The sequence below is a fragment of the Ylistrum balloti genome, unplaced genomic scaffold, assembly GCF_031769215.1.
Source record: "Ylistrum balloti isolate Yb309-2 unplaced genomic scaffold, AGI_CSIRO_Ybal_v1 Utg369972, whole genome shotgun sequence".
Taxonomy (NCBI): Eukaryota; Metazoa; Mollusca; class Bivalvia; order Pectinida; family Pectinidae; genus Ylistrum; species Ylistrum balloti.
Genome location: NW_026782064.1, coordinates 154,153 through 285,200, shown reverse-complemented (window position 1 = coordinate 285,200; position 131,048 = coordinate 154,153). Strand labels below are relative to the sequence as shown.

Here is a 131,048-nt window from a genome sequence, read left to right as displayed (position 1 = left end):
ACAGTCGACAGAACTCTGACGTTCGTCAGTGAGACAATACCCGGACACGGGAGGAGTCACAGAGACGGAAAACATGTCAACCAACCAGATAATCTTGTCATAGTTTTTTTTCAGAGTTAGAATATATTTTTATGACAAAAATATTAAGAGAATTTTCATCAGCTTCGAACACGTGATTTAGTCATAAAAAATACAGCTTAACTATAAAGGCCTATATATTTCAATATGTGAATTCGGCAAGCAAGGATCGACGTTTAGCAAGGACACAAAACGACTCATAACCCTTTTCATTACCAACCATATATGCCAATTCCACATTCCACTTAAAACTGCTTCACCTCGACCAAGGTATTGGTTATATGTGAAGAAGAAGAAACTTTGTGCGCTAGAGATTAATTTCATTCAGTATCAATCTTGTTTTAAAATATGATTTAAAACGTCTATATTTTTTCATATTCTTGCTGAGTGGAACAGCCCTTTGATAAATTTTACTTTTGTCACATCCTGGATTCTGCAGGGATAACGATCACTTTCGCTCTCTGAACAGTACACATAACGATAGTGATCTTAACCCCTGCAATATTGAGGCTGCTTTTGCCACAGATCTAGATTTACACACTCGCATCCGTACACATTTTCAGTCAATACAATAATTTACAATGTATTTTCCTTTAATTCATTTTTTGCATTTCGTGCTACATTAATTACTTTGGGTTTCTTTTCACATCTCGTGATATTTCGTTTCGCCATCGCCTGGTTTCCGAGAGAGATTGTTCTCATTATGCCATTAGCGACTAAGCAAAATGGAACCAGGTTGTTTTAAAAACTCCGGTTCTGGTTCAAATGTACGTTACAGTATAGAATATTATGAACAACAAGAAAATACAAACATATGACCATAGTTATAATTCCAACTGATTTCCATAAAACTCGGGTAAATTATGAACAAAAGGATTATTTACACAGAGACTCCTGAAAAGTACAACAAGAATAAGACCAAATGCTTCGCAATAGTAATTTTCATTGACGACACTCGCCATGTAAATCTTGGTCAAGTACAACTGACGTCACATAAAAAGAGGAAGGTATACAACAACGGCACAAGTAGTCAAACTGGCAAACGAGTGACAAGTCCAGCTTCATATTGCACAACGAAACAGAATATTTCTCATTTTGTTAGAAATCCCTGCTGTTATGAGCTTGTCCATCAGTTTGTAACGATTTTAATGCGATTTAGCATGATTTACCAGTACTCATACATTTGCTTTTATTTTTTTAGGTTATGCTATGATAGCGCGTGTCCTTTCATTTTCTAAGAAATATTTTGTTGTTTTTTATATTCTGTTATATACTGCATGATCTTAGTTAGCCACCTGTCATCCTATTAGCTCAATGTAATTGTATTACCACAGATTTTGATAAAGATATCCGTGGTTTTACTACACTATACTATTATTACAAGCAATGGTTGCTTAAAACATTACTCTAAATAAAATTTAAAGAAAATTAAAAAAAAATGAAAATCATAAATGTATCTTGTTTAGTACTTCATTTAAATTTCCAACTTTTTACCCACTGAAAGTGTTTCCTGTAGACTTGACATAACTGACTAGCATAGAATTTCAGAAGATGGCTAGAGGTACACTGTGTGGAAGCTAAGTATTATTGGTTAGTTTAGCCTTGTTTCTACAGCATGTCTGCATTTATCGAGTATTTTAGACAGGTGCTCCCGTCAGCGTTTCTCGTCCGCCTCGATCTCACCATGCTTTGTGTATGATCTGTTCCCGCGAAAGGCGACCGATCGTCGACTGGGGAAGGGATTTCGGTCAAAATGAAAAACAGGAAACGACAGAAGGATAACAGTGGTGTTCAGGAGTCGCAGAATGAGTCGGCAGAGGCTGATCGGGAGCTTTTCTTACAGGCATTTGAAAGTAAACATATCGGCGTTGCTTTTCGTGTCCCAGTTTTCGCGACTGGAGACAGGAAGTTGTATTTATGTAGATACAGGCCTAATCGGGTTGAATATAATTTAGTGCTCGATCAAAGAATATCACGTGTGTTTAGTGATGTAGATGATACAAAATACATGTATATTTAACAGATAAGTACTGTCTCGTTAGAGAAAGACAAACTATTTTAGGTAAATGCGATGATGTTTGGATTGAAAACATTCGATAGACACCGGTGTTCTCATTTATCGATCCTCATCATTGATTGACATCTGTTGATGGTAACGATATGCTATATGAAATTGGGATATCGATCTAAATCACAGATGCCATATGGGGCTACCGTATGGTGTTTTCTATGGGTGTTCGTTTTAATCGGCTCTTATCTTTAAAGAGCAAAATCTTTGTAATTAGAATGATTTAGTTGCATTCATCTTATCACAATACTAATATTGGATGTAAGTTATGTTTTAGAAACAAAATCAACTAAATCATTGTTCTATGATGTGTATATTTTTCTTGGAATATTTTGACATTGTGAAATATTCAATTAGTATACTGTAATTAGAATACTGAAGTTGTCAGTAATATAGAAAATTTTATTTATTGAAAAAGTAAGATGTTGAAATTTCATGTCACAAAATCTTGACATTCATCATTGTGTTTAAATAACCAAGGGTGATTATTCATGTGAAGTTTCTAACAGCACGCAACATTGAATAAATATGTGAAAAATATGAACTACTCTAATAGGATGCTAGGAAAGGCTTGAAGCAATAACGCAGTGGTAATTAATATTGATTACTGATAGTGGCAATGAAATTTCAGGTTGAAATGTGTGTCTTAATATTTGATTTTGTTAGAAAAGTTTTCTCTGTGAGATTTATAGTTATAATACATTAATTACATTATGTGATATTTAACTGATTTAAAGACCAAGTTAAATATGAATTATAACAATTATAAACAAGGACCATCCAGCCAATATTAATATCATAATATATTTGTCAGAACCCAACCCCAAATTTCATTCTAAAATGTAGTAAATAAATAAATAATTTGTATTGCTACCTGTTGCAAATGTTACTCATTTAAAATATGAAAGTAAATGATGCCTTAAACAATTGAGATTTCAACATTTCCAAGGTTTAAGTTCAGACAAAGGTAGTAATGAACGAATTATAGGTGTTTTTTTTTTGTTCTGAAATTAATTGTGGTGTTAGGAAATTCAAAATCACAATTTTGAATGTTGTCTAAATTTAAGTAGTTGTATGATGGTTTTACTTTTGAATTTCAGAACCCACACAAATCTACAGATACCTACGGACAAGAAATATAGCTTCGGTAAGTGAAGAAACCATTTCAAAATTCATCTTTAAAGTGGGCAAATAGTTTCTTTTTCGTATAGAAGACTGCATATGTGTGAGGCATCAACAAATTCAGAGGAATTGTTGACACACAAAATTAGTTCATTTATGTACATTATTTATAAAAATGTTTGAAAACTGAAATATTTCTTATGTTTTCCAGCCAATATTCCTACACCGCACGCTGACTTACATGAAACAAAGGAGAACATGTAGAGACAAAAAAAGGTAGATAATTTCATTTGCATTTCAGATTTGTTCATATTTATGTAAATATAACTTATGTCACACATCGTATGTCAAATATATCTCAAAATAAATAAATATCTTATCACACTCAATATGAAGTTCTGATAAGTAACTAGACTCTGTTCAATAGGTTTATTGTCCTATGAACAGTCAGAGTGTCTTTACGGTGGAGTCGCCTTGAAGTGAATATGGTGTGGAATATGCCTACCCCATGCTGCCAAAGGATAAAATGTACATATCGACAACACAAGATGGTCTGCTTCCAGAAAATTACAAACTGTCTTTAGAGATGAAATGTTCATCAAGAGTACTTTAATATAAAGGAATTTATGTTATGGTAGAAAATAACAAGAACTTGTGTATGGTGTTCACTAAATTGCATGTTTAAACTGCTTAATATTCTTCTTTCAGAAAAGATTTCAAAATTGACTCGATCCTTAGCTCTGTAGAAGAAAGAACCAAAAGAATTTCACAAACAGATAGGTAGGTATTACATCATATTTTTGTCTGTTTATTTTGCTGTACAGAGTTCAATTCCATTTTGTCAGTGTCACTTTAAAATAAAATTTATGCTTAACTGACGTATTTGTTTCATTGGCTCTTTCAGTTTTTGTCAAAGCAGAAATATAACAATTCTGAACAATTAGAAATTATTCACAAGTGGTATTAGATACAATACAGAAAGTTGGTACATGATTAATATGATTTCTATTTATTTGCAGTTACAAGTCACAATTTATGAACCTGAACTTTAGTGCTTTCAATATTGATGAAGGTAATTATAGAAATTGCACTGACGATCAAAATTATAATTTTGATATTATGATGTAATTGATTATCCTTTTCACAGTAACAACATGACATATTTCACTATGCACAATAAGAATCAATATCACAAGTACAGATATTGATATAAAGAGTAAAATTTTCACTATATGTTTTTGTCACAGATTATGATAGAGATGCTGTAGATGTAGAAGTGACACTTCTGAAAATCTGCCACAAGAAACGAAAGGCAAGTAACATAATGTATTTTTCCCTCTCCCTCTCTTTCTCTCTCTCTCTCTCTGAACTATATTTTCTGTGAATTTGAGGAAATTTTAAGGCTCAGTTTTATAGTTCAGCATTACTACCTCCACAGGTTAGTGAATATATTTTTAATGTTATATTTGCAGTTTTTAATTACATTGGTAAATTTTGATCTCCTTACTCACACTTTGACTGCTCCCAGGGTCAGTACATTGGTGGAGCCTAAAATCTGTTGATACAGGGTAACTGTGAAGATTAAATTTAGCCTAGCAGATGAGAATAATGTGATTTCCAGAAATGTTTCTAATGCCTTCAAATGAAACTGTTACTTGCAGACTTTATAAAGTTCATGGATAATTCATTTTTATGGCACTGTAATATGTGTCTTAATCTAGTTCTGATAAGGTTTATTTTGCAAGTTTTAATTATTGTATGGCGTTAGGAAAGACATTATTTAAAACTCCCATTTTTCAACTTTCGTAGGATGCATCATCACCAGTGATGAAGACTAGTCTAGGAAAAGTCCAGGTGTCTGTTAACCCAACCAATGTGAATGGCATTCCCAGTCGACCAGTGTCAACAGTTTCTGTGCCAAAGGACCATTTTGTCCAACACAACGGCCACTCTGTCAAGTCATTTGCCTTACTTCTCAGCGTGACCTGCCCTGTCACTCCTGAACACACTAATGGCATATGCAACGGAGACTCTAGTGATCACGGTAATACAAAACACGTTGTGAAATTTGTTTAATCTGAATGTTGACAAAGTTGAATTATACATGGTTTTAGAAAACTAAGGTTTTATCTATAACGAATATATAGTGTATGTCAGATTAGACAGTATGTCAGAATTCTCAGATTTTATTATTCAGGTCCAGAAAAAAAAGGTTTTGTCAAGCTTACTACATTGAAGCATTTTTGGATGTAGCAACTTGAGAAAAACAGAATTATTTATTAACTTTCGATATTCAAAATTCTAGAAAAGAGCAAAATGGTCCTATTTTGCAAATAAGTTGGAAAACAATTTGATGAGGAACTGGGAACAGGGCTCTCGATCTGCCAGATTTGGGGCCGAATTCCCAATGCAAAATAGTATCTTTTTTCGCAATTTAGACCCAAAGTTTTCCCAATTCTAAGGAAAACGCTGCTAATTTTTACCAATTCTAAGAGCCCCGGGCCCCAGTCCCAAAATGGGGTGTGAGAGCCCTGAGGAAACTTGCACCATCAGATCAGAACAGAGAAAGAGTTGGGGCAACTGGTTATAAGGAAAAAATGGTGTGTATATAGAGAAAGAATTTTGATGGTTGTTACAAAATCACACAGGCAATATCCAGGCCTACAAAAATGTCTCCAGTTTAATGAGAAAAATACTGTGTAGGTGGTTCTATAAGTGGATATGAAAAGTATGGAGGAATAGGTGAACAATGATCTGACATATGTAACTTATGTACCTTCTTTGCATGATGCATATTGCACAGTTGAACTATGTTTTATGCAATGAACTGATTTCTTTGGTTCAAGTAGAATTTCTTATAAGCATAGGTAACTGAGAACAGAGTGTGAAGATACTGTGAATGTATGCCACTTCAATGATCCTTATGTTACAGAAGAACCAATGAATAAGAAGAGGAAAAATGGCCAGTCCTACAAAACAGCCATTGTGTATGGGTCAGAACTTGTGATATATGACAGACAGAAGCGATGCCAGCTCAGTGATGGCGACTATGAAATTGTTCTGAAAGACCTTCATGCGAAAGTCCTTCCCAAGAAACAAGCATCCTGGGAAACTATTATGGATGGCAAAGTACAGTAAACCAGTCTTCTTTTTCATGATTTCAGTAATATTGAACAAGATTGCAGTGATTTACTTTCATGAATTCTGGACTGTCTCTGTAAAATCCAGAGTATGCAGTCTGTATTTGCACCTTGTAGTGAGCCTTTATATCTGATCTCAGCATTCCCACTTATTCCCTACAGAGGATTTTAACCCCTAAAATTTCTCTCGTACTGTCTATTTTCTAGATTCTGTAATTGCAAAGGGTTCTAAATCATTACAAAATATTCATTTTACCCCCAAATTTGAGCTATAGTGGGAACACTGGGTCTCTAAATTGGCTTCAAGAGGTGAGCTTACTGTATGATTTTAGAGGGACATAGGTCAGTTCATAGACCAGAACAACATTTGACACCTTGTAGGCAGCTTATGGCACAATACCCAAACCAGTTTAATTAAATTGTAACTTCATTAAATTTCGCTTTAAAAGGTATCAACATAAAACCTCATAGGTAGATAGATCACAACAAGAAGGCACCAGAACCATCACTCACTTTTGCATAACTTAGGAGTTTTTGCCCTTTGTTATTTTTCATACTTAAATTTTGTCCAGAGTGTTACACTAAAATTGTATGAGGTATAAACATAACACTTCATAGGTAGATAGATCTCAACAAGGAGAAACGCAGTGCACCAGAACCATCACTTTCTTTGCATAATTTAGGAGTTATTGCCCTTTGTTATTTTTCAAACTTAAATTTAATTAAATAACCTGTCTCTGATGACCCTTGATTAAGATGTGGAGATCAATCACAGATTTTTTCAAAGCTTGCATGGCTTTGTGTAAAAGTGGCCCAGTCATAAATTCATACTCCGGATCTCTACCAGAGTATTTCATTTACCAAACATAAACTTGAACTTTCAGGGGATTAAATTGTCTTCAACACTGGATTTAACCAAAGATTTAAGAAACATATTACAGTTGTATGTACTGTACATGTAGATTTGGTATAAACTGCACATTAGGTAAATATATTTATATTAGAGCAATGAATGTTAGATGTGAAAATCAATGTTTATTATCTAGGGTTAAATTTACAGCAGTTCACTTTGATATTCAGATTGGATCACAAATTTTCAAAAGTAAATTGCATTCAAAAGAAAGAAGGATTACACTATATGTGTGTCTTTATGTTTTCAGTTTAGGCTAAGAAGCCTTCCGAGTTTTTTGGTGTGAAGTATTACCATGTCCCTTTAGTTTGTTATGAGAATGATTAATAAAGCCATGTCTGTCCTGTCACATCCTGAATCTATATCATTCCTACAATATAATTCCTTAAGGGATTCTAATGAAATTCTAATGTTCCAAGGTCAAGGTCACTGCTTTTATTTATAGAAATTTTGTATGCAAAAGTGGGCATTCATGTGTTGAACATTTTGTCGGTTTTCTCAGAGGCCCAAAGTTTGTGGTCATTATCATCACAGGATTTTATCAGTGTTCATGGTTCACTGGTCAAATTAGTCTTTTTGATCTACTGATTGGAAGTAGTTTCCATGATTTACTTGTTGGAAGTTGAAATAGTTTTTCTGGTCTAGTGGTCAGAACTACTTCACATGTTCTACTGGTGTGAACTTCTTCATGTAAAACCAGTCACATTGTGGGGCAATTTAGTAGAAGTAATAAAGAGCAAGTTTGACAATAATGAGATAAATGTGCCTTTAGAAGTTTTATCATCCTTGTAATAAAAACGAAACAATTCCATACATTGTTTCAGTGTAAAAAGTTATTGAATTTGAGAAATATGGATTTTGGGAAGTTCCACTGTGTTAATAAAAGTTTTTAAAAACAACTTGAGGTGTGTGTGACAGTCCTGTTAATTGTGGGTCTGTTGTGATGTAGGCTGTAGGTGCATTTGAAGTGTTCAACACCTATCCCACGCTGCGTTTCACCATCAGCTGGACAGATACGGCTCAGGATCTCCACAACACCTCAGGCATGTTGGACGCTCACCAGGAGTTCCTCAGCAACAATCAATATTCCAGCCATATTCTGTCCAATTATAACTCAGGTATGTGTTTCCTTTGTTTGACCAAAAAAACAAAAAAAAATACAGATGATTTTGGTGTCACAACCTAAATTTATTTGACATTCAAGGTATGAAATGTCCCAACCCACACATTCTAAATTGTACTGCTTCAAACTCTGAAAAAGAATGTAATATTTTCCCATTTGAAGTTGATACTCCCATATTCAAATACAAGAAGTTTGAGACTTTAGACTTCAACAGAAGGAATAGGTAAAAGGAGGTCATTATAAACAGCAAAATTAGTACATGTATCGTGAGAAAGAGGTCCCAGATGTCTTGTTTTTAAAGTTACATCAACCTTGTGTCTTTGCAGGGATGAAAACTTCTCCAAAAGATGCCTATCAAACAACGCCAAAGAAGCGTACGCGTATGTTTTATCAATTTTTATATAACAACAATTCAAGGCAGCAAACGGAAGCGAAAGACGATCTTCACTGTCCGTGGTGTTCACTCAACTGTATGCAGCTCTACAACCTCTTTAAACATCTCCGCCTCTGTCACGCACGATTTAACTTTATATATGTGGTAAGGTTCTTCCACAAAACTACCAGAGAACAATACTCTTGGTAATAAATATCTGCATAAGCAGTATGAGTATTTTGAACTTTTGACCGATTTAGTTAAATAAATGATATTCAATTAATCTTGAATCTGATTTCCCATTGGGGAGCCCCATTGGTTACAGAAATGAAAAATCAATAATTTCCCCTTTTAAGCCTCATGTTCTTATTTAGACCAAATTATATGTCACGCATTAAATAGTTAATTTTCGATGCTTATTTTTATCCAGTTTTGACAAATTCTGCAGATACTTTCTGTGTCAAATATTAACAAGAAACTTAAGAGACTTAACAATTACAAAGTTTGTGGTGAATTTGCCCCTTTGATGTGATGTAAAATCCCATTTTCACAGCCTCATCCAAAAGGTGCTATGGTGGATGTATCCATTAATGAGCGTTATGACGGAGCATACGCTGGCAGTCCACAGGATCTACATAGTCACATAGGATACGCTTTTAGTCGGAATGGACCTGTACGGCGGACGCCAGTCACTCATGTTATTGTTTACAGGTACAAGAACATTCTACTGAGAACTGAAGGAAATAATGTTATATCAAAATAATGAAGGATTTACTTGTTATTATTTAAGATAACATGGTATAAAAGCTTCCTGATGACATCCTAGTCTACTCTTTATTAAAAAATTTTTTGTTTCAGACCCAAACGACCTGAGGAAAGTTTAACAGAGTTCATGGACCATGAAAATGACAATCATCAAACAAACCGGCAGCTTGTTCAGGGACACAATAGGTAATGGTTCGTAGGGACAGGGCAAAATGGGTAATGGTTTATAGGGACAGGACACAATAGGTGATGGTTTATAGGGACAGGACACAATAGGTGATGGTTTATAGGGACAGGACACAATAGGTGATGGTTTATAGGGACAGGACACAATAGGTGATGGTTTTTAGGGACAGGACACAATAGGTGATGGTTTATAGGGACAGGACACAATAGGTGATGGTTTATAGGGACAGGACACAATAGGTGACAGGACACAATAGGTGACACACATAGGTAGATGGTTTATAGGGACACTGGTGACACAATAGGTGATGGTTTATAGGGACAGGACACAATAGGTGATGGTTTATAGGGACAGGACACAATAGGTGATGGTTTATAGGGACAGGACACAATAGGTGATGGTTTATAGGGATGGGACACAATAGGTGATGGTTTATAGGGACCTGACACAATAGGTGATGGTTTATAGGGATGGGACACAATAGGTGATGGTTTATAGGGATGGGACACAATAGGTGATGGTTTATAGGGACAGGACACAATAGGTGATGGTTTATAGGGACAGGACACAATAGGTGATGGTTTATAGGGATGGGACACAATAGGTGATGGTTTATAGGGACAGGACACAATAGGTGATGGTTTATAGGGACAGGACACAATAGGTGATGGTTTATAGGGACAGGACACAATAGGTGATGGTTTATAGGGACAGGACACAATAGGTGATAGTTTATAGGGACAGGACACAATAGGTGATGGTTTATAGGGACAGGACACAATAGGTGATGGTTTATAGGGACAGGACACAATAGGTGATGGTTTATAGGGACAGGACACAATAGGTGATGGTTTATAGGGACAGGACACAATAGGTGATGGTTTAAAGGGACCAGACACAATAGGTGATGGTTTATAGGGACAGGACACAATAGGTGATGGTTTATAGGGACAGGACACAATAGGTGATGGTTTATAGGGACAGGACACAATAGGTGATGGTTTATAGGGACTGGACACAATAGGTGATGGTTTATAGGGACAGGACACAATAGGTGATGGTTTATAGGGGTGATGGTTTATAGGGACAGGACACAATAGGTGATGGTTTATAGGGACAGGACACAATAGGTGATGGTTTATAGGGACAGGACACAATAGGTGATGGTTTATAGGGACAGGACACAATAGGTGATGGTTTATAGGGACAGGACACAATAGGTGATGGTTTATAGGGACCTGACACAATAGGTGATGGTTTATAGGGACAGGACACAATAGGTGATGGTTTATAGGGACAGGACACAATAGGTGATGGTTTATAGGGACAGGACACAATAGGTGATGGTTTATAGGGACCAGACACAATAGGTGATGGTTTATAGGGACAGGACACAATAGGTGATGGTTTATAGGGACAGGACACAATAGGTGATGGTTTATAGGGACAGGACACAATAGGTGATGGTTTATAGGGACAGGACACAATAGGTTATGGTTTATAGGGACAGGACACAATAGGTGATGGTTTATAGGGACAGGACACAATAGGTGATGGTTTATAGGGACAGGACACAATAGGTGATGGTTTATAGGGACCAGACACAATAGGTGATGGTTTATAGGGACCAGACACAATCACTTACAGAATTGGAATAATAAATAATATCTTTTTATTATTTTCAGATTATACTATCAAACTGGGACACGCTTACCTATTACTCCACAGGAAATCAATGTAGAATCAGAGGAGGAAAGCGATCCACTATGGCTGCGGCAAAAAACAGTCCAGGTTTGTATGAAAGCATTAGATACTCCACTCCCTGTAAAATGACACTACATTTTGAAGACTGCAGCACTAATCAAACTACAAATAGGACTATCATCAATGTTTGATAAGAATTCTCATAATGTTAAGTAAGTAGTTACAAAACATTCTACTAGATTGATAGATTTCCCTACAGTGTTGGTTGTTTTTGAACATTTTAGATTTCATGTTTTCTTTGTTTCTTCACAGATGATAGATGAGTTCACAGATGTCAATGAAGGTGAAAAAGAACTGATGAAACTTTGGAATCTCCATATTATGAAACACGAGTAAGAACCATTTTGGTATTTGACAAGTGTTTTGAGTAGTAATGTAGATGTTCAAATAACTGTACAGAAAGGTTTCATTTGTCTTTGTGATTGAAGATGGAATAATTCCCAGAATTAATACTTTGAAAATAAATTTACCTGGAAGTACTCTAAGCGGTTTTAAGATTACAGCAAGAAATATGATCGTTTTGTTCCAAGCTTTTACTTAAACTGCAAAATTTGAATTTTAAGAAAAGACAACAGAGGCAAAGACAATACGAGGTTTCACAATTTTGAGTCCAACTCATCTTGAGTTGTCACCAGAAACAAAAATTTACAGATCTGCTGTATCGAGAAATAATTTTCATGTGACTTAATGTTTTCTTTTTCTTATTCTGTAGCTATATTGCTGACTGTCAGATTCCCCAGGCCTGTGACACATTCATTGAGGAACATGGACAGGATATTGTTACCAAGTCCCTGTGCAGGAACCTCCTTCTTCATGTGATAAACCTGTTTGACTTCAGTCTAATCCGACCAGAAAATGTGCAGCGGACTATGGCAGCATTAGAGAATATCAGAGATCAAACGTCCGAGACTTTGTGATCATTACAGGCATCTTCAGGGGGAATTTTATCACGTGAAATTGTGAGGACTTTTGGGTAGTAGCATGGACGATAGACAATATCAACTTGATTGAATATGTGGTGAGATTTAAATTCTTTACTTCTACTAGTTCTACAAGTTGATTTCTCCATTTAAGTATACAGAATATTAAATAATATATTGAGAAATTATTCTTTAATATGTCCATGTCTTAAAGTCTCTCAGACTTCGATTGATGATTTTTAAAACATTTCAACTCTTCTCATTTTTTCTTGCGAGTTTAATATACTTAAAAAATAGAGATTGAAAATTATTCAGCATTTAATTCTACATTTTGGTTCGTCACCAGAAAATTTATCAGAAACATAAATGCATGATGTTGCCCTTTGTCTTTGCTACTTTCTCCAATCCTAATAGAGGACTGATCCCAAGGTTTTCCATCAACAGGCGTTTCACAGAGTTACCATACAGTATAAAATATTTGTTATATTTCCAGTGTATCTGTTCAACGATCAGTGCAAAAGTTATCTTTTTAAAAGTATTGAATGTTAGTTTTCTTTCCATTGTATGTGTTCTAATATATAGTGCAAGTTACAAATAACAGCCTTGAACATGGAGATCTTTGAGAAAGAATTGCATATTAATATAAAATGCAGAGCTGCTCCAATGAAGGTTTAACAACATTGAAGGGAAGGTGATATTATAAAAAGCCACATGTATTGGCCTTGTATTCATGGTAGTAAAAATTCAGATTCTCTCGCAGTCAATCATGAGGGAACTCTTGTTTGTCTTTGTTGTAAACGACCTAATTGGTTTGCATACTTCTGAATGAAATTCTTAACATTGTTTCATGATTTCAATGTATATATTTGTTGGTATAAGTGCTAAGTGAGAGATAGTGTGTATGAATGGATGTCTGATGTACATGTTGAATTAGAAAAGACCAAACTTTTGAGATTTAGAAGAATCACTGACGATGAGACGAATTGGATATGTACATATGATGTACGTTGATCTTTGATAATGTTATTTATTATTTAATTGTTACGAACAAAATTTTACTCGGTGAAAACAAAAAATCAAAACTATAAGTTTGATTGTCTTTTGTCAGTCTTTTCACGTTTTAAACAATGCATGATGTGTAGCATGTGCTTGGTTGGGCGAATGTGTCTTCTATGCATGAGTTACACGATACTTCAGGGACTTAAGGAGCAGCTAAACTGTTAGGTGTGGAATCAATTTTTTTTTCCTTTTCTTTTTTTATCAAATTTTTGTGTCAAAGTTGAAAGCATCTTCGTTCAGATTTTAAGTTTAAATATTTTATCTTGGTCACTCATATTTGTAATCCATGTGTTAAATTTTATAAAATTTATTTTTTCTTCAGTGTTCACTTCGCCCTCTGGATGAGTGATCTCCTCTTGCACATTTTTGTCCTCCCAGTTGATTTCATTGTTTATTTGGTACACACTTGTGAGAATTGGTAAAATAGGTCAAGTATCGTTATTACAAGTTATTTACATTAAATGATGCAAGCTTTTGACATTTTCCTCATTTTCTATACAGGGCATCCTTGATACTCCAGAGGTTACGATTACTTTTGCTCTCTGCACCACTGGAACATGTCATGGCAAAATTGAAGGTTCCATGTGTGACACCTTGTGGACAAGATGAAAAGACAAGTTTGATCTGTTGATGTACATCATATGAATCTCAGGGTTGCATAACGGTATATTGTAATGGATTTGAAGTTCAGCGACACTCCTTTGTAATCTTCAAAAAGTGCATATCAGCATGTGATTGGTCTGTTTTTTAGCCCGTCATCATCAGATGTTTCCTGTGAACCCTAGGTGTGTTTGTTTGGTTCTGGTACTGATTAGGAAAAGAAATGAAAATGGCGAACAGGTGGCCATCTTGAATTTTTTATTTTGAAAGTTTCTTGAGAAATAATGCATAGATATTTCTGAAGTTTCATGTATAGGTTTCCCTTTGTCCCTAGTTCCTGTTTGAGTTTGGGACTGATCAGAAAAACTAAATGGCTACCAGGCAGCCACCTTGGATTTCGCCGTAATACCTATTCCTTATGAAGAGCTGAATGGATCTCTTTTAAATTTCACCTGTATGTTCCCTTTGTTCACTACTTGTGCCCATTTGATTTTTGGACTGATCAGAGAAAACAAATTGGGTTCCAGGCAACCATCTTTGATTTGGCAGGCAAAGATTATCATTGCTATTTTTGCAAAGAAATGTTCACATTTCTCATCATTAAGAGCAAAAACGGAGAAGAGAAATCAATAAAGAAATCCAACTTTCAAAGAGCAAGTAAAGATCAAACAATGGTGGGCGCCAAGATCCGTCTGGGATCTTTTGTTTCTCCTGGAACCAATTAAATTACTTCATTATTGCCATTATATGTTCAGGGGATGCAGAGAGCGAAAGTGATCGCAGCTCCTGGAGTATCAAGGATGTGTACAAGGTGAATTTTGTTTCCAGTGAAAGTTGCTAAAATGTAATATAGAGATATTGGTTTGTCAATCCCCATTGTTTTTGGTGTATGCGCTAGTGTTGTTACATAGGTATTGTCTGTACAGAAGTATATTTGTCATTTTTTCGAATTCATCTCTGAAATGTCATATCCTTTTTGTCTAGTTCCAACAAATAAGTAAAATAGTTCTTCACCAAAAAAAAAAAAAAAAAAAAACTCCAGATGCAAATATTTTTGACAAATTTAAGTTCAGGTACTGTTTTGATATATTGTGATACTACAATGGTGTCAAAAACCAACTTCAAGAGTCACTTATATTTCATGGAAAACTGAAGTAGTGTTGTTTGAGATGAGGATGCAGCTCCCAGGTACACATTCACACCAAAAGGTGACCGCTCATTTTGCTTCATCTCCGAAATCTAAAATCTGAAATAACATTAAAGGTCTCTGCATTACAAACATGCTCCACAATTTCCATATTTAAAGAATTTCATTGTCATGTCCAGGAAGTACATTTAGAAGTTTATGATTTGTTCAACAAAAACACCAGAAATGTTAGGGAACCATAAAGATGACACAGTGCTGTTGACAATTGTCTGTGATACTATGAGTGGTAATATTCACAAAGTTGATCCTGGTGGTATAAGCTTGAGGCTGTGTACTTGGTAATTATACAGTTATACTGTACTGAAGTCTTCACAAGATATTTTGGATTTTTTGGTGTTATATGAATGAAAGAAAATAGAAATATTTGCTTGTTATTCAATATTCTACTAGTCATAATGATCCCTCCCTCAACATTGGGCCAAATGAAAAATATCTGTTCTCTCTATGTATTTTTATAACACATTGTTTTGTTTTTCTTTTAAAAAGTTTAAAAAAAATTATCACTCCTTAAACTTTTCAAGAACTTCAATAGTTGAGAAGAATTTTTGAAGCAAAAGTTTGGCCTTACAGTACATCTATATCAGTCATATGTAAATATTCCATTTCCATGTAAAAAACAGGTTTTTGTGTACATACAAACTACATTTTATCTTTTGGAATTTATATATTATGTCCTAGTACCCGTGTTGAATATTTTAAGTTCACATTTGTTTCAAACATCTCTGAATATTGAAGCTTAACTTGAAGATTATCTGAAAATTTTATGTCACCATATTACCCATGGATTGTTTTCCCCATCAATAGCATGTCAGATGATCATATATTTTAATATCTCATCACATGTATACATCTCACTGTAAATATGTCCAGTGTATAACTGAGTGTATGTATGTACGATTGCAGTGATACCAACTCACTGTAAATATGTCCAGTGTATAACTGAGTGTATGTATGTACGATTGCAGTGATACCAACTCGCTGTAAATATGTCCAGTGTATAACTGAGTATATGTATGTACGATTGCAGTGATACCAACTCACTGTAAATATGTCCTAACTGAGTATATGTATGTACGATTGCAGTGATACCAACTCACTGTAAATATGTCCTAACTGAGTATATGTATGTACGATTGCAGTGATACCAACTCACTGTAAATATGTCCAGTGTATAACTGAGTATATGTATGTACGATTGCAGTGATACCAACTCACTGTAAATATGTCCTAACTGAGTATATGTATGTACGATTGCAGTGATACCAACTCACTGTAAATATGTCCTAACTGAGTATATGTATGTACGATTGCAGTGATACCAACTCACTGTAAATATGTCCTAACTGAGTATATGTATGTACGATTGCAGTGATACCAACTCACTGTAAATATGTCCAGTGTATAACTGAGTATATGTATGTACGATTGCAGTGATACCAACTCACTGTAAATATGTCCAGTGTATAACTGAGTATATGTATGTACGATTGCAGTGATACCAACTCACTGTAAATATGTCCTAACTGAGTATATGTATGTACGATTGCAGTGATACCAACTCGCTGTAAATATGTCCAGTGTATAACTGAGTATATGTATGTACAATTGCAGTGATACCAACTCTTTTTATTTTGTTTTGTGTTGTATTATACTCCTTAATTTAAGTGAAAAAATGTGTTTTATGATCGAGATCAGAGCAGTTGATGGATGGAGATTTGTATTGTGACATGGAATTTTGAAGGAGCTTGGAAAAATATTTTGTCAATATCTTTGTTTTTTTCCATTCTGATCAGTTAAAACCCAAAAAGTTGAAAACTGATTCATGTAAATTAGTCATTATTAAGTTCCTGGAAATCATTGAAATATATGAAATTTGTTAAACCAAGTATGAAAATGGGAATCTTGTAGTGAGTACTTATCCAGCAACTTCTGAAGTAAGAGATGTTTCTGTACTAGATGTGAGTTATTACCAGTCTTATTGACAGATATGACATATATCATACTTTTATTGAAGTAAATATCACAGTTTATATGAACAAATGGGTCACTTGACATTGAGTCTGAAGTTTATCAACAAGTTGTTTACTTAAGTATTGTTGTAAGAAAATCATTTAATGAGAGATGTATTGTTATAGAATTTTTATTCCAGTTTGATCATTTAATAACTGACATATAGGGCATTTGACTCTGTGTGTCTGGAGGAATCCAAATAAAATACATCCTTGTACTGTCTACAGCACTTTTCTCAGGAATGGAAAAATGTGACCTTAGAAATGAGTAAACTAGGACCTGAGGAGAATTCCTGATACAGAGATACATGAACTGAATTTATACCAGTGTATAGAGGAAGGAACTACCACCGCTTTTGTGAAAACAACCTACCTCACAAAGATTGATCATCGGTGCTTCAGAATTAATCAGGTTTCATCATGTTTGATAGCACATTTACATTGTGCTAGCTGTTACAAACACACAGCTCACACTGCTCAAGATGTACATGATATAGCTGTGTGCAGGGGTAAAGTATGTCGATTCATCCCCAAGAGAATTAATACAACTTTGCATTCCTTATCTAGGTTTGTGTATGCTTATTATCAGGTCATCTTTTCATATTTTTTCAACCATCCTTCATTTTATCAAGATACATGCACATTCATTTTAAGAAGATTTAAACAACTTGTCATGGTCTGTGTCAGTCAAAGTTGGTACATGTGTATTACATAGTTATATAAGTTTATCTCGTTACACTTCAATTGCATAAGTATCTAAGATGTAAATTAATTTCAAGGGTGAAGTTTAAGACACTTTAGAGAGTGAGAAACTTTAAATTTTCTGTGGCCTCCATTTTGGTGGAGGGTATTGTTTTGTTTGGTGTGAAGTGTTGTGGTTTTGTACTTCAAAATTACCTACTCAGGTCATGTTTTGGGAAAGTTGATTTAAGATATTTTACTGGTTTGATTTTTTTTCAATTGCAACAAAATAACAGATTGATACATACATTAAGAAACCTCCAGACTAATATTTTGCAGAAAAACACTGTTAGCCCAAACTGGATTTCTTTTTAAGGGAGAAAATTCCATGGATGTGGATCAACAATTTTCTAGATAAGAGCAACATCTTTTGGAGAATGGCTTCTATTTCTTTATTGATGATGTACACCTAAAGCCTCTACATCTATCATATTGAGAGTGTTATTAATAGTAAGTCTGCAGTCACTGAAAGGGGGTCTGAAATTTTATAATTAACAGTTGTGGGAACCAGGAGAGCAACATGTGTACTAGAAGTCTAGAGACTATCACATCTTTTGTTTAATAATTAGAGTATGTCTATGTCTTATGGTGATCTCTCTTTGTGATATCAATTGTGCCTTGTCAGTTTTGTTTTCTAGTAAACAATTATCAAATAGGTATTTTGTTGTGGAGGTAATAAGTATTTTAAGTCAAATTTCTCATTTCAACAAATATAAAATTATTTTCAGTTAGCGTTATTTTAAAGTGTATATAAGTTTCCGAAATTTTCCTGTAAGTTAAAGAATGAAAACATCACTTCAAACAAGTAGCTATGTTTTCGTATGATAAAATAGGGTAATTTTACGAGAATTATTGTACAGTTTACTTGATAGTTTTATATTTAACTGCAAATCAGTAATATAGCCTGTAAAATATTTGCTGTTCACTGGTATTTATCTAGTGGCTATTTCACCATTCTGTGTGAAAAAAATGGTATGGATATTTATGTGGATACATCTGCTACCTATGTATTCTTTGTTGTACCCTAAACTTGGCCTCTGAAATGTCTTCACTGCTGAGGGTGAAATTTCTAATGCAAAAAATTTTCACAATATGTTTTGTTACACTTTGTGGCTGAGAACAAACACTTTCATGGTTTTATTTTTGAAATTGGTGGTAAATGGCAAGTAATTTGTTAACAATCTGTACCTGTAACAATACTTATATCATCCATGTGCATAGGGTAGAAATTTGTGAGGTCACCACAACTTGTGTATCATGTGACCAACTGTAGTTGTGATGTCATACAAATCTGTGTATGTTTATTTTGTGAAGTGGTAAATGATATACATTCATATATGTTTTTGATAATTCTATTAAGATTATGGCATATATTGAAAACCTGTTCATGATGATGAATTCTAGTTTCTTGCAATATTTTATACATACATAACAAAAATTCTATAACATAATCAATGTATCACAGTTTTTTTTTTTTGAAATCTGGATCATGTTTTCAATAATCAGAAAAAAACCCAACAGATTAATCATTAATGTTTGTTATTTGGTGGCATGTATTGATGAAGTTTCAATGCTTTTCAAATATTCCCGGCAATTGACAGAAAATTTGAGAAATTAGGAAATGGTTATATGTAAGGGCTGGTGTTTATGAATGTTATTGTTCCGCACATATTAGAATGATATGTACTATAGGTAATGCTGTTTGGACAAAGTCACGTACACGTTTGTGATGTTATTGTCATGATCGCAATACATGTGGAATGTGTAATTGTTCCTGTATGCTTGTTTCCAAAATTCAACAAAATAAAACATTTTAAAGAAAATATTTGTTTATTGTTATATTTCCAATGAGGGGACTAGCCATCCCCACCAGGCCTACCAGAGGGGACTAGCCATCCCCACCAGGCCTACCAGAGGGGACTAGCCATCCCCACCAGGCCTACCAGAGGGGACTAGCCATCCCCACCAGGCCTACCAGAGGGGACTAGCCATCCCCACCAGGCCTACCAGAGGGGACTAGCCATCCCCACCAGGACTAGCCATCCCCACCAGGCCTACCAGAGGGGACTAGCCATCCCCACCAGGCCTACCAGAGGGGACTAGCCATCCCCACCAGGCCTACCAGAAGGAACTACAGCTTTGAACACCCATCTGTCCTACCAGAAGGGACCTGTTTTGAACACCCATCTGTCCTACCAGAAGGGACTTGTTTTGAACACCCATCTGTCCTACCAGAAGGAACTACAGCTTTGAACACCCATCTGTCCTAACAGAGGGGACTTGTTTTGAACACCCATCTGTCCTACCAGAAGGGACTTGTTTTGAACACCCATCTGTCCTAACAGAGGGGACTTGTTTTGAACACCCATCTGTCCTAACAGAGGGGACTTGTTTTGAACACCCATCTGTCCTACCAGAAGGGACTTGCTTGGAACACCCCATTTGTCCTTCCAGAATGGACTTCCTTTGAACACCAATCCGTCCCTCACCAGTCCTACCAGAGTGGATTACAGCTTTGAAAATCCATCCATCCCCAACCAGACCTACCTCAGCCAATGAAACTTTGAATACCCTTCTGGAATTATGACTGCACAAATGTGAAAGGAAGTAACTCTAAAGAAGAACTCTTCAATGTCGAGAAAACAAAAGTCACACTTAACCGTAATGTGTCGTCTTTTAGTGATATAACAAAACATTAAAATAGAATTAATTTTCCCTCAACATGTTTGTCCTTGTTCACCTCCTAACAGACAAAAAAACCTGCTGAAATGTCAGGTGGGACGTTACTGCCTTCTCGGTTCATATATCATTGTAAATCTATAAAGTTCCACATGGGGGCAAAGACAACAATTTAAACAGTAATACACCTTTATCTGCTAATCATTTTCACCATTTCCATCCTTTCTGTTCAATCAGTGGATGCTTGTACTGAGTAGAATCAAGGCCTGTAGTGTACACGCTGGTACTGCTTTCAAGCATTGGATCTGAACGTGGATTGTAGATTTCACAACACCTCTGCTGAATCTTGGCCTCTCATGATAAACAGGCCATGTATATACCCAGTGATTTGGCGTGGCACAGTCATCCATTTGGTATAACAGACTGTATTGCCCAGATTTCCTACAACACAATATAATGTCGGTGAATCATCAAAAGCCAAAAATATTCATGTATGTGTGAACTCCTTCAAAAACATGGAAAAAAGATACCATTCATTACCTACTTATTCATGATTCAATAAGAATAAATAAAAAAAATCAATAAAAAATGCTTGGTAGAATATATTACTTGTCATGGAATTGTGTTGTAAGTGAACAAAGTATCTAAGGTAATGGTCAAAAGCAAGGTTCTAAGCCTGATAAGTCCTGTTCACCCTTGGATTTAATTTTAACAATATACACAAGTGACACCACATAAATAACACATCTTGTATGTGTAAACTGTTGTAGATGGGATTTTGAAAAATAACACAAGGTCCCAGAAGGATCTTGGCTCCCGCCATTGTTTTATCTTGTTCTTTAAAAGTAGGATATTTTCCTTTCTTTTCTGTCCTTTCCTCTCCTAAACACTCTCTTACACTCTTAAAGGTTCAATATGGTTGCCAGTCATCCAGTTTTTTTCTCATCAGTCCCAAAGTCAAACAGGCACAGCGAGGGACCAATGGGAACTAGCATATGAAATTGGAAAGAGATCCATCTAGTGCAAATCAACAAATAGCCATAACAAATGGTCAAAATCCAAGATAGCCAATTCTCAGCCATTTTGTTTTTCTGACCAGGCCCAAAATCGAATACACAACTAGAGACCAAGGGGAACCTGTATAAGAAGTTTGAGAGGGATCCATCCAGCACTTCTCAAGAAATAGGGAGAACAATCTTTCACAGTTAAAATCCAAGACAGTCAACTCTTGGCCATAATGTTTTTCTGGTCAGTCTCAAAAATCAAATGGGCACAACAAGGGACCAAGGGAAACCAATGTATGAAATCTGAGAAAGACCCATCCAGTCCTTCTCAAGAAATAGTGATAATGAACCACGAATGAATTGTGATTTGAACAGTCAACCATCTGATGATGGTGTGCATCAGAAGGTCTGATGGTGGGCTAAAAATTATGAACAAATTAAGCATTCTGACAACTTAATTTATTGAACAACATTGTTAACACAAGCCCTAATAGTGGGAACCTATCATAAACATTACTGAAACTGTATATTATTGAAAATATTCCTTTCAGAATTACCAATTGCTTGGTCCTGTTGTAGTTGAGGTACATAGGCAAGTCTTCATCTAACCGAAAATAGTGAAACTGTCTCCCCTCACAACCAAGCTGCTGCAGTCTAACTAAGCCTTCATAGAAGTGGGTGTAGGCAGGGCAGACTACATCCAGATCAGACAAAGTGAATACCAGTCTGCGGATAGATTATAAGTAAACAAGTGTAAAACAGATAAATAATACATAAAGCAAAACCTTCAACATGATATCACTGTTTGTAAACTTCAACTTTGGCATTATAAAGAGTTTTTTTCAATTTCATATTAGGAAGAGGTGTAAAAAAACTGAGAGTGAAGAAAAAGAGGACCACAATTACTTATAATATACAGTACAAGGGCTGATTGTTAAGTCGTTAGCACCATATTTAAGGGTTTAACTTTTAGTGGACATATTGCATTATTTTTCAACATAATCCCCTTCAGTATCTATACACTTTTGCCAGCCATTGTCAAGGACCTCAATGTCACTTTTACAGAAGTCCTTTTCATTACCATTCAGAAACTCCTCCACTGCATATATGAGGTCATCATCTGGCCTTTTTCAATTTTGGAAATAGATGAAAGTCTGATGGAGCAAGATCAGGGGAATAAGGCAGATGCTCATTCAATTCAAAGCTACAAGCGTAAATGGCAGCCAAGGCAATGACAGAATTGTGAACAGGGGCATGGTCCTGGTGGAACACACACCTTTACTGAGTTTTACGCTGTGATTGAGTTTAATATTTTCTCCTGACTGCTTGAGATATAATGCATAATATGTGCCATTGACTGTTTGTCACTTTTGCAGATAATCTACCATCAGAATACCATCAGCATCCCAGAAAAAACTAAGGCCAAAAACTTTCCAGCTGGTAATACAGTCTTTGCCTTCTTTGGCGGGATGAACCAGAGTGTTTCTATTGGTTACACTGTTGTTTGGCCTCTGGGGTGAAATGATGAAACCATGTTTCATCAATAGTCACAAACCTCTGCAGTAAGTTAGCAAATCTGCCTCTAAAATGCTCAGATTAGCATGCAACAAAGTGTGTCTTCTGATTAAATGTCAGAAGTCTTGGTACCCAACAGGCTGTGGGCTTTCTTATTGCAGGATCTTCTTTAAGAATGGAATGTCTCTTTCATATGAAATTCCAAAATGTACTGGCTATATATCCCTCTGTCACTTGCCTTTACGCCATAACAATATCATGGACTTCATTGACCATTTCTGGGGTTGCAACAATGGCAGGCCTTCCAGGATGGGCATCATCCCCAAGGCTCTACTTGCCACACTTAAATTCTGCCACCCACCATTTCACTGTAGCATATGAAGGTGCACCATTCCCTAGAGTTGCTACCTTGTCAGCATGAATATCCTTCAGTGCTAGACCTTTCTTATTCAAATATTAAATCACTGCTCTTTCAGTGATTTTGACCATTTTGCAAAAGTCACTTGCCTGTTTACTTAGAGTGCTATCTCTTCGACATAAGCAGACCAAATGACACCAGTTCTTGGGTTTTTGTGGATAAATAGCTAATAAAACAATGTATTGACAGAAGCAACAAACATCAACGTCATCTTGATACCAATCTAATTTCTAAAACTGCTCGATGACATCAACATAACAATAACGTCACAATACATGTGTACACAATATAATATTGGTGCTAAACGATATATCAGCAATTCACGACATTGGGTAAGTAGCCTTAAATAGTCAGAGAATAATAGAGCTGAAAAAGGACAACCCTGCTTAACTTCTTCAGTACAAGACTCACAACTTATCAATCAGTCCTTGTAAGATGGGAAATGGTGACAGGGCATGGTCTTAAAGTTGTGTCAATTCTCCATATGCGAGATTTCAGATTTTAGAGTGAAAAAAACCAATGAGTTTTATATATCAGATAGTTGACTTTCCGTTTTTGACATCTGAAAAAAGTGTCACCTGTTAATGTCATGTTCTGCTTATTATCAAATTTTCCCTTGACAAGTGGAACATGATATTAAGCAAGTTCCACTGTACTTAACCACGTCGATAATTTTTACCTCTTTTCTAGTCCCATATACACTGTTTTTGGTGGTCCCTTTGACAGCAGCAGGTGTATCGTCTTGAACAGGGCATCAGTCAGATCATCATCATAGATTACTAAACACAGAGACAAGGTCACGGATCAATACTTTAGAAATACGGTAGGTCATACTTTACCTTATAAAAACAAGTTCAAAGGTCACTGTACATTGAACATTGCTAATGGTCACTATACACAAACAAGGTCAAAGGTCATTGATTGGTTTGCTGAGTTTACTGCCCCCTCACCAGCCATGGTCATTTTTCGTCTAGGTCTCCTAAATGTAATAGCTGGTGGCTGCCTCACTGAATAACATGCAGAAGGCACATCATATGCCATTCACAGTAATAAAGATAACATGCCCATGACAGGAAAAGCCTGCCTGTTTCTCAGCTGCATGGGAAACACAAACTGCCTTTGGGTAGATAATGTCTTCACCTGAGGTTACGTAGGCTTTTTCAACTGAGGTATTGCAGCCCCTTAACTGCATTGACATATATACACGTATTTATATATACAAATCCAGTGCTATATTCATACAAAACGATATTAGATGACTAAGAACAGGGAGATTTCCAACCATAAATATAACAAAAATTATTGAAAGAAATCGAATACATTGCTGAAACTTCAGAGCAATATATTTAGCTATAAAACAGAGAGGCCATATTCTGGGGATGACTGTGTCATATATACTGGTGTGTTTATAATTTTACTACCTGGAGTTATTACACGTAATGCAAGAAATATTTATTCTTACCAATCTCCCTCCCCCACCCCCTCGAGTCTTGAACCATGAAGTACTTAAATTTCATCAAAACCTTTTGGTATTTCTTGACCTTTCAGAAACCTTGGATCTATGTGTCACTATAATCAGTTTACTATTTATATTCTGTCTGAACTTTTGTGTGGGACATCATAATTACCATCAGCAGCGATGATAACCTCGGCTTGTAAAATATCTGTGATGTCCACCTCACTCAGTCTAAAGTTTCCTTTACCTTAAAAGAAAAAAAAGGATAGAGAAATAGGATTTTGTCATGCCTAGTGTCAAAGTGGTTAATCTAACCAATATGTTGTGTCCCACAGGATGTCAGATACTGTAGTTATCTATACCTTGTACATGAAGGCCTTTACACCAGTCTAGCTCCCGAACTACAACATGACAGTTTGATGTGAGGTCAGCATTTATCTCTACATTGTGATGAGCCATTCTGAGCACACTTTCTCCCACATCTGTAACATATGTTTAAAAATCCCTTTGTCAAACATACTGAAGTATATGTATATATATATTGTATTTATATACAAGCACAAATTAAACAGTACAATTATCCATACCTACCAAATTTGCAGTGTAAACAATTAAAGTTTGGTAAGAAAGCGCAATCTTATAATCGATATATGTGAATATATCTACTACAGAATTAGAAAATAAACAAACAAACAAGTTATCAATATTGTTATCTAGGTACAAAATATTTTGTCACATCTACATGTATTGAAGAAATATAAGATTAAGTTGAAAATATCTGTAAGATTATAATGCCCTTCCTCCCATACAATTAGTATTAACTGTTCCTTTGATTCTCTAACCTTTTATGGTTGCCATAGTGATCTGATTGAGAGAAATATTCTATTTCTTTGTGTGACATGCAGCTGGACGTGTTTGATGCTCGTTAGTTTGCCTGTTGGTTCCGTTGTGTGATATGCAGCTGGACGTGTTTGATGCTCGTTAGTTTGTCTGTTGGTTCCGTTGTGTGATATGAAGCTTGACGTGTTTGATGCTCGTTGGTTTGCCTGTTGGTTCCGTTGTGTGACATGCAGCTGGACGTATTTGATGCTCGTTAGTTTGCCTGTTGGTTCCGTTGTGTGACATGCAGCTGGACGTGTTTGATGCTCGTTAGTTTGTCTGTTGGTTCCGTTGTGTGATATGAAGCTTGACGTGTTTGATGCTCGTTGGTTTGCCTGTTGGTTCCGTTGTGTGACATGCAGCTGGACGTATTTGATGCTCGTTAGTTTGCCTGTTGGTTCCGTTGTGTGACATGCAGCTGGACGTATTTGATGCTCGTTAGTTTGCCTGTTGGTTCCGTTGTGTGATATAAAGTTGGACGTATTTGATGCTCGTTGGTTTGCCTGTTGGTTCCGTTGTGTGACATGCAGCTGGACGTATTTGATGCTCGTTAGTTTGCCTGTTGGTTCCGTTGTGTGACATGCAGCTGGACGTATTTGATGCTCGTTAGTTTGCCTGTTGGTTCCGTTGTGTGATATAAAGTTGGACATATTTGATGCTCGTTAGTTTGTCTGTTGGTTCCGTTGTGTGACATGCAGCTGGACATGTTTGATGCTCGTTAGTGTGCCTGTTGGTTCCGTTGTGTGACATGCAGCTGGATGTGTTTGATGCTCGTTAGTGTGCCTGTTGGTTCCGTTGTGTGACATGCAGCTGGACGTGTTTGATGCTCGTTAGTGTGCCTGTTGGTTCCGTTGTGTGACATGCAGCTGGACGTGTTTGATGCTCGTTGGTTTGCCTGTTGGTTCCGTTGTGTGACATGCAGCTGGACGTATTTGATGCTCGTTAGTTTGCCTGTTGGTTCCGTTGTGTGACATGCAGCTGGACGTATTTGATGCTCGTTAGTTTGCCTGTTGGTTCCGTTGTGTGATATGAAGCTGGTCGTGTTTGATACTCGTTGGTTTGTCTGTTGGTTCCGTTGTGTGACATGCAGCTGGACATGTTTGATGCTCGTTAGTGTGCCTGTTGGTTCCGTTGTGTGACATGCAGCTGGACGTGTTTGATGCTCGTTAGTGTGCCTGTTGGTTCCGTTGTGTGACATGCAGCTGGACGTGTTTGATGCTCGTTAGTGTGCCTGTTGGTTCCGTTGTGTGACATGCAGCTGGACGTGTTTGATGCTCGTTGGTTTGCCTGTTGGTTCCGTTGTATGATATAAAGCTGGACGTATTTGATGCTCGTTAGTTTGCCTGTTGGTTCCGTTGTACGATATAAAGCTGGACGTATTTGATGCTCGTTGGTTTGCCTGTTGGTTCCGTTGTACGATATGCAGCTGGACGTATTTGATGCTCGTTAGTTTGCCTGTTGGTTCCGTTGTACGATATAAAGCTGGACGTGTTTGATGCTCGTTGGTTTGCCTGTTGGTTCCGTTGTACGATATAAAGCTGGACGTGTTTGATGCTCGTTGGTTTGCCTGTTGGTTCCGTTGTACGATATAAAGCTGGACGTGTTTGATGCTCGTTAGTTTACCTATTGGTTCCGTTGTACGATATAAAACTGGACGTGTTTGATGCTCGTTAGTTTGTCTGTTGGTTCCGTTGTACGACATAAAGCTGGACGTGTTTGATGCTCGTTGGTTTGCCTGTTGGTTCCGTTGTACGATATAAAACTGGACGTGTTTGATACTCGCTAGTTTGTCTGTTGGTTCTGTTGTAAGATATGTAGCTGTATGTGTTTGATGCTCGTTAGTTTGCCTGTTGGTTCCGTTGTACGATATGCAGCTGGACGTATTTGATGCTCGTTAGTTTGCCTGTTGGTTCCGTTGTACGATATGCAGCTGGACGTATTTAATGCTCGTTAGTTTGCCTGTTGGTTCCGTTGTACGATATGCAGCTGGACGTATTTGATGCTTGTTAGTTTGCCTGTTGGTTCCGTTGTACGATATAAAACTGGACGTGTTTGATACTCGTTAGTTTGTCTGTTGGTTCTGTTGTAAGATATGTAGATGTATGTGTTTGATGCTCGTTAGTTTGCCTGTTGGTTCCGTTGTACGATATGCAGCTGGACGTATTTGATGCTCGTTAGTTTGCCTGTTGGTTCCGTTTTTGTTTACCTTGTTCTAATTTTGAGAATGTGACATTACTTACCTGGATTGACCAAGGTTTACATGGTGGGTGTTGTCGATGAAGCAGAAGATGTTTACTCTTCCAGAACACCTGGTCTTATTCTCCTTGTACTTTTTCAGAAGTCTGTGTGTAAATCTTTCATCTGTTCATATTTTGTCGTAGTTTTATGGAATTTGAGTTTAAATTAGGATTATGTTGCCATTTTCTTGATTGATTCCTGATCAGTGAAAACCTTAATAATGATTAAGCATCAAACATAATATTATGATAATATGAGGTAAATATGAGCCAAATCTAATGAGATGTTGTCAAGATATCACCCTGATTTGGAGCTGGACGGACAGATAGACATGGATACATAAATATAACACTGTAGCATGGCAACAGCATGAAATAGCATTTTACCTGTACAGTAAACAGTTTTAGCTAACATGGCTGCTACTATCGTTGTCAGACCTGTACCTGCTCCAAGGTCAAGGACAGACTTTTGACAGAAGTCAGTCTCGTGATGGAGGAGAAAGTCACAAAGCAGCAAGGCACCTGCCCACACCTGCAGAATACACATCCAAATATATTTTGAAAATAAACTGTTAAATTAAGTATAAATTTCTGTTCCTGTAAGAGTTTAAACTTTAGGGAATGTTACAAAATGTGATTAAGTGAAAATGAAAATTAGTTATTCACGAAAAATTTTACAACTATTTAAAATATCAAAAATGTATACCTGTTCACCGACATCTTGTAATTCTGTTGCAAGACTGTGTTCTAAAATGAAAATAGATACATGCATCAAATATTAACAGTAAATGATTGGGTGGGCTATAACTTGTATGTTATTGGCGGAGTAATCTACAATATCAAAATATCATATGAAAATCTTGCCAAAACACATAAAGTGAGGAAAGAAATTCCAACAAAGACTAACCCAAGGTAAGTGCCAACATGTCACTCTCTCCCTGAACATAAGTTGCAGGCTTATATGGGACAGTGATTTAGCATTTGTAAATAAATCTACAAAGTTATAACCATGAAGCTGCCACTGACTGGTGATTACTATCAGTAAATATTATGGCATATCATTAATTTTCCTGGGAAATTTATTTTCAATTAATTGATATTTTTATTTCAAAGATTAATTATGTCCACAATCTGTTAAAATGATTATTAAACAGATTTACAAAGCTATATTTATCCATGATATCAAGTGTCCATGCAACAGAATTTTTTAATCTACGAAAATTGAGCCCTGCAAAAATACATGAATTTACAGTAACAAGTTAAAGTTATTGGTAATACCCAGGGTAATCACTGCTGTGTCTTCACTGTTAAAAGAATTTCCATCCCTCTGAAGAATAAGGTCACCATCCTCATCAACTTCTAGACATGATGGAATGTGTTGTGTCTCTGTTATCACCTCTCTGTGTCCTGTATTATCAACACTGTCCTGATCAGCACTTACAGCATTATCTCCTATCTCATCAGTGTCACTTGATTGTAATTTTATTACAAATCTTGTTACTAAAACAAACAAACAAATATCTTGAGAATGAATACATGTACATGTATATTCAAGATCTTTGATGTTCTATCTGATCAACCCACTGAGCTTTCTGACATCCTGTCAAATCTGACCACTGAGTATTCTGACCTACTGCTATAAAATTTACACCAACATGTGTTAGTTCTGTGTACTCAAATCTAGTCCATTTGGTAGGTTCCAGTACTGAATTTGAGAGATAATTTCCCTGTTAACTATTTCATTATAAAAAATATATATCTATGTACATCAATACTGTTACATGAAATCTTTTATTGTCTCATCAAACAAGATGCAAAGCCATGAAATTTGATTTCAAACTTGCCTACATAGTATATTTATGTGATTTCTCAGGAGATCACCTCTATAAGATACTTGTACATCAGTATTAGTAAGCTCCACACTGGTAATTCTTCTAATGAAGGTGACTGTGAAGTCATTGAAACATAACACTCTAATCTTCTTCTGGGTGTCATAAGAACTTCTATTCTACTGACATTACCAACCTGAAGGACATGTTTAAAAAAAACAAAAAAAAACAAAAAAAAAACCAAGAGATCCCAAAGAGATCTTGGTGCCCACCATTGTTTGAACTTTATTTGCTCTATGAAAGTTGGATCTTTTCCCTCTCTTCTCTGTTTTTGCTCTTAATGATAAGACATTTGAACACTCCATTGCAGAAATTGCTATGAAAATCTTTACCTTCCAAAATGGCTGCCTGGAAGTCCCAAAATCAAAGGGGTACAAGAAGAGACCAAAGGGAACATACGCATGAAATGAAATGTGCACAACTAGGGACAAAGGTAAACATATACATGAAATTTGATAACAATCTATTAAGTAGTTCTCTAAAAATAGTGATAACAAACTTACAAAGTCAAAATCCAAGATGGCGGTCTATCAGCCATTTTGTTTTTCTGATCTGACCTAATCAAATGGGCACAAGGGACCAAGGGGAACCTATTTATGCAATTTTTGAAAGAACCATCTAGTACTTCTAAAGAAATAGAGACAACAAAAATTGTTCTGATGATGATGGGCTAAAAAATACTTGTGTATATCTGTTTTTACCTCAGCTGCTGCAGTATATATGAAAATATCAAATACATACACTGGCACCATACAAGACAAAAATATAATAACTGCTCCGTGTTGAGCAGACAAATCACGGCACCTATTAAGTAAGTGCATGTCCCTCAGTTGGAGGGTTAGTAAAGGATATTTTTGACTCTTTGACTATTTTTTGCACTAATATAATCTCACTATCGACCTACTTGTACATACTTATAATTAGTTATATGTCAGCAAATTGGACAAGTTGTCTTCCCCCCTGTGTTTCTGTATACGTGTCTGACCCCTGTGCTGAAATTTATAACGGGTAACTATATCGTGTGATGGAAATTTGGCATTCCAGCAGATAAATAAACCAGAGGGATCTTGGCGCCCACCATTTGAGGATCTGTTTTCAGTTCTTGAAGATTTGTTTATTTTTTTTTTGTTACAGGTTTTGTAAATGTTCATGAACTGGTCTTCATTGAATGTACTCAATGATGGCACAATATATTTTTATTAAGCACCTATTAGCAAATATCATTTGAAAAAGATCGCAAAGTATTATTAGATAGCAGTCAGTTACAGGTGGATAATGGACATGGTCTTGAATCAATATGATAGAATATCGAAGAAAATATGCTTGTGCTGTATTACTGTTGACATCCAAGATGGCTGCCTGTGGGCCAACTTGATTTCAAATCAGTCAAAAAAAAAGTACAATGCACATCTAGGGACCAAGGGAAACATGCATATGTGATTTGAGAAAGATCCATCCAGTACTTTCCAAGAAACAGCGATAACAAACTTTTACTTCCAAAATCCAAGATGGCCGTCTGTCAGCCATCTTGAATTCGAATCAGTCCAAAAAAGGTACAATGCACAACTAGAGACCAATGGGAACCTGCATATGAAATTTGAGACAGATCCATCCAGTACTTTCCCTGAAATAGCGGTAACAAAATTTTACTTTCAAACTCCAAGGTTTGTCAGCCATCTTGAATTTGAATCAGTCCAAAAAAGGTACAATGCACAACTAGGGACCAAGGGGAACCTGTATATGAAATTTCAGAAAGATCCATCCAGTAGCCTACTTTCCCAGAAATAGCGGTAACAAACTTTTGCTTCCAAAATCCAAGATGGCTGCCTGTCGGCCATCTTGAATTCAAATCAGTCCAAAAAAAGGTACAATGCACAACTAGGGACCAAGGGGAAACTGCATATGAAATTTCAGAAAGATCCATCCAGTACTTTCCCAGAAATAGCGGTAACAAGAATTGTTTACGGACGGACGGACGGACCACGGACGCAGGGCGATTTGAAATACTCCACCATCCGATGATGGTGAACTATAAATAAACCCCGTCATACCAGAATTACTTTCTTTGGTTGACAAGCACTCGCACGTGTGATATAAATGAACATCTGATAATACTTTCTCCCCCGGTTCCATTCCAAATAGTGGACGATGGTAAAGACCGAATTCTTGTCTCCAAATGTTACGATTGCAGCATGATGGCCTTACTTGTCCTCCATAAAATTCGTTGTTTGAATATTTCTGTTTTCTAAAAGTTCTAATCTTAAACATAAATTCGTTTTGTACATTTGCCTACACACGCATTGAATCAGCTATGGATTGGAATTTATTTTAATAGTGCGGTCAATATATCCGCCTAACGCAATAGTAACGTGTAAACATTTACGCCTTTCATTTTTCGCGCAATATCACTTTATCGAGATAACGACTGACAGTCTCGTGATTGTAAACAATATGGCGGCGACAGCGCTTTTGCTTCAGCTGTTTACATTGTTATCAACTTTAATATCGGTTACCGCAGCTGTCAAGTACACACCCGACTGGAAGTCTTTGGACTCAAGGCCGTTGCCCGCCTGGTATGATGATTCCAAAATTGGAATTTTCCTTCACTGGGGATTGTTTTCAGTACCAGCATACAAGTCGGCATGGTTTGTTTACTTCTTCAAACATAATTATCCGGATTACGTGAAATTCGTACACGACAACTACGGTCCACAGTTCACCTTCGCTGATTTTGCACCCCTCTTCCATGCATATTTTTATAACCCTGATGGATGGGCAGATATTTTTGAAGCTTCCGGAGCAAAGTGAGTCATTTAACTGTTTGAATTGTGTAACTATCATAGACAAAGGACTTGGCTACAACAAGCTACTGTGGTGCATGTAGCAGAGTAAATTGTTATATTATTGTACTAGTCACCTTTCTAAACTCGGCTAGTGGGAATTTCCCTTTAAGAGAGTGTTAGCGTGTCCGGCTAGAGACCAAAGGGTTGTTAGTTCAAACTCCAGCAGTGGCAAGGTGTTTTTCATTACTCCTTCCTATTACATTATTTTAAAATAAATTTAATTAAAAGATGCATGTTTTACATTGTATAAAATTAGTAAATAAAAGGTTACATCACAAACATATTTACATTTTTATGGCATTAACACCTTCATAATGGCTGTAAGTGCCATAACACTATGGCAGTTTATTGCTTAAATGATTTAAGTGGAATAAAAAGGCAAACTGTTTCATGGGCAAAGCTTGTCGAATCGAACACCATTTTGTTATTGTTGCATAAAAATTAAGCTGATTATGCTAGGAACCGATATAGTTGTGGTCTTGTGTTGAGATTATTATAAGCGCGTAAGGGAAGAAAGGTAATTTTTACAGGGACTCTGAAGAACAAACATTCTTGCTCTCATATCTATCCTCATTGAAATATTTGAAGATGATTTTTAAATTTGTCATGCTGCACAGATATGTGGTATTGGTTACAAAACACCATGAAGGCTTCACAATGTGGCCGTCGAACCATTCCTGGAACTGGAACGCTTATGATGTTGGACCTAGAAGAGATTTAGTAGGTATGTATACACTTCATCTGTAGCAACAATAAGCTTGACAATTGTCTTTCATTTTTGATGGATCATTGCAGTTTTATTATTTTGAAAGAATATACCCCCAATGTACTTCTGTAAATGATCCTTTGTTCTGTTTCTGGCTTTCTCATTGGGCTACTCTAAAATTTATCTTGATTACATATGTAGATGAAATGCTATCCAACAATAAGTTTGTTCTGTTTTCTAAATTACAGCTGAGCTTGCCACTGCTGTTAAGAAGAAGAAGGACATGCATTTTGGGGTGTACCACTCTCTGTTTGAGTTCTTTAATCCTTTATATATTGCAGACAAAAACAATAACTATAAAACTCAAGAATTTGTAAGAGTAAGTCAGCATTCTTAAAAAAATAAGTCATCTTAATATTGATACCTCTATTTTCATTTTAAGACCATTTTTCCCCTGGAACTCAATCTAAGTTATTTGTGCTTGACTATGTATGAGCCAAAAAACATTTCTTATACTCATCAAAATGTACAAAAATCTTTAGAACACAGTCTACCATAGATAAAAATTTTGAAGCTTTTAGAGCTACAGACTTTCTGAAGAAGTCCTCTGTAGAAAACTTCAGTGTTTATGCAGAGATTCAAAAATATAAGCAATTATAACCAAAGGGCCAAGTGAGCTTATGCCATGGAGCAGTGTCTGTCATAGTCTGTCTGGGGTCAACTGTTCCATTTAAGCAAATTTATGAAACTCTCAAAACAATTTCATCTGACTAACCAAAATACATCAAAGCATGGTATTTGTCTGATAGGTTCCTAGGATGAAGCACAACAAAGTTTGCAAAAAGACATGACTTTGACCTTATCCAAGGCTTCAGGGGTCAAATCTCTTAAAACCTTAAAGCAACATCTGACTAACTAAAAGGTGCAGAAGCATGGTTTGGCAGATAAGTTCCTAGAAAAAAGCCCAGCAATGTTTACAAAAAGAAAATGGAAATTGGTTAGAATTGATTGGATTTGCCCACTTTGAATGCTGATGGTGTACATGTTAATGTATTTGTGATAAACATTGATTCTGGTTATTAATGCATTGACTATGTGGTGCTTTATAAAATCCTTCCTGCCATGAACTTAAGTAAAAGTTACTTCAATAACACTGAGCACGAAATGTTATAGTGACATATAGCATTGTTCTTTTTTAGACAAAGGCCATGCCTGAGCTGTACGAACTTGTCAACAATTACAAACCCGATATTGTCTGGTCAGATGGTGATTGGGAAGCCCCAGATACTTACTGGAACTCAACAGAGTTTATTGCTTGGCTTTACAATGAAAGGTACTTATTTCTCTTAAAGCTTACACCAGTTCAATCAGATATATTTGCCGTCAATATTGCTTTCATGTATTTCCATGTGTAACCTGTAGTAGGCCCAGGGACTGTCATTTCTGTAGAACTAATATGGACATGTATTAGCTCATTAGCAGATATGGTCTAAATATAGTAATGACCTATGAACATCTGATCAGAAATGATTCTATATTTCAATAATAAATATTAAATTTTCTTTGCATTTAACTGCAGCTATTCTAGTTATGTACTAGTAGCTGTGCACATATAAATCTTGCAAAAAACTGTTTTATCATATGGGACACACCTGTACTTTAAGAACCTGCTGTAGCCAGGTTTGAGACTCTCAAATTTTTAATATGGTGCTCTGGATGGAACTTTGAAATTCTCACAAAAATAACTACCTTTTTATAATCAATATTGAACATTGTTAATCTAGCATTAGTACTATCCCTTGGGAAGGGATTATTATCAAATCTCCTATAGGTGGTATTAATCCTTTATACAGAATCTAATTGGTTTTTTGAAGTCTTACATATTATGGTCACCATGTTTCTACAGTCCAGTGAAAGATACAGTAGTGATTAATGACCGCTGGGGAAACAACACAAGATGTCGACATGGAGGCTTCTGGAACTGTCATGATAAATTCAATCCAGGTAGGAAATTAACAAATTTATATATAACATACCAAGGCAAGAGACAATTCAAAACACAATTTCCATGACTTGTCACATTTAAAATCCATTAAGAGAATCAAATGACGATACGTTAGTCATCAACTCAATCTTATGCCTTAATTAATTTGGCCATTAAGCAGCCATCATGTTTTTTTACCTCTTCTTCTTTCTCATCAAACACAACTATTCTTTCTTCAATTTTTATAAAGGTTTCACTTGGATGGCGCATAATTGTAACAAATTTATTTGGAAGTAAAGTTGATTGAAAAAAGTCAGTTGACCATAGACTGAAAAAGTCATTCATGCTTACTAGATGGCCATCTTAGTAAGGTATTGGTAATATTCCATGTTCTTCAAAGTAAGAGCAGGGGGAAATCGTTTATGTCATATTTTGAGTTTGTTTGTTGTTATTTCAGGAAAGTTATTCACTCCAAAATGGGAAAACTGCATGACAGTAGATAAGAGAGCGTGGACACATCGTCGTGATGTCACTGCAGAGGACTGTCAAACTGTCAACGAATTGATCTCAGTGATGGCAGAGACTGTAAGGTACTGACAAAGAACATACAGGAAAGTCTTTGATTCTACGCATGGTCAAAATCATTTGCCTTTCCAAAATTAGTTGCTACACCAGGAAACGGCTTGTTTATTGGTGGTCAACTTGTTATAAGAATTTGTCTGCCTGTGTGTTGAATTAGTATATAGAATGAAAATAGATTTCACATTTTTATGAACAAAACAAAATGTGGCAAAGTTATTCTTGACGTTTTCATATTTCAGAATGCTATAAAAATTTGTTAAAAACCATTATTGTTTTGACAGCTGTGGTGGTAACCTACTAATGAATGTCGGACCCTCTGCTGATGGTAGGATCATCCCAATTTTTGAACAAAGGCTTAGACAGTTTGGAGCATGGATGAAGGTCAATGGGGAGGCCATTTACAAATCCAAACCATGGCATACGCAAAGAGACCCATTTGACAAACAAGTCTGGTAAATCTCCATTGTTCTGTAACTTATTATTTCTCATCTCTGCTTTCTGTCTTTCTGTTTAGCTCGTCAAACTTTGCCGAGAAATTATCTATTGTACTTACCGTAACTTAGATGTAACTGAGGTCATTATTTATTTCAATGCCTCCGCTATGAATCAAACCCGGGACCCCTGGCCTACTAGTCTGACGCTCAACCAATCGAGCTAAAGAGAAGTTCTCTCTAGCCGAGTGGAATTTTGCGGCTAGTATTTTTACCAGGATTACATCTATATTTAAAATATTGAAGAGAAAGCCTGCTGCGGATTATTTTGTGGAGCAAGCTATATGACGAAATGTTTTCCAAAACCATGGAAAAGTGCAGGCTCTACAATTTCTATGTAATGCAGGACTTTGAATATATGATATAACAAGAATAAAAGGCTACAAAGTATAAACAGAAATCTTTAATTATCAAACACATTTAAATAAATTGCTGATTGCATAAGGTTTATTCCGATCCATCAAAATTGGATGTCTCTGAACCACTCATGAATAGTCCTAGCTGTTTGCAATAAAGTCTAGCAATTGCAGCCAGTAGGTCATCATCGTCACTACTATTATACTACATACCTTATAACATTTAATTTAAATTCAGCAGTGTAACTTTGCCTTTTTGGTGGACTTTTTCCACTTCCATGTCAATTGCGTCATAACAGACTACAGGTACTTGGTATAGTCAACATGCTGGTATCTCATCACAAACGCTTGGGATACTAAACTGGTGTTCATGTGTATACATTTAAAGTAGATACAACTCATCGATTGTTTAAAAAGGTGTTTAATAAAACTGTTCACATGCCCAGGTTATATAGGCAAATATGAACGTTTCTCAAGTAAGCAACGTATAGTATATAAGCTGCGGACAATAATACAGTGTAGAGTATATTCAGACATTAATTCTTAAAACAGTAATTTAGTCTTGTGCAGGCTATCTACAGGAGCTGGCAGTATACAATAAATTGTGGTAATAATATATAAATATAATATAACAAATCTGTTATGTAAACACCTTAAACATATCTAAGACAGGTTGGTACGACATATTTTGTCCTTGAAAAAGTTTTTCCCAATCATAATATAAGTTTCAAGTCCTAAAATGTATTTTGTGTGATTAAATCAGATCTTAAGTCTGATTTTAAGTCATTTATAAAGGGTTATGGCCCTTTGTTGACCTTTTGTCATTTTGACTAATTCGTATGTCATGAACATCATTTATTGTCAAATTTAAGTAACTTGTATAAGTAGGTCTTAAGGCGACCATGTGTTACTTAAATTATTTTGGGTCACAAACCCAAACTTATACAGAATTATGTCCCTTGGTTTATATTTGATGCTGAAGTATGGTAAAGGTGATGTACATGTATAGTAGTTTGCTATGAGAATTCTGCCTTGATTTAGTTTTTCATAGAATTTTGGAATATGTGACATATTCCTATAAATTAACAGGAAAAGTCATAGATATTAAGCATTATACAGTATAAGGTTGGTATCTAACTAGTCAATGCATTTGTTATTACTAGATATGAGCTTCAAGTATTATCTCTTCTTTTAGTTTATTTATTCACTAAAGATTGTTATTTTTCCAGGTACACTTCTAAGAAAGATGTCAATGGAACATCTGTGTATGCTATCATCCTGAATTGGCCCAAGTACAATGCATTGACCCTAGGAGCTCCAGTTACCGGTCAAAACACTGTCATCAAGATGCTTGGCTATGACAAACCATTCAAGTTTTATGAAGGGCTGAACAAGACTGTGGAAGTAATTTTTCCAAACATTCCTGTGAATTTGATGCCATCCTATGATGCTTGGGTCTTAAAGATGACAAACTTGGAAAATCAACATGTGCCACATGATGACAAACCTGCAAGGGATGCCTTCGTCAAACCCATAGACATGATGGACTTTTTGTGAATTAGCTCACCAGATATTGGTGTTGGCAAAGGTTTGTGAATTTGGTGAAAACTGTATAGACTGACACTCTGAAGGATACATAAATTTTTTTTTACTTTATTTATGAGTTCTGAGGTGTCAGTTTAGACGGGTTGATTGATGTTTGACTTGACACCAGTTTACACCCAAAGTGATGTTTGACGTTCAATGTGATTGCTTATTTTCTATTTTGTATTTTTATTTACATCATTAAGGATCTTTTATTTTACTTTTTTTTATTTTCTGACAGTTTACTTATATGAAATCTTGATCTGTAAATGTTCTCTCTTTAGTGATAACTGATTGAATGCTTTTGTGATTATAATTTACACATTTAATTATCATTATACTCAACCATCAACTCACTTCCTATTACAAATATTTGAAACTTGTGTGTGATAATTATTCAAACATATCTTGTATTACATATGATAAGACATTTTACAAGGGAAAATAAAGCTTCTACAAATGAAAAAGTCAATACTGTTAACTATTAGTGGAAGTTCTTTTTAAATCTTTTATTATTTTTTAGTCTTTTTTAGTCTAATTAATCCCAGATTTTCGGAAGTAACATCATCAGTATAAAATAAAAAGGTAGTAATAGATGGTTTCAAAATTGTCAAATAACATAACTGTATTAATTTTTGTCTTATGATTGTCTAGTTAGTCAGTGAATATACCCATGTCCTTATTAAGTGTATAACATATGTAATACAGCTTTATGTGACTTCACTTTAGATAATGAAATGACATCACACGTCCATAGATAGAATTGCAACATTACAATGGAGACTGAAGATAATAGTGCGGACATGACTTCAAGTTTTACATAGCAGTGTCCTCTTTCTACAGTATTTGCTTGAAAAATGTGGTAAAAAGGATCTAAAATTTGTTTCCGTTTGACATGTGATTTATGGAACAAAAGGCTCACTGAAATGAGAAAACATCCATGAAATCCACATTAAAACTCCTGTAAGATCCTATATATATTACTACATTAAAACTCCTATAAGATCCTATATATATTACTACATTAAAACTCCTGTAAGATCCTATATATATTACTACATTAAAACTCCTATAAGATCCTGTATATATTACTACATTAAAACTCCTATAAGATCCTATATATATTACTAAATTAAAACTCCTGTAAGATCCTATATATATTACTACATTAAAACTCCTATAAGATCCTGTATATATTACTACATTAAAACTCCTGTAAGATCCTGTATATATTACTACATTAAAACTCCTGTAAGATCCTATATATATTACTACATTAAAACTCCTGTAAGATCCTGTATATATTACTACATTAAAACTCCTGTAAGATCCTATATATATTACTACATTAAAACTCCTGTAAGATCCTATATATATTACTACATTAAAACTCCTGTAAGATCCTGTATATATTACTACATTAAAACTCCTGTAAGATCCTATATATATTACTACATTAAAACTCCTATAAGATCCTATATATATTACTACATTAAAACTCCTGTAAGATCCTGTATATATTACTACATTAAAACTCCTGTAAGATCCTATATATATTACTACATTAAAACTCCTATAAGATCCTATATATATTACTACATTAAAACTCCTGTAAGATCCTTTATATATTACTACATTAAAACTCCTATAAGATCCTATATATATTACTACATTAAAACTCCTGTAAGATCCTGTATATATTACTACATTAAAACTCCTGTAAGATCCTATATATATTACTACATTAAAACTCCTATAAGATCCTATATATATTACTACATTAAAACTCCTGTAAGATCCTGTATATATTACTACATTAAAACTCCTGTAAGATCCTATATATATTACTACATTAAAACTCCTATAAGATCCTATATATATTACTACATTAAAACTCCTGTAAGATCCTTTATATATTACTACATTAAAACTCCTATAAGATCCTATATGTATTACTACATTAAAACTCCTATAAGATCCTATATGTATTACTACATTAAAACTCCTATAAGATCCTATATATATTACTACATTAAAACTCCTGTAAGATCCTGTATATATTACTACATTAAAACTCCTGTAAGATCCTATATATATTACTACATTAAAACTCCTATAAGATCCTATATATATTACTACATTAAAACTCCTGTAAGATCCTATATATATTACTACATTAAAACTCCTATAAGATCCTATATATATTACTACATTAAAACTCCTGTAAGATCCTATATATATTACTACATTAAAACTCCTATAAGATCCTGTATATATTACTACATTAAAACTCCTGTAAGATCCTATATATATTACTACATTAAAACTCCTATAAGATCCTATATATATTACTACATTAAAACTCCTGTAAGATCCTATATATATTACTACATTAAAACTCCTATAAGATCCTGTATATATTACTACATTAAAACTCCTATAAGATCCTATATATATTACTACATTAAAACTCCTGTAAGATCCTATATATATTACTACATTAAAACTCCTATAAGATCCTATATATATTACTACATTAAAACTCCTGTAAGATCCTATATATATTACTACATTAAAACTCCTATAAGATCCTGTATATATTACTACATTAAAACTCCTATAAGATCCTATATATATTACTAAATTAAAACTCCTGTAAGATCCTATATATATTACTACATTAAAACTCCTATAAGATCCTGTATATATTACTACATTAAAACTCCTGTAAGATCCTGTATATATTACTACATTAAAACTCCTGTAAGATCCTATATATATTACTACATTAAAACTCCTGTAAGATCCTGTATATATTACTACATTAAAACTCCTGTAAGATCCTATATATATTACTACATTAAAACTCCTGTAAGATCCTGTATATATTACTACATTAAAACTCGTGTAAGATCCTATATATATTACTACATTAAAACTCCTGTAAGATCCTATATATATTACTACATTAAAACTCCTGTAAGATCCTGTATATATTACTACATTAAAACTCCTGTAAGATCCTATATATATTACTACATTAAAACTCCTATAAGATCCTATATATATTACTACATTAAAACTCCTGTAAGATCCTGTATATATTACTACATTAAAACTCCTGTAAGATCCTATATATATTACTACATTAAAACTCCTATAAGATCCTATATATATTACTACATTAAAACTCCTGTAAGATCCTTTATATATTACTACATTAAAACTCCTATAAGATCCTATATATATTACTACATTAAAACTCCTGTAAGATCCTGTATATATTACTACATTAAAACTCCTGTAAGATCCTATATATATTACTACATTAAAACTCCTATAAGATCCTATATATATTACTACATTAAAACTCCTGTAAGATCCTGTATATATTACTACATTAAAACTCCTGTAAGATCCTATATATATTACTACATTAAAACTCCTATAAGATCCTATATATATTACTACATTAAAACTCCTGTAAGATCCTTTATATATTACTACATTAAAACTCCTATAAGATCCTATATATATTACTACATTAAAACTCCTGTAAGATCCTTTATATATTACTACATTAAAACTCCTATAAGATCCTATATATATTACTACATTAAAACTCCTATAAGATCCTATATATATTACTACATTAAAACTCCTATAAGATCCTATATGTATTACTACATTAAAACTCCTATAAGATCCTATATATATTACTACATTAAAACTCCTGTAAGATCCTGTATATATTACTACATTAAAACTCCTATAAGATCCTATATATATTACTACATTAAAACTCCTATAAGATCCTATATATATTACTACATTAAAACTCCTGTAAGATCCTGTATATATTACTACATTAAAACTCCTATAAGATCCTATATATATTACTACATTAAAACTCCTGTAAGATCCTGTATATATTACTACATTAAAACTCCTGTAAGATCCTATATATATTACTACATTAAAACTCCTATAAGATCCTATATATATTACTACATTAAAACTCCTGTAAGATCCTATATATATTACTACATTAAAACTCCTATAAGATCCTATATATATTACTACATTAAAACTCCTGTAAGATCCTATATATATTACTATATTAAAACTCCTATAAGATCCTGTATATATTACTACATTAAAACTCCTGTAAGATCCTATATATATTACTACATTAAAACTCCTATAAGATCCTATATATATTACTACATTAAAACTCCTGTAAGATCCTATATATATTACTACATTAAAACTCCTATAAGATCCTATATATATTACTACATTAAAACTCCTGTAAGATCCTATATATATTACTACATTAAAACTCCTATAAGATCCTATATATATTACTACATTAAAACTCCTGTAAGATCCTATATATATTACTACATTAAAACTCCTATAAGATCCTGTATATATTACTACATTAAAACTCCTATAAGATCCTATATATATTACTAAATTAAAACTCCTGTAAGATCCTATATATATTACTACATTAAAACTCCTATAAGATCCTGTATATATTACTACATTAAAACTCCTGTAAGATCCTGTATATATTACTACATTAAAACTCCTGTAAGATCCTATATATATTACTACATTAAAACTCCTGTAAGATCCTGTATATATTACTACATTAAAACTCCTGTAAGATCCTATATATATTACTACATTAAAACTCCTGTAAGATCCTATATATATTACTACATTAAAACTCCTGTAAGATCCTGTATATATTACTACATTAAAACTCCTGTAAGATCCTATATATATTACTACATTAAAACTCCTATAAGATCCTGTATATATTACTACATTAAAACTCCTGTAAGATCCTATATATATTACTACATTAAAACTCCTATAAGATCCTATATATATTACTACATTAAAACTCATGTAAGATCCTTTATATATTACTACATTAAAACTCCTATAAGATCCTATATATATTACTACATTAAAACTCCTATAAGATCCTATATATATTACTACATTAAAACTCCTATAAGATCCTATATGTATTACTACATTAAAACTTCTATAAGATCCTATATGTATTACTACATTAAAACTCCTATAAGATCCTATATATATTACTACATTAAAACTCCTATAAGATCCTATATATATTACTACATTAAAACTCCTGTAAGATCCTGTATATATTACTACATTAAAACTCCTGTAAGATCCTATATTTATCACTGCAAGATAAAAACATTGATAAATACAAAGAAACTCAATGAGATAAATTGTGATATTCATTTCACATTTAAAATTCATTTTTGAAAGGAATTACATACGAAGTTGCCTATCATTATAGTTTTCAAGATGAGACTATTTGTTTTGTAAATATGTTTTTGAGTTCTTGAGAGAGACAAGAAAGGAGAGGTAACATAGCTGTATACCTGGGTATGCGATTAAGTACAAGATTGTAAATATTTATCTTCATATAGTCAGAAATTATGCCTTCATAATTACATAAACATATCTACTTTGTGGACTCTGATTGAAAAATAAGGTTTATCTCTTTAGTGCATGACTTTTAACATGAAACATGATAAAATAGACTCCCCCCGCCCTACATATAAATACATTTGTTGTATTACAGTGTTAGAAGATATCTTGTCTGCTTTTACCATATTTTATTCATCAGGTTTTGTTCCATGAATACTTGCATAATATTGATCTTAAATCTTCTTTCAATACTCAAAACATTCCAATACAAAATTTGTGATTGTTCATGTGTATTGGAATAAAATATGTGTATAACATGTAGCAGTTTTACTATAATAATGTAATAACTACATTATCTTACCCGATATATTTTGGATGTAATAACTACATTATCTTACCTGATATATTTTGGATGTAATAATTACATTATCTTACCTGATATATTTTGGATGTAATAATTACATTATCTTACCTGATATATTTTAGATGTAATAACTACATTATCTTACCTGATATATTTTGGATGTAATAAACATGTTTCATATTAGACTATTTATGTATACATTGTGTATGATGATGATACAGCCTTTCAGAATGATTGTTATCCTGTTTCATTTAATGAAAAGTTTGCTGATAGGAATAGGATAAATTTGTGAGATAAAGAAAAAAATACAACTGCAATTTAACTTTCTTTCATAAGTGTATTGTAATGAAAATTTCTCGTGGACATTAGTTTCGTAACATTTTGAATGCTTTCTCTTGTTTTTAAATGTGTAAAACTTAAATGGATTGTATATCCCTCTTATTTATGAGAGATATTTATGAAAAATTGATAATATTTTGCTCCAGGTAAAGATTTATTTTGAGGAATATTAAAGTTAAAATATGAAGAACTGGTTGTTGTTTTTTCAGAAGTCTTGAAAAAATATTAAAAAAAAAAAAACAAACAAATATCAAATTTCACAGCAATAAATGAATAAGCTCTGTCTTCCACTTGTCTATCTTATCTTATCTATCACTAATGGTAACATGCAAAGTCAACCCAAAGACCAAATCAAACCAGCCTTTACTGGTTTCTAGAGAGATTGTCAGCACTATAGCTCAGGTGGTAGAGTGTTGGCCTTTGTGACCTCAGCTGAAGATCGATGAGACATGGTTTGTTGTTCACTACCCATGGCAATTTGTGATTCTCAGGAAGCCAAGAAAGGTACTGTTCTCTGTCATGGATGTGTCCTTCCATAAGACAATAATTACTCTAATAACATACCTCCTGTATGTGGTTCAGTGAGGAAGCCACCAGCCTCTACACAGAGGTCCTGCCTCAAAATGACCCTGGCTGCTCACAGGATAAACCCAGCAAAAAGAAATCGATAGAAATAGTGCTAAATGCTATCGGGACCACTGACACTTTCATGACAAAGGTATAAACAGATAACAAGTTCTTGTCACAACATATTTTATTTATCAAAAATATTCTTCAAAAGTTTGAATAATATAAATGTAAACAACTGGAATGTAAAGAGTTATTGCTAGTACACCAACTGAACATTAGATTTCAAGGAAAATCAAGAACTAATCATATTTAACAGCATTAAACAAAAAAAGTCTTTGTATGTAAATTTTAGCTATTGACATTCTTGACAACACCTCTACAAATACGACTTTCTAATGCACAAAATTTATGAAAGACAATAAATATTCAAAGCACTTTGTCTAGAACATCAAGGGAACTTGCATCAATCTGATTTCAAACCAATGATATTCATCTAATTCATGGCACAGAAATACTGTGAATGTCCTTTGAAGAATACAATACACTGTAATGTCATCCAAGGATTTGCTTTCATTCCACAAACTCATAACAATCTCATTGATCTGTACACACTGGTCAAACATGTTATTGAAAATGAGATTTCTCAATAAAAGAACTAGAAAACATTTGTTGATTGTTAAATATGAATTAAGCCCATTCCATCCATGCATGTAAGTATCATTAGTTGACAAATTTGCAGAAGTTATGCAACATGACCTTTGAAGCTTTAACTTTGTCCGAGGACTATCTTAATATAACAAAGTGTTGAGTGTGATTTTGTGATACTATGGGGTAAACATAAACCAAATCTTTGGAGAGGTTCTCAAGATCTGACAGAGATCACTAACTCGGAATAGAACAAGAGGAGATGCATCAACAAACATACTATATGCCCAACACTCGCATTAAACGGCAAGGCATAATGTGAAATAATTTGATGTAGTAATATCCCATAATTTTGCATAACCAAATACATGTTTATTTCTAGTTATGTTTTGTATAAAATGTGATGTGGATGAGGATATCACAGTGTATTTGTGAAACTAGTTGTTTATGTCTGTATAGAAAATAGCTACATTGCATACAATGCTAATGCAACATTTGTTTCATATTAAGTTTCCACAGCCAAATGCAAATGTTCAGTCTGAGAAATAAGATATCTGGAATGAATTTCCTAGAAACTTTACTGATGAGATATACATATTTAAAAATTGATTGTTTTTGACAAACAAAAAATTTCAAATTTCAAACAATTCATCTTTTGTTCGAATTCCCTACTTTTATCCAAAACTGTTGATGATGCTACATGTATTAAAACATTCTTTACAGTATCTATTAGTGGATAAATATGGTACAAGTACAAAACTATAAAAAAAAAAAAAAATAAAAAAAAAAATTAAATTTTAACATGGTGAAGAAAATATAACACCATAATAAAAAAAGCAACTAAATGAACGCAATTTGTAAATTTGTGCTGAAGTAAATGTAAAAAGATATTTAGTAAAAATATATTACCTGATAATACATGAGAAGTATAACTGTATTCAGGAGTAAAAATGATATGGATAAGGGGGTATGTATATAAGAATAATTGTAAAATAACTTATAGTTTTATTATGCAATCCTAATATATCTTGACAAAGGATGTAAATGCAACAAAAATTTCACTTCCATGTCTTTTTTGCCCTTCAAACTAAAAGGTAGAGATGAAAATGTGATAGAGTTTCTTTTCAACTTAACAGAATAAGACATCAATAAATGTTAAAGATGCAAGGCTAACTTGTTCAAAATAACTCTGAAACAGTGATAACACATTACTTCCGACTTATTGTTAGATAAATACAGTAAAAGTTGATGTTCATGTTCTGGGTGGATTTCCCAAGTTAATCGGCACAAGCTGTTGTGGTGTCACTACACGCTCAAATTCCGGAGAGGCAGCTTGGTTTTTTAAGTTGGTCATCTTGAGGACCCAAGCATCTGTGGATGGCAGACAGTTGAATGGTATACCAGGGAACACAATACTAAGGGTGTTATTGACATATGTTGTATACTTGAAGTTCCCACCAGCATAGCCAAGCATCTGAATTTCTGTGGTTGCCATAGGAACAGGAGCAGATAACTGAAGTGTGTTGTTTTCTGGCCAAGAAAGGACAATGGCATACACAACAGTAGTGTTGCTTGTCCTTTGGGTTGTGTACCTAGGGAGTAAGCAAAAGTGAAGTTTATCATCTGGTTGTAAACAACTTAATTTCAAAAGAAATTTTAATTCGTTTATAAATTGAAAACAAAAGCTATATTTTCTGTTTACTTAAACCTGTAAATGATCCGTATGCCTATTCCACATTTATAACACTGATCAAATTTTAGAGAGAGAATATTAATTGGTCTCTCAATTTGCTGTTTATATTCAGGTTGACTAAAACATAGAGGACATTTCATGAGTTTTCACTTCATATGAAAATTATAGAATAACACCTCGATGATATTTGATAGGTACAATAAAACTTTTGATGATTTCATAATCTTGGAAAAAATGAACATCAATTTTATGTACTTTTTATGCTATGTCCAAACAATTTGCAAAAATCATACTCTAAAACCATACATATTTTTGTGAGGCTCAATTCTCCTTTTTTTTTTTTTTTAAAAAATAATTCCTATTTCACTGATATTCGATTTCGGGGATAAATATAGCTCAATATATCTACTTTATATCTAATTTGAACAATTCCTGTTCAAATGAGTTCGTGGATTAATAGCACCCACAAAATCAACACAAATAACACATCTACAAAAAGTAATCATTTTACAATTGTTTACCATGTATTTTTTATAGTTTAGAATTCTATCATATTGTTTCTATATGGTGTCTAACAATAGCTCCCAGTAAAGTGAGTCAGTGAAAACACAACGATCTTGTCATGTATAGATATACTGAAAAGATTTTATGTATTAAAATTAAATAAAAATATATTGAAATATTTCTATTTTCATTTTAAATAATAAAACTTATATTATTTACCAAACATTCTTGGTAATTGTGTCATTTTGTGTATGCCATGGCTTTGAGGCATAAATGGCTTCTCCATTGATCTTCATCCATGCCCCAAATTCTCTCAGCCTCTCCTCGAACAGTGGCAGGATGCGACCGTCGGATGTTGGTGGAACATTCATCAGCAAGTTTCCTCCACAACTGCGGATAAGAAAGGCATATTAGCCATAGACAGCTATGTGATATTATTAAGAACAGTGGCTTTATCTATTCCAGAAGGTATCAATTTTTCAAGAGGGTATGAAGACTGAAATCTGACACAGATTTGTCTGGTAGGTAATTCAATCCAGCTACGAGGCATCATTATCATCTTTTACACATTGGGTGGATACTGAAAAGTGGCACTTTTATACATAATCTTACAGATGGATGGATGAATTTGAAATTACTTGCAAAATTTTTGAAAGTTTAATTTGGTAAATATTGTTCTCAGATCACATGTATATAAACTGTTGAACAATTAGATATTTGGAGACATTTCAATTCAAGGATATCTAATTTTGTGTCTAGAAGACTTTCCAAATATTGTGGTTTCTATCATCAACTTGTTCAACTGTACATAAACTCTATACTGATGTTTATCAATTCTGGAGACAAAATTACATCTGCATCTTTTTATTATCAAAATACCCTAATAACCTAATATATAGTTTCCTAGTATTTTATTTGCATTCATTGGTTTGTTAGTTAATTATTAAATAAGGTTGGACCTACTGATCTTATTTTGCTTATTCTGGCATCTTTGACTAAGCCTTTCACGGCCTGGACTTATATTTGCAGGTCCGCCCCGATTTCTGCCCGAAAAGTTACATTGAAATTGCTGATAAACAAGTTTGTCTGAATAAACTGAATGAAATGCTCCCAAAGTATTTCAGCACATGTAGATGAATACAAAATAAAGTGTTCTAGATGACAGTACAATTTTAAGTGATTCTTTTCAAAAACATTTTTAAAGTAACATTTTAAAATTAATATTGTTCATATCATTGTACATCTTGTATTTTTACCTAACAGTCTCAGCCAGTACCGTTACAATCTCAAGAACAGTGTAGATGTCTCCTGCCATGATCTCACGACGTATCCCCCAACACTTGCGGTCCAAAGTCATCGCATTCTCCCATTTATGAGGCAGTGGCTTTCCTGAAGTGACAAACTCAGCATCAGGGCCATAGTTACGTCATCAACCTAGGTTATGTTATAAAGACTATTTTTTCTATCTTAATTTTGTTCAAGAAGAACATTTCTACATCATAGAAAAAGTCTGTATCACTTTAATCTGTTTTACTTAGAGTACAATCTTTTTTAAATGGCGCATTTTTAATGTGAAAATTTAGTGTTTTGAAGGGTTTTGCAATTTGGGGCTGAAATATTTTGCAGGTAATAAGGTGGCTAATGAAGCACCTTGACTTTGTCTCTCTTTATGATTTAAATGTATCCAAATAAACAGTTTCAGATCAACAAGTAGACTAGTACATTCACCAGACCATACATTTCATGGTCATAATCACAACTAACCGCCATACCTGGGTTGTACTGGTCCTTACAGTTCCAGTAGCCACCATGGTGACAGTCTGTACCGATTCCCCAACGATCATTTACGACCACAGTATCCTTGACAGGACTGTAAATAATATTACTGACATGTTTACTTTTGATTATTATATAATTCATGTCTGTTAACAATAGATAACTAAATTATAAATAAAGCGTCTTGTCTGAAAGAGAAATTAACAGATATAGATGCAAGATCTATTAACCTTGAATATTTTAGCTAATTAATGTAAACTTCAAATATCTTCTACTAAACTACATGACAGTTACATGTACACTCTATCACCACCATTTTCAGGAATTTCATCAGTACCATCCGTATCCTCTGAAATAATCAGTCATTGTAGAGCCGTGTTTTTTTTGGCCAATTTCTTTTTCAGCTACTGAGCCTGGGTATTGACCCCAACAAGGCAACTCTGTATTTCTCTACTCGTCACTGAAGAGCCAGCTGTCCTCTGTCAAGATGATCACCACTATCAGTCAGATGCCAAAGCTGTACACACTCTATGAAATTTTTACCAGTCATTGAAGAGTTGGAGATCCCTTGTAAACATGATCTTTCATTCTTTCCTTCAGTTAATGTATCTGGATTCTGATCTCAACCAAAAGCTATAATAGTATGATATACCCACCTTTCATTATAAAGCCAGGCAAGAAATTTTGTAGAGTTCCAGTATTCTGCCGGTGCCATCCAATGACCATCAGACCAGATCACCTCAGGGTGGTAGTTATTGACCAATTCAAACAGTTCCGGCATGGTCTTCCCCTGTGCAATAGCCAAATGTGAAATAATAATACTTTTCAGATTCAAAATGATTTACTTAGATTAGCCACAGTTGATTGTTATATAGATTTATTATATACATAGTGAACAATAATCAAATAAAGAAATTGTTTTTGTCATCAAATGATTGAATACTTTAACTTCAAAAAAATGATCAACTCACCCAAACAAAATCCTGTGTTTTGAAATGATTTGCTTGATCATTCAGAAATTCTGGATTGTAGAACTCAAAAAGAGAATGGTACACCCCAAACCTCATATTCTTTTTCTTCCTTACAGCTGTGGCAAGATCACCTATTGAAAAAAAAATATATACCTGGATCATTTTAGGTAAGATTTTCTAGTTAAGGATTAAATGCTAATAAAACACTCTTTTTCTTTTCATGTGATATGAAACTTTATAAACAGGAAATATTTGAAAGTCCTTTTTTCAAAGGGTATCCAAATCTGTGCTTAACTTAATTTGACAATAAGGTTGTACTTTTATATGCTGTTTATGTACACAGACTCGAGCTGGCAAGGTGTTACTAGTTTCCTTAATGTAAAATTCCTTGCAACCCTAGCATGTTATCAGGTAATTGCATATTTATCTGTATAACATGACATACAGCAGGTTATGTTGAATTCTTTTGTTCCAAAATTATAGGACTTCCCTTTCATCATATACTCACATATAGCACAGCGTGGATGTTTACACTTTACCCCTTTGAATTCCTGTTGTTCTTGATACTTTGTTTTGCACAAGGTCTGCTTCAAACTTTTTGGTCTTCTTTTGTTATCAATAAATTTGAAATATATTTTTTTGTCTGTTTATCCTGTTTCAGTGTCTGCTTTAATTTGTTTATTGTTTGACCGAAGTTTTTATTTCTAGGATTCTGTGATGATATGAATGAAATAATTATTGAGCTAGCTTTTTCTTCTAGCCTTTTTCTATCTTTGCTGGACACGAAGAATTCACCACAGTTTTACTATTAATTTATGAAATCAATAATATTAGAAGATAAGATTTTATTATAAAAACTTGTTTTTTTTAACTGCATTTAATGAAATATTATTTTTTGGCCAAAAAAATGGGTAACTGTAAGCAAATGAAATTAGAAATAATTTCCAGAATCAAGTCATTTAATAATAATTATAAATGTTTGAAAGAACAGGAAAAATACACATTCCTGTCAAGTACCCCGACCAGGAATCAAATCAGGGTCTCTGGCATGATAATCGATCGGTTCTACCAACTGAGTCCAAAAAACATGCTCAGTCTGCCGAGTGACAGAGACCATATTTAACACTATATACAAGTCACACTAACCTGCTCCTATTACAAATGAACAAAAAAAGTCAGTGCTAAATATAGGTCAAATTCATAACTGCCATTATACCTAGGAGATCTCGATTTGGTCCAACATCCATGGCGTTCCAGTTCCAGGAATGCTTGGAGGGCCATAGCGTGAAGCCTTCATGGTGCTTTGTGACAAGAACAATATATCTGAAACAAGGAACGGTAATAATGTCTTTATCATCCGATTCAGTTTTTTCTGAAACAATATAGCCTATCAACAACAATCCACAGTTCCCAACCCGGACAAAAATTTGGAATGAATTAAGGGCAATAACTCTGATTACAGTGGGCCTCCAGATTAAAATTAAAATTTGACAAAAGGACAATGAAGATTTCAAATTCTGTTGGACCCCATACCTTGCTCCTGCCGCTTCAAAAATGTCTGCCCACTGGTCAGGGTTGTAAAATGCAGCTTGAAATTGAGGGGCAAAGTCAGCATAAGTAAAATTTGGAGGGTAGAAATCTTTCATGAATTTCACAAACAAAGGTGTTTTGGTTTTCCACCAATACCAAAACCACGGAGATTCATAGGTGGCTGGTACAGAGAACACTCCCCAGTGCAAGAAAATTCCTATCTTTGCTTCATCAAACCAGCTCGGCAATGGTCTAGAATCTATAGACTGCCAGTTAGCTTCGTATCTAGTGGCAGAAATGACATTTAACATGAACATAAACCCTACAGCGAACAAAACAATATCCATGCGAAACATCGTGATTCTGATGTAAACAATCACATGATGATCAGTGTATGCTAAACGCTTAAGAAGTTCAAAATCAAGCTTTTGACTGACGACATTTTTGCAATATACAGAGTTCATAGATATCTATGAGTGAGTTAGTCTGTCAATTGAAATTTATAATTGTATGTATCCTATTTGAATTATGGTCATTTTTTAATGTTAGGAAACACATTTAGTTTTAGCAGTTCATTCACACAAATAAAGGGAAATAAACATCTTAGTAGCACACAACTCAGAAGTTGCTTCCCTTTGATTTGTAAGACATTTCCAATGATTGGAGTAGTATTTTTTTCTTAAACCAATCAACAAGCATGTTTCAAATTAGCACGGCCTGATGAAAACATCTGCAATAGTGGAACACATGCTGACGTTAGAAGTTGTAAAGTTGGAAATCTGACACAACACAATTTAAAGCGAGGTGCGATCACTGATCTACTTTGGATGATTGTATTTAATAGGTAAGGCGATTTACCGAAACAGACCCGATTACCGAAACAAGACTGAACAACATATAGTACTTATTTCAAAATAGATATAAAGTTTGAGTACATAAATAAAATACAATACGTATTATACGTCCCTGGTAAATCATACCTTAGTCAAATATGTTTTAAAAATTTTATCTAGAGATGTATATTTGATTGACATTTAATAGACACATTAGTAATCAGCATGATAAAACCCCTACAAATGGCTTGTTTCGGTCTTGTTTCGATAATTGGGTTTCGTAAAATCGTCTGACCGGTATTTAATAGGTAGTCAGATTTGTGTATCGTGTGACGGTAAAGCATAATTCACCTGCTAGTATGATCGTGAACTCATCTCACTGCGTCTCACCAGACCTACATGTCAGACTCTAAGAGCCTGTTGAGCGACTGACAAAAGTTTTCAACAAATTTTGAACAATTCTGCCTTTAGTTAAGTAATTAATCCACTTATATGACTGATCTTTAGAAAGGACCAAGCCACCCATTCTCAAACATGTACAGAATAATCGTTATCTTGCAGTTGACTATACACATCAAGGAAATCTCAGATCATTCAAATTCTATCTTAGGATCCATCCACCAAAACTCAAAAGTACTGTTCTATACCCCTAGAATCAACCTACGTTAGATCCCTACTTGACTTCTTTTGTTTTGTATCTGTGCCAGTGGATGTGGAATGTCTAGAATGGATACAGCGGCATGTTTGATTTGCATGCATTGATTACAGCAGATATAGTAGCATATCCAAAATAATGAATTTTGTTTTTGATAAACAAAAAGTATTAAGATGACAGTGATCAAAAATGAAAAATTAGCACATCATAATTTTCCCAACATATGCTTTCTGCTGTTTACTATATTTGGTAAGGTACTGTTGTTATTTGCATCAAAATACAGTCATACATACAAAAAATTTGCACCAGATGCAGTGTTATTAGGGCTCAGAAGTGGAAGCATGGTTAGACATTTGTTGTGTACCATTATGTTGACATCACTTTTTGTTGTGTTATTTACAATTTTGGTCAGAGAGTACTTGAACTTAGCACTTATCTAAAAAGTGAAATTTCTTGTAAAACTGCAGAACAAAGTAAGTGACATGGTATGTTCATAAACATCTTAAAATAGACATGATATACACCTTTGTCCTAGATTTTATGTTGACTTTTGGAAAGTTTGATTTAATGTGCCCACTGACCTATCAGGATCAATTGGTGTATTCAATTTTTCAGAAACTTTTTCAGTCTACAACTTTTTTTCAATAATATTTTAAACTATGTTAGAAATGTTAGGGATGTTACAAGTGCTAAGTAATTTCGAAAGCTTAGATATCACACGCTATGTGATGTGTATATATTGAAAGTTGAGTCCCATTACACAGCAGTTGTGGACAAATAATTGTATCATGGAATATGCGATAATTTAGGTTTTGGGATTAACATACAGTGAAAATTTCCTTCTTGGTGAAGTTAATACTTTAAAATGCTTGCTTATTGAATTTTCCTTTTCCCTTGTTGATCAGATGGAACACACACTGAACTATCATTAAGATTGTCTGTTGGATACCAATGGCATCAAAGAAGCAGCCGGATCTTCCTAGGGGCCTGATAGGAAGAACTGGTGTTCCCACAGGAAGAGGGGCAAGGTGAACCATGAAGGGGAGCTTGAAAAAGGGAAAATATACAATATAGCAAGCATGCATATTCACACAACCCAAGAGAGCAGTACCATTAAATAAACACTTTAGTGAGCAGATGGGTTGTATATAGATAGAATCTCTACAAAGAGTAATTTAGGGGCAGAATTCGAAAAATGTACTCGTCCATCCGTCCTGGATAGGTGAAAAATGGCCCAGGCTGAGTGGTTCTTCAACTGGTCTAGTCACTTGGGATGAGTGCAATTAGTTTTTAAAAAATTCCATAAATATAGGCACTACATTTATTAAAGTCACATAAAAAGATCAACTAGTCTTAATTTCATTGTTAACTCTCCGTATTGGAACTCCGTACACATATGCATACCACACAAATAACAGAGCATAGCATGGTGAGTTCGCACCTGATTCAGGTCATACAAACATTTCATTGAGGTAGATTGATATAATAGGGTAACACATCTCCGGACATAGCACTATGTTCCGGAATTAAAAGAATCACATATCAATATTTAGAATTATTTTATTACGGATGAGAGTGAAAACAATTCAAATAAAAACAACAAATTCAAATGATAACTGTCATCATATATCAGATTGACAACATGTGTTTATTTGGCAGATTGAATTCTAGATCACAAATGCATAGCGGCTACCGTTTCTTATTTTATTCTCCATCTTTTTTCTCGTAGTTAATGTTAGCAATGTAAGTTGTGTTTTTCGACAGGCCTATTGAGAAAATGGCAAAACAAACTATAGATGCCTTCTTTACCAAAATTGGTACTAGCAGTGAGAGTAAGGTGGGGCTCTAAAGCGATACAAACAGAAAGCCTAAAGAAGAAAAAACGAAATTTCAAATCTGAGTAGACGAAGGAATTTCCATGGGTTATGTAAGACGAGGATAAATATCAAATGTATTGTACCACTTGTTGTTAATTTCCTACCATAGCAGACACGGATAGTGGCCTTTTTAAGAGAACGGGGTGCAGGAAATTTTAAGAAAGAAACTCTTACTCATCACAACAAGTCCAAACAACATGTTAAGTGTCATGAAAAGAAACTTGGTAGTCGGCCAGATTATGTTGGACCTTTGAAAAAAATATCCCTGACTCTAAATGATAACATACAAAAACAAATTCGCTGTCTGTTCGACACTATTTTATGTTACAAAGCAGGGTCAGTCCTTTAAATCATTTCAAGGTCTTTGTGATTTACATGGAAAAAATGGGGTAGATCTTGGTCTAAAATATAAAAATGATGAGGCATGTGCGACCTTCATAAAATCAATAGCTGAAACTGAAGTCGAATCTGTTGTGGATGAGTTGAAGGAAACTTGGTTTATTTGTATTTTGTTTGATGGTAATACAGATGTTGGAATAGTAAAGCAAGAGGCAGTGTTTGTTAGGTTTGTGGATTCTCAGGCTATCCTGAGACACATTTATGTGACGTAGTTTCACTTGGAAATGCTACTGCTGAGAGGGTTTTATTAGGCATTGAGAAGGGTTTGCAGGCTGCTGGGTTATCTCAGGATGATATTGAAATCAAACTAGTTGGCTGCAGTTTTGATGGTACTGCCGTAATGATGGGCAAAATATCAGGTGTTGCTACAAAGTTAACAGAGAAAGTTCCCCATCAGTTAGCAATCCATTGTGTTGCACATAACTTGGAACTTAGTGTTATGGATGCTGTAAAGACAGTTCCATATTTGCAGCAATTTGACAATACTGATAAAGTATCTTTCAATCTTAATTCTCAAAAAAACGAAGAGAACTCGAAGCTCTCTGTGAAATCATTGATGAGAATCAGGCATATTTCAATGGAGTATAGCAAATTTGTTGGTTAGCCAGTAGGCACAGGTCTTTGATTGCTCTTGAGAAACACTATACTGCTGCTGTCTACCACTTAAAGAACATGTTGGTCAAGGATCTAGAGAAGATGCAGCAAAATCTAGAGGTCTGTTGACGGAATTGAAAACAGACATGTTTGTGAAATTTTTATATTTCATGCTTGATGTTACCTCAGTTTTGAAAAATCTGAGTGAAAGCTACCAAAGGGATGACTTGTTTGTGACAGATGTTGTTAGGAAGTTGGAGTTGGCATGTTGGGAATTGTCAGAATTAAAAGGAAATGGTCTGTCATCATCAAATTACTTCAGTAAGTTTGTACATAATTACACAGATGGTGTTTTAAAATGTGGACAGGACTCAAAACAGTCAGTTTCTCTCTCTAAAACTAGAATAGATTTGCAGGCAACATTCACTAAGTTCCTTGACAATGCCATTCAATATATCAGTGATAGATTTGGATCTTTGCAAGCTCCTCTTTACAGTTGTTTTCAAGGAGACGTCTTTCATCATCTCATCAACAGTCTGAGGGGAAAAACACTAGTGAAATTGATCAGCTACCTGAAATTGAAGTTGTGTCTGATGATGAATAAACTGAATGATTACAGTTTAAAATGACACTATACATATGTAGCTCAGCTTGGTTGTTTATACCTTAGCTGATTTGTCATGATCAACAAAAGAAACCAATAATTAAAATGTTGATATCATGTTTTGTTATTTTTACAATACTGATCATACATAATACATGGGACTTGTAGATTTGATCTCAGGACGAGTGGTTCTCATGCTGGGCTCGTCCTGTGGGACAAGTGTGTTTTCAAGAAATTTTCTCGCCCTGTTTAGGGGTGACGAATCAAGGGGAAATCTAGAGTTGAATAACTAGACAGAGATTGAAATTATTGGTTTGTACGTAACTATTTTCTTCACTCTTCCCATTTATAATTTATCCTTTAATCTAATTATCCTATATCCATTTACTTTGAAAGACATGTTATAGATATAAACCAAATGTTATTTTATTGCCCTGTAATAACCAACCTACTCCTTGCTCTGGCTTTAGTTGAGAAGTAATGTAATGCCTTCCATCCCCAACAGGTAGGACAGATGAATTACACATTGAACTCCACAGGCTTAAACAGAGTTGGTCTGTCAGAAAGAGAGAAGATTTCATAGCATAAAAAATGACTTAACAATAAATGATTTTTAAAATTTCATGCATTTTGAAAGTAATCTAAATATGGAATTAAACTGAAGTGAAACACATTTAAGTGATTAGAACAAGAGTTTCTTTCTCAATTACGTTGGTGTGCGCCGATTTTTACATCTGTCAATTTTCTAAAAGTTTTAATATCAGTCTTCATGAAATAGGTGAAGTAGGATGAGAATTAAATGTAAGGATACTTAAACATTATTTTTCTTTGTAATTTCAGATTGCCATCTTTTAGAGGGCCTAGAGACTTAACACTCGGAGGAATTCCAAAAAAGGTTTTCACACCTACAATCCCTACAGCGAGACGAGACAAGACAAAGGATAGGTATTGTATATATATATTTATGTGTGTTGATTTAAACCTCTTAAGTTATAGAGAAGTATGCACACATGTGAAAGAACAGAGAAAATACACATTCCTGTCGAGTGCCCAGATCAGGAATTGAACCCAGGTCTCTGGTATGATAATCGACTGGCTCTACCAACTGAGCCAAAGAAGTATGTTCTGTCAGCTGAATGACACAGACCATATTTAACACTATATACATAGTATATAAACAAACATACAAACCCACTCCTATTACACACATGAAGTGCTCCAGGAGAATCTGTTTTGTTAACTAATGGCTGCTTTGGTGTAACCTGTTTGAAATGATTCAGGTAGTCTGGAACTATTCTAGATACACAAATACATACTTGGTATGTACTGGATGTTAAGGCTGATATATAAAGAGATTAACATGCACAGTTTCAGAATTTCCTGTCAAGGATAAAACAATAAACTAAAAACAAGATATCATTCATATAACTCCTACTTGAAAGTACATTGTTTACGAAGATAGGTGCATGCACTGACCCTGCTTTATGCTGAAATTCTGAAAACTAATGATATTCAGCATGTCAATTTTGGATAAGAAAGGCTGGACCCCTCAGTCTGTATGTGCTGAATATTCTGCAGTCCAGCCTTGGTCCTGATCAGTACCTAGCATTTTTTTATCAGGTTCAACTGGTCGAGCAGTTTCAAATGTGTGTTTTGATTTCCATTAATAAAATGAGTACTTTATGAAATTAGGATTAAAATCTTTCAAAATAATTTTTATTTGTATTTTTTATTTGAAGTCAAGCACAAGATGAAGGGCAGAAGAAGGAAGGAAAAAGAGCTCACAGTACTGATAGAAAAGGGTCAGAGAGGGGCAGGGGGCGTGGTCGGGGCAGAGGAAGGGGCAAGCCACAGGATGTAATTCAGTCACATTCCATTTTTGAGCAAGGTCCAACAGAGAAATTATCACGAGGTAGGGTGTTGTAATATTGAAGGTTAATAATTTCATACCTTAGTTATCAGCTGTCTATACTCAATAATTCCACTAGCTTGAGTTTCAAATATAATTTTCTGAACAGATCTGTGAACAGTGCAGAAAAAAATATAGATTGATATTAAACCCTTTAGGAAGAAATTCCCAAAACTTTTCCAATGCAACCTGATGTAAATGTAGAAATTGTTTTCCTTCTCATTATATTTGTTTCTGGTGTATTTTGACAGATATTTTTCAGGAGTTTAATCCTTTTGATTTTATTTGTTGAAATTCATTAATGTAACAATATAGGAGTCTGCAGTAGTTCTGCCAATCAGGTTTTGGACTGTGTAGTCTTAGGTAAAGACGAAGAAAAACATTCTGATAGTCCATTTCTTTTGTATAGATTTTCTATGCTGAAAAGAAGAGCAGCTCCAAATTTGATAGAAAATTATATAACCAGTAAAACAAGCCTGAGATATATACAAAGGAGAAATGTGGCACTATACATACAATCACGTATCTAATATGTACTTTAGTCATTCTGTACTTCCTTTGCTATGATATTTATAGTCAGTATAAATGACAAAACTTCGTATGTAAATATTGCATTGTATTCCAGTTTTTGGTGTCTATTTCAGGTACAGAGTTCTCTGGAGACTACCTTGGTGGTGGTGGAGGAGGAGGTGGTGCTGGAGGTAGTGGTGGTGGAGGTGGTGGAGGGGGTGGAGGATCAAGATCATCCTCGGCAACTGGAGGCATCAGGACTGGGATCAAGAAAGACAGGGATGAAGATGGATCCAAACATGTCCTTGACTATCTACTGAGGGATGATGTGAGTCTATAGGGGGACATTGTTAATGTACTTGTGGTATTGGTAGTATACTGAGAGACATTGTTAGTCTTCTGGGGACATTATAAATGTACCGGGGGGATATTGTTAGTGTTCTAAGGGATATTGTTAGTCTACTGGGGGACATCATTAGTGTACTAGGGGTCATTGTTAGTGTACAAGAAGACATTGTTAGTGTACAAGAAGACAATGTCAGTGTACTGATAGACATTGTCAGTGTACTGATAGACATTGTCAGTGTACTGATAGACATTGTTAGTATACTGATAGACATTGTTAGTGTACAAGAAGACATTGTTAGTGTACTGATAGACATTGTCAGTGTACAGATAGACATTGTCAGTGTACTGATAGACATTGTCAGTGTACTGATAGACATTGTCAGTGTACTGATAGACATTGTCGGTGTACTGATAGACATTGTCAGTGTACAGATAGACATTGTCAGTGTACTGATAGACATTGTCAGTGTACTGATAGACATTGTCAGTGTACTGATAGACATTGTCAGTGTACTGATAGACATTGTCAGTGTACTGATAGACATTGTTAGTGTACTGATAGACATTGTTAGTGTACTGATAGACATTGTCAGTGTACAGATAGACATTGTCAGTGTACTGATAGACATTGTCGGTGTACTGATAGACATTGTCAGTGTACAGATAGACATTGTCAGTGTACTGATAGACATTGTCAGTGTACTGATAGACATTGTTAGTGTACTGATAGACATTGTTAGTGTACTGATAGACATTGTCAGTGTACTGATAGACATTGTTAGTGTACAAGAAGACATTGTCAGTGTACTGATAGACATTGTCAATGTACTGATAGATATTGTCAGTGTACTGATAGACATTGTCAGTGTACTGATAGACATTGTTAGTGTACAAGAAGACATTGTCAGTGTACTGATAGACATTGTCAATGTACTGATAGACATTGTTAGTATACAGATAGATATTGTCAGTGTACTGATAGACATTGTCAGTGTACTGATAGACATTGTCAGTGTACTGATAGACATTGTCAGTGTACTGATAGACATTGTTAGTGTACAAGAAGACATTGTTAGTGTACTGATATACATTGTCAGTGTACAGATAGACATTGTCAGTGTACTGATAGACATTGTCAGTGTACTGATAGACATTGTTAGTGTACTGATAGACATTGTCAGTGTACAAGAAGACATTGTCAGTGTACTGATAGACATTGTCAGTGTACTGATAGACATTGTTAGTGTACTGATAGACATTGTCAGTGTACTGATAGACATTGTTAGTGTACAAGAAGACATTGTCAGTGTACTGATAGACATTGTCAGTGTACTGATAGACATTGTCAGTATACTGATAGACATTGTCAGTGTACTGATAGACATTGTCAGTGTACTGATAGACATTGTCAGTATACTGATAGACATTGTCAGTGTACTGATAGACATTGTTAGTATACTGATAGACATTGTCAGTGTACTGATAGACATTGTTAGTGTACTGATAGACATTGTTAGTGTACAAGAAGACATTGTTAGTGTACAAGAAGACATTGTCAGTGTACTGATAGACATTGTCAGTGTACTGATAGACATTGTCAGTGTACTGATAGACATTGTTAGTATATTGATAGACATTGTCAGTGTACTGATAGACATTGTCAGTATACAAGGGGAAGTGTACTGTGGGATGAAGTAAATCTCCTTCAGACTCTGTACTTGTTCCCATTACAGTTTATAGATACGTCTCTTGAGATTGAAGACCCCACCACTCAGCCTGTTGTGTTGCCTCTGTGTGCCATGGTGGACAGACAGACAAAACCTAGTCTTGATGAAGTCACCAATGTCAAGATCAAAAGTAAGTTTTTCAAGAGAATATATCCTACAGGAGAAATTTTTTATAATTTTTTATTTTTGAAAGATTTTGACATAAGTGTACAAAGAAGACATCCATCCATCCATCCATCCGTCCGTCCGTCCGTCCATCCGTCCATCCATCCATCATCCACCCAATCATCCTCAACGGCATAATCAGACGACATTCTATTATTTTCACAATGAATATGTATACATGCCTGTCATCACTATTCTCCATCTAACTATTACGTCTAGCTCACACACACACACACGCACACGCACACGCACACACACACACACACACACATAATCACTTAATCATTCATCAGCACCATAAGAAGACAAATACAATACTTATAATAGGGCAAGAGATAGAGCGAGAAAAGGAGAGATGGAGGGTGGGGGAGGGGGGGGGGATAGTGAGTGGTCAGACTTTCAGATTATCTTCATAAAGAGTAGTAATAGAAAAGTACATGATGATGTGTTCACAAAATTAGAATTTCAAATTGAGGAGAGCTCAACATGTTTCATCCATTTCTTTCATTTATTATTAAATTTTTTAAGATAGTCTTCTCCTTCACCTTAAGTAACATATTTCTGGACTTTATAGTACTCCTTAATCTGGTTAGCTTATACCTTAACATTTAGGGAATTATGAAAACATCTGGTTTTATATATATATTGTTTAATAAGTAAAATAATTTCATTATCTATTCAGTTGTAAAGACCTGCTTGTTCATATATTCCAAAAATCATAGCTTGTTTATTTACGGAAAAGTTAATAGTAAGAACTTCTAATAGTGTTTCAAGACTTGTTAATAACTTTTGTACCTCATTACATTCCCATAAAATGTGAGTAATTGTCTCCCTTTTTGTCATACAAAAAGTACAGTGAGGATTATTTGTAAATATAAGAGTTAGTAGTTAAAATGTGATGGTTTATACAAAACTGTAACCATTGAAATTTTGTATTGTTAGTTGTCCTGAACGGGAGGGAGTATATTTTTTCCTATATATCATTATCAAAATTTACTTTGTGCAGTAATAGTTGTGTTATTTCTATTTAGTATGCTATAAATGTCCTGAGATCCATTTCTCATTTTCAAAATGATTTCTAGATCTAACGGTATGATTGGATAAGGTAGAGGTTTGTTTATAATGTCATGATTTTTAAGATAAGTCCTAATACTTTTTAACAGCCCATAGTATTGGAGATAATTGGATATGTAACCATACAAATCACAGAACTCCTCAAAGGAATAAAAAGAACAGGATGTAATGCCCTTAACTACATCATTTATTATTGTAATCCCTTTCTCAAACCATTTTTGGAAAAAAATGTTTTTTTTACCAACAATTATATTCGTATTTAACCACCTGAGTTTTTAAGATCTCTAACCATTTACCTTCTGATCTAAAAAATCCTTTGTATCCAACCTATTTTTAAAGATTATCTAAAAGCAATCGGATTGACCACCCCGTCTCCGTTTTTTCCCATTTTTGAATAACATAAACAGTTTTCCATCTACGCTCCAGGTACGGTCTACACAAGAAAGTTTGAACGCTTCTTTCAGTCTCTGCTGGTTTCTTCTGGTTAAGTCCTCTGCTATAAAACATCCTGATCCTTTCAGCACTTTCCTTTTCCTTATGATATCAATTTTCGCGGTGTGTGAATTTACATATCACATTGCGTGGTTTTCCCTGCTGGTAAACTCTATGTCTATGTGCTATGTCAATGTCATCCTTACTTATCCCTTTTTTCAGTTTGTCTTTCACTAGCTTCACGATCTTGCTGACAAATTCATCCACTGTTTCATTCTTACTGGAGTCATCAAGTCCCACTATGCGAATTGAGTTTTTCCTTCCATGTTTTTTTGTCATTTTGTTTATTTTCCAGCTCACAGTGTCTATCATCTGCATCCGCTAGTTGCTGCTCTAATTTGCTTACTGTTTATTTCAAATCATCATTCTGTTCTTCCAGGTCAGATATAGTGGCCGTCATATTTCTCGATGAGTTCTCTGTTCTCTTTTGTTATTTCCTCCCTCAGATTTATCATCTGTACTCCTTGAGTACAGCTAGTATATAAAATATACTGTCAAGGTTTTCCTCTGTAGACAGGTGTACATATTTTCCTCTGTAGACAGGTGTACAGATTTTCCTCTGTAGACAGGTGTACAGATTTTCCTCTGTAGACAGGTGTACAGATTTTCCTCTGTAGGCAGGTGTACATATTTTCCTCTGTAGACAGGTGTACAGATTTTCCTCTGTAGGCAGGTGTACATATTTTCCTCTGTAGACAGGTGTACAGATTTTCCTCTGTAGACAGGTGTACATATTTTCCTCTTAGACAGCTGTACAGATTTTCCTCTGTAGACAGGTGTACAGATTTTCCTCTGTAGACAGGTGTACATATTTTCCTCTTAGACAGCTGTACAGATTTTCCTCTGTAGACAGGTGTACAGATTTTCCTCTGTAGACAGGTGTACAGATTTTCCTCTTAGACAGGTGTACAGATTTTCCTCTGTAGACAGGTGTACAGATTTTCCTCTTAGACAGGTGTACAGATTTTCCTTTGGAGATGTCACTAAGTCTTCCAGAAAAGAAAACTTTGTGCCCTTTATTGCTGCTCACACTCAAGCGCCTGGTAGAAGTCATATTCACAAAAATAGTATATGCAGAACACTTTAGTCACACTATAAACAATATAAGCAAGCAGTCACACTCAGGTGAACTACCTGTAAATGTCACCAAGTGCAGTATAGCTGATAGTGGTCAATAGAGTGTTCACTGGACCATAGTGAGATCTGGTTCAATCCAAAAAGTTTTTCCTTAAAAGTCTTCTTATACACAAGAAATCATCACCACAAGTACCACTAATGTACTCGATATAGTTTCAAACAGCCACAAAATCCATAGCAACAATGTAAGTATTTCGCTGAAACGAGGAAGTTTTGTTCAGAGACCAGAAACACCACCTCTGGTCAGATCTACTCTCCTTGACCTTCTCCGAATTTGTTTTCTTTTCCTTTCCAAAAGTCTATGTCAATTCGATACAATCAGCTACAGCTTATCCAAACTGATTGATAGGTTTTCCATCTCCGTGAGTCCTGTCGTGTCCTGATTGAAAGGTTTTCCATCTCCGTGAGTCCTGTCATGTCTTGATTGATAGGTATTCCATCTCCGTGAGTCCTGTCGTGTCTGGGTATTATCTCACCACAAATATTAGTATTCTAAACTACTAACCACTACATTGATTAAAAAGTTACTAAAGTGAAGGCCTTGTGACACATCCATGTCATAAATGGCATTAGACACCTACTAGATATCATTGGGTAGTATAACATTAGATAGGAATGATTTCACATCATTGTCCTGATAGTATGTGAAATATTACCCAGTTTTTGATGTGTTATGGTTTTTTACATTTGTGCCAAAGAGGAATGTTTTTTTGCTTATTTCTGAGTAATATCATTGTCAGGGTGAAATTAATCAAGCATATAGAATCATTATGCTACTTGCCTAATGCATCAGACCCTAAATTTAGGACCTCTTTCAAAGTTACAATAACTTCCATGTTACTGCAGAAGTGGAGAGTAATATCACCTTACTAGCTTGGGCTAGTGAGAATTTCTCTTATGTCTGACTTTAGACAGATGGGTTGCTAGTTCGAACCCCAGTGGTGGAAGATTATTTTTGATTACTCTTTCCCATTAAATATTTGATGCTGTTGATCACTCCAAGGGTAGAAGCTGTATGAGATGGAGATGCTTCTATGGAGCTACTGAACTGGGGTTATTGGTGTCTTCAGAGTCAAAGACTTTGTGAAGGAGGGAGTAGTGTAGAAGCTGAGATTACAGGAGCTACTGAACCTGGGTTGTTGGTGTCTTCAGGGTCAAAGACTTTGTGGAGGAGGGAGAAGTGTAGCTGAGATTACAGGTCACCTTACAAACTTTGACTACTGGAAATTTCTTTTTAGTTGAGGTGTAGAGTGTCCAGCTAGAGACTGAATGGTTGCTAGTTCAAACCCAGCTGGGGGCAGGGGTGTTTTGCAATACTCCATCCTAGTGCATTACATTTACAGACGTTTTGGATCCTCTATTTCCTTCAGCAATAGTTTGTGTTCAGAGTATATGTTAAGTGTCTGTGAATTATTCTCTAATACTGTAATTTCATTTTCTCTGTCATGACATTAACATTTTATAAATGGTTATGTGTGAACAGCCACTGAAGCAGTGTATTCTTTAATGGTAAATGTTAGGTACATTTTGAACTAAAACCATTTGAGCAGGAGACCAACAAAAGACGTTCTCTGTTACATTGTATGCTGTCTGTAGAAATTTTCTAATTTCATCCTACTCCAGTATCAACAACGTCTTGACTCTACTTTCAGAGGAACCTGGTTTTTCTGCTGAAGTGGACACTGTTGACTCCAAGCCGCCCAAAGTCACTGGACGTCAGCAATCTCCTGTTGTTGTTGAAGAGACTTGTGATCAGCTGTTTACGAACCATGGGAAAACAGGTGAAGGGTTGTTCTTGTATATTATCTTTGAAAACAAAACATGTCAGATTGTGTGCAGTTCAGTAAGATACTTTCTTAGTTTTAGTTCAGTCAGATGTGTTTTTGTTCAACACTGTCTGCTGTTTGTCGTTATTAGATTGAAGTATTGTAACAATAAAATAAATCTTTCACCTTCATAAAAAATATGTCTTCCAGTAGAAGTTTGGTTTAGTATTCAAGACTGCCTCTATATAATTCAAGAAATGTTAACCAAAATAAGAACAAAGCTTCCTATGGAGCTTTACTGAAAAGGAGAGAAGTTTGAAATGAATTTTGAAGCTTTACTGGGTTTTAATAAATTCAAGATCATCAGGGTGAAATTTGTTAAAACCGGTCAACAAAATGTTATCATGAACTAAAAGTAATGCAGGCCCATTAGGCCTCTTGTTTCACTTCACATTTTGATAGATAATCACATCAAGACTATCTCAAAAATGAATATAAGATTTTGGCAAACATTAATCCATAGTTACATTAAGTATCAATCCAAACTCCACATGCTGATGTCATTGCCAATTTACGCTAATACACAAACAGAAATGTGTTTATTATGGGCCGGTTTCTACATCACAGTATCAAAAAAAAAAAAAGATCAGAAAGACACCTGTGTTAACAGTCATAAGTGTTTCAAAAGATAATGATTTCATAAACGACATTTTCCCCCAAGAAATTCCCATTTTTGACTGGTAGTTTCTTGCCCTGTAAGGACACTCGGAGACAACTTCGTCGTGATTTTGGGTAATGTTGACCCTGATAGTTCAAACTCTAATTTAGTTTCCCAAGCATTATTTTGTATAATTTGAACAGGTTAACTGATATTTGATTAATATTGTTGACAGAAGGTTTACTGTAAATCAACATATCATTTGGCTGAGCTGTTAATATGTTGTCAGTAGGTTTAGAACCATCTCTATTCACACTTATCTTATAATTTACATGTGCCCTTTTTGTGGCCATTATTCAACAAAACAGACTTGATCGTCTGGAAATTTCTATTACCATATAGATGGTAATATTTGGGTTCTCCAATTTTTTGTGATGAAAACTTTCATGACAAAATTTTATGTACAGAGAAATAGTGAAATATCCTCCTTGGAAAAATAACTGGCTATACACAGCATGTATTAGCAAAGTTTTAATGATAACATTCTCTAAAGTGAGGAAACAAGATCTACGTTTAAGCGTTTGCATGTCAGGTTTTCCAAAGTATGTGTTCCAGAATTTGTTTAACTGAGCTAAAGATAAAACCATGTTTCTTTTTAAAACGTTTATTTTTAACTTCACAGAAAACACAGACTTTCTATTTTTTCAATTCCCTGATACCATGCCTGGTGTTCCAGCCAGCAATAGGGGAGGAGACATTGGAGATCGACAGAAATCCCAGACTGGGACTAAGGATGCGGTAATTTCTTAATTATGACATAAGTTAGCCAGTCCAGACCTTTTAAACATAATTATCAACTGCACTGGCATGATATCTAAATTAAATGTTAAAATATTATCCTCTCACAACCCACTTACATTAACATTTCATTCCTCATTGATGTTCTAGTATTGCAATTTTGTTAAACTTTTTGCACTTTATTAAGTTTCAAGATACCTTGAAAAGGTAAGTTGTCAGATCATTCATTAAAAATGTTTAAAATTCTAGCTTCAAAGACAAAATAACATTTTCATAATTCAGAGCTCAATGTACCCATGTGGTTTTATATTTTGATTTGATCACCTAGTAAAAAAGAAATCAATCGTGTAGAAAGTATTTTAGGTAGAATATGTAAGATACCATATTACAGGATGATCTTGCCAAGAAAATGGGCTCCTGTTCTCTGACGGATTTCTCTGAGGGATATATGGGTAAACTGGTGGTGCGGAAATCTGGACGTACACAGCTTGTGCTTGGCAACATCACACTAGATGTTTCCATGGGAACCAAATGTGGATTCTTACAGGTATTCTTAGAAATATTTGTATATTGGAACAACATTGTTCAGCGTTTAATCCAAAATATAGACCAGATATCCTGATAGCAACCAGATGGAAGAAAAGAGATCATTATTTCATCAATTACTGAGCTGATAGCCTTTCCAAAATCATGTTTTCTACATTAGCAACTGCTGCTGGAATAAAAATTTTAAAAATCCAATATGGGAAAGTTGCTTACCACTTCCTTGTCAAGTTTACTTCTTTGGTGTTATAACACATAGCTGCATCAACCTCTCCCAGCAAAAAGAAGGAGAGTTGTGATTATGTAAACAACAAAATTTCTCAACGTTGGACACATTTTGATTTGTGTTTTTGATCTTACAAAACTGTGTGTATCACTTGAAGGCAGTTTTAGAGAACTGGTTAAGACAGTTTGAAAGTGATACAAGCTGAAGTTCAAGGATGATATCACTAGTTTAAAACTGTTAATATGTGCTTAAAATAAAAGATTAAATACATGTTATTAATGCATTGGAGCAGTCAACTTGGTCTTTATTTTACTTGAAGGATGTTACTATAAATTCTCTTTCTACTTTGAGGGGTCCATGTTTTACATGTGTACCAAGTCACATCCCATGTAATCATGCATTTCCATTGGGTCCTACTACAACTTGCTTCACCTGTCCTTTCTATTGTCTTCACTGCACCTTGTCCTAACTTGCTACTACCAGCCTTTCTATTGTCTTCACTGCATCTTGTCCTAACTTGCTACTACCAGTCTTTCTGTTGTCTTCACTGCACCTTGTCCTAACTTGCTACTACCAGCCTTTCTATTGTCTTCACTGCACCTTGTCCTATCTTGCTACTACCAGGTCCTAACTCGCTACTACCAGCCTTTCTATTGTCTTCACTGCACCTTGTCCTAACTTGCTACTACCTGCCATTCTATTGTCTTCACTGCACCTTGTCCTTACTTGCTACTACCAGCCTTTCTATTGTCTTCACTGCACCTTGTCCTTACTTGCTACTACCAGCCTTTCTATTGTCTTCACTGCACCTTGTCCTTACTTGCTACTACCAGCCTTTCTATTGTCTTCACTGCACCTTGTCCTTACTTGCTACTACCAGCCTTTCTATTGTCTTCACTGCACCTTGTCCTTACTTGCTACTACCAGCCTTTCTATTGTCTTCACTGCACCTTGTCCTTACTTGCTACTACCAGCCTTTCTATTGTCTTCACTGCACCTTGTCCTTACTGCTACTACCAGCCATTCTATTGTCTTCACTGCACCTTGTCCTTACTTGCTACTACCAGCCTTTCTGTTGTCTTCACTGCACCTTGTCCTAACTTGCTACTACCAGCCTTTCTATTGTCTTCACTGCACCTTGTCCTAACTTGCTACTACCAGTCTTTCTGTTGTCTTCACTGCACCTTGTCCTAACTCGCTACTACCAGCCTTTCTATTGTCTTCACTGCACCTTGTCCTTACTGCTACTACCAGCCATTCTATTGTCTTCACTGTACCTTGTCCTTACTTGCTACTACCAGCCTTTCTGTTGTCTTCACTGCACCTTGTCCTAACTTGCTACTACCTGCCATTCTATTGTCTTCACTGCACCTTGTCCTAACTTGCTACTACCAGTCTTTCTATTGTCTTCACTGCACCTTGTCCTTACTTGCTACTACCAACCTTTCTATTGTCTTCACTGCACCTTGTTCCTATTTGCTCTACTCTGCCTTTCTCCTTGTTTCACTAGGCAGTGTCCCTTCTTGCTCCATGCTGCCTTTTTACATGCTTCACTACACCTAGTCCTTTTTGCTCCATCCCACCCTTTCTACAATGTGCCACTTGACCAATAAAATAGAGGTATGAGAGGAAACAAATCTCCCTCAAACCAGATCAATAAATAGTTTTAGTGGTACAGATTGCTACAAATATATCTTGTACATTTTACTTGTGGTTTCCATGTATTATACAGGGGTAACATTTGTTTTGCAGGATCTAGTTTCCATAGAAACTACCTGTAGTGGAGGAGATGCTGGTCGTATGGCAGTGCTTGGACACGTCAACAAGAGACTTGTTTGTACACCTGACTTTGACAGTCTGCTGCTTTCTTTATAACACAGGTACTGTCTACCATCTGACAGTAAATCTTTATAACTGTCTACCATCTGACAGTAAATCTTTATAACACAGGTACTGTCTACCATCTGACAGTAAATCTTTATAACACAGATACTGTCTACCATCTGACAGTAAATCTTTATAATACAGGTACTGTCTACCATCTGACAGTAAATCTTTATGACACAGGTACTGTCTACCATCTGACTGTAAATCTTTATGACACAGGTACTGTCTACCATCTGACAGTAAATCTTCATAACTGTCTACCATCTGACAGTAAATCTTTATGACACAGGTACTGTCTACCATCTGACTGTAAATCTTTATAATACAGGTACTGTCTACCATCTGACAGTAAATCTTTATAACACAGGTACTGTCTACCATCTCACAGTAACTATCTCTGGGCCCACCGATACAAGGCTGGGCAAATGTTGAACTATAAATCAAGGTTTCTCTTCAAAGACATGCTTTGCTAGAACATTTTGCCACACTAAACTATGTAGTTAAAAGTAATTGTAAAAAGTAGAAACATTGTCGTTCCATGGATACAATTAAGGTGAGGTCTTTTTGAAATTCATTCTGTGGTAACAAATTTAATTACATTTCGATTGTCCATTTTTGTGCAGAACATATCAGAACTGTTCATCTCTTAGGCAACTTTATTTAGAACAATTTTTTAAGAAATATTTGGCATGTATTTTGTGTGGACAATACTAACATGTATTTCAGTGTGTTCCACTCCATTGAAGTCACTCTAGCTTTATTTGTCAAGCTGAGGATTTTTACAAAAAATGTTAATGATGTTATGAACGTGAGTAATTTTCAGATATATAGCATTGGAATGTTATTGTTGGTTGAACTGTAGTTTTGAATGAGTTCTAAGTGATATTTCATTGAGTTTTATTGTTATAAACATTCAGTTTAGCTAGTGTAGATAATAACATGACAAGAAAAAAGAAAAATACCCCGGTAATTGTGCATTCTAGTTGATTGAGTTCTGTAACAAAACTGATTTTTGTCTGTGTTTAAGGTGAAAATATCATCGATATAGAAATGGAAGGCCTGGCTTCAATCTACTGGAACATTCCCAAAGTCTCTTCACGACATCAGTGTGGTGTTGGGACGTTCCTCTTCATCAGTGTGCTGGGGTATTATTGAAATCTTGTCACTGTGCTGGAATCTCCATACATCAGTGTGGTGTTGGGACGTTCCTCTTCATCAGTGTGCTGGGGTATTATTGAAATCTTGTCACTGTGCTGGAATCTCCATACATCAATGTGGTGTTGGGACATTATGAAAGTCTTCATCAGTGTGCTGGGTCCCTGGATTCAAAAGCTATGTACTGAGTTGTCATTAAAGTCAACAGAACTGTGTTGGGACATCCCTCAAGTCTTCATCATTTTGATTTGACATCCCTCAAGTCTTCCTGAATGTGCTGGGATGTACCTGAAGTCTTCATCATTGAGCACATCAGTGTACATCAGTATTCACTGGGCTTGGATGTCCTCTTAAATTGAGATCCCTGTCTGAGCTTGATTGTTGTGCAAACTTTTCTTCACTGTGCTTAACACTGGATGTTACATAATTGTGAGGGATCCCAATAATGTGAAAAGTAGACTGATCTACCTCACTGATGACTGCATCAGTGCAAGAGCATGACTCAGAAATATAATTCTACACTCAGTATATTTGTACAACAAACTTCTGTTCAAGAAAAATATTCTTTTTAATCAGATGTGTTAAAAAATATTCAGAGAATTCTGCAAAATTCTAACAGAAATGAAGCCCATGTGCAGACTTTTAGGAAATGTCATAATATAATAGAGATGGTAACATAACCTTGACTTTTTGTTAGAAAAACTGGAATCTAGTAAATTTATGATAAATGATTTATAATAAATGAGTGTGTGTGCGTTAGTTCAGCATTGGTTAAGAAAAGTTGTGAAATGCAAAGGGAGGCAATCCCAATAAAAATTATTCTTCAGGAGTTGAAAGTGTATATTTCTTTCTATTATATAAAGCAGAAATGAGAGAAATTTATAAGTATGACATAATATCAATATCTTTTGTGATCACCCAGATGTCTACAGAAATATTCTATCATAACCTCAAAGAAAACATACAAGTTTTTAACACTTTAAAAATGTAATAAAATCCCATTCACCTAACTCAAGATATGAAAAAAATGAACTGAGTGAATGATACATGGAAGTGCAAAGTCGCAATGTTTCTGTATCCTTATAAAAATAAAGTATAAAGGTTCTGTGTCTGTTGCTCTATCTCTACATTACAAATTGACATAAATTGGTCTGTAAGGCTGATACATTTTGTCACTACAGTACTCTCATTTTCATCAGTCATCAATACCAGGTAGAAAGTGATGATGAGAACATTCTGATCACTCCAGTGTTATGTTGGTGTGGTGGTACTTCATCATTTGTTGAAATTCCTAACAAAAAACCATTTACACTAACCTTCCTAACCCAGAAAATTGTTAATAAAGCCAGATTCTTAAATACAAGGATAAAAATCGTAGCTTTATATTACAGGTTAAACAACAAACTTAAATTTTCAATGGAGAAAGCAGGTTTGCAACTAAGTTAACATGACAACATGAAATTTAAACCAAATCATGTTGTCCATAAAACCAAGAAAGACGCATTCTTGAATGACACTTGACAGTGGACATTTACTATTAAAGGGGTGCTGTGGCCTGCTTAGTATGAATAACCTTAATATCAGTCAAATTGCATTAGAAAAAAATATATATCTGGGTTATCTCTTTTAAAACATGATTGAAAACTTTTAACACTAGAAGAACACTAAACACTAGTTATACCTAACATTCAGTTGAGCAACTCCATATTCTACAGGAAATAACACTATTCTACATACATAATTACAATACTAACGGGCACCAGATCACACAGGTTAACCATTCGGAAACTATTAGGTCCTGCATATGCTACAGGTATTAGTACATGCTGCATGCTACAGGTATTAGTACATGCTGCATGCTACAGGTGTTGGTACATGCTGCATGCTACACATGTCGGTGCATGCTGCACGTTACAGGTAGTAGTACATGCTGCATGCTACAGGTATTAGTACATGCTGCATGCTACAGGTGTTGGTACATGCTGCATGCTACAGGTAATAGTACATGCTTCACGTTACAGGTAGTAGTACATGCTGCACGTTACAGGTAATAGTACATGCTGCATGCTACACATGTTGGTGCATGCTGCATGCTACAGGTGTTGGTGCATGCTGCACGCTACAGGTAATAGTACATGCTGCATGTTACACGTGTTAGTACATGCTGCATGCTACAGGTGTTGGTGCATGCTGCATGCTACAGGTGTTGGTGCATGCTGCATGCTACAGGTGTTGGTGCATGCTGCATGCTACAGGTAGTAGTACATGCTGCATGCTACAGGTGTTTGTGCATTCTGCATGCTACATGTGTTGGTGCATGCTGCATGCTACAGGTGTTGGTGCATGCTGCATGCTACAGGTAGTAGTACATGCTGCACGCTACAGGTAGTAGTACATGCTGCATGCTACAGGTGTTGGTGCATGCTACAGATAATAGTACATGCTGCATGCTACAGGTGTTGGTGCATGCTGCATGCTACAGGTGATAGTACATGCTGTATGCTGCTACTTTATGGAAAAGGGGGCTTCTGGTCACTTTTGTTGCTTTTAAACATTGATAAATAGTTTTGTTAATTGAGAACTTAATATCTAAACGATACTGTACCTGAACAACAATATAAAGTGATTTGGTAAGAAAATGATATTTGAGAAGGGCCACAATTGTATTTTTCTACAGATGGAACCTGGGAAAAACGATACCAGTGCCCCCGTCAGATATCCAGCATGTTAATAGATGGGGATTCGATTTTCACCCCGGTTGTTGCGAAGACATTAAACCCCAGATCAAGTAAGAAAAAGCATTTGATGAAAGGATTAAGAGAATACTTTATTTTACCAAATCTCTGGTGAGGTAATTGATCAAATACCATGAATTATGGCTATGCAGATGTAGATGTAAGTAATTGAACACATTGATGACAATAAACCTTAAAGTGGGTCAGAGTCATTCATATAACGAAAAACTGATAGTCATTTATCACTGCAAGGTATTTACAAAATACAATGACTCCTATAACCAACAAGCCATTTTAATTGAAATTTTTTAACAAATTGGATTACATGTATAGCATTAGACCCCTATGACCTTAGCAGTCTTTAAAGGTCATTTGAACAAAATTGATTGCTGTTCTTTTTAAAATGCTAAAATCTTTATAAGAAATTGAAACATTTCAACACATGTAAACTTTGACCTCGAAAGGTCAAAGTCATCCATTAAACAAATGATAACATAACATCATGTTTTACTGCTGGAGTATCATGACATTTGGCCATTTTATTGTTCAGATGTCATTTAAAGATACTAAAACATTTGACACATGAACTTGAGGATAGATGAAGGTCGTTGATAAAAAGAATTTTGATGATACTTCATACCACCTCCTACTGGCCAAACATTCTTAAAAAGTTATTAAGAAGAATTAGTATAAAGAATTTAAGACACTTAACGCTATTATGTGATATAATGATATTTTTATTTCAAGCACAATAAGTAATGGCACAGGTTATAAAACAGAAATTAATATGAGTGAAAACAGCAACTGAGGTGAACTCTCTAAAGACAACAAGTAAAACTTTACTATTAATGGAATGTTTTATTCACAATATTAATCATGTTTTTGAGATAAAAACACTTTTGAAATTAAAATATATGAAAAATCAAAATATATAAAGAACATTGCATCTCCTTTAAAAGAGTTGGCAATCTCAGCATAAATACATTTGTACAAAACGCATCAATATTTGATAAAGATATGTTGCAATACAACCTCCACCCACCACAGGTAATTTTTGTATTTGTTTGCTACATGGACAAGGAAATGCATCGGACCGCTGGCACAAACACCAAAAGATACCATGTGGTAAATGCCCTAAAACATTTATCACGATCGGAAGCCTTAAGAAACATACAAATATAATTCATGTGTTTGTGAGGAAACTTTTCAAATGAAAGATTTGTTTTTCTACGTTTAAAAGAAGATATGATCATAGCAAAAATATGGCCAAAATGCCTTCAGGCTATAACGAGGAATCCATCAAGATGATGAAGATACTACCAGGAAGGATGTTGCCATTCCAGATAAAAACATCAGACCACAAGAAACCTGGACCAGGGAATTGTTTATTGTAAAATTTAGACCAGTACCATTCACCACTATGGCCACATTCAACAACTGTAAAATCAAGCAAATCGAAGAGGATCCCTTGGACCTTGCTTTATTGGACTGATCCAGCAAAGAGAGTCTTCTCCAAGAGGACCCCACTCCATACTACACGCGGAGTGAAATGATCAGCCCAGCAGAGCCACCTAGAGTATCAGACAGCTCGGACACTTTCGACATTGACAAGTTCCCCAGTACAAAACCTCACATTGGAAACCGTGTATACAGCATACATAAATGTTTATTCCATTCATCACTAGTTTAACTTTCTAAATAGACTATACTTTCATGCACTCATTCATGAGAATCCCACATTTGAGCCTGTTTAAAACCATGACTTTTAAATATTCTAGTTTCATTCATTTTAAACTACTTTCTATGATGTTCTATATAGAGTGTCAATTGTTACATCCATTTTTATACATTGAAACAGTCTGAACTGTACTTTAACTACTTCAATGTAACTGATGGTTCTGATGAAGCATCATCAAAGATGTGAAACCTGTCAACCATCACTGTGTAGTGAATAAATACAAGAATCAGCTGTGGTAAGTTAAGGTTGTAACTCATCATATCTTATTCTCTGCATACCATCACCCTCCATACCTACCGTATCCACAAAGCTAGGGACCTCAGAAGGAACCTGTCGGCACCTCTGCGTTGGTTACAAGATTTAAATTTCATTAATATTAGATCAAATTGATAATCAACACGTTCAAAAACATAAAAAATATAATCTCACTAAGTGTAAACAGTTAAAAATACACCCACACCAAGATAAAATTATGTGTACTGTATAATTATGTATTGCATAGTTCTAATTTCAGTTACAGATGGAAAAGATATTATCGCAGGCTTTAGGACCTGAATCTTTACATTATTTCTAAACTTTTCAACGATGAAGTCATGAATACATATAAGAATTCTATGTTTTCAATGATTATAAGTTACTAAATATAATAAACAAATGTGTCTATCAATAATAAAGATTGTTTAACAATTTCTCATTGATACCACACATCACGTCCTTCACAAGCTTTCTACAGGAGTTCACATACCTCTACAACTATTGGCTAAGAAGCATATTTCGCAAGCTTTTCTTTACTAAATGAGCACACATGGCTGTATAAGTATTGGCTAAGGACACTACATCAATTGCGTAGAGTTATTTCAGTTTTCTTCGTTCATGATAAATGTAACAAAGATGAATCACAGTAGTTGAATTGTGACAGAAAATCAATGTTTGAATGTAGCGAATGGAAATTTTTCTTCTGATTGGTCTAATATTGACATTTTTTCCACATACTTAAAAAATTCACAACACTTCATTAATCCTAGATAAAAAAAGTATTAAGATGATATTTTGAGTATTTTTCATTACTATTTATGAATCCTTGTGTATAACATGCATTTCCATATAAGTTATTGGATAATTGTATCTGCTTAAATGTGATATAAAAAAAACATAAAAAAAACAAACAAGAATTAAAATGGACCTTGACCTGTTATACAATGCTGTTCGTAAATGCATCTCTTCATGGCAAACTTTACAAAAAACAAAACCCTGATTATAGGTCAAGGTAATTTCTTTTTGCAAACTTTGTTTGGCTTAATCCTAGGAATATACCAGCTAAACATCGAAACATTTGGTCCATTGGTTATTGAGAAGAAGTTGCTTTAAGTAAAAAGTTGACAACAGACAGATGGATGACTGATGCTTCACCACTGCGTAAAAGTTTGTGAAAAGAAATGACTTCTTCTCATGAACTAAAAAAAAACTACTTACATTTTTGTGTATAAGTTCAACTAAAACACCTTACTCCAAATTGGTGCTAAAAAAATAATATATATACAAATATACATGTGATAAAACAGTGGCAAAGGTCATTACACTAAAACAAATAGGGCCTTTACTAACCTCCTGGATATCACTAGATTTTGTTCTGTTATGTCATGGAACATGTGTAAGAAATATTATCATAAAATATATACCTAATCAGGTGCATTGGTAGTCATATGATTAATGCTATGCAAAAATCTTTCCTTCAAGGGTCTGAAGGCCTTGATGAAGAGAAATGACATGAAAACTTTATCATGTTTATCATGATATAGACCAGAACCGCTTAAAGAACAGATGGTCAGGTGGCACAGTAGTAACGTGGGGTTGGATTCTCTGAATGGATGTAAAATGTATGAGGTCACCTGCCCGACCACGTGGGATTTTCTAGGATACCCCAGTTTCCACCCTCAGTAAGGAACACATCCCTATGCACTGCCATCCTGGCCAACATGACTGATTAATATAAGCTAATAGTTTGTTTCACAGTTGTTGAAAAATAACATTTATGTATCATATATTTATATAACAAAAAAAGATGAAAACATACACAAACAGGTGAAGGTAGATCAAGTTGACAGTGTGAAATATAATGGATTATACACACAGGTACCTGAGGTTACTTTTAGTTGAAGAATTATTAAAGAATGGCAAGAATGTTCTATGTGATATCATATTCATACTTGATATTTATGCAATATGTTTTATGAGATTATAACCCAAGTAAGTCATATGACCACCATTATCACAGAAATTTTTGTGAAACTGCCTTGCGAATTAAAAAATAATGTCCAAAAGTTGTTTTAAAATGCAAGAACAAGGAACGGATTTTTAAAAAGTTTAAGCATGTCCTTAGAGTACTGAAAAGAGCAAGCCTCAAACTTTGTCAAGAAATTTATAATTTTAAAGCCACAAAAACATTGTGAAAAACTAAAGTTCTTTACAAAAAATAGATGAATCGATTCTAGGAAACTTTATGGACAGGTGTTGTAAATATAAAGGAAAATATCACGAAGTGTTTTCATACAAAATAAGGCTGAAATATTGTCTGAGGTCAAGCTGTAGAAATGTTCACATGGATATGGTGTTGTAAACAATGTAAGATATCTATCCTATTTTGTTAGCAATATTGACAAGATTACCAATTTAATATCGTCAATGAAATCAAAATAGGTCTACTCTGATAAACACTCTATGTAGTAACAAAAATATCCAAAATGATGTAAAACATCCAAAAGTGACAATCTGTATCACAATAACATAAATCTAAGTGCAAATCAGAGTACGGTATATTGCATAAAGAAATCAAAAATTTGTGTACAAAATGTACATGACAGTCGTTTGTTTTTATCATTACAACTTTTGGACTAACAATGTGTATTTTTTAAGGAGATTTAAAAAAAATAAAACATAAAAAAAGAGAGAGCGAGATTCTAATATTCAAAATCAAAGAAATAGAAAAAAAAAGTTTTCTTAGCAAAAGACTTGTTTTTCAATCCATCTAGGAGAATAATGCTCCATTCATTTCACAGCTGAAAGTGTCTATGGCTGGAGGTTGATCGGCACAACATTTGCCATATCCACAAAGTCTGGACGATGGTAAACCTTTTGGTTCTTGAGGTTGGTCATTTTGAGGACCCAGGCGTCTGTTGACGGAAGCTGGTCGGTAGAGATTGTTGGAAAAGTAATGTTGATGGTTCCATTAACTCCCTTGATGTATTTGAGCTCTTTACCAGGTACACCAAGCATTTCAATGACAGTGCTGGTCTGGGTGATTGGGGCCAACAGCTGAAGGACACCATTAGTGGGCCAGGAGAGGACGATGGCGTACACACCCGTTACATTCACAGAGTTCCTCATTGTGTACCTGAGGAAGAAGAAAAGGGTGTTTTGGGTGGCTTTCTCAGTCACAAAAAAAAATTATATGGCTGTCTTGGCAAATACACTTGTTTCTTTGGCTTTTAATTGTATGAAACGTGAAAATTCCTTTAAGAAAAAGTGATAATATTAATCCCAATTCCAGATGATTGCCAGCGAACCATTTTGTTTTTCTGATCAGCCCCTCAACTAGGTACCAAGGGGAACCGACATATGACGTTTGAGAATAACCCATTGAACACAGAAATAGCACTTACAAACTATGATTGTCAAGTACCAAGATGGCAACCTGTCAGCCATCTTGTTTTTTCTATCAATCCCTAGAACTGTGCATAACTATGAACCAAGGCAAAGTTTGAGAATGATGCATCCAGTTCACCTCCACAAATAGTGATAATAATGTGGCAGGGTTGGATTTTTATTGAATTTATATATGTATATGTGTTATTGTATATGTCCAATAAAAGGGTCATAAGTCAAGAGTGTAATGTCACCGTCTATCTCTTATTTGACTGGTCAGTGTGTTTGTGCGGTTTCTTTTGTGTGTAGACGGAGAGTTGACAGAATGGCAGCAGTGACGATGGACACTGAAAGAAGAGAGGTATGATCTCGATTTCAGAATTAATATGTTCTAACCTGTTATACTTGCCCTTTATCCCAACCGGCGCGCGGTATTTTTCCAAGAGTCCTTGGTATTATGTGTACAGGTTTTTTGTGATATTTTAAATTAAATTCATTTGTGTACGTACGTGTGGGGTTTACCCGAGTGACCGCCATTATTATGAGTTATATATTTGTGTCCTTTTTATTAGTGTAACACGTTTGTGAATGTGATTTGCCATTCACGAGTATCAATAAAGAAGTATATATTGTAATGAGAAGTCCATACACTTATGAAATATGTGTAAAGTTAATTTATAATTTATTGAAATAATAGTTAAGGAAATAATTATATTATATGTTTCCAATTTATTACTTGTTATTCTATTATTCCCAGTTAAACGTACGTACTTTATGGATAAGTGTTAACAGTCAGTCTGTAATCGTCTATGTAATATGTGTATCAATAATGTTAAGCGTGAGTGTAGTAAGTCTTGTGTTTTGTATCGTTTCAGCGTATTCTTTTGAATACTAAAATAAATCGTTTGTTTGTTTCACACTCATACACCCCTCGGTTTCAATAAGAATGGTCAAGGAATGATGAACCACAGATGAAGGGAAATTTGATTAGCCCATCATCTGATGATGTTGGGCTCAAATGGTGGGCTAAAAATACAGGCAAATTGTCACAAAATGTTGAGTAAAAAGTATTTTTTTGTTACTCACCAGACACCCTGAGTAGCATTATCTTGTTGTGTGTGCCATGGCTTTGATTTATAGATTGCTTCTCCATTGATTTTCATCCATGCTCCAAAACCTCTCAATCTCTGCTCAAATATAGGGATGATTCGGCCATCAGCATTTGGTCCAACATTCATCAACAGGTTTCCTCCACAGCTAGTTTGGGAAGAGGTTTAAGATAAATACAAAATTCAAACAAGCAAATTCATGTAATTTATATCCCTCACTGTCAAAACATATTGTAAGTAAATATTTTAGAGGTTAGGAGTAAACATGTCATAATGCTATGTAGAATGATATAGTTTAATGATAAACTGGTAATATTTGTGGGACTTCAAGTTACATCTAAATCAGATTATATTTAGGAAAGTTAAAGCACAAAAACTGACAAACCAAAGAAATGAAAGCATACCTAATTAGTATGCATATATATTAGCATATGATGCTGATTGCTGCACTCAGTCTTATGTGTCCTAATATGCATCTGCTGACCAAGTTTCATCTAAATCAGATTATATTTAGGGAAGTTAGAGAATGGTTATGAACCGACCAAAGAAATCAAAGGATACCTCATTAGTATGCATAATTATTAACAGATGACACTGATAGTCAAACTCAGTCTTAATGACCCCAAGATGCATCTGCTGACCAAGTTTCACCCAAATTGGATGATATTTGGGGAATTACAACACGAAAACGAAAGTGTGACAGACAGAGGGACAGGTAGACGGACAGACGAACCCAAATTAATATCAAGCCGGGGATAATTAACTTTAAGTATCTGTGCACAATAATGATATAAAATACTCAATATTTTACAATGAAGCAATCAATTGTGATTAATATTACATTCAGTTTGTTTGAATGAAAAGTTTACAAAATGTTTAATTCAATGCTGTCATTCATACTAAACAATTCAAATTTCAGATTTAAAGATCCAATCACTGCTCCCAAAGATTTCATTTAGCACAGTACCGATACCTAACAAGGACAAATATTTAATCAAGTGTTTGAGCATGGACCTGTAAGTGTCCACCAACCTACTGGTGTTAAAAGAAGAAGATTCTTCTAAATAACTACATGTATTTATCTGGTAATCAAAACAACAGAAGCTTTACTGAAGATATTTATCAAAACTGTTCCCCTACATGGAAACCAGTCACCACTACCCTGTAGAGAAAACAAGAGAGAAGAGACATGGATTACTGAGCCCATAGGTAGTCAATTTACCTCACAGTTTCAGCCAAGAAAGTCAAGATTTCATGCAGAGAAAGGACGTCGAAGTAGGTAATGTCACGCCGATAAGTCCATGCCCGTCTGTCAATGGTCATTGCATTTTCCCACTTGTGGGGCAAAAGCTTTCCTGTTATGAAGAAATTTTTTGTTTCGATAACTGTTTGAAACTAGTGTCTGCAGACATACGAAGGAGTAACTGTCCTAAAATGCTGCTTTCTACTGACTCAGGGAAAAATTTCTTTCAACCAAGAGGTCTTTTGTAAAAACAATGAAGATTAATAACATAAAGCATATTTTTCACTTCAAGACATCATTGAAGCTATCTGATGTCATATGATAGTTATATTACATTGCATTCTTGATTCATTTATCTCCATCAGTTTCACTAAGGATTAAATTTTCCTCTGTTGATCTTTGTGACCTTCACCCAAAGGTCACCAGAAAATGTTTGTAAAATAAGCACATTCTTCAACTTCAATAATGACCCAAGGATTTCAGCTAAATAAAAAGACTAACTCAAGGCAATGAAAAAGGGGAGTTAACCTAGCTCTGTCCTTTTATAAAATGGCGTAGCAGAAACAATTTTCCATAAAACAATGTAAGTCTGAAGGACATGCAGCATCAAAGATATGGAGCTGAATATTGATATTTTGTGACAAAGTAAAACAGGGAGAGGTGTATGTAACTGGAAAGATGTGTGTGGGTATATATATATGCATGTAGGAAGGTGTGTAAAGGAGTTTGTACATGAGAAAATGAGTGTGGGAATGTGTAAGTGGGAAGATGCTTAATGGGGGTATGTATATGGGAAGGTATGTGGTAGTATGTATATCAGCTGGATTACCTTTAGCAGGAATATATGTGGGGATTGTTGGCGAGTGTAACAGAATGTGTGCAATATGTGTGGAGGTGAGAACTTCGTGGGAGTAGATATGTGGGGATTGTTGGCGAGTGTAACAGAATGTGTGCAATATGTGTGGAGGTGAGAAATTCGAGGGAGTAGATATGTGGGGATTGTTGGCGAGTGTAACAGAATGTGTGCAATATGTGTGGAGGTGAGAAATTTGAGGGAGTAGATATGAATAGTGTGGAGAGATGGTGATATGGAGCTGTGTGTAAAGATGTATGTGTGTGAAGTGGGATTGTGTGGAAACATTTTTATATTTACCTGGGTTGTATTTGTCCTTGCAGTTCCAGAAGCCCCCATGTTTACAATACAGTCCCTTTCCCCAGCGGTCATTAGACACAACAACATCCTTCACAGGGCTGTAAAACACATGTGAATTACAATGACCTCAGTAATGTAGAATTCAGTAACGTAGAGTGTGACTTAAAACGTATTCTAGAATGAGAAGACCATAGAAAATATCCCACTTATCAAAGAGGCATGCTATAATAAAAATGTTCAAAGTCTTTCAGACAATCAAAAAAAGTCATTTGAGTGTTACATTGACTATGAATCATTTTGCAAGCTTTGTCTAAATTAATCACAGAACATTTAAGCAATTAAAATATTATGATCCTCCAATAACTTTGCCTTTCAAGGAAAAAACAACACCAAACACCTGTTTCTGACCTTTCATTGTACAGCCAAGCTAAGAAATTGGTGGAATTCCAATAAGTGTCAGCTGCTAACCAGTCCCCGTCTGACCACAGAATCTCTGGTTTGTATGTATTGATGAGTTCGTAAAGCTCTGGCATGGTCTTCGTCTACAGTGGTCCATATCAAAACATCAACACAATACTGATTTGTAAATAAAACTATAATTCTTACTTTAAATTGATAGAACAAGGAAAATATTCACAAAATGGAAAAACGGCACAGGACGAATGGACCTACCGTGACAAATTCCTGAGTTTTAAAGCCGTTAGCTTGGTCCTGCAGGAAGAGTGGATTGTAAAACTCAAATAGTGAATGGTAGACCCCAAAGTGGATGTCTTTCTTCTTCCTCACAGCAGTAGCAAGCTCTCCTGTAGTATTAGATAATGGAACAGTGATTTTTAGGACTCGGATATTTGAGTCTTGGACTTCTGCCTTTCCAGTGAAACTCCTACAAATTCTGAAAACTCTCTATATCTCTTTGAAACTGCAAGGACTCATCAAATTTTGGAAATGGTGCTCTGGAGTCACAAGGAAAATCCTACAAAAATTACTGTTGCATTTGTGATATCTATCATCTTGAAAGTTGCCAATATTTTCAATCCAAAACTTTCTTAGGAGGCATTCATATATGGTAAGATGTTAAGTGTGTCTAGAGAATACCCTGTCTGTAATTAATTCATATTTGTTATACTGTTTAATTACAATTATGAATTCAGTTCTAAGAACATCACTGCATTCATCTTAATTCAACTAAACAACATTTTTTTGTTTCACCTAGGACTGACAAACCCAACAGGGCATTAAAGGAATTTAAAAAATTTCATAACTCAATTTATATTTAAATGCAAGAAAAGAAAAAGCACTTATTTTTTTCTCTGTGTGACTAACAAAGTTTGCCTGACACTTTAAGCTTTTCTAAACATCAAGCTAACCATGTGAATATAATTTATGTCACAACAGTGTGAGTACACATACAATAAGAGACATTAATAAGATGTAAAAAACGTTTTGATAACATTACATCTTGACTAAACCATGTTTATCCCATTATAAGCCAGGGAGTTAGGGCTAATATATAAACTGTTGGAAGTATTTCTGCTGAACTTCAATAAATAAAATAAAGTACATGTCTATGCATGTAGAATGCAGGTGTACAGTCATTCAAACGTCACTGTGAAGTATAAATAGAGCATTACCGTGTTCATAATACCGAACAACAACAGAAATGTCAAATAGATTTTCTCACTTCCTTCCAGCAAAGATCATAAATGGAGGCATGTTTTCAAAATGTCAACAACTTTTATATCAATACTATCATATAATATCATCTTGAGTATTTCTCAGATATGTAACCCTGGTAAACTACTAACTGCAATATACCACTCGGCTAGAGAGAACTTCTCTTTAGCTCGATTAGTTGAGCATCAGACTAGTAAGCCAGGGGTCCCGGGTTCGATTCCTAGCGGAGGCATTGAAATAAATAATGACCTCTGTTACAGATACGTAAATGATTACTATATTAAACTGAACAGTGAAGACCCAACATCAGTCTCAAGTAGTTGGGTTGATCAGCCCTAATGAAGCCTCACTTACTGAGACAAAACTAGTCGGCTAATAAATTACTTAACAGGCGACGCTTGGGTATGTTATGATTGAAACTACTTCGATTTATTATTACTATATGGACATAAATACATTACATTTGTTCTTCTTTTTTTAGAGAAAGTTGTGTATATTTGGGTTTTAATTTATTGAAGGATAAAACTCTGAACTTGTCATCATACCCAATAAGTCTCTTCTTGGCCCCACGTCATAAGCATTCCAGTTCCATGAATGATTGGATGGCCACAGCGTGAAACCCTCATGGTGCTTTGTGACAAGAACAACATACCTGTGGAGTTAAATAGACTGCATTGACTGCAAGCTTTTCAATAACTGACAGCAAAACAAACCAATAAATTATTTATTTCTGCATACCTATGGTAAGTCTGATACATGGCAAAGACCAGAGGCTCTGAGAGTCAGAGATCCAATAGCTGTGAAAACACTTCATCTTCACTGGCTGGGCCCCAGCACCAAGATCCAATGAAAACATGATCATCTTATCTTTGTGGTATTTCAAACGAAATTTTGGTATAGTCTTTACAGGTGGTTTAGAGAAGCAAGTTTTTGAAGCAAAGATCCTGCTGTCTCCCAATATATCTAGTCCAGGAGTGACATACCTTCGAATCATAAGCAATCACAAATTCCATTTAAATTTTGTAATAGATGCCTTCTTCAATGGTATCAAGAAATCAAATATCTAATTAAGATTTCTAAAGAAGAAAATTTACAAAAAGACCAGTCAGTGATACAGATGGAAAAAAATACTTGATGAAACTCATTGAATTAATTAAAGTTTCTATTACTTGAGAATGACATATAACTTGGTCATTCAAAACAATTACAACTGAACTTGTTTCGCTAAGAATCCTGCTTCACATATTATCAGTAACCAAATCTTTCAAACCTTTTGAATACATCTTCCCAATTTTATTTTAGCGACTGAATCCACACAAAAGAATACAGGTAAAAGGGTTATATATAGATATGGCTGGACACACAATTCCATTAAACCTTAAGGTATGAAGTAGGGCTATATATATAGTATATGCCAAATTAAGTGTGAAGTCACACCCCAGTGGAAGAGAAAAAAAGGAAAATTTTAAAGAGCTGCTGTGACTCTACAAAAAACTTATCTATAAACAGGCATGTATATGGCTGAGTCATCACACCATGACCCTTAGTGTCCCATCACTGTGAGGACTAGATTGCTTGTGTGGTCTCAAGTTCAATAATCAAGTATGTAAACACAGTCCTTATATTTCCACTATGTTACATTTTTCCCGTTAAAAATCAAGCTTCAAATCATTGTCTATATTTGCCAGATAATTATTTGAAGTTGATGTACAATTTTCATAACCAAAGTAACAAAAGTGACTCTACTTCTGTTGCTGCTATCATGTTCCTCTGTAAACTATACAGTTTACTAAATCTATTACATAATTCATACCTATTGAAATGTATTGTATTGGAAAGGTGAAACGACACAAAGTTCTTGATCATACAAGGCATGTAGTATTCAATCTAATTAAAATTTGATGTTCAAAGTAACTACATATTAACGCAGTTAATTTGAATACCAAATTGTAATTAAATTGTATAGTATTCAACCAGAATTTTTTTTATTACTTAATGGGTGTTATCAATTTATCTAAATGAGCAGTTTTTGAAAGAATTAGTTCCATTTATATTTCATAGTTTCATTTATACTTTCTCTCCCTCGAACTGAAGGTTGTTTTAAAACATATCTATTTATAGAAGTGTAGAAAAACTGGACTTGGATGATTGTCAATGACCAGGTAATTCAAATGGAAGAGTATCTGCTATAGTTTGGAGTGTCCCATGTTCATACCCCAAGGGTGGTCATGCATTTTACTGCTCCAAATACATGTGGTGCTCATGACCAACTCGTTTGAAGTAGGTGAATGCTTGAAAAGGAGATACCCTAACTTTGGCTGTAAATAGTTATGTCTTGGAAGCAAAGACATAGAAAAAAGGAGGGAGGAATGTAGTAGAACTGGACTGAGTCAATAGTTGGCGACCACCTATCTCAATATGTAGTGCATCCTTCAAAGCATATGGAGGTTATTGGATCTAGTCCCCGGTCAGGATGAGCATTTTCCGCTCCTATTACACAGGAATAATCAAATGTGGTATTCATTAGTTGGATAAAAGTGACAATGATAGCAGACTACAAAATTTTTGTTGGTCTCTATGAACAAACAGGCAACTGACCCACTTTTCTGAGCCTTTAATTAGGGTCAGTTATAGTGAGGGATGAATAATTCAAATAATATACGTCATTTGTTTAGTGAACACAGTATTACTTTGCAGTAGCCTTTGAATATACAACACAACTTTGAAATTTAATGTCAACACAATATAGTGTTATATTGAACATTGCATGGTGCCCACCACAATTGGAATAAAAAGAAAATCACTAGTAGTCAAACGTGTTTTTGACACGTCCATTGATTAAAATCGATAATGCCATAGGCTAGTATCGTTACAATTAATGGGTATTAAACAGGTATGACATCAACTGAAAAATATCAATCTTATTACTTGGCACCAGAATCTTCGAAGATGTCAGCCCAGTAGTCCGGATTGTACAGAGAGGCACTGAATTTCGAGGCAAAGTCAGCGTACGTAAAGTCAGGTCGGTAGTTCTCTTTCATGAATTTTACATAAGGCTCCTGTTTCTCAGTTTTCCAAAAGTACCAGAACCACGCAGAGTCAAATGCGGGAACAGAGAACACGCCCCAGTGCAGAAATATTCCAACTTTTGCCTCGTCGAACCATGGTGGCAGTGGTCTCGAATCCAGTGATGCCCAGTTGGGTTCATATTTAATGGCAAGAGTGGCTGTCACTGCAAAAAATACACAACACACACTGAGGCATCCTGCTGCAGACGCCATTGTGGTTGTCACGAGATAGCCATTGAATCATCAAGGTATAGCATACGTTTACACGAGATGCGTATTTAAAGCGTATACCGGATCCTGATTTAAAATTTGATGTTAAAGATGGGTACCTCGGTATTCGTGGTTTTTCCTTTTTCGCAAAACTACAGTATCTTTTTTTTTTAATTGATAATAAATAATTATATTTATTTGTGTAAAAGACATAAATACTCATAACATACGGTTATGAAATAACAGATTATCCAATGACGCCTTGGTTTTTCTTTGATCTTTTCCTGGTGATAAATCCCAAATTATTATTATTATTAGGGGGATTAACGTCCTCTATTATGGCCTTTAGGCCTTTCAGAGGACGAGCTTGTAAATCCCATAGCATGGTTCTCTCTGATTGGTCCACACCTCATTAGGGAGGTGGTGCCCATTTCCAAGTGGCCGAGACAGATAAACAAAGACATAGGAATGATTTCGAACACATCTTTAATACATAAAAAAACAAGAGAGATTTTGTTAAATTGATATTCGTCCTTTTGGCGTTAGTTAACACATTCAAGCAGTTCTGTTAAAAAGTACAACGCATTACTAACGCGAGAGCAGAGATCAGCACATGAACACTGTATAGCCCTACACTGAATAAAAGTTCACGTTGCAGTTGTGTAACTGATACATATATCACGGACATTGCTCATCGAGTTAATATAGTACTGATTGGAAGCTAAAACAATTCATTTTTAAATTTCTTATAAACATCTTATGAATAAAGAAACTTAACAAAAAATTGGTTGAATAAAGTTCTAGGTTACGATGACTTTATTTAGAGGTGAAATGTTATCTTCATTAGATATCGCAGTAACTAAACTGTATTGATCACAAGACTCAATCAGCATACGACATGTCCATTTACCTGGGATAGTCCGTCGGATAAAGCTACCAGGTAGCTTATTTCAAATGGGGTCCTGGGATGACAGAAATGTCTTAAACGAGAGACACTCGGTTGAACTAAAGATGTAATTCCAAACTAAAAACGTGATTTGATTTCTTATCTGTCAACTTACTTTTGCTAATGAAACGTGGTTGTAATGGAAAACTGCACATAACTAAAGTAATACAGGGGAAATACTGATCACCGTGTAGTTTCACCGAAGAGAGAAATTGCGCGAAAATGCATAGCATTTCATCTTTAAGGCCCGGTATTATATATATATATATATATAACCACACACACACACCCTCTCACACACACACACACACACACACTCTCACACACACACCCACACCCACCCACACACAAACACAAACACACACACATACACACACACAAACACACCCTCACACACATACACGCACACACACACCCTCACACACACACACACACACCCTCATACACACACCCTCACACACACACACACACACACACACACACACACACAAACACACCCTCACACACATACACGCACACACACACACACACACACACACACACGTGGTGACAAATGTTGCGGTTCGTTCAGTATCTTCGTTATATCTATTTATATCCTCTTTGAAGTCCGATATACCGTCTCCCCCGCCTGTGCATTTTAGTGTCAATGATCTTAAGTTGCCTATTTTATACGCACGACTTGGATACCAATGTAGTTGCCTTAAGTATGATCTTTTTACGGCTAACCGTGCAATTAATGCTTCATATACTGTTGGCTATTCTCGTGCAAACGCTATTTGCTATTTCTATGGTGACATTATGTACCAAAGAAAGACTTATCTTAAAATGAGAAATTCATCTACCGTTTGAGTGTTGTATTTAATGTGGATACACTTTAGTTCGGAAATCCTCACGTGCAGTCCTTCATTAAGTGTCTCATCCCTTCTCCTTTAGTTGACAATGACTATATTTAAATAAAACAATTCAACCTGATTGCCTTTCTACCAGCTGTTCGGTACGTAAAGAGGGTATTACGTAATGAATGATAGCCGCTTTGTTTTCAACCTGCTGAGTGCATTTCGTCTTTTTACTTAAAAAATGGAATGGCATCATGTTAGCCAATGCCCTATATAAGTGTTTTGTTTTTGTTATAAATATGAATTTACTTTAAATCTTCTAAAGCTGTATGGTTGTGTCACTTCTGATATCCATACGTCCGTCTATTAATCGTTCATCATTATCGCTACTTCTCTAAGTTCTAATATTTTTTTTTCATTTTTTAATAATTATTTCATTGCAAAACTTTGTACAATTGGATTGGGCACAAGTTTTTCCTAGCTTATTAAGCCCTCTCCATTACATGAATGGTAAAACAATACTTAACTACAAGCAATGTAACAATATATTGAATCATAATATTTTTCATTGAAACAAAAAAAAAAAGAAGGATGTAAAGAAGAAAGGAGGATAGGTGAGGAAGGAAGAAGGGAATATATAGTACAAAGGAAGAAATGCAGAAACTAGCAAAATCGCCCAGAGGCATCAATAAATTTTTGAACAGCTCTAGCTAAAAGTGAGTTTTCAGCTGAACTTAGTAGTACGTCTCCATTTAAAAGTACATCTATCGAGATATCACCCTGATACCACGACAGTTCGGTGAACAGGGTGTTACGAATTTGAATGTAGTTCGAACAATGAATTAAATAATGAAAGGAATCTTCAGAGGGATGTCCGCAGGAGCAAGATGCTGAGTTCATGAGATTGGTTCTGAATAGGTCATAGTTGAGTGAGCTTGCCCTATTTCTTAAACGACAATGAAGAATATTCAGTTGACGGGGCCATATGATAGGAAACACGATTTAAGCTTGTTGGAGTTTTTTGGACGTAGTTTGGTTTTAAACAATTTTAGTGAACCAGCCGTTTTTAAAGATTCATCTAATCTATTCCAGAGTTCAGTTGTAGAAGGAAAAAAAGAGTTACACATAGATTGAAGATGATAAGTTGGTTGTCGTAACTGATCTGCATTTCGTAAGTCATACCTGGTGAGATTACCAATATGTTCAGGGATAAAGTCAGTGAGGAAAGATGGTGCGATCCCATTAATTATATTATAAAAAAGAGATAACTTGCGATGTTGACGTCGTAATTTAAGTTCTTCCCAGCCCGTTTCATTTAGTAGAAAGTCAGATCTAGTATAAATGGGTAAACCAGTCACAATTCGGGCTGCCTCTAATTGAATTTTTTCAATATTTGATGACATATTAACTCCACAATTATCCCAAACTTCACAGGCGTATTCTAATAGTGGCCTTATGTATGTGAGATACATTTTTTCTAAAGTGTGCCTGCTTAGAATTAATTTTAACCTACGTAAAGTTGCTATATATTTAGATACCTTTTTAATAACTTCTTCTACGTGTTTATTCCATGATCCATCATTACTCAGTATGACTCCTAAATGTTTGTGATGATCTGTAAGTTCTATATAAGTATTGTTAAAAATAAATTGTGGTTGATGATCTAAATGGGTGATATTACAAAGACAAGGCCACTACTTGTAAGTTGGCAGGTGACCATATCATTATAGCTGGTCCAAGACAACCTTCTAATCCATGTGATATTCAAGATGACCACCCTCTTGAAAATCGTGTTATCGCTTCCGTTTTGTCCACAAATGGTAATAACTAAAATCTGGACCCATACCAAACTCAAAACGGCCGCCACGGCAACCATCTAACAGAAAAACAGCTCAACACCATACTAGTATAAAAAGTAGCCCTCAACAAACAAATGACAAGTAAACAAATGACAAGTAAACAAATGACAAGTAAACAAATGGATATATTCTTTTCTCCGTTTAATATTATTTTCTTCGGTTAACAATAATACTGAATCATAAACATATAATAAACAATATACATTTATCAATGGTTAGATTAAAAAAAGTAAATCAACATTGTAGTATTAATAAGTTATTGACCATGGTGAACGGAGACCTTTGATGAACACACAGTACTGAATAAGACATCGGACTAAATACTAGATACTTTCATCCCGAATGGAATTTTCATTAAACGAGTCTTAGTATATTTATTTTTGCAAACTTGGCGAGCAAAATTAAAACTTTGAAACGAGTTTTTTTTTAATTCTCATATAAAATGAAAACAAATTAAGATACTTTTTACCACATAACTTACAAAAGTTACGAGTGTTTAAAAGTGAGATTGTAGACTGCAAAATCAGACGGAGGAAGACATTCGTCGCGCCGTCTTCAACCGAAAATATTTATGTTATGCATATATAAAAGCACCATACATGTATTATTGGCTAAAAATGAATAAAAAAATCACCTTAAAATAAAAATACTTAACAAAACAATCTGATTGTAGCATAAAAATACACAAGGTATATTATACCATGAAAATAAACTGTATGCATGACTGCTTTTCACCCAGTTAGTACAGTCAGTTCTCAGTCTGAGTGCTGTATAATCAGTAGTACTGTTATCTTACCATAGTTGAAAGTTAATTATTGTATTCGTATTTTCCTTGTCAATTTAAGTATTGCGTGTTTTTTTATTATTATTTTTTAAATTTTTTTTTGTAAATATAAATAAATGCCTTGGTATTGCGCTAAAATATATCTGTAATCTGAGTACATATGTAAATATGGAAAAAAACAAACTCTCTTGTGATTCACTCTATTTTCTTTGGTCGCTCTATCTTTCCCTCCATAGTAGCACATACCTCGGGATAATATTTCCCCGTTATTCCGTTACGACACTCTCAAGAACTTTACACACAGCTAGAACTCATTGTACTGAAAAGATAGTACAGAGCCCAAAAAGCCCAAGGTCAGACTAGACTGAATCCAGATATCCGATATCTGACTGTTGTTAAATGAAAGATGTGGAGAATACGTTGTGAATTATTTTATCATCCTTGTTGGGAATTAATAATATCACTTACAACACGAGGCCCCAGAAGGCTCCTGGCGCCTATTATGATGTGATTTTCATTTGTTCTTTAAATTTTTTTTAATTACCTTTTCTCTGCTTTCTTCTAATTTGCTCTTGATAATGTATTGTATTGACTAATAAATTTATCACATAGTAGTTTCATCAAACAAAAGAAACCTGAATACAGCCACAATCTAAAAGTTCACCAAATGAAAACTTCGAAATTTGATTCTACATTAAAAAGGAAAAACAACTTTGGGCTAAAATCAGGAATGCAATTTTCGGCAAAGGTACTGTCATTGTTGAGAAGTAATTCAAACCACATCCAGATGTGATCTCAAATTTGTTCTGTCATCTTCTTACATCCGGAACAATATGTAATAGAAAGATAAAAAGGGAAATAAAAAATCAAAGTTCATTACAACAGAGTACCATATACATTTACATATATACAAGAAAACATATATGCAAGGAATTGATTCTTGAAATTTGAAACCAGTCATTACTCACCATTTGTAAATGTAAACCCGTCATTCCCCGACCCACGATGTGTGATGGAGCTGCAATAAAAAGTAGGGAGAAAAGCCACTTACAATATATTCGTAAACTATTGAAAGAAAAAACTAACAAAGAAAGAAGATAGCTTCAGCTATTACAGGTAGGACAGACAAGAGAATATTGAGCGGGGGAGGGATCTGTCAGTGAATCATGAACTGGAAGGGACGGATCACGTGATTCTTAATGGAAAGCTGGGGGGGGGGGGCAGACCAGGTTATTCTGAACTGGGGAGGGACGGAGCAGGTGATTCTGAACGGGAGTGGGACGGACTTATTTTTTTTAACCGGAGAGGGACGGACCAGGTGACTCTGAGGGCGGGAGGGACGGTTAAGACGATATTGAGCAAGGGGAGGGATATGTCAGTGAATTCTGAACATGGGATGGACGGATCGGTCGATTCTGTATGGGGAAGAGGCAGAGCAGGTTATTCTGAACGGGGGAGGGAGGGATCGATCAGTTTATTCTGTATGGATCGATCAGGTTATTCTGTATGGGAGAGGGGCAGGCCAGGATATTCTGAACGGGGGAGGGACGGATCGATCAGGTTATTCTGTATGGATCGATCAGGTTATTCTGTATGGGAGAGGGGCAGGCCAGGATATTCTGAACGGGGGAGGGACGGATCGATCAGGTTATTCTGTATGGGAGAGGGGCAGGCCAGGATATTCTGAACGGGGAAGGGACGGATCGATCAGTTTATTCTGTATGGGAGAGGGGTAGGCCAGGATATTCTGAACGGGGGAGGGACGGATCGATCAGGTTATTCTCATGGACGGGGAATTAATTAATTAATGCATAAAGAGATCCCCCAGTAATGTTGGTGTATATATACTTTTTTCCCTATTATTATCCGAGAGTGTGTCCAATATATAGAGCCCACGGCCAGTTTGTAGTGTTGGTGTATATATACTTTTTTCCCTATTATTATCCGAGAGTGTGTCCAATATATAGAGTCCACTGCCAGTTTGTAGTGTTGGTGTATATATACTTCTGTTAGGGTTACCTTAACAGATAATCAACATCACATTGGGAGGGAAGGTTCCTGATTTGTTTACTATTTATAAGACAAAGATAATGACAGACCAATTATAGTAAGTTCATACTAAGTATATATTTCATTACACGTGTTTTTACTTGTGTGATTTGTTACCTGAGAAAATATACTGGTTACTGTAGATATGCTGTATGTGTGTGTGTGTGTGTGTGTGTGATATCGACGGTATGGTCCAATATTGGTGCTGGATCCTTACCGTGAAACAAGTATTCGTTGGATGTGTATTACTGGAATAGATATATGACCAATGAAGTAATAACGACAGTACGGACAAGCGAATTGTCAAATTTTTGAGGTAATTTGTCCCTTTATCAAGACACAAAAACTACATAAATTACATCACATACATAGAACATACTACAAAGTTATAAAGTAACATCGAGAGCGGTAGCGCAAATTTAGGTGTCTCGTTTATCCCTTCGGTCGATGGACGCCGAATGGCCGATGTATTTCAACAGAGTTGCTTGGACTTACAATTTTTTATCACATTATAATTATTCAAATGATTTTTGTCATATTCCCTGGTTACTGTTTATTAGGAGAAGAATATGGTATGGGTGATGTATGGTATAGCCAGCCATTTTAATTGGTTAAAACTTGCCAGTAAACATTATACGATCACTATGTACAAAGTTGGTCACGGTCTGTTGAAAACTCGAGCAAGGTTCATTGTATAAACTATGTCAGCCTGAACTGAACTTAGATTATTTACCAAGAAACATTCCAACTTATTACAGGCAGTGTCTAACAGAACGGCAAACCATCAGTCTCCCTAGGGAGGTTGGCAGATGGGAATGATGTTACAAGGAATGACAGGGAATGTGAATTATGTAATGTTGATGAAATCGGTGACCAATATCACCATTTATTTATTGTGTAACCATTTGTCTGATATTAGACGCCTATATATTGATAGTGTCTACTATACTGTTCCAACTATGTACAAGTTGATAAGCTTGATAACTGCAGATAATAACGTATGTGTATAGCTGTGTAAATTTATATCTCATGATCTGAAGTTCTAGGAAAACACCTAAAATGTCACAACTGTAATAAAATTTCAACCGCTTTTTTGTTGACATTCTCATTTGTCATGTATAATTACGATCGGAGGTTAAATAAAAGAAAAAAGAAGATTAAGTCTTTTTCTGAAAGTTACTTATATCAACACATTGTATACCTATTGTCTTTGCAAATATACTTGAAATATATATATATATATTGATTTTTAAAGCTAATCGCAAAACTGAGAAGTCAGCACACGACTAGTAAGATACAAAGATATTGATGGAAAGAACAGACTGTGTCTTATGTACTAATGGTAGGTATCCTTTTGTAAATAAGTGTCCAGTTTATACAGATATTCACTCTAAAGTTAGCCATTATATATCCATCGCCCGAGTGTATTGTTTAAATTTAAACAAACTATAAATGTGTAAAATTAAGCCATCTTGGTAAATACATAATGTCAGCGTCTGAGAGAAGAAAGAATGGACTTGGATTGGGGATGTTATTTGATAGAATAGATATAATGGATGGAATAACTTTAATTCTTATAACATTCTACAGTAAATGTTATTTGTGTGTATGGTGTAAAATTTATGAAAAAAAGAATGAGACAGCATATGTAATGTTGATTATAGACGAGATCTATGTGTGCAGTATGACAAGTTATATATAAATGTTTGTGATTGTAATTTTTAATGTTAAGTTTTGAAAACGAAAACGTCTGAAACTGAAAGTGCTATATTTGTGCTTAATGTAACAAGGACCCCGAAATAACCCCATGTGTTACGTCATTTGAAATGTGTAATAATATGTGAATAAAAATGAAAATAAATAAATAAATAAAAATCATGTACTTTTTCAGGGTCTCCTCCAGCGCTCTTTCATTTTTCAGGTGATATTTTTTCATCACATTTTCGATCTTTTTTTGTGAGGCATGACGAATCCAGAGAACTGTAGAAAGGATGGCAAGGCAGATGACGAACATCACCAAGAGAATCAACATGTAGTTCTGAATTCCACAGGGATCTGTGAAAATGAGAGTGTCTGGTCACGTGATCATGTTTATTGTTCATCACAAAGTCATTAAATTTATGCACACATAATTTCTGGCGGTCTACAGAAAGTTAAAATCTAGAGGAAAGTAATTCACGTGAAATACGATATAGGGTTGTATTATCCGTCAAGATTTTACCGCGGGCAGCGAATTTAAGTCGTTATGAGGTCAACCCTCATATCATGCACCCCTTCCTGCACGTGCTTAACCCGCCTTTTCTCTATTCGGGTCCTGAGGATTAACTGGTAAAAGCCGCTGCTTCGCCATACAAATGATATATTTCTGTATGTCGATATGAAGCGGAGCCCTGCGTCATATCTATAAATACTTACATTTTATTTATCTATCACGGTAGTACGGATCGTAGTTTCTATATCTGACGAATGTTTTGCGTTGTATAAATAAACCTCGAGTGATTTAAAACCTGACCTTGTAAAAACCAAATATGCACATCGTGTTCAGTGTACTAAAATTGTCCAAGTGTTTTGTGAATACAAAATACAGAAATCTAAACAAGAGGGCCATGGACTTAACAGTCATCTGACAGTCGACGAACGGACGGACAAACCACAGAATTCTCTGATTATGGTCTGGCAAATCTGATGAATCCAAAATTATGAATTGCAAGAAATAATAACATTCACCCAATGATGCATCTGACCAAATTTGGCTGAAATCTATCCATGTATGAAAGAGGAGTATAGAGTTTTAGAAAAGAAGTTGACAGACGGAAAATGATGGCTATAGGGTCATCTCGACTCATCGGGTCAGATTACTTAACAAGAGACCCCAGTGGGATCTTGGCGCCCACCATTTGAGGATCTGTTTTCAGCTCTTGAAGATTTGTTTATTTTATTTTTGTGTTACAGGCGTTGTAAATGTTCATGAACTGGTCTTCATTGAATGTACTCAATGATGGCACAAGATATTTTTTATAGGGATATAGTGATAAAATGAACACCCTTTATTAAGTTGTATACTTATTCAATTCAAAATGGATGATGATGATGTGATGATGATGATGAATGATGATGATGATGATGATGATGATGATGGTGATGATGATGACAACAAGTATAATAAAAGTATAAAAAAGTTTTTTTCTAAAACTTTTTTTTTAATTTTATATTTTATTTTATTACATTAATGTTTTTGTAACATCAACACTTAATTATTAGGAATTATTGACATTTTTAATGAATCAATTCTTCTGTTACTTCTCATGTGTCAACCCATATGCCATTAGCTCAATTCATTGCATGGTTTAGTATACATACCCTAGACAGTGTATTTATCAATGTTTACTTAATTTAGAAAATCTGAAACTTGAGAATGACTGATCATGTAGGTAAGAAATAGCCATAAAACAATTACTCGCTGTTCAAATCCAAGATGGAGAGCTATAGGCCATTTTGTTTTTCAGATCATTTTAAATATGGAACAATGCTTAACTAGGTACCAAGAGGAAGCTAAATTTGAAATTTGAGAAGGATCCTGTCGTTGCGATAACAAACTACTGTATTACACACAGTGTCGACATCCAAGATGGCTGCCTGTGGGCCACCTTGATTTCAAATCAGTCAAAAAATGTACAATGCACAACTAAGGACCAAGGGAAACCAATACCTATGAAATATCAGAAGGATCCATCCAGTACTTCCTCAGAAATAGCGGTAACAAGATCTTATTCTCAAAATCCAAGATGGCTGACTGATTCCGGACCAATGGCAAACTGCATATGAAATTTAAGAAAGAACCATCCAGTACTTTCCCAGAAATAGCGGTAACAAACTTTTACTTCCAAAATCCAAGATGGCTGCCTGTGAGCCAACTTGATTTCAGATCAGTCCAAAAAGGTACAATGCACAACTAGGGACCAAGGGGAACCTGAATATGAAATTTGAGAAAGAACCATCCAGTACTTTCCCAGAAATAGCGGTAACAAGAATTGTTTACGGACAGATGGACGGACAACGGACGACGGACGCAGGGCGATTTGAATACCCCACCATCTGATGATGGTGGGCTAAAAATGGTGTGAGGGGTGTAGCTTGCATATGGTCGGATATAGGGTACACTTTTTCATATAGCTGTACGCTTAGAAACATTTTCAACGGTTTATTCAAGAAGTTTACGTACCGTACTCCAGAAGTATTTTTGATCTAGTTTTCTATATGATCAACATCATTGCGATGCTCCACTACACATGATGACTGAATCATCTTACCTGCATGAGGAATGTCTTCCGATTTCAGACGACAAGTCTTGTCAGCGGCACAAAATAGGTTCTCACCACATGATACGAATACTTCGTTACAGGCAGCCATCGTGTTTTATCTGATATCGGTCTCGTGCACCGGAGTAAGTAAAAGTAACCTACGTGTATTCTAAATATAGCTGGATTTCCCTTCTCGCTAAATATAGTGACAGAAACAACTCTTTCTCTCGCTGTAAATACACGTAATGGTATAGTGACGTAATATATTAAAACAAGGGATCCTAGAGAGATCTTGGCGCAAACATTGTTTTATTTTTATTTGATCTTTGAAGGTAGGATCTTTTCCCATCTTTTCTCGGTTTTTGCTCTTAGTGATGAGAAATTTGAACATTCCTCAGTAGTAATAGCGATGATAATCTTTATCTGCCAAATCCAAATGACCGCCTGTCGGCTATTTTGTTTCTTCTGATCAGCCCTAAGACCAAGGGGATTAAAGGGAAGATAAGCATGGAGTTTGAGAGATATCCATTCAGTACTTCGTTAGAAATAGGGATTACAATCTTTATTAGGCGAATTCCAAGATGGCTGCCTGTCGGCCATTTTGTTTATCTGATCAACTAAAATAGTCACAACTAGGGACCAAAGGTGCAAAGCCAAAAACCAAGATGGCCACTTGTGGGTCATTTTTGTTTTCGCTTATCAGTATCAAAATAAAACAGGCAACAAAGTATTAATGAAATTTGCAAAAGATCTAAACAGTAGTTTTCAAGAAATTGCGATAGCAAAATTTCAAAGCCAAATTCTAAGATGGCAGTCTGTCGACAATTTAGTTTTCTGTTAAAGTCTCAGAATCAAATCTGTTGATGGTGGGCTAAAAGCCCATATTGTTTGGTTAAAAAATGATGTTTATGATAACGAAGTACAATTTTTGTGCAGTGTACCACATCAGGAGTGGCAACCTCTAATTACAGAGTTGTTTTCGGGGAGCATTCATCTCTGTTTGATGTTGATGACAAGCGCATAGAAACCGAGTATAAAGGTTCCAATGTACCTGCCACCTTCCATCATTGCCGTTTTGTAAGCCGTTTCACTTTGAAACAAAACAAGAGATCCCAGAGGGATCTTGGCGCCCACCATTTGAGGATCTGTTTTCAGTTCTTTAAGATTTGTTTGTTTGGTTTTTTTTTCGTGTTACAGGTTTTGTAAATGTTCATGAACTGGTCTTCATTGAATGTACTCAATGATGGCAAAATATATTTTTATTAAGCACCTATTAGCAAATATTTGAAAAAGATCCAAAAGTATTATTAGATAGCAGTCAGTTACAGGTAGATAATGGACATGGTCTTGAATCAATATGATAGAATATCGAGGAAAATATGCTTGTGCTGCATTACTGTCGACCAAGGGGAACCTGAATATGAAATTTGAGAAAGAACCATCCAGTACTTTCCCAGAAATAGCGGTAACAAGAATTGTTTACGGACGGAACCTGGAAATTTAAGAAAGAACGAAATGGAACAAGCAGGGCGATTTGAATACCCCACCATCTGATGATGGTGGGCTAAAAAAATGAAAATGGTCACCCTAACATGCTAAAGTGGATTGAAATGAAAATGAAACTAAACTCCAATATGATTATATTTGTGTATCATTTCTACCAGGTATATGGTCCATGTATTATTCAAAACAACATGTATTAGCGATGTTAATGTATTCAAACTCACAATCGAATAACAAGACATTCTAGAATATGGAAATTTGGCATAAAGGTCTTGAGAGATGTATCCGATAACTTTTGATGAAGTATTTTAAAGAGACTGCCAACAAATGAGAGATAACAGTCGAACACCTCACCAAAGCATATGCTCGCGTAGCCGTTAAGCCAGTCGTGCTAGAAGTAAGCTTCTATAATTTATCATCCAGTAATTCATGATACACATGTATATATAATTATTCAAATCAGTTTCATAATCAAAATGGCACAAATAGGAATGAACAGGAACCTGTATTGAATTCCAAGATAAATCAGTTCTTCTCAGGAAATTGAGGTAGCAAGGATTGTTTATGGATAAATGGACCATGGACGAAAGCAGAATTGAACAACCCACCATCAGATGATAGTGGGCTAAAGTTCTGTTATCCATATTCAGACTTTCACAAGACAGACCCACGTTCAAAGAATACATTGTATAAATATGACAATCAGTGATTTCTCAGTTGGACAAAGCAAGTTCTATTTTCATTAAGCAGAAATCAAGGAGTCAATTAAGCTTAGAGAATCAGGTTTATTACTCATAAGAAATCAGGTACTGTGATAACATCTGGCAGGGTTGGCAGACACATGTAATATCTCACTGTCTTTCTCACACCATTTACAAACCGACATTCATAACAGCCACCGCAAGGTCAGCACCTGCAACGGTCAGCACCTATTGGATCTCCTCACCATGGCATCTGACAAACACTCATAGACAGGCAGTGATAGATAGTAACATAATGATGGTCACTCTATTGGGCGAGAGAGTAGCCATGATATCAAAACTGACCGTACAAAATGACATCCACTGCAATCGCATCAATAATATCAGTGTCAAACCATAGGATGCAATCTCCATTAGGGCTGTCATTCCTAAGTCACAATACACTAGGGTACGGCCGCAATGCAGTCCGGGAGAGATTGCACAAATGATCAATTAGACAATCTAGATTATCTGCCTTAGTTACAACTTTTCTCCACTTGACTGTACTAGTTGAAGTTTGAAAGTCTAGCAGAGAGTAGAAAAACTATGGCAAGTAGTCTAGTGGACAATCATGTTTTCAACACTTTTCTGGAAGATACTCTAGCAAGAATTCTTCTCCTCCATAACCTCCCTTACACAGTGAAACACAAGGCAAGGTACCAGCAGTGATCTTTTACCTTGCACAAAATTTGATTACATTCACGCTCAGTATCAGTACAAATGTGTAATATTATGTACTGATAATATCATTTACTGAAGGTATCACTCTGTGACTACATTGTATATATATATAACATATATATTCTGCCCCTTTGCCTGGCATTATGATGCAAAAAGTATCACGATCTATATTTTGTAGTAATTATAAACAGCATTAAACATTTCAACAATTACAGAAATAATCAGAAAATGAGCTTGAAATGATAATCATTTGACCCCAAAACACAACAAATTCAAAATAAGTTTGGGTTATTCTATAACTAATAGCAGAAGTTACAGCCACTAGAATGTTGTGACATAGCATGCATCCCTCTATTTCATCAGCGCTGTCTTCCTCACTGAGGACAGAACGAATAACATTTTACAATAATGGACACTACATGCAGGATAAATGGCACACTGATATTGAATGGTAATATATCATTCTAAAAATTCAAACTAACCTTGAATGCAAGACTGAAGAAAAAAACAAAAAGGTCATGTACTTCAAAATATGGCCAGACATTATTCTGTAAAATTTCATTTATAGCAATTATGGTAGATGTCCTATAATGTTTTTTATGGAAAATAAATATGAATACATCTTTACCAAATTAACACATCCCTTAGTCTTCCTTCTAAGCTCCATTTTAAATATGACTCAGGACCCAGTAGGTATGTATTTTGGAGGAAAAGAATGTTACATTTGATTAAACATGATGATTCCGACACAAAAACAAGTTCTTCAAAATCTGATGTCAGTGAACATCCAACAAAAATGGACCAAGTGAGAACACTTTGAGTAATCTTTTCTAAAGGATACACAACATGTCAAAATTATCCCCCCCCCCCAAAAAAAAGTTGCATAACCAGAAAATACAGATCACAAAAACAAAATAAAATGCTAAACTTTCTTTACATGGAGTATTAAACCAAGGGAAGTAACTCTGATAGATCAGAATGGACAGTTGAATGTTTTTGTTTTCTAAAATTTAAGTGAGCTTGGTAATCTATCCACAGCTGATGCAAAAGATATATGTCAGAAATGATAAATTCCTCTGTCTCCATGGAGATTCTTGCAAATATGGCTTTTTCATGACTGTTTTGTTGAAGTTGACTGAAATTTTTTTTATCAAATTTGGAAACAACCAAGAATGCACTTGACGACCACAGGTAATTTCTAAGAAGCTATTTCACTAGAATGACAAATTGCGATAGATAGGCAACAACAGAAAACATGAAACATTTGACATACAAAGTACTAGCACTAGATTAAACAACATATTAATCATCCTCTATGCAGCAATGATATCAAAGTCTTACACATCTATAGGTCTCAAACATACATTCTATAGAGACCAGTAACATTCTATATACAGTGTGGTCTGTTCATGAAATTGTAACATAACCACTGCTGGGTTCTTTTAACAATGCTACCAGAATACTACTGAAAATATTCACATGATACCAAGGGTATCAAAACCTGGCAGATTTTTTACGTCTGTGAAATATCTCTTCTTTAAAGTGAAAAATTTTGAAGAAAATGTTTCAAATATCATAAAAGGCTATTCCAGTAAAACATCTGTTCCATCCCCGGACTTGGTTTTTATAGCAGTATCACCTTTAGAATTGGTAACTTGTTTAGAAGTAACAGACAAGAAACCAGAGATAGAAGTGATTCACTTTGTAGGGATAAAGTTTTACCAGAATAGCCCAAAGATTGGTATCACAACATGTTTGTTTGTTGAACATGTCAAATGAAACATTACAAGTAAAACAAATGTTGGAGCTACAAGTCAAACTGTTCCATGAAATAATGCAATAAATGTATTTGAAGTCAATCACAGGTTACTTCTTTCCAGAAAAATTGTGTTTTCTTTTGGATGTAATGAACAACATACCAATTACAGAATGTAACACCAAGCCTTTCCAGGGCACAGAACAAGAATCATATCAACAAGATGTCCATAGCACTGTCTTCACTTGAGAGGATTGTAAGCATGTATTTCAATTAATAATGATCAAAATCTTTCAGGACCCAACATGAAGCTAAAAACAGGTAACAACACTTATACTGATATATTGTTTAATACTTAAGTGCCACACATCACAAAATTTTATACCTTGACAATCAACTGTGGTGAGAAGGTGTACCTTGTTTGAATTATAATAGTAACTGTCTGTACATGTAGTCCAACTTTTGTCTTTCTTTTCTCAACCTTTTACATGATACTGTTTGACCATGATTGCCTCCCCTGACAGATGGCATCATACATCAATATTTCCCAGACAACATTAGTTAGTTATGAAACTGCTTGTCTGTACTTGGAAATCTTACCCAAGCAATAATATTATGAGAGGCATTCTGAGAATATTAACAATGTTTCAAACTGAATCTGTATCCATGTACCTTTCTAATCCCTATTTCTGGATTGTTTTTACTGGACTTAACTGTACTGGTTAAAGATTCATCATGCAACATAAGTAAGGTACTTAAAACCTTTGACCTGAAGGACTAGCCATAGTTTCTAAATTATACATAACTTTCTAAAACTAAAAGTACAGCAGAAAGTTAGGTAAAAAAGAAATAACTTTTTCCCTCAAAGTTTATTCCTAAGGATCATCAAAGGTTAATGGAAATAGAATTATGTTTTGAATAATCTCTTCCAGTAATTAATTATCTTAAAAGTCCTTCCTCTGTCAAACTGAAATGTGCATATGAAATTTAATGGCGGGGACAACAAAAGGCAAATGAATAAATAACTGTATTAATGCCTTCCAATGAAACATACTATATAGCTGGTTATATTCGCATGGACATACTTTCGCTTTTTTGCAGTATATATGATCAAGAACATTTCATCCATGAAATACTCAGATGTATTAGATGTCCTTTTACATCTAGAATGCTTAATTTTAATTTCCTGTTAACAATCCATTTGTTGTGAAAGAAAATTGCGAAAACTTTGACAGTGAAAATGACCGGCTATACAGTACATGGTGATATCAAGTTTTTTTTCTGATTAATTCTCACGAGCAAAGAAACAATGAGCTTCACATACACACACACAAAAATGCATCTGTTGAACAAATATATATTTACATCATAATTCCTTTTACAAGAACAGGTAAGACAGATTTCTCATGGAATTATTCAAAACCTGGATCTGTCTAATCCGTTTTTGTATAACTATGAACACTGTCGGATACCAGTGTAAATGAAATAAAAACCTTTTCGGGAGAATTCAACAGAGTCTTGTTTAAATTAATACGCAATCTATCTAACAAAAAATTCTTTTATGAAGCTGAACTTCCGGTCATATCTACAAATATTGAAAAAGCTGGCAACAATTCCTGTAACTGCACAAAAGCCGTCATATGTATGGTGATAGCTACTTGTAAATTGTGGTGTTAGAAAACTTGGAATTGGATTCTAGATTTTCATTACAGTGGGCTGGGTAGCTAAAACAGCACACAATTTGAAATGACATTTTTACCAACTCATACTACAAGGTGAAGTCTTCAACTTCGACGAAGACATGTTCAGAGTTCAAAACCAATTCATAATGTTTCTCCTTATGATGAAATCTATCTTATACAAGCATGAGATCAAATTTTTCTATATTCAAATATGATCACTACAAGTTCTTTATTGACAAGAATTTATAAACATTCCAATAAAACTTTTTATCAAAGTAATGAATTACATTTGGCTTTGAACATTGAGGTCAATGTGTGTCAAATGCATCAACAGTAAGAAATTTGATTCACACAAAATATATCATGAAATGCTACAGGTTACAAACAACTGAACTTCCAAAACATGTCTTTGTCAAACCTGGGTACTTACCATTTTCAATCAATAACCACACAAAACAAACATTTTTTACACTGACCGTCAGACAACTGGGATTTTGTTCCTAGTCGCCACATGCCAACTTGCTCAACTACATATTACGACTGCTGGCAAATGGATTCTAGACTAAAACATAAAACATCTTTCATCAAATGTCCCGACTGGGTCTCCCACTAGATGGAATCTTAAGGCTTTTAAAGCAAGATTACCATTTCTTGAAGACATCACTATCAGAGACCAGACAAGACAGAAATGTTCTACATAATACAGACTTGTACCAAACAGACCTGGATATGTGGACATGACTTGATGGAGGCAAACCTTCTCAAAATGTAGACAGAATTCCTTCCATCTGAGTCTGTTGTCTGTTTGGTTGGCTTGTACCGACAGACAGGATCCATATTTCACATCCATTTCTTATCCCGCTGTCACTTGCGATCCAATGTAATAGTTTTGCTCTCTCACTTACTCGCAACAGGCACACACACAAACAAACAGGCCAATCATTCTGTGACTAAGGTCCTACTGTTATACTCTAAACCGGTCCCGGGCCGTGGATCCTGTTTTTGTCATGGTGTCTGTATGTGCCTGAAATAGAATAACGAAAACTCTCAAACATTTTTGATGTAATGAAATCATCAAAGCAAATTTAAACTAATTTGTTGAAAGGATCTAATAATGCTTGGTAACAAGATACCACCATCTATAACATCTATAAAACAAAGTATGAACAAACGAATGCTGACCTGGTAATAAGATACCAATATCTATAACATCTATAATCCAAAGTATGAACAAACAAATGCTGAACTATCCCTATTTTTTTTTTTCATTTCTGCAACAAAAAATGTTTTACAAAAACAGCTGCCTTGGTATATTGTAAACCTTTCATTTGCCATGGAAATTCAAAGTTTTTTTTAACAAGTGTAACATCTGATGCAGCATATTTAAGGACTAAAATCATAAAAAGATTTTGGAAATGTTTAAAGACATGAACAGATATAAGACCAGATGATCTAAGATAGTCCTATCATTCATTTGAGGTCCTTACAGGGGAGAAAGTGAACTGGTGTCTATGCAGAGGTAAAGAAACTTACCTGGAAACCTATTGCAATTTTGATGGGTATTTTTAGACTGTCCTTTAATTTTTTTCTGAAAAATAAAGACATAGACAAACTTTAAAAATCAGGTAAGACGATGTCAATAAATATTATGAACAGAGTAAAAACATTCATAACATACACTGGCACTGGAAATTTGGGATATTCTGTAAAATCTACATGTTTGTATGTTTTAAAGTATCTGACAAAATTATCTGACATCTTTCTCTTTGCATCAGTATTGTATAAGTAAATTGGCATAGTACCAAATTTAACTACACAGAAAATTTAATGACCATTACACTTAAATATTAACTAGAATATTGAAGTCAATTAAATTTCTAATCACTAAAGTGAATGGATGGGTGAAAATATGTAACTCCAGACAAGTTACTACAGCACATTGGAGGGGCATAGAATCTAACCAATATTAAGTTACAGCACAAAAACAAGTGAAACACTCTGCATGAATGCAACAGATTTTGAAGAGGGACATTAAACCTGTACTGTGTAAGGTATGTGCTAACTACATGCACAATTTTTCAAATGTAGGTCAAAGGTAACAGGCAAGGTCACGTGATCAAAAATTTAGGCACCATCAGAAAGGTCTTGTCAAAAGGAACACACATGCCAAATATGACGCAATAGTTACAGGCGAGGTCAGCGTTGACAACAGACAAACAGTGAACACAAAAACAATATGCCCCAGATCTTTCGATCCGAGAGCATAAAAATCTGTCAAAATGTTTCAATTTCATATTCAATGAATTAAGATTGTTCTCAGATATTACATACCCTATTTTCATGATTGCGTCTGGCCGTGTAGCGTCTCTCGTCCACAAACTGAGTTTGTCTCCCTTGTTTCGTACATTCACCACTGCACCGTTGACATCATCGCTAAACTCCTCAAATGACTCGCCTATTAGACACAGTAGCTGTAAAATAAAAATGTTTGAGATATAGATCTCTCTTTTCTTTCAATTCTGTTGTGTCAAATTTAAAACCATACAAGAGGTCAATTGTGTCATGAAAGTCGCCTGAGGTCAAGGAGCAAAAATTCAAATCCTAGTGTTTACATGTATTTTTCTGTGAGTGATCAAACTTCCTCTAAAACCAAAAGTGACATGCCCTTAAATAACCTCTGTGTGGCACTTAAAACATTGGTGAAGAACATGGTGTTTTCTGCAATATGAAAAATGATTAAATTATACAAAGTCTTTTTGACCTTTTACCCTGTGACCTTGAAACAGTCCAAAATCATATTTGTATCATTGCCTACAACTTTGAAATGCATATTCCTAAACAAACATTGAGGATTGGAGTAAATTGGCAGTTTTACTTCAGAGTGTTGATGATCTTTGATCTTTGACCAAATTACCTTAAAATCTGGCAAACAAAATATTCCCACTATTTCCAAAATATTTAAAACACTTATGCCAATACAAAAAAAAGACAGTTTTTGAATGAATTGTCATTTATTGCTGTTTCAGTGTTTTGGCATCAACCGAAAATTGCTTCATCCCATAGGGCTTAATAGCACATAGCAATTTTGCTTGAGCTTCTCTTTTCTCAAATTGATGTTGAGCACTTATTTCTCCCAGATATTTTTTTTTCTCTAGAATATCATGGTTTTTTTCACTGTTCTGGATCAAATCCATGGGCCTGAAGGGGAGTTGTTTGGGAACATGAATTTTGCAATGTTGATGCACATTTCAGGTATTGATGCTAGTGACCACATTTTGGATTTGTGAGCCCACAAATTTTATTATCAATTTCTATATTTAATGTTTGAACTCAACACTTGCTTTTATTGTTTTACTCATATTTAATTCAGTGTTAACGCAAGTGAGAACATTGACTTTTTGACAGTAACTAAGTACACAAAACAACCTTGTTTACAACATTTTTGGTGACGTAATAGGTTTTTGCGTAGTCTGGATCAGCCCGAGTCTTGACACATGGTGTAAACAAGGATACTAATCGATGTATTTGATCGACTATCGGTGGATTTAAATTAGTTTTAAGAGTGTTTAAGCTGATAAACGTCATTTATTATGGAATATTCAATAGGCAGAACTACAAATTTCACTCCCCCATCGGTCAAGTAGCTGAAACAAATCACTTGTTCACAAGTAGCTTTGACTCGTCTAGACGAGCGGACAAGTGGATTTTTCTAACCCTGAATGTGTTCAATATAATATTTGAAATAACACTAAGAGTCTTTATTATACCATATGACTTCATTATTTACCTGTTTGGTAGTAACAATATTTATGTATTTTAGTTCTTTTATTTTAGATGTATGCAACTGAATGTAAAGATGAAAATGGTGCGACTGCTAAAGTAAAAAAATTGAAGTACATGGTTTAAAAAAAAGAGAGAAAAAAAAAGAGTAAAAATTGAAAGTTTGTAGTAACATACAGAATGAAGGAGGAAACATTTCACTAATTCATTTTTGACTTGAATGAGCAAAATCTTGTTTTAAATGTCAAAATTTTGAGTGTCATGATTTCCTTTCATGTATCACATCAAGAAATAATGATTATGACTGGTAATTAGAACAATAAAACAATTCATGTATCCTTCATCAGACTCACCGTTTCTAACCAAAAATTGTCCAGATCTGTATGTCTCTGTTGTTTGTTGAGATTTATTAACCATCGACCTCCATCTTTGTTTTGACCATCTTCCCACATTGGCTGAATACCATCCTAATGAGTAAGTTTTACAGTTAAACTACTTCTATATCTGAAGTATTCCCTCACACATATTATTTCTATTCAGATATTTTAAAGTTAGCATCAATGGGAAAAGAAAATCCTTATCCCAAAACAGTTTAATTCATTGATAACATTAATTATTGATCAATGCTTAAAGGAAATTTTCAATAATAGTATATTTCATGCGAAGACTTCGGTCAAATTATGAACATGTACACCACATAACATTTACATAAGATAATTGCAGTTTGTCAAATCCTGATCAATTATATAGTTTTGTAATTCATTGGTTATACAATGTAATATGAGTTTGATCATAAAACCTTGTCAATTTTTGTGAATCTTTCAGTAACAGACAAGCAGTCCTAACTGTACAGACCAATACAACATTAATCTTTCTTCTTTTCTTCCTTATGTAGTGAAGACAAGTCTAAAAAAAAAACACATCTAAATAAAATTTTTCTTTGAAGAACTCCTGAACTGTTATTCCATCAAAAGAATTTCTCTTGTTTCCAGTAAAGCAAAAGATACAAATTGTATATCACCAATGGTGTATATATAATGTAACCAAGTTAAACTCACTTTGAATAAAGAGTAATCACAGCCTGATGGCAGCTTGCTAGCTTTCTGCACATGGTTATATAATCTGCAAATGTTAAAAATATACATTTTATCTTAAAAGTTGGGGTCTTTTTTTGGCATTTTTATATAAAGCTAAATGTGAAGTCTACCCAAATTAGCTTACTAAAAATATGTCACTGTGACTTACAAAAATCTAATAAATCATTTTGAAATCACATTACCTTCCCTCAAAAAAACTTATTCAAATTATATTCAGGCTAATGACACAAGGTCATCGATATGTAAACACAGTTTACACCAGAATTAAGATATAAACAATTCAATTCAAATGAAACACCACTGTATGACTTACGCCCAAAAATCTTCTACTGTGTCGAAGGAGGTGACAAGTTTCAAATTTGCTGTCCATTCTTTTGTGCGGTCATTTTTGAAGAACCAAAGGGCCCACTTGTTTTGTAGGGGATGTTTGATGAGGGCATCTGGTGACAAAAGAGTAGTTGTGTTTTCCTCTGCAGCTGCTTCTTCTTCTCCAGGATGGGAATCCTACACAAAGCATCATACAAGTTTATTTATGTTAAAAATGAACCGTTTATGTTAGATTGGAGAGATAACAAATGGGTTCTGCAATTTACTTGGGAAAACTTAAAGTATCACTAATGGTGGTGCGATTGTGAAAAGTATTTCATTTTATTCAAGACATCATAGCCTCAGACACACAAAAGTCATCTGATCAAATAACACAAATGTACATCAGCGAAAACAAAGTAACATTTAAATATTCTAGAATGTAAAAAAGCAGATTACACATTACAATGCGAAGATTCCTTTTTAAAAAGAAAATTGATCAACTGGGATGGAAATTTTAAAAAGTCAACAACACATTTTGGGAATTTGGCCATCATCTGAATTAAATCAGTATTAAGTTCTAAAGAGCTGCAGGAAAAAGCCCTGGTACACATCTTGCAGTCCAACACCAGTAAAACCTGAAAGGGTCACCCAATTGATCTTGGTTGCATCAATATCTTTCAGTAGCTCCTGATCATATGGGCACCAAGCAAACATGATACTACAGCTAGGTGGCTCAATGTGACCAAGATTTACAGGTAGGTAATGTGCAATCACAGAGTACAATGTTTGTACCCTTTCTTTTCATTCAAATAGATATATTCAGTATGTTTTTCTTGAAAGCTGAGTAGTACTGTACATGTAACAAATCCTGGTATTTAAAGTCTAACTTTTATGGTTCATATTAGTTCATCTAGAGTTAATGGTTGTGGCTATAAATGAGGTATGGAATTGTTTCAACATATGTACTGCTATATCAAGTTGAATGGGAACACCATCTTGATTTTTTTAACAGTATTTTTAAGGTATACTTTTTCTGAGCAAGAGAGAGGACAAAGTGTTCTGTAATAATTGTGCAGAGTTAAAACAATATCATTTGGAAATTCTACAACAGTGACCATTCAGAAATGAATGTCTGTATTCCCTTACTAATTTAATTGATGAACAGTTATCTTTTAAAAGAAAAATGTTGTTAAATGAATCAATATTCATCGATGAAGCTTGCATCTTGCATTTTTTTTAGATAATTTTAATCAACATGTCCATATTATCATGTTTTTCGGACAAAATGAGTCCATTGATAAGATTGGAAAGGTACATGTAGATATGATGGCAATGTAAATTCCTTCTTGGAACGTTCCAAAAAATTATGACAAAACAAGAAATGAGATATTTTATGTATGAGTGATTCCAAACAAATCATCTGACAATCAAACTGGCTACTGCCTCGTACATGAGCCATATGGAACACTGTTGAGCTATAGTTGCACACTTGTATAATGTAAATTGATACGTCCAACTTTAAAGGATCATTGACTTCGAGGGGAGTTCAGGCCATATTCTTCTTTTTGGTTTAAACACAGGATCCCAAATGAGGAAAGGATATTGGGGTTGTTCTTAATATCATGATCAATTTATTTAACAAACCACGTCAGTACCGATAGAAGAGATGGTATATGTAGTGTGAGGGTGAGGGGGTTACTGTAGAACGTGGGAGGGGTGTAAAGGAGATGAACGTCATCGCTTGACAATGCTACAATTTTCAGTGGTGATTCATGTGTGTTGTACTTTTAAAGAGTGTGATATAAACAAACATACATAAGACTTAGCAGGGATTTCCGTGAAATTATGTTCTCATATCGTGTCACTGAAATTATTGTTTGGCTACTTTTTATTCCATACTTGTCAACCCACGTTGTGCCGTACGGGAAACATTCGACACAAAATTTACTTTCTATCCGTTTCGAGCTCCACATGGCATGTTTCCTGTTCAACTACGCTTTCTCGTCGACTACCATTTGACTGTTGTATATTCCAATATCAGTCACTCAAACAAATATCACTCACACTGCAATGGAGGAGAACAGAGTTCTACAAAACATCAATATTTTACCTCAGGTAACTCCACTTGCACTGAAGCCATGTTGTCCGAAATCCAATATGGGTTCCAGTCACATGGGGTACCGGCATCGAAAACGAGGCTGTAAGCCACCTGCCTCTTTTTGTCGAAGAAATACGGAAACTATGTTATCTATGACCACTTTTTCGTCAAGTTATATTGCTGTTTTATTCATTTGAAAGATTGAGCCTTATATATTAACATTTCCCTTTATTTGCAATGACTTGATTTTTCGGACACGCGTCAACTTTGTGGTGCAAGGGAAGAAACTCCTGGGACACAATCGTTTTCTTGGTGCTTTTACATCTTTCATGGAATATCAGGTAGTTTGATTTCTGTATCGATTTAAAGACACAGAGACTTAGATGGCATGGTGCAAACCACACAGCTACTTATTACTGGAATTATTTTCTTTTCTTTGTTAACGAAAATGATTGATATTATTTTAATTTGGATTGTCAACTTGTTTGTGACAATAATCATGTTAGATGTATACATGGAACTCAATACTTATAAATAAAATCCGACCCTTGAAAATTCAGACCTAAAATTTCATATCAAACATAATACCGTACAAGAATTAAGAAACATAAAAAAAACGTAAAACAGAGTAATCTGTGTTTTTTTTTATTAACTTAACTGCATGATCAGCACCATGTTATATAAATACAAATGTTAGCATGATATATAGGGATGAAATATTTATTTTTGACATCCGAGAGTTCATCACACCAAGTGAAATACTTAGTAGTAATAAAGGATTCGTTGAATGAATCACATTGGAAAAAAAATCAAATAAAAATTGTTTTGTTATTTTAAGAGTTTATCCAGTAAATCCCGATCGCTAGTTCATTAACTATGTTGTAAATTATTTTATCAAATAATAACTAAATAGCCGTGCTAATTTTAAGTCTGCCACGATCGAGGAAAGAACTGTTCACAAGGCAATCACCATTTTATCCTTTCTTAAAACCTAGCAAGATTTCCATATTGAATATTGGTAAGTGATGGACTATGGAAACAAAAATAAAATAGATTTCACGCATTTCTAAAAATTAAAATCTGTGAGTGAATACGAGAAATCTATACAAATAAAAAATATCAAATACTCTGTACAGTTTGTAAAATCATCTCAAAATATTATGCATATAAATATAACGATTGTAAAGATTGCTTTATCAGAATTTCCTTATCCGTGCATTAAAACTTTTATCATTTTTATGAGATTTTCAACAACATTTTGATTTTTTATTTGTACCACCATATCATTGCTTTCTGAGGAATTATCGACAAAATGATAAAAAAATCGTCAACTGTTCATCAAGCAGAACTACAACACAGCCAGCCGAATGTCTACAAGTTTCGACAACACAGCCAGCCGAATGTCTACAAGTTTCGACAACACAGCCTGCCGATTGTCTACAAGTTTCGACAACACAGCCAGCCGAATGTCTACAAGTTTCGACAACACAGCCAGCCGATTGTCTACAAGTTTCGACAAAGGCTGGATGGAATAAAATATTCTATCCGTTTCACATGATCTCCATGATGTCCTCGAGTTTATCTAGAACAGAATAACAGGACAGTCGTTCATTAGGATCCTCGACTGTACAACTCTGGGCAATAGGATCAATCTCCAGGATATGGAAGGCTTCAGAAATCTTGTCAACTATGTATCCGACAGCGTACAGGTCCGAGGCTGGCGTGGAGTGATATCCCTGGCGTATTTCCGGAGCGTAGTTCTCAAACTGTTCCAGATAAGCCGGCTCGTTACAGAATCTATAACCTCGTCTGTACGTGGCGAGTCCCAGGTCAATAAACCTAAATACAGAAAAACAGTTTCATTCATATGTTTATTTCAACCCCCATTACTTAACGCCATAAAATACATGTTCTTAAAATCATGTTGTCCCATCTTAATGTACCGTTTCTTTCTTTCATACTTTAACCGGAGGAACATGTACTAAGAGACAGTTTGTAGCAGCCAGTGGAGGTAGACACACTGACACAGAAATAGAAGGGTAGACAACACGAGGAACATGTACTAAGAGTCAGTTTGTAGCAGCCAGTGGAGGTAGACACACTGACACAGAAAAAGAAGGGTAGACAACACGAGGAACATGTACTAAGAGTCAGTTTGTAGCAGCCAGTGGAGGTAGACACACTGACACAGAAATAGAAGGGTAGACAACACGAGGAACATGTACTAAGAGACAGTTTGTAGCAGCCAGTGGAGGTAGACACACTGACACAGAAAAAGAAGGGGAGACAATACGATAACACGCTGACATTTAAAGAGGACAGTAAAGTTTGGCAATTGGACATAAGCCGAAACCGAACGAAAATGGTTGTCGTCATGAAACAAAGCTCGCGGTGTAGAAACGGAACTACGACCGATATATCAATATTAGTTTGGTTCTGAAGTTGAAAGTTACACATATACAAAAGTCCTCACCTGATGTTGCTCATAATATCATTTGAGTCATAATCCACCAGAATGTTATCACTTTTGATGTCATTCAAAAGCACCTGTTTTTCGTGAATCACTTTGAGGCCCCAGAACAGCTGGTAACAAATTGCTATCCACTTCTTCTTGACAAATACCAGGGGTGGGTTCTTCAGCAACATTCGAAGAGTACAGCCATGCGCAAAGCACTCTTGGACAAGAGAGAAGTCACTGGATACAAAAGGCGACTCCATTAAACCAAGACAGATCGGTACAAACTTTGTCGTCTGCAGATAAAGCAAAAGTTTTGCCTCGTGGTGGATGTCATAAATTGTGCAGGAATCCATTTCGAATTCCTTCACACAAACATCGAACTGGTATTGCTCGTGTTTGGCGAGGTAAACACTTCCAAAACTTCCACTGCCGAGGACCTCAGAGCCGTTCCTGCCTTTCTGGAAGGTAATGTCATTTTTGCAAACTATCGGAATTCTGATATGTTTCAGTGTCGGGGGTATACTCCCGATTATGTTGTATCCAAATCTGCCAAACGGGGACGATCTCGATAAATATTTCTCGTTGTGTTTATAAACGGGTAACTCTGCATGGTATCTACAAAAACGAAAAGTAATGTATAGAAACAAACGATCCCAGAGAGATCATCACTCCCAACATTGTTTGATCTTAATTTGTTCTTTTAAGAGTTGGACATTTTTTCGTTCTTTTCTCTTCTTTCCATTTATTTGCTCTAAATAAATAAAAAAACCTACATTTAATCCACCGAGTCCTTCTACAGAGATAACAAATTGTCATTGTCAGATTCTGAGATGGTCGACTGTTTGCTGCTTTTCTGAACAGTTCTACTATCATTTAGACACGACTAGGGACCAAGAGAAAGCTAGATTTGAACTTTGAAAAGGATCATCAAGTTCTTCCTCAAGATCTTGAGAAATGATGATAACAAATTTTCACTGTCAGAATCCATGATAGTCATCTATCAGCCACCTTGTTTCACTGACCAGTCAAAAACCCTCAGGTACAGAACTATGTATGAAAGGAAAACTAGATATGAAATATAAGAAAAAAATCATTGTCAAAATTTAGATAGTCGCCTGTCAGCCGTATTGTTTTATCTGTCTGAAAAACCAGAGGACACGACTACGTGTAGGGGCCAACGGAAACTTACTTATAAAATCTGAAAGATCTCAAGAAATAGTGATAGCTGTTTAAGGACGGAGGGACGACGGACGACAAAATATTATTTTCTCAAAATATATTGTCTTTGCTATTGATACTAGTTTGTGGTATGGAATGTGGTGTGAAAAGTTCTGTTTAAAATACAAGAGCATCAGCGAAACTGATGAATGCTCCCCTAGCGAAACTGATAAATGCTCCCCTAAAACGACTTCATTGGACAAAAAAGTTTAATAAAGATAATAATTCTGTAATTAAGAGGTTCTGTAATTAAGAGGTTGTGGGCCCTAAATTTCGAATACTGTACACTCTTTTAGTATGACCAATGTATACACCAAGTTTCATGATCCTAGGTTTAATGCAAGCAAAGCTATGCTCATGTCAATTATTTTAACAAAGGGCAATAACTCTGTAACTGTGGGGTATTGGGCCTTGATTTTGCTACACTACATCTTGATTTTGTGTATTTATATACATGCAGTCAAAGTAATGCTCATGACATAAAATCTTAACAAAGGGCAATAACTTTGTAATTAAGGGGTTGCGAGCCCTTACATTGGTACACTGCACATTGTCTTTTTATGATCAATGTATACACTAAGTTTCAGTCATGGTCCTTGCTTAGATGTGGTCAGTTATGCTCTGGACAAGAATTTTTAACAAAGGTCGATAACTCTAATACTGAGAGGTTGTGGTCCCGTAATTTGAAACGCTGCACATCGTCTAAGCATGATCAATGTATCCAGCAAATTTATTATCCTAGTTTCACTGCAAGCAACTTAATGTTGTGCTCTAGACATGACATATTAACAAAGGACAATAACTCTAATTAAGTGGTTGTGGGCCCTGAATTTGGTACTCTGCACATTTTCATAGCATGACCAATGCATACAACAAGTTATCTTAGCTTAAATACAGGCAAAGTTATGCTCCGTACAAAAAAAATGTTAACAAAGGGCAGTTTCGTGATCCTTGCTTAACTATGGGCAAAGTTATATATCTCAAATTAATCCCAGAAAACAACCTTTTCATTCACGTTCTACCTGACAACTCCTTCTCCCGCTGACATTTGCTCAGTACTAGATATGACAGGTTTCTTTAAGGATTCGCAATGATTCCAGACAACATTGCCAACTTTTGGCTCCGCGCCGTGCCACATCGCCTTCAGATCGCCGCTTCCAAACTCATTCGATCCAACCTCCTTGGTACAAAGCATTAGGTTAGCATCTATAGCGTAGCCACTAAAATACAAAAACAAAAAAAATGAAAAATGTAATGTGTAGTATTTTTGTTTATATCAGAAATTAATTACCGCTGAATATCGGAATGAATTAGTAAGGTTTTAGTTTCATATCGTTTAACGTCCCCTCAACAGCTAGGGTCTTGTAAGAACGGCTTCCCTATGTATGTAAAGTGAATGCAGTGTTTGTGGGATACTGCGACTGGTTTGTCTCAGCCTCTTTGTGATAGTGCGGAACTGAAGTCGACTCTATAATACTTCCACACTGAAGTATACCCAAGAGGACATCCCATCCGGTCATATTAAACTAACCACGGTATAGAAATTTAAAGACACAGAAAGGATACGGGTAAATTCATTTACACTTCATCTATTACAGAGACATTTTCAAGCCGTGTGTAAAATTTGATGATAATGGAAAAAGTCCCCTTGACAGTTTGAAAACATAAATAAACGCAGTATTTAATCATTCATATCTGGAAATAATGAGTCATGTATTGTTGTTATAACCGAAATTCGTCGGTGATTCTTGTCTTATTTCACACATTAGCAGTCTTATTGTAATTCGCATACCTTTCGATGGTTACTATGTTTTTCAAAGTCCGTCTTAAAATTCTCTCGATGCTGTTAGATTGTTTCTTGCTAAGAATTGAGGTAACACCATCGAATGTAATAGTGACCGGTTCACCACCATTTCCGTTCCATCGAGACGCTGGTATATGTACCTGTGAAAAATGTTGATATGATTTCTACGTAGCTTTTTATAGTATACACTATGGAGACGATCTTAATCTATCTGTTTTATTTTGATTATCGCTCTTAATTTTCAGGTGTCGGGAATTCCATTATTCATTTCAGAAACAAAGTGAATAAGTTATTGACAGATAGAAACTTTCACTTTGGTGGGTTTCTAACAGCAAAATGAAGAACCTTCCATTTGTTAATTCCTTGAAAGGCTACAAAATATTTGTTTTGAAAATCAAAATTCTGTTAAGATATCAATACATTGGGACTTACTAATGTTCAACTCGACGCGGTGTATGTCGAATAGAGTCTTGCAATGATAATCGACAAAAAGAAACCCTAGACTTAGTCCGTGTTTTCTTAAGCCAAAGGGCCGAGTAAAACTTACCTGAAGTGTGACTCGCTGATCATTTTGGCTAGAAAGTGAAGTATCTTGGTCAGTTTCAGGGGTCATCTGTATCCCGGAGTCCGTCAGCGACGTACAAGTTCCAGACTCTATGGTTGTTGGCTTGGCTTGAACACTCCGGTCTGCGGTTTGTTGTATTGTCTGTGAAGCCGTGGTTTGGGTTCTAAGGCCACACCATTTAGTCTGAGACCCAGACTCGAGCATAGGCGATGTTGCTTGAATCGCATCAGCGGATGTTTCTGGCCTCATCTTCAACAGTAACAGACATATCTTAGTACTGAGAATACAATTTTAGGCTTCCCGGGAGGCGAGAGGATGGGGATCATGGAAGTTAAGGGGAGGTAAGAAGCTTAGGTCTTCTAACCACTTTCTCACCCTAGCAACATGTTTTAGAGGCAAAAATGTTATACTTGATGTATGGTGTCTAATCATCTTATCAAATGCATATAAATGGACATACGTCAATAAGATTGTTTGAAACTGAACTAAAAATTCTGATTGACAATTCATCTCGTCTCCGACTGAAAAATACCCTTGGGATTAAATGCTGATGACACTTTAATTACGACTAGACTTGGGAATAATAATATTATTACCTAAATGTTGTATGTTATTTTCGCGTTCTATCTCCTACGGAAGCAAATAGGGCAATCATTAATGGAACGACTAAGGTTAACCCATGGCTTTAAATAACTTTATCCTTAATGGAACGACTAAGGTTAACCCATGGCTTTAAATAACTTTATCCTTAATGGAACGACTAAGGTTAACCCATGGCTTTAAATAACTTTATCCTTAATGGAACGACTAAGGTTAACCCATGGCTTTAAATAACTTAATAAATAAATAATAATAAATGTGCTTATCATCTGAATGCTGTGTTGGAGCTTACAATCAAAACTTATGTAATGCCATTTTTTTACCTTGTTGTCTTTTCAATATTGAATTTATTCTTCGTGTTAACAGTCTTTTATACTAATCTCAGGTAATGTCCATGCCAATCCTGGACCATCATCAACCAACACCAATAACAGGCATTATTATGACGATCTTTCACTACTTAACTTGAATGTACCAGGTACGTTCACTTACTTGCTAAAATTAACAATACTAACTCTACCTCATGTCCACTTAAGATTAACAACAAAATACTACCACTAGAAAAAGCTGAGGCCTTTAATAACTTCTTTACCTCAATAGCTTCTGACATTACCAATTCTAATCTCCCTGAGTTACCTCCCTTATGTCCTTTTGAACTTTCTGATATAACAATAACTGATCAAGATATTAAAGATCAATTTAATTTTCTAAATGCTAACAAACTTGCTGGTCCACATGATATTTTACCTCGAATAATCAAACACCTTACTCCCTCTTTAACATATCCTCTCAAACTATTATTTAACAGAACTCTATCTCTAGGTGAAATTCCAGATATTTTAAAAACAGCTAATGTTAATGCTCTTTATAAAGGTAAAGGCGAAACCAATGACCTCAATAATTACAGACCTATTGCTATAACATGTACTTTTATCAAAATCATGGAAAAAATTATTTTTAAATATACATATAATTATATCATGAGCCAAAATATGCTTAGTGAGCACCAGTCTGGATTTCAACCTAAAGATTCAACAGTTAATCAACTTGTAGCTATATATAAAACTATTAGTTCTAATTAAGATAAAGGTAAGGATCTGAGATTTGTGATATAAGTAAGGCATTTGACCGGGTATGGCATTTAGGTCTCTTATATAAACTATAACAGTATGGCATTAAAGGAAAACTATTTGATTGGTTAAAAAGCCTACTTATCTGACAGAAAACAAAGGGTACTAATTGATGGCAATAAATCTAACACTAAACCAATATCTGCTGGTGTTCCACAAGGATCTGTCCTTGGGCCTATATGTAGTTTGATATAGATATAATTCGGGATAACTGCTCAAAAGCTGAAAATGATTTATTAGAATCTATTCAAATTGAAGCTATGATAATTATAACTGGGCACAAGGGGTACATCACACAGAAATTTTTACTCTGAAACACATTTAGAAACATTACAAACTAGAAGACATAATCACAAGCTTACACTAATGTTCAAGATTATCAATAATTATGCACCCTAGTATTTTTTTAATATCCTTCAACCTTCCATAAATACAAACAAGAATTATGCATTTAGACATGAAAGATTCTTCAATGTACCTTCTACCAGGACTAACAATTATAATAAGTTTTTTCCCTTACACTATGAATAGTTGGAACTCTCTTGATGATACTATTAAAACTCTATTTCAATCTCTAGCTTCAAATCAAAACTAAAAACTGTATGTACGTTTATAGTTTCTGATATTTTCATAAATTGTGTCCCTAGAAATCTAAATATTATTCTTTGTCAGTTACGAAACAGTGCTAGTGCTCTAAATTTTGATAAATTCATGGATCATTTGGTTGATGATGGTTCTTGTGCATGTGGTGCTGCTACAGAGAACTCAGTACATTACTTCTTCCAATGTCCCCTTCATGTTAATTACAGGCATCACATTATCACTATTTATAATCTTCTCGGGTTTGTGAATCTTCAAGTTTTATGTTATGTTTTCATTGGTATGACTGACCAGGTGAATAGAATTATACTTGAGAATACTAGCTACTATCTTAAAAAAACTAAAGGATTTGTAAATCTCAAATAAAATATCATTGCAAGTTCTAACTGAATTTCATTTATAGTACATGTATGAGAGTGAGTGAGAATGTGTTTTATTTCCATATTTATGCTCATTATTCTTCTCAGCTTCCGTCCTTAATTCATATTATACTCTAAAATAAAATAAACAGTTCCGGTAACTTGTAAATTGTAGGAAAATACTTATATAGGCTATAAGCCTGAAGCCTATTGTCCAATTCCTTTTGTTAATACATGTAAACTGTACTTTCTTTTGTAAATTCAATTATTGTAATGTATATGTATTGACAATAAAATATTTTGAAATAGAAATGTACGGAATGAGGGTTAAAAAGAAAAGAAAAGAAAGAAAAATTATGAAACTCAAGACTTGCATCTCAGTTTTCAAGGACTCTTCAACTCCCTCATATAAATACAGTGTTAGTAGCAAACTGCATCCGCAAGGGGTGGGGGACACCGACGGTGGTCGTCTGATTGACAATATATATATAATATACCTATATGTTAAGACCATGGACTTCCCACTGGTATTATGGATTGTTTGCTATTATAATAAAGAAGTAATCCAATTTACTGAGTTGACCAAATTCTGTCCGGCACGTATGGTTGCTTCTCCATCAACGAAAGTTTCTAAAAGCCAAAATCAGGAAATATATTACCAATTCATAAATCTTTTTCTGGATATTTGTTGGCATTTCCTCGGTGACTTTTCCAACTCCCAGGGCTGCGAGACATTCTTCTTTGTGCTTGTTCCGCAAGAATTCTTGGTAAAACGAATCCTCACGTTTAGCAATGCATTTCCATTTGACATAAGATTCAGTTTCGTCAGCATGTTGACTCACGTGGAAGAGTCCTTCTTCACAACCGATAAACAGGTCGAATTCATTGTCATCACAAGGTACATATGAGGACACGATATCATCCAAAAAATGGTGTCTTTGAGGCTGAAATCAACGGGAAGATACATACAATTACACATGTTTAACGTCGTTTATCGTTTTTTTGACTGAAATAAGGTAAACTGGTGTCATTATTCAGTATCATTTTTATTGTTGAAAGAACTTATTTCCGATCCTATTACTTGGGTTTTAGCACAACACATTAGTCTGGTCAATGCTTAGATCTTGTACCCGCTTAAGAAATCTAGAAATTAATCGGAGGTATTTCAATGATCCCCTTCTTGTAATACTGCCAATTTGCTATCAGAAACAAAATAATGTTCGTTGAATGGAAAATTATCAATGAATAAAATGTTCAGTTTTGAAAAATCGTTCAATTCAACTCTTCAAGTCTAATGTCATGACATATTTTCAGCTAACCTTCTTCCAAATCAACTTTGTTCCAGTTGAATCAAACCTAGATGTGACAGATGAAGGCACCAAGTGGTCGGAACCATTCATCTGGCTGTCGACACCTTCAGATTCTTCTTTCCACGTCAACTCCATTCGTTGTTACCGGCATATTGCCACTGTTGACTTTTCAGTTGTCATGGTGTCCTTTGTATCTTAGCGCTTGCATAACTACATATGTTGTAATCAGGATCAAGGTACCGCTTAATTTGTTTAGTGGGATTCGGTTAAAAATAAAACGTTCATAAGATATTGATGGTATTTTGGTTACCAGGTACATCATCAAAGCATGATCAACTTAAGGGGTACTAGTAAATTATAGTAGGATTATCAAATTTATATCGTGATATTTCGAGGCAAATTTGAAAAAAGATCAACATGCGATAAACAATTTAATTGAAAGATCGGCAGTGAAAATGTTAAAGTAACCTGGCTGTGAAGCACAACCTACCAGAGCGATCTTACCTTGTACATAGCTTCTGGGCTTGGAATTTTTTTAACTTTCACATTATGCAATAAAAAGACAAAAACCTCCAGCAGTTACTTTTCCATGTCACCACCAGTATATTATCTTACTGCACTCTATTTGTGTACATTACTATGAAAATTAACTAGTCACGTAGGAGTTGTCGTTCTTAACAGAGCTTTCCAGTAGAGGCGGGGAATCCAAATGTAAGGATGGCAAGTCAAACCTCTGTCAAACAAACGTTCAAGGTGCCTGTTGGTCATATAGTGATTTGTGGGAAATGGCGAGGATCTGATCTGTCTGCTATTCTCCAAGGTAAATATAGGAATTGAAACAAATGAGTGAACGGGACAACAATAAATAATATAATATTGATTTAGAAATGGAACTGTAGGAACACATAAACAGACACTGGAAAGGTCAACAATCAACATTACTCCAACAATGTTAGAGTTTTTATACGGCGAGATATTTATGACAGGCGCCGTGTAACAGTCGGCGCAATAATGCGCTAATAAAACGGGCGACCAGCGGCCTCTTATGTTACAGGAGTACAACCAACATTAGCTCAGTGCTGAGCACCGTATTAATGTGACAAAATACTACTAAAATGGCGTAATAAAGGAGTTAATAAGAATAGTTATAAATAATTATTATTGTAGAATTATTTAACCAACTCAGATACATGTATAACAGGAATGCGAAATTGCAACGGGGCCAAAAACAGCTTTTAAAATCCAAACTTGTATAGACTGATTCTCTGGTCAAGCAATTAACTTCTATTACCTGCTTCATCCACCCCAAAGTCCATGCTTAAGCCTTTTCCTTTGAATACATAATCCATAGTCCAGTGAGTAGTGTCTTTTTGCCAAGTAGACAAAATATTATCAAATGTATTTGAAACAATGATTATGGTAGTTAAAAACAATACTTTTGCTCAGAAAGTGAAAATGAAATTTTTGGTTTCAGTTCTAATTTACTTACATTTTGATTCCTTTGTTATAATGACAAATTATATACAATGACACATTTTGTTTTTTAAAAGGATTTGAAAAAAAATGTACACTAAGAAACTGCTTATTGAATTTTTGTAGGAGGTGTGCAAGTTTTATATGAAGATGGTCTAGGCTTGATTGATTTTTACCCAACTGGAAACTTGGGTGTGGTTTACCTACCAGAGGCCGATCTTATTACCTGTGGTACCTATAAAAGGAAATTAGCCAAACTTAGAAAGGTTGGCCTACTACATGTACATTCTTAACAATTATCAATGAACTGAACAGGCATGGCATTGTAAGTCATTATACTGCAGATATTTTGATATCTTGCAGTACATTAACTTTAACATTAAAATTCAATCTGTGAAATGATGAGGCAAGTGTGTATTACGTTGCAAAATTTTAGTTACCGTAGTTAAAATATAATTCATTCATTTTAAAAGATAATTGTGAAAATTTTCACCTGTGAAAATTACCATCTATATACAGTAAAGATGTTAGTTGTTGCTGAAAAATTTAATTTTTTTTGGTAGGCCAACAAAATCTGTGTTCTAGTGATGGCTGAGAGGACCTCGACCAGTCAACAGTACTACTCTCCACTACAGAACTTTTGTATGCTGGAGCTTGGCTTCTCACTTCTTCCAGTTCCCAGTCAGAGAGAGGCTGCTAGTCTGCTTATACAAATGGTAAGTCAAAGACAGGCTGCAACTCTCCTTCTTTGAATAGTAATTAAATCAGAGACATTCTGATAGAATTTTCACATGAACAGAAAATCGGAGAAAAGCTGCTATTCTGCTTATACATGTACTGATGATAAATCAGAGAAAACTTAATTGCCTGTTTATATAAATAGTGAATTTCGGTGCTGCCAGTTGCCAGTCAGAGAGAGCTCATTCATTAAAAGAAAATTAATGTAAGCAGATGTTTTCTTACTAAATTTTTTTAAACGATTGTTTGGTCCTCACTTTTCACAGAGAACACATGGCCTGTGATGATTATTCCTAATTTACCAGTAGTTCATTATTATGCTTAAAGGTTCACAATGAAGGGAAATCTGCAGAACTAAACCCCTTCTGTAAGAAGAAAAAGAATGTCCATCTTGATCCTGCGATCCTTACTACCCTGCAGTGTGTTCCCAAGCTTGGAGAAGTCAAGGCTAAACTATTACTTCAAACATTTAAAAGTAAGTAAGAAATAAATTATAGAGGTATTAGATATCAGATTATATTTATTCTGTAGCAAGTCCAGGGAAGGTGGAGGGGGGCAACATGTGATCTCGGATGCATCGCTGGGGATGGGCTTATTACAGGACAGTGTCATGTGATAATATTAACAGGGTTATTCTTTATCATATGGAATGTTTTTTCATATCATTTAAATGTGTTTAACAAAATCTTGGATGAAGTGGAAATACAATGTATATGAAAATAAGAATTACCCTTGGTATGTATTATATGAAGAAGAGTTTTCAGTGAATGTTCTGAACAAATTATATGTGATCTGACTTTTTTTCGTTTCACAATAGATTTATTATTACATATTACTGCCTGATTGTTAAAATTTAGCCAAATTAATTCTGTAGGTGAATGTTTTTATTGTTACTGAAAACTCGGTTTTTACTAATGTACTTTTATTTCTTATCAAAATGTAAATCCAATCAACTACCTGAATCACTTTGCAGTGTTGATGATTAGAATGATATCTGTTCTGAACATTAGATATTTCTTATCTGTTGTAGATATTCAGAATATTTCTGTGGCATCTGTAGAGGTAAGGTTAATGAGTCTACCACTGTTGTTAATGGTCAAAGTTTCTATATATATATATCAGAGTAACAGGAATTTCTTTTAGGCCATGCAGAATTAAAAAAAAATATGTATTTTGTAGGTGTGCTTAGCAATCACACTTAACATCATATTTTTGTGTCTTCTATAAATATTGAAGTTGAAGAGACCAACAGTTGGATCTGAAGCCCCCATTGCAACTTTCCCTAGCTAGATCTTTTCCTTTCTGCTCCTATTTTTTTTCCTTAGCTATATTTTCCACTTTAGGTGTCTCTATTGTCACCCATCCTCATATGAATATATATAAATATGATGTTTATCATTGTATAGGCAAACTTTTTCTGATATTGAAATTTTCATATAGAAAACACATTGAGAAGTTTTCCTTTTTTCCTTCAGGAACTTGCGGCTGTCGTTGGAAAAGCAAGTGCTGCACAAGTGAAGACATTTTTCTCTGAGGGTGTTACATGAAATCTATCGTAAACAAAATCTGAAATTATTCAGCCAAGAAATAATTTCCTTTATCTACTTCATAGCAAGGTTTTACATTTAATTGCTACACACAGACTTGTTGACAAGGGTTATCATATGCTCTAAATCTGGTTCAGGTACAGCTGTTGTCACAAACAGCTGGCATGTGTTACCATGTTATACTCTGGTTTGGTAACAGCTGCAGACAGAACCAGCTGACATATATTACCATGTTATACCCTGGTTCTGTTTCAGCTGCTAACAGAACTAACTGGCATAGATTACCATATCGTACCCTGGTTCTGTTTCAGCTGCTGACAGAACTAACTGGCATAGATTACCATATCGTACCCCGGTTTGGGTTTGGCTGCTGACAGAACTAACTGGCATAGATTACCATATCGTACCCTGGTTTGGGTATGACTGCTGACAGAACTAACTGGTATAAATTACCATATTGTACCCTGGTTTGGGTTTGGCTGCTGACAACTAACTGGCATAGATTACCATATTGTACCCTGGTTTGGGTTTGGCTGCTGACAGAACTAGCTGGCAAAGATTACCATATAGCACCCTGCTTTGGGTTTGGCTGCTGACAGAACTAACTGGCATAGATAACTATATCGTACCCTGGTTCTGTTTCAGCTGCTGACAGAACTAACTGGCATAGATTACCATATCGTACCCTGGTTCTGTTTCAGCTGCTGACAGAACTAACTGGCATAGATTACCATATCGTACCCTGGTTTGGGTTTGACTGCTGATAGAACTAACTGGTATAGATTACCATATCGTACCCTGGTTTGGGTTTGACTGCTGACAGAACTGGCATAGATTACCATATCGTATACGGTTTGGGTTTGGCTGCTGACAGAAATTACTGGTGTATGTGACCTTGTTGTATCCTGGTTTAGGTTTGTTTGTTGACAGAATTAGTCGGTGTATGTTAGCTCTAATGCTCTACCTTGGTTCAGAGTCGCCCGCTGACTTAACCAGCTGTTGTTTGCTATTGTGTTCAACCCCAGTTTAGGTTGGGCTGCTGACAATGCTGTATGCTCTATGAGAATTGCTTTGATAATGTTGACTAAATCATTCCTTCAATGCTGCCCAGGTGTTCCTGAAAAGGAATTTTTTACTAACATTAATTAATTGCTAAGGTTTTAAAATTTTTGTTTCGTTTTTGAATATATTTTTTGAAAAATAAAAATACAAAATAAAAAGTAAGTGATTAAAATCTTTTTCTTGTTTTGTTGTCTAACAGTTTATCAGAACTTGTTTACAGTCGGAGGGAGACATGCTGAATTGAGTGGGTTGGTGGTGAATCATGAACCTTCTTACCTGCCACCACAAGATAGTTTCTGTGTAATTTTTATTTTCCGCCTCATAATTGTACAGGTACGTCAATACTTGTCATTGTATTGTGATAATGTTGACAAGAATTTTTGTTGCTGTATTTGAAACTAGTTCAAAGTATGATATGTATGGAATCTTGGGGCTAGTGCATCTGCCCAGCTACACTTTAACATTTGTTTCTGTATTCTATTTTCCTCAGTCACTGTCAAGGTTTCAAAATTTAGGTCCTCATTATCATAGTATGATGCAGTTGAATTAATCATTTGGCTTTATCCAATTCTAGATTTGTATTGAATTGAAAGGCACTATTCTCTTTTGTGTCTTTTGAAGTCTTTGTCTTGGTATAATATATAATAATAATAATGATAATATATTTGTATCGTAGACACAAGACCTCCAGCAAATTCGATGGAATAGTATACATAAGCCTAAACAGATCTATTCAATTGGATACCTGGTAACTGAATATTTTCAAAGTTTTACTCTGGAATAAGGTTAAAAGATGTAAGTGTGAGGGGAAATCTAATTACACAGTATCTTATACGAGACTCTATTTCCCCTTTTTCTGAAAGTCAACTAAAATGATGTCTGTGACAACAGAAAATATAATAGTATCACGAACAACACAAACACATTTCTTTTCTGGAAATATTTTTATTTTGTTTTATAAACTTTCTTTTTTTGTTACAAATTGACATAAATAGCATATTGATGTCTTTGATGATCAAAAATTCTCAATTATTCTATTTATAGAATGAAAAGCAAAAAATTAATTGTAGGCACAGACACTTGTCATCAACAGTAAAAGTTCAGTGCCTAAAATCTGTCTATAGCTCAATTCACATAATTTTTTTCACCTGAGCTTGAGCTTAGTAATAAATAATCAACAAGTACAGTCAAACCTGCTCTCGAGACCACCTGTGTTAAAGAGACTACCAGTGTTAGGAGGCACCTGTGTTAAGAGACCACCTACGTTAGGAGACCACATAAGTTTAAGGACCACTTTAAAATTCCCTGTTGCAATATAGTGTTAATTGGACCTTTTCTGAGAATCCACCTTCCAAGGGAGATAGCTTTTCTGAAAGTGGTCATCGAATAGAGATTAAACTGTACAATATTTACTCTCTCCCCCTTACAGACCCTCATACAACTCTACAGTGATCCAACACATCAATGAGACAAACAAAACAAGGACATCATGAAATGTCCCATGATAGCAAATTTACACATGCATACATACAAACATACATATACAACTGCATTTTCATTCCATTTGGAAAATACGAAGTCTTTTTAGTATGTAGGAATATTTCAAAATAACTAAGATAGTTAGTGCTGTTCTAACATGTGTATCTAGAATATTACAGTGCAATTTAAATTTCTTCTAATATCTTCTGGATTCTACCGTTGAAAGCACCTCAGCTATATCTAGTTGTTTTCCATTATAACTAGGGCTATACTAGCTATACTATTACAACTACAGGTGATTCATCAAAGTTTACATGGAGTTTTTTTTAAATATACATGCATATACAGTTATAGTAATCTAATATTCTAGCCTATGATATTTGAAGACATTCCCAACATATCAAGATATCTTTGACTGCTGCAGTACATCCAAGTTATCAAGATTGACATAACTTAATGTGTTTATATTTTCAGCAGTCAAAAATATCATACAACCTTGACAAGTTTATCTATGTTCATATGATACTCCATATCTTTGGAGACAGCTTTGTTTATAACGACATATCTGATATACATAAATTGAAATAAAAATCTGATGAAAATGAAAACTGGTGAAATTTTTTACAGTGCTAAACTTCTCATTTGCCTATATACAGAATTTTCTTAAATAAATTTTCATTGAACTGGTTTTACATTCATTACTGAAGGCATTTGGTCCTTCAGCAGATGAAGGAAATTACTGTCAAAAATTCCACTACTGGGAAATGTCTTGCCATACAGTAATAGATATACAAATTTAACCACAAAATTCAAAATATGTGATACTAAAAACTAAACTATTCATTTTCTTGATAAAAATGGGGAAATGTTATGGATTTAGTTTTTATAAAGCTCACGATTTTGGAAATATCAGGGAGGAAATCTAAAGGAAAAAAATAGTTTTGTTGATTGAGAACTTCCAATGTTTACACTTCAAGGTACTTAGTAACGCCTTGTTAAATTAGATTTTAAAAAATGTCACAAAATAAGTGATGTAATCGTGTGAATCGAGTAGCCTGCTTCAACTCTCATTTCAAATATAATCAAACTCGCATATAGAAACACAACATATCACAGATGTTCTACAACTTAAAGTCAAAATGTCTGCAGTTTAATGTTAAATCCAATGATTAATATACTTTTGTGTCATTTCACAAAAAAATAAAATTTTCATATTGTGTCTAATCAATTTGAATCTTGACAAATGCCAACTTTATCATGAATTTGAATAGTTTTGAAAATGTTGTCAACTACATTTTTTATCGTACAGAAAATATTCTTTAAAGGGTTTGCAATAATTATAAATAAATATCTTTTGTGAAAATACCTACAGTACCAATATATATAATTTTTTTCATTTTGAAACGTGTCTAATTTTAAATCTTTTGAAATTTTTTATGGTAGATATGATCTTAACTGCAGATTTCATATGACAATTATGAACAATGATATGTTAAATACCCTATTGGGAATTTTTCAGTTCATAGGAACAAATGGTCAAGGTAACATGAAAATGGGATATTGGCATATTTTGTTATGATTTAACTTTCAAGGAAAAACAAAAAAAAAAAAAACATTTGTCTTAAATTGTAGTAAATAATATAATAAAACTATATCTAAAATCTATCATCATGCAATAAATAACAAAGCTGATTTTGTTCAACAACAAACAAAGTGATGTATGAGGAAAATAACAATTCACTGCATAAGTTTTAGAGAGAGAGGAAAGCCCAGTGTTAATATGATCTCCT

The 131,048-nt window shown here is 34.9% G+C and overlaps 10 protein-coding genes across 12 annotated transcripts; 4 read left to right on the top strand and 6 right to left on the bottom strand.

The window, feature by feature from the left end:
* The first annotated feature begins 1,831 nt into the window (after positions 1 to 1,831).
* On the top strand, positions 1,832 to 12,512 carry LOC132547702 (polycomb protein SUZ12-like). Its single transcript, XM_060211505.1, has 15 exons — positions 1,832 to 1,931; positions 3,247 to 3,293; positions 3,480 to 3,544; positions 3,977 to 4,048; positions 4,288 to 4,340; positions 4,516 to 4,580; positions 5,078 to 5,312; positions 6,201 to 6,397; positions 8,268 to 8,436; positions 8,768 to 8,979; positions 9,368 to 9,525; positions 9,673 to 9,765; positions 11,452 to 11,557; positions 11,783 to 11,862; positions 12,243 to 12,512. Exons 1-15 carry the CDS (start codon positions 1,832 to 1,834, stop codon positions 12,445 to 12,447), a joined length of 1,857 nt encoding a protein of 618 aa, XP_060067488.1. The 3' UTR covers positions 12,448 to 12,512.
* An 8,218-nt stretch (positions 12,513 to 20,730) lies between these two features.
* On the bottom strand, positions 20,731 to 32,276 carry LOC132547669 (methyltransferase-like protein 22). The gene is made up of 9 exons (XM_060211456.1): positions 32,195 to 32,276; positions 29,533 to 29,754; positions 28,961 to 29,001; positions 28,642 to 28,786; positions 25,501 to 25,620; positions 25,311 to 25,385; positions 24,362 to 24,461; positions 22,307 to 22,475; positions 20,731 to 21,186 (listed from the first exon to the last, which is right to left on the bottom strand). The coding sequence occupies exons 1-9, from the start codon at positions 32,274 to 32,276 to the stop codon at positions 21,148 to 21,150; spliced, it is 993 nt and encodes a 330-aa protein (XP_060067439.1). The 3' UTR covers positions 20,731 to 21,147.
* A 318-nt stretch (positions 32,277 to 32,594) lies between these two features.
* On the top strand, positions 32,595 to 39,740 carry LOC132547668 (alpha-L-fucosidase-like). Its single transcript, XM_060211455.1, has 8 exons — positions 32,595 to 32,947; positions 33,604 to 33,710; positions 33,941 to 34,071; positions 34,892 to 35,025; positions 35,599 to 35,696; positions 36,134 to 36,266; positions 36,540 to 36,710; positions 38,335 to 39,740. Exons 1-8 carry the CDS (start codon positions 32,595 to 32,597, stop codon positions 38,660 to 38,662), a joined length of 1,455 nt encoding a protein of 484 aa, XP_060067438.1. The 3' UTR covers positions 38,663 to 39,740.
* Positions 39,741 to 47,035: 7,295 nt separating this feature from the next.
* LOC132547676 (alpha-L-fucosidase-like) lies at positions 47,036 to 52,921 on the bottom strand. The gene is made up of 8 exons (XM_060211466.1): positions 52,569 to 52,921; positions 52,252 to 52,358; positions 51,036 to 51,166; positions 50,721 to 50,854; positions 50,061 to 50,158; positions 49,545 to 49,677; positions 48,508 to 48,678; positions 47,036 to 47,683 (listed from the first exon to the last, which is right to left on the bottom strand). Exons 1-8 carry the CDS (start codon positions 52,919 to 52,921, stop codon positions 47,344 to 47,346), a joined length of 1,467 nt encoding a protein of 488 aa, XP_060067449.1. The 3' UTR covers positions 47,036 to 47,343.
* A 323-nt stretch (positions 52,922 to 53,244) lies between these two features.
* LOC132547671 (DNA-directed RNA polymerase III subunit RPC4-like) lies at positions 53,245 to 72,752 on the top strand. Of its 3 annotated transcripts, none has more exons than XM_060211459.1 (11): positions 53,246 to 53,369; positions 54,959 to 55,081; positions 58,368 to 58,472; positions 59,267 to 59,439; positions 60,081 to 60,274; positions 62,028 to 62,151; positions 66,542 to 66,670; positions 67,996 to 68,111; positions 68,503 to 68,658; positions 70,633 to 70,760; positions 71,795 to 72,752. In XM_060211459.1, the coding sequence occupies exons 2-10, from the start codon at positions 55,005 to 55,007 to the stop codon at positions 70,753 to 70,755; spliced, it is 1,197 nt and encodes a 398-aa protein (XP_060067442.1). In that variant the 5' UTR covers positions 53,246 to 53,369; positions 54,959 to 55,004; the 3' UTR covers positions 70,756 to 70,760; positions 71,795 to 72,752. The 3 variants fall into 3 exon arrangements, with proteins under 3 accessions (XP_060067444.1, XP_060067442.1, XP_060067443.1); XM_060211460.1 differs by having other exon boundaries at positions 53,246 to 53,409; XM_060211461.1 differs by lacking the exon at positions 54,959 to 55,081 and having other exon boundaries at positions 53,245 to 53,409.
* Positions 72,753 to 75,409: 2,657 nt separating this feature from the next.
* Positions 75,410 to 88,497, bottom strand: LOC132547659 (alpha-L-fucosidase-like). The gene is made up of 8 exons (XM_060211445.1): positions 88,145 to 88,497; positions 85,762 to 85,868; positions 84,215 to 84,345; positions 83,951 to 84,084; positions 83,543 to 83,640; positions 82,369 to 82,501; positions 81,124 to 81,294; positions 75,410 to 79,786 (listed from the first exon to the last, which is right to left on the bottom strand). Exons 1-8 carry the CDS (start codon positions 88,495 to 88,497, stop codon positions 79,462 to 79,464), a joined length of 1,452 nt encoding a protein of 483 aa, XP_060067428.1. The 3' UTR covers positions 75,410 to 79,461.
* Positions 88,498 to 93,879: 5,382 nt separating this feature from the next.
* Positions 93,880 to 99,378, bottom strand: LOC132547712 (uncharacterized). Its single transcript, XM_060211516.1, has 3 exons — positions 99,279 to 99,378; positions 96,852 to 97,023; positions 93,880 to 93,937 (listed from the first exon to the last, which is right to left on the bottom strand). Exons 1-3 carry the CDS (start codon positions 99,376 to 99,378, stop codon positions 93,880 to 93,882), a joined length of 330 nt encoding a protein of 109 aa, XP_060067499.1.
* Positions 99,379 to 103,058: 3,680 nt separating this feature from the next.
* LOC132547745 (eukaryotic translation initiation factor 4E-like) lies at positions 103,059 to 112,981 on the bottom strand. Its single transcript, XM_060211545.1, has 7 exons — positions 112,928 to 112,981; positions 110,822 to 111,012; positions 110,470 to 110,533; positions 109,765 to 109,878; positions 107,963 to 108,102; positions 107,165 to 107,219; positions 103,059 to 106,655 (listed from the first exon to the last, which is right to left on the bottom strand). The coding sequence occupies exons 1-7, from the start codon at positions 112,955 to 112,957 to the stop codon at positions 106,596 to 106,598; spliced, it is 654 nt and encodes a 217-aa protein (XP_060067528.1). The 5' UTR covers positions 112,958 to 112,981; the 3' UTR covers positions 103,059 to 106,595.
* Positions 112,982 to 114,465: 1,484 nt separating this feature from the next.
* On the bottom strand, positions 114,466 to 123,094 carry LOC132547711 (uncharacterized). Its single transcript, XM_060211515.1, has 7 exons — positions 122,969 to 123,094; positions 122,309 to 122,593; positions 118,943 to 119,209; positions 118,384 to 118,535; positions 117,614 to 117,811; positions 115,389 to 115,988; positions 114,466 to 114,754 (listed from the first exon to the last, which is right to left on the bottom strand). Exons 1-7 carry the CDS (start codon positions 123,092 to 123,094, stop codon positions 114,466 to 114,468), a joined length of 1,917 nt encoding a protein of 638 aa, XP_060067498.1.
* Positions 123,095 to 123,676: 582 nt separating this feature from the next.
* On the top strand, positions 123,677 to 126,717 carry LOC132547751 (Fanconi anemia core complex-associated protein 24-like). The gene is made up of 6 exons (XM_060211553.1): positions 123,677 to 123,779; positions 124,559 to 124,698; positions 124,996 to 125,148; positions 125,498 to 125,645; positions 126,201 to 126,232; positions 126,646 to 126,717. The coding sequence occupies exons 1-6, from the start codon at positions 123,677 to 123,679 to the stop codon at positions 126,715 to 126,717; spliced, it is 648 nt and encodes a 215-aa protein (XP_060067536.1).
* Positions 126,718 to 131,048: the final 4,331 nt, after the last annotated feature.

Bases quoted from the DNA above. Each gene is read 5' to 3' on its own strand.
- LOC132547702 (XM_060211505.1), top strand. From the start codon at position 1,832: ATGAAAAACAGGAAACGACAGAAGGATAACAGTGGTGTTCAGGAGTCG. The intron at 8,437-8,767 runs GTATGTGTTTCC...GTGTCTTTGCAG, and splicing joins TCTGTCCAATTATAACTCAG to GGATGAAAACTTCTCCAAAA. The intron at 11,558-11,782 runs GTTTGTATGAAA...GTTTCTTCACAG, and splicing joins TGCGGCAAAAAACAGTCCAG to ATGATAGATGAGTTCACAGA.
- LOC132547669 (XM_060211456.1), bottom strand. From the start codon at position 32,276: ATGGAACCGGGGGAGAAAGTATTATCAGATGTTCATTTATATCACACG. The intron at 25,621-28,641 runs GTAAAATGCTAT...CATATGTTACAG, and splicing joins TAAAACTGTTTACTGTACAG to ATGTGGGAGAAAGTGTGCTC. The intron at 24,462-25,310 runs GTAATTATGATG...CTCTGTGTTTAG, and splicing joins GGTTATCATCGCTGCTGATG to TAATCTATGATGATGATCTG.
- LOC132547668 (XM_060211455.1), top strand. From the start codon at position 32,595: ATGGCGGCGACAGCGCTTTTGCTTCAGCTGTTTACATTGTTATCAACT. The intron at 34,072-34,891 runs GTAAGTCAGCAT...GTTCTTTTTTAG, and splicing joins AAACTCAAGAATTTGTAAGA to ACAAAGGCCATGCCTGAGCT. The intron at 35,026-35,598 runs GTACTTATTTCT...ATGTTTCTACAG, and splicing joins GCTTGGCTTTACAATGAAAG to TCCAGTGAAAGATACAGTAG.
- LOC132547676 (XM_060211466.1), bottom strand. From the start codon at position 52,921: ATGTTTCGCATGGATATTGTTTTGTTCGCTGTAGGGTTTATGTTCATG. The intron at 48,679-49,544 runs GTAAAAATACAA...TCTTATCCGCAG, and splicing joins GTACTGGCTGAGACTGTTAG to TTGTGGAGGAAACTTGCTGA. The intron at 47,684-48,507 runs GTAAATAATATA...CTTACTCCCTAG, and splicing joins ACAATTACCAAGAATGTTTG to GTACACAACCCAAAGGACAA.
- LOC132547671 (XM_060211459.1), top strand. From the start codon at position 55,005: ATGGCATCAAAGAAGCAGCCGGATCTTCCTAGGGGCCTGATAGGAAGA. The intron at 62,152-66,541 runs GTAAGTTTTTCA...CTCTACTTTCAG, and splicing joins CACCAATGTCAAGATCAAAA to AGGAACCTGGTTTTTCTGCT. The intron at 68,112-68,502 runs GTAATTTCTTAA...ACCATATTACAG, and splicing joins AGACTGGGACTAAGGATGCG to GATGATCTTGCCAAGAAAAT.
- LOC132547659 (XM_060211445.1), bottom strand. From the start codon at position 88,497: ATGGCGTCTGCAGCAGGATGCCTCAGTGTGTGTTGTGTATTTTTTGCA. The intron at 84,346-85,761 runs GTATGATGACAA...CTAATACTACAG, and splicing joins GCCAAGAAGAGACTTATTGG to GAGAGCTTGCTACTGCTGTG. The intron at 84,085-84,214 runs GTAGGTCCATTC...GGACCACTGTAG, and splicing joins AAACTCAGGAATTTGTCACG to ACGAAGACCATGCCAGAGCT.
- LOC132547712 (XM_060211516.1), bottom strand. From the start codon at position 99,378: ATGGCTGCCTGTAACGAAGTATTCGTATCATGTGGTGAGAACCTATTT. The intron at 97,024-99,278 runs GTAAGATGATTC...TCATTTTCACAG, and splicing joins GGAAGACATTCCTCATGCAG to ATCCCTGTGGAATTCAGAAC. The intron at 93,938-96,851 runs GTACATGATTTT...TTTTTATTGCAG, and splicing joins CTGGAGGAGACCCTGAAAAA to CTCCATCACACATCGTGGGT.
- LOC132547745 (XM_060211545.1), bottom strand. From the start codon at position 112,957: ATGGCTTCAGTGCAAGTGGAGTTACCTGAG. The intron at 110,534-110,821 runs GTAAGTCATACA...TAACATTTGCAG, and splicing joins ACAGTAGAAGATTTTTGGGC to ATTATATAACCATGTGCAGA. The intron at 109,879-110,469 runs GTGAGTTTAACT...CTTACTCATTAG, and splicing joins GTGATTACTCTTTATTCAAA to GATGGTATTCAGCCAATGTG.
- LOC132547711 (XM_060211515.1), bottom strand. From the start codon at position 123,094: ATGGAGTTGACGTGGAAAGAAGAATCTGAAGGTGTCGACAGCCAGATG. The intron at 122,594-122,968 runs GTTAGCTGAAAA...CGTTGATTTCAG, and splicing joins CAAAGTTGATTTGGAAGAAG to CCTCAAAGACACCATTTTTT. The intron at 115,989-117,613 runs GTAGAACGTGAA...TCGTTTTTGTAG, and splicing joins GCGGGAGAAGGAGTTGTCAG to ATACCATGCAGAGTTACCCG.
- LOC132547751 (XM_060211553.1), top strand. From the start codon at position 123,677: ATGGCAAGTCAAACCTCTGTCAAACAAACGTTCAAGGTGCCTGTTGGT. The intron at 123,780-124,558 runs GTAAATATAGGA...GAATTTTTGTAG, and splicing joins TCTGTCTGCTATTCTCCAAG to GAGGTGTGCAAGTTTTATAT. The intron at 125,149-125,497 runs GTAAGTCAAAGA...TTATGCTTAAAG, and splicing joins CTAGTCTGCTTATACAAATG to GTTCACAATGAAGGGAAATC.